The sequence below is a fragment of the Hesperophylax consimilis genome, chromosome 27, assembly GCF_061612785.1.
Source record: "Hesperophylax consimilis isolate HC1 chromosome 27, BYU_Hcon_1.0, whole genome shotgun sequence".
In the NCBI taxonomy this organism is placed as follows: Eukaryota; Metazoa; Arthropoda; class Insecta; order Trichoptera; family Limnephilidae; genus Hesperophylax; species Hesperophylax consimilis.
In genome coordinates, this window is record NC_142862.1 from 1,411,979 (window position 1) to 1,556,157 (window position 144,179).

Sequence of the window (144,179 nt, forward strand, 5' to 3'; positions counted from 1 at the left end):
ATGTCTTTCAATTCTAATATTAGTTTGTAACAATATTTACTTCGAGTTTATTTTAAGTAAAATAGATTAAAAAGGGTCTCATTATTTTTTTGTACATTAATTTTCAGTGTTCAAATTTCTTATAGTTTCCCAATATTGTTATTTGTTGAAGGTGGTCAAATGTGCATAACACTTATACATTATATAAAGCCCAAAAACGTTAGGCACAGAAAAACATACTGACTATCTGTTTTTATTTTTTCGATCTGTTATAACTTGATAAAGCAACAAATCGCAACGTGCCATCTGATGGCCGTGAAAACAAAACTTGCTATTTTTCTCTATCTCCACACACAGACTCAGCCACAGCAACGCATGGCAGGGTACAGCTGGTAAATAATCAGCACTCTTTGGAAAGCCATGTTCCATATATTTGAAGGTTGTAATTTTAAAAAAGATAGAAAAATTGCTAGACTAAATACTGTTTACAAGATGTTTTCCTTGCTACGCCACTGAGTTTGTTTGTTAAAGATGTTTTATTTTAATGAAATAAAAACAATATTTTTTTTTTAAAACCACGAATTTTTACTAATTTTAAGACCGACCGGTTTCGCTACACTCGAGCATCGTCAGGGTACAAAATTAAAACTGCTAATCGAGCATCGTCAGGGTACAAAATTAAAACTGCTAATTAAAACTTCTAAAACTCAGTTTTAATTTTGTACCCTGACGATGCTCGAGTGTAGCGAAACCGGTCGGTCTTAAAATTAATAAAAATTCGTGGTTTTAAACAAAAAATATTGTGGTAAGTTTTTAGATTCTCACGGCCAAAAGCATTTTTGTTGTTTGTTTTTGGGGTGTTATGCCGTGTTGCGCTAACTCCTTCTTTAGCCGACGTTTCGGACAGCGTTGCAGTGTCCATCATCAGGGCAGATCCGGTAGATCCGAAGATGCCGAACATCTCAACACGGCATAACACCCAAAAAAAAAAAAATTGTTTTTATTTCATTAAAATGTTAAACCAAAAAGTGATTGCTTTCTACGAAAATGTTTTATTTTATATCCTAAATCACACCAAGGGCCTCTGTAGGTTAGTGCGGGCCGCTAAAGTATGGCGGAAAAAAGTATTATTTCAATACTTGCTAGTGATAAAAAGTTGTCTTAGGTCTTTTATGTAAATAAAAATAAAGTTTATTAATATTAAAATTTTTAGGTTCCCCCAAGCAATTGAAATTTAGTTAAAAAATGTCGATTTCGACAATTGTTCCCAAGAAAAATGCGAGGAAAGAGTTCTAATTAGAATATTTACAATAACAATTTATTTACAATCAAAATCAGTTACAACATTAAGAATTTAAGTCATAATTACGACTGTATTATGATCACTAAATGAGATCAATTATTCCAATATGAAATAAAGTTTTGTTTCAAGTTTATGGTGGTAGTAATACAGCCTTCCCTGTTTTTCTTGCCACACACTTTCTAAGATGCTTCAGTAACAATCTTCACTTATTGATAATGTGAAACAGGGAAACCTCAATCAAATGTTTATTGTTTATTGTTTATTGTTGTTGTTATACGCCCATAGGGGCTTTTACATAGATTATAAATAAGTTTTACATAAGTTATCGAGTTAGAATTTATACTAAGAGTTATAAAAGTGAAGAATTTTAAAAAAATATACAAGTAGTTTTTGAAGAATATGGCGTAAAGAAACATTTTAAACAACATAATATTTAACAATAACAAAGAACAAAATATAATATAAAACATTACAATAACATATCTAATCGTTAAATCTATTACAATAATTTGTATGATTCCACAAAGTGTTGGTTTAATTTGAATTTAAGATTATAAAGGGAATCATGGAATATATCTATAATACCACCAAACTTGTTGCCCAAATCATGCATCCTATTGGTAAGTGAGTTTGACTGATAGTTGGTTTTATATGTGTCGCAAAAGAATGTTGTATTTTGTCTAGTATTTCTTGTCGGTACATAGAGTTTAATAGCAGCAACGATGGCAGGGCTGTCAATAAGGTTGTTCATGACTCTGTATAATAAAATTAGGTCTGAAATGGTTCTTCTGTCAGACAGCGTAATTAAATTAAGTCCATTCATCAAATTTACATAATTAATGTTTTCTATTGGAATTTTAAGCTTGAAATTTAAGTACCTAAGAAATTTGTGTTGAACCCGTTCTAATTTGTTAGAGTGTACTTTATAGAAAGGAGACCAAATAGGTGAATTATATTCCACTTGGCTTCTAACTAGTGAAATGTAGAGTGTTTTCATGCAATCCAATGACTTAAAATCAGTTAGGGTTCTACAAAGGAAGCCAAGAATCTTTAAAGCCTTATTAGTTATATCATCTATATGCGCTGTGAATGTTAAGTTTGATTCGAATATAACTCCCAAGTCACGAATTTGTGATACTGGTGTTAATTTAACATTATTTAAATTATATTCATGTAAGATATGAGAATGAGTTCTGGAAAATCGTATTACTTGACATTTCTCAATGTTCAAAAATAACATATTTTGTTCGCACCATTTAAAAAATGTATCTAAATTAGCTTGTAAAATTAGGCAATCATATATATTTCGTATTCTTTTAAACAATTTTAGATCATCTGCAAAAAGTAGGACTTGTACATCTTTAAATATGTTTACAATGTCATTAATGAATATTAAGAATAATATTGGGCCAAGGTGGGACCCTTGCGGGACACCACTTGTGGCCTCGAATACATAGGATTCTATAAAATTAATCCTGACACAAAGAACTCTATTACTGAGGTAACTAATAATCCATGTCAATAAACTACCTTTGATGCCTAACAGTCGGAGTTTGGATATAAGAATATGATGTCGAACCTTATCAAATGCTTTACTGAAATCGGTGATGAAAAAATGTGATGAAAAGGGAACTGACTTCTGATGTTAGGCATTCCTTTAGTTCTTCTTTCCTTTCAAAATGGGAGGATATGTGTTTGTTTGTCACTTTAAATATTCTCTCCTGGAGAAGTTCTTGTGGTAGGCGATTCATTGGTTATCGTTGTCAGGAGTACATCTCTTCGGGACAAGTTTTTCGCAGTGGCGGCTTGTGACTTTTCAGTGTGATAGAGTGCTATGTTTGAAAAACTCGACATTACTGATGTTGCTTTAGCTGAAAATGATTATTACTTTTTTTCGAAAATTCTTTTTTTTATGAAGATTTTCAGGAAATTTCGGTTTGGCCGTGCGCCGCACGGATTTCCAAAAGATCTTCATACAAAAAATGAAGATTTTCGAAAAACGAAAAAATTCGAATTTTCGAAAAGAAATAAAAAATCGTTTTCAGTTTCAACAAAATCAATAATGCTATTTTTTGTAATATTATCACTCTAGTACATTCAAAAGTCACGCGCCGCCACTGGTTCTTAGTGGTAGGCGATTTATCGGTTATCAGGAGTATATTTTCAGGATGAGTGTAGTAACAATTTTTCTTTTTCACAAAATTAATTATAATTTTGAATTCGTCCAGAAGATAGCGATAATAGTTTTTCATAATAAAAATATACCTTGCTCTGTTTTTGCACGACTCGTGTAGTTTTATATCAAACCCCACAGAAACGTATTCTCATATGATAAATGTCGTTAATATGACCAAATTTTACTGGAAAATTTTTAAATTGTACCAATCGATACAAAAGTCTAATCCTTTCGACCATCAAAAATAATTCACTTACTTTATTTCAAGTCTTTGTTTCATGAACTTAGATATGGTATGTAGATGTACACCATTCAGTTTATTCTTTATCTATTTCATTATTTATTTATTTATTTTATTTATTCACTTTCGGAAAATCGACAGTTTACATTTAATCAGTTTGTACATTTAGTACAAACATATATTATTATAATAAAGTAAAATAAAACCAATTATGGATTTCCTCCTTGTGACTTTAACTGAGACAGCATAATATGGAATAAGTTATTTAAATTTGAGAGAAATAAATATGTATTAAAAAATTTATTCAAAATAAAAGATTAACTAAAAGGAAAAATTTACAAAACAATACATTTATAGCCATGGAGAGAGGTTGTAGGTATAAATCAAATCATAATAGAGATATAAACAATAGAGACATAAAAATTATTCACAAACCATCAGAGAAATATTATTTTATTGACCTCTTGTATTTGGTAAAATCGCAACTGAAAATATCAACCTTGGATAATACGCTATTGTAATTATTGCATAGTCTGTTCAGGCAAGAATTCTGCTTAGAGTTCGTTTTTCTTTGATCCACCATGAACAGGACAGAAGAGCGTGTTGAACGCGCAGGTACATTGAATGAAATCTAGTTTAGAAACTCTGGGCATTGAATATTATTGTTAACAACTTTATACAGGAATAATGCATCCTTACGATGCCTCCGTACACTCAGTGAATCAATTTGAAAGTATGAAGCTGCCTCTGCATAATTATTAAATCTTACAAATGACTTGTAACCACAGACATAGGAATTAATAGACGAGAAGATAATGGCGAGGGGTAAAATCAAGTGTTGAAGAACGAAGGGAGTGAAGCTGACTGTGATTCGTCAATAAATCAATCTGACAGTAAATAGGCATCTCGCATTATAATATCACCATTTACTTCTTAAAAGTAAAATCTGCTTTTGAATGAATAGACATTTTTACATGGGAGCGCAAATTACTCGCCACGTTATGAACAAATTTGCGAAGTCCAAATTCGGCAAAAAAATTCGGTTCTATTTTCAGAGTCGAATATTTCGTTTAAGTATTTAGTTAAGACACTTTTATAAATGTTCATAATTTACTTCCCAGCAACCAACTAGCTTTGTGTTTCGCGTCCAGACGTTTCTCGATGTGATAGTAACAACTGATTCATATTATACGATGTGAATATGCTTAAAATAAAGTAAAATAATGCTTATATATGGAATGTAATACGACAATTGGGTTTATTCTCTTTTTCACATCTATTTTTACAAGTTTTCATAGTACAAGTCAACATTTTGCCGTGTTATTTCGTAAAATGAACCGATGATGCCTCGACCATAGTTCGCACAAGAATGATGACGTCACGTTTTCAAATTTCACTTGAGGCCATACGCGAGCACAGCCGGCTCCAATGGAACCGGTATGGGGAGTGGGGATAATACGCTTTTAATCACTTAGGGCAGGTCTACTAATATTCATATGTCTATGCTTGTAACAAAGATATTTTAGGAATTTGTTTTGAATTGCTTCGATTTTGTTTATGTGGGTTTTGTAAAATGGAGACCAAACAACTGATGCAAATTCCAAATGACTTCGTACATAGGCAAAGTAGAGTTGCTTAATGATATCGATGTTATTAAAAAGTTTTGTGTGTTCTTATGATGAAGCCTAACATTTTAGCAGCTTTATTTATGATTTGATGTATATGAGGGTTATATTGTAGTTTACTATCAAGGGTTATTCCGAGATCACGAAAATCTGAGACTGTTGCAATGTTGTTGTTGTATAAAAAATAATAAAATAATATATATTTCCAGATAAACTAAAAATTGCAAAAATTATTCCTGTATATAAAGATGAATGTAAAAAAAATGTCCAAAATTATCGTCCAATCTCTATACTTCCAGCTATCTCTAAAATTTTTGAATGTGTCATTAAAGAAAGACTATTGAAATATCTCGAACACAACAAAATTCTCACGTCAAAACAATATGGTTTCAGACGACGATCTAACACTAAATGTGCAGCCTTCGATTTTATATCAAATCTGCAGAAACATATAGATGACGGTGATTTTACGGCGGCAATATTTATTGATCTAAAGAAGGCGTTTGACACGGTGGATCATAAAGTATTGATCGAAAAACTGAAGCATTTGGGTATTGTTGGTACACCTCTGGAGCTTTTCCGATCTTATTTATCAAATCGCTTTTCGGCAGTAGAATTTGGAGGAGAAATGAGTGAATTAGGTAAAATAACATGTGGAGTACCACAGGGATCAATTCTTGGACCGTTGCTATTCCTAATCTACGTGAATGACATAACAAAGTGGGGTATTAAAGGAACTATACAACTTTATGCTGACGATACGGTAATTTTTTACAATAAACTCAACCTAGCGGAGCTTGAAACGGAGATGAATGCTGATATTTCCCATCTCACAAACTGGTTGAGAATAAACAAACTAACTCTTAACGTAAAAAAAACCCATTATATACTTTTCGGTAACAAGAAAAATTTCAGCCTCGATATTAAAATTGGAGACAACTGCCTCGAAAAGAAAATGAACACAAAATATTTGGGTCTGATCGTAGATTCCCAACTCTCGTGGGATCTCCATATAAATCATATAAAAGAGAAAATTACCCCTATAACTGGTGTACTATATAGGCTTCAAGGATTACTACCCATTCCTTTACTAACTTCAGTATACTATGCCATGGTACATCCACACCTTTCCTATCTCTGCTGTATCTGGGGTTTTGCCTCAAAGAAATTGATAGCTGACCTGCAGGTGGTTCAAAACCGAGCTCTCAGAAATGTGTTTGAACTTCCATGGGACACTCATGTTAGGGACATCTATTCAGTTTCTGGTATCCTTCCAATTACAATCCTTCCTAAATATGAAATCACAAGCACCATCCTACAAATTACCCAAAAATCAACTCACACCAACATCAAGCCACTTTACAATCAAGACATCCACAACCACAATACTCGAAATAACAATAAAATCCGCATTCCTCAAACACACACTACAAAATATGGGTTAAAATCACTGAACTATATTGCCTATACACTATATAATTCGCTTCCAGATATGTACAAACACATCCACCATAATAAAAAATTGCAAAGCAATGCTTTAAAAGAATATTTTTTAACTACATTTAAAAATGAAAATATGTAACTGTGTTGTCATTTCTTGTTGTATCTTATCCATGTTTTTTTTCTTTCTGTACTTGTTTTCTATTGTTGTTTGTTCTACTTAACGTGTCATTATTTTAATTTTTAATTTTTATGCTGTATTGAATGTGAAACTTATATTTGATATCAAAATACCGTTGTAAAATTTTTCCTACTACCTCCTACATATGAATTGTAAGTTCCTCCTGTCCTAAAATGAGTTCTGTTACTCATCGGGATTGCTCTAGCAAGAAATAAACACAATAAAAAAAAATAAAAAAAAATTATTTTTATTTCTCGAAAAGACAATGTGATGACATTTTGAAACATTTAGATATAGTTGATTTTGTTGGCAATTAAACAAATTGTTTAAATCATGTTTAAATTGACACAATCGTTTAGAATTTTTATTGGCTTGTATAGCTTAGCATCATAAGCAAATAATTCTATTTTAGAGTATTTTACAACATTGATGAAGACCTTTATTGCTACTGCCTGTGATCTGTTGAGTATATAAGATGTAACCTAACGAAATAAATTACCACGTATACCTAATGAGCAAAGTTTTCTTAGTAATAATTTTTGATTAATTTTATCAAATGCTTTGGCAAAGTCTGTATGTATGATATCTACTTGAGTGCGGTTGTCCATGTGATCGACGATGAATTTTGTTGTTATGATGTCATTGAGTTATGGACTTAGATATTTGTAAATATTTTTTTCCATTAATTAACTGAATTAGAATGAAATCGGGCGATAGTTTTTAACATTATTTTTTTCGCTATTTTTGTGGATTGATGTTACGTAGGCTCTTTTCCATATTTCAGGTACCGTGCCTTCGTTCATTGATTTATTATATATAATGCAGAGAGGTTTTGCGAGTGTTTCGGCACAATTAGCTACAAAGCATGATGGAATGTCATCGCACCCCGCGCTTGTGTTTATGTCAAGAGCTTTTATTTCATTTAAGACTATTTCTCGAGTGAATTTAACTATGGTTATATTTATATTATTTGTGTTTTCTGGTATGTCGAATATAGGTAGGTTATTATCGTTTATGTAAACTGATTGGAAATATTCCATGAAAAATTACTTAGTCTTGGCCAATTTCTGCTTTTTGTCATCTAGGTGCATCGTCCTTGGAAGAGACCATTATTCTTCTATTATGTTGGAATCGTAAGACGGCAGAAGCGATTGCTACACCAGCTCGATCCTATATCCCCAAATTGTCACAGATATTGGAGAGAACTGTAAAAGATGGAGATTTAGAGAAGGATAGTCGGCAGTCGTAGAGTCTTTGTAGCTTTGGTCGACTAACTCAGAAGGGCACGCGGCCCAAGAGAGGACGGGCTTTAGGGTCAAATTCAGGAAGGCACGCGGCCCAGGAGAGGACGGGCTTTATTGTCAAATAACTACTAAAATAATAAATGGTATTTACGTCTACCAAAGCTTAAATTTTATTAAACAAGACTTCGACATTCAACATTACTAAGTTTTTTTTTTAATTTCATTTATTTTACTATTTTTTTTAATATTTTTTTTGTGTTTAATTTGTAGAACTCCATTTATTTTTTTAAAAATTTAATAATTATAATTATTAAGTTCTGCAAGTATTTTTTGGTTTTTGTTATTGTTACAGCTGTTTCGGCTTTCAATGTCAATTGCCATTTTCAAACTGCCGAAAGCCGAAACAGCTGTAACAATAACAAAATCCAAAAAATACTTGCAGAACTTAATAATTATATTATTAAATATGATTTTAATAATAAAAAAAAAACATTACTAAGTTGTTCCAGAATATTTAAAGAAGAGGCTGAAAAAATGGAATATTTTGCATATTTTTAAAAGGACCCTGAAGATAAGGGAAGCCTAAAGACACAAACTTTAAGGGACTCTGAAGGTAAGGGGAGCCTAAAGACACAAATTTAAAGAACTCTGAAGATAAGGGGAGCCTAAAGAGACAATCTTTAAATGACTCTAAAGATAAGGGGAGCCTAAATACACAAACTTTAAAGAACTCTGAAGATAAGGGGAGCCTAAAGACACAAACTTTAAATGACTCTGAAAATAAGGGGAGCCTAAATACACAAACTTTAAAGAACTCTGAAGATAAGGGGAGCCTAAAGACACAAACTTTAAATGACTCTGAAGATAAGGGGAGACTAAATACACAAACGTTAAAGGACTCTGAAGATAAGGGGAGCCTAAAGATACAAACTTCAAATGACTCTGAAGATAAGGGGAGCCTAAAGACACAAACTATAAAGGACTCTGAAGAGAAGGGGAGCCTAAAGACACAAATTTCCCACAAAAAAGAAGAAAAAAAAACCGCCCACCCTACTATAAGTAGTGACATGGAAAAAAATTGGCCTACCCTTCATTTCATTCAAAAACATTCTGAATTAAAAATATTTTATTCTCAACTAATAATATTATCACGAGAGAGTTCATGTTGTTGTAGTTTTACATAATTTTGTATGTTTGTGCGATTAGTTCTTCTTCTACGCAATGGATTTTGATAGGGTTTTCACTATCATTTAGGAAATTTTTCTCGGAGTGTTTATATCTAGGTATAATAGAAAAGTCGATGTTTGGGCGCTTAAATTGCCAACACCGGATTAACTTTATGAGATACATCACAATAAGTATGTGTACTACGGAATTGCATATCTTAAAAAGGCCTACAGAAAAGTCCTTGACGTTATATATATCTATCTCATAAGGATAACTCCCAGCAACGTAAAGTCTAAATAAACGTCAGCTAGTAAAGTCTGTATTAATCCCGGAAACTAGTAGATATTTTATGAAGGTTTTTCACCGGCAGAGAATAAACCTCTAGAAGTCTACAACTGTCGAAATGTGATGCGTCTCGGATTAATTAAAGACTATAACAAAAGTGGCATAACTTCATTTACACAATCGCATTTCAATATAAAATAAAGGTGACCCTGACACGAATCCCTGACAATGTAGAAACGTGCAGTCACTAGATAAAATAAATTAGCATTAACTTCACACACAAAACTACTTTTGACATCTTTCGGGATCCCATGTGGAGAGGAAACACAAGACACCACTCTCATATGCAACAAATGTTGGTTGCGCGTCTGGCGTGTTTCCTGATTATTCAACGGTGCCGAAGGGATCAATGACGCTATACTTTGAAGAATCTTCCATTGAAATACCGGTGGAACAAGGACGTAGAGCAAATAAACGAGAAAGGATTGTAAGGAGAATAAATGACGCTAATGCGAATGGTAGAAGTCGGGAATGCCAGAGAAAGACAACATGGTACGATCAAGTGAATAAAATACTCGAGGATAACTCAACACAATGACAATTCACACACCTTTAATAAGTGACAAAGTCGCGAAAAGTGATGAAACAAAAACTATGTTAAATAGGTTACGTACGGCTGTAGGTTATCGCTTTTAATGACTTTTTAAATGTGTGCTGAATCCTCATTGTGTAATGAGACGGTGTACGAATGTGAATGAAGCAAGTACTGTGTTGGCGGTCCATCCTCTCTGCCTACCCCCGCGGGAAACAGCCTGATGGTTAGTTAGTTTGATACATTTGTTTTATATCCACAGAACGAATTCTATCATAGGCTCGTAAATATAATTATTTTATTTACATGCAGTCACGCATTACATAAGTCATAAGATACCAAATTAAAATGTATGTGATTTGCCACATAGGCTCTTTGGTAAGTAAAATACTTTCAGAATCTCCCTGGTGAAAAATCAGATGCTATTATTAGTAATAATAATAATTATTGCATTATTTGTATAGCGCCGTTTTCGCGAGATAATCACATCAAGGACGCCATTAAATATATTCCTATCACCTTAGTCTTATAACTTATTACTTTATCAAAACACAGAAAGTACACAAGAATTATTTTTTGTTATCAACAAAAATACAACACTTGTATTGAAACAACAGAGACGTAGTTAATTAGTTCGATGAACACTAATGTACTTACAACTAGCTGATGTGTACCCGGTGTTGTTCGGACACTCTTCACAACTTTCTATAAATGTAATATGTGTTAACCTTCCGGAAGAAATTCTCTAAATGATAGTGGAAACCCCTTTCAAAATCCGTTTCGTAGTTTAGAAGAACTAAGCGCACAAACAGACTAATTTTATACTATTTAGAGAAGTTACTGATATTTATAATAATACGTAGAATCGATTTTCTCGTTAGGAAAGAGAGAATGATTCAACAAGATTACACCACCACCATTTGGTGACTAGATCTGAACAACGAGGTACTTCCGATTATGTCTTTATTTTAACATTAGCTAACACCAACACTCCTGCCATAGGTCACCCCAAGTGTTTCGATACTTTTGGTGACTTAGCAGGACGTTTACCCACCTGCTGCGTGGTCTCTCCAGCCGGACTTTCTCGACCAATCGCCTTGCGCCGCAGTGGAAGGGATGGATTAATGCGTCCGTCACTCCTGGACACTTCTTTCGACATCACATTTATTGATGACATTAATATATTATCAATTATTGTTTCCGCGTTTTTTTAAACCACGTTTTATTTACTTTAATACATCTATTTTTATTAATCCACAGGGACTGGGGTCAACCGCGCTAACAACTGAGCCAAATCCCGATTGTGTATGACCGACATTTATTTCGAATATTATTAACTGCTGTAATTTCATTAAAATTCAAAGTAAAGCGTATATGTCCGAGTATGTATGCGCGATTGCCACCAAAGTTAATAAAATGCATTGTCATCGACAACGAGGCTATCTGCCGAGATTCAGCTCGATCGGTTGTCGGGAAGTGGGTTAAATTCCAAGATTTTCATTCATTCGTAGACGTATTTAAAATAGATTGATGACTTGTTGACGGCAAAATTTATTCAATTTCAAATTAGCGTGAAAAGAAAGGATTGGTTCGCTTTTCTTTGGGTAGGTACGGCTTTAAAGTCTTCTTGGATTGCACGCCACTGTATACCACTAAAGCAGGGGTAGGAAACCCCGTTAGGTAGGTAGGACGTTATGTTCATAAAATGCATCCAGCAATTTATAATTTATGATTGCACTCGGAAAGCGAGAGTTGTTTCCCTTGAATTGTGTCACCAGAGAAGTTTGATTCCTGTATTTTTATATGTGTTTAGTTTACAAGACTGGTTTTAACTTAAAAGTAATTCTGCATAAGAGTCCACAAGCTTAAGTAAAAGTTATATGGAATAAAAGAACGGTTTTCTTTCGAAATGAAACCGAAACTAGAATTTTAACTGTGCATTTGAAATTCAACTTTGGTTTAAACTTGATTAAATCTTTATGCTAGTCCCCAGCTTTAATAATAAATGTACGCATTTACACTCTCAACACAAAGCTGGTTTTAACTGATTGCTTAGTTTTGTGTAAAATACAACATACATAAAACAACCGAATAAACATATTTATGCGTCAACAGATGATTCCGCAATTGGATTTTTTTCGTGCATTTTGAACACAAGACTGGTTTTAAATAATAAATCTGCGTTGGAGTCCACCTGTCCTCCAGCTTAAATTGTAATTGTACTGACGTTTTATAATTGACACGAGTTTAATTATATTAATTAATGTATCTGACATACTGCGAAAGAAAACCGTTCTGAATATTTTTTGGTTTTGCTCCCCGTTTTGTTTCAGTATGACCCGATGGTCGCGGGCCGCAGTTTCCACACCCTGCACTAAAGAGTGCAAACGCATCATCAGCAATTCATTTATTTTCGGATCATTCCATGTATTCTAATTTATCTCGTTTACTCATATCGTAATTAACAAAGCGTTGGTTTTCCCGCAACTTGCTCTGTACAAACACATTACTGATAAAGGCAGCAGTTACAGAATAAACACATAATTTTTCCTGTTCGTCTTCTTTTTAAGAATATAAGTATTTGATTGTTTGTTATTTAAATTTGACTAAAAGCTCGTGACTATTATCTCGGGCCCAGAGGTCAGAGAGGTGGCTGATAAAAAAATCGTACTAAGGAAAATACAATTTAATGGAATTTGCTAATAAATTATAATCGATATTTCCTCTGAAAAGTTTCGTAAGTAAGTACTTAAATATATATTTTAAATTTCAAATAAGGAATTATACAATTTGTCCGTATAAACAACATCTCTCAGACAGGTAGGTATCAAAATATTAAAAAAAATGCGAATAAGAAAGTCAAAATGAAACACGACGACACATTTAAAAAATATATTTACCATTCAAACGGCAACCATCTCGAAACGGAAACGTAATTTACAAACAAAGTTACAGTCAGACGGTCGAGTTAAAACAGGACTGGACAGGACTTGTCGATAAGCAATTACAGTCCAGTAAATATGTACATCAGACAGATCCGGAGCTGTTTATGATGTTGGTCCAATAAATAATCGAACACTAAACATTACCGAAAATCCAACAAACCTCGACATTTTCTACCTTTCTTCATTTTTTGGGATTTTAACCCTGAAGGACTTTTGTCCTTCGACATAGTTATAGTTGAAAACGAATATCCTGCTTTGTGCATGACAAGCAAGAAAACATTATTTCAGCGTTACCATGTTTGTGCATATTTATCCTACACAAAATGTTGGCATTTTGTGTATTAATGTGAAGCTATAAGTGAAAGCACTATTTAGATTAATCTGTACTACGAATCGGTATAGGTTATCAATACCAAAAATATACTATGGATACATTGAAGCTTGTTCTATTGCTTGGTTTGATCAGAATTAAAATAAAATTGTTAATTGCGTGATGAAAAATATAAGCGCAAACTACTAAATAGATTTCTTTTTCAAGAGTTTACTATTAATTCGTATAAGAAACAACTTTTAAAAAATACTTTTTTATGGCAATGTTTATTTGCTACCACTTGACTTGATCAACTTTTTTCCGTTTCTATTTAATCATTCATAAAAAATTAAAATCCACTTTGGCGCTTACGTAATAATTGTTTGAGTGAAACATTGTATGGAATTATAATTGTATGGAATTATATTATTTCTTCAGAAGTCCGCAGAGGGTGGCATCGAACAGACGTCAGATCTGTGCCAGTATTTTTTACGGTTTTTTTTCTGGTGACATGATTTTAGCTAGGGGCATTTTTAGTTCTCAAACCGTGAGGATAAGCTTGTGTATTTTTCTCATATTATTATTTTTCGAGACCAAAATAGTATACCTTTTCAAAACATCCTATTTGAAATTCACTTTCGTTTTCTTGAAAGTATGTATGAACTACCCGGCATCCGATCGAGCTGAAACTCGGCAGATAGAGTCGTTGTCGATGATAATGCATTTTGGTGGCACAGAAGTGGACATTGGCATTTATCTGAAATTGAATGACATTACAAAGTTAATATACGCAATAAATGTCGGTCCTACCAAATTGGGATTTGGCTCATTTGTTAGCGTGGTTGACTCTCCAGTCCCTAGGGAGGAAGATTTTTGATTTAGTAAAATCTAGATATTTCTAGATATATAATAAAAACAGATCATTTAGACGAACTCCTGGTAACAATAAAATCACTTAACAGACTAGACTGCATAATATAAACTATGCAACAAATACTCAAATTAATAAAAACAGCGGAATCGCAATATTCATTTCAAATAAATATGTTGTGACTTTTGACAGAGAAATCCACATGCACAATGTAAACATTTTAAATATGGAAATCAGTTTCCAAAAGTACACCTTTAGCATATTCGCTATATATAGAACCCATGCCTCAATATTACCAACCTATGTAGATGAACTAAAACACATTCTTATTGCGAAGAGAAATTATATTAAATTATCGAAGGAAGCAAACACTTTGTGGCTTGACATTATTACACAAATGAAAGAATATCTTTGTTTTAAACCACTTTATTACATTTATATACGTCGACCGGTTTCGGTTGAACTCAACCTTCATCAGGACAGTACAAATATAAACTGTTTGTACTGTCCTGATGAAGGTTGAGTTCAACCAAAACCGGTCGACGTATATAAATGTAATAAAGTGGTTTAAAACAAAGATATTCTTTCATTTGTGTAGAAATTATATTTTTAAGAAAACCATCATTGTCGGAGACATTAACCTCAATATCGCAAATGATTACTCATACTGTGACAAAGATAATTATCTGAATATGATGGCAGAATTAAATTATATTTCGTGTATTAATTCATTTACGAGAATTATCCCAGGTCAACGACCTTCGTGCATAGATCATGTGTTCACAAATATTCAAGATATAAAAAACATAGTATCTGCAGTCATACAAACGACAATCCCAGATCATTTTGGGTGCATTTTTACGTACAATTACGATAAAAATGTTTACCAATACAAACTTTAACTCCGGAGAAGGACAACGGCCGACGCAAAACGCTCAACATAAATGCCCTAATACATAATCTAGATAAAGAGAAATGGCACGACATCTTCAAATGTAATGACACGAATAAATGCTTTGAACTATTTGAAAAAAAAACTATCAACGCACGTAAGTACTGCACAATTCATTGATTCCAGAAAACAATCATCAAAATTTAAACCGGTTAAGCCATGGATAACTTTTTGATTAATTGTATTAATCAGACACAAAGAAGCACTATACAAAAAAAATATCCGACAATCTACAAATGAAACACTAAAGAATCACCTAAAAGCATACAAAAACAAACTCACTTATTTAACAAAAAACACAAAGAAAACTATTTTCGGAAAAAATTGGAAGCAACGGAGAACGATGCAAAAAAAGTCTGGCATGTTGTAAATTAAATCATAGACAAGAAAAAACATAAAAAAATGAAATACATAGCATCACACATAACAATATCAAAATACGATGCAAAAAAAATCCTTTAAATGCCGCTAACATATTCAACAACTTCTTTGCAAATGTAGGCAAAAACCTTGCAAATCAAATTCAAAAAGTACCGTCCAATGACATACAGAACCTTAACATTAATATCTCAAACAAAATTGACATGTTTCACCTTACTTCAGCACAGGAAATCGAGGAAATCATTTTAAACATGAAGGGAAGATCAGCACCAGGTTTCGATGGAATTACTGTCGAAACACTAAAAATTATCAAAAAAAATATCTCAAAACCCTTTACATATTTAATCAACAAGTCTCCAAAGCGGAATATTCCCAACTGTATATAAACAAACCATCATCACTCCAATTCACAAATCTGGCAACCCAGAAGAAGTGTCAAATTATCGTCCAATATCGCTGATCTCAAACATTGCGAAAATCTTTGAAAAAATTATCAAAAAAAGATTGACTGAATTTATTGACAAAAATGATGTAATTCACGGCAACCAATATGGATTTATGAAAAATAGAAGTACCCAAGATGCAATTGCCAAATTATCGAACATAATCCAGGACACATTAGACAAATCTTTGAAATGTCTCGGAATTTTCATAGATCTTAAAAAAGCTTTCGATAGTATTTCTCATGATAAACTTATTGAAAAATTGAATTGTGTTGGGATAAACGATAAAGCTCTAAAATGGATAAAAAGCTATTTATTTGAACGATGCCAAGTAGTCAAGATAAACAACTCACTTAGTCTAGCACTAACAACTAATTGCGGGATACCGCAAGGCACAGTCCTAGGCCCCCTACTATTTATAATTTATGTCAACGATATTTTCAAACTACCACTTAACGCAAACATAATATCCTATGCCGACGACACAGCTATCATAGTGAATGGGATTGACTGGAATATAGTAAACGAAAAAGCAAATAATTGCATGAACACATTGAAACAATGGTTTGATACAAATCTTCTCTCATTAAACACTAACAAGACATACTATATACATTTCTCAATTAACAAACTACAAGCACTCCCTAACACTCAAATAATTATTCACAATAACAAATGTAATAAAACATATGTATCCAAGGCTGTTCAATATTGAACTCAGTATCAGAAATTAAATATCTCGGAGTGATAATAGAACAAAATATGAAGTGGAAAAGACATATATGTGAATTGGTCAAGCGTATCAGAAAGTGTGTATACATATTCATAAGATTAAGAAATATTTTAAAAAGAAATAACCTAAAAAGAGTATACTACGCACTAATCCAGTCGTTAATTCAATACGGAATTTTTGGATGGGGGGGTCATACAATAAGATTCTGACCCCGATCAAAGTGGTCCAGAAGCTAATCCACAAAGTAATCCTCAAGAAATCCTCCACGTATCCAACAGAAACGCTATTTACAGATTTCGGGGTGCCCCGAGTAGAAGATATATTCAAGAAAAAATGCAATTATCCAAATTTATAAAGATAATATAATCAAAAAATTTGAAACCCACTTATCTAAATGATATCAATACAATATCAAAATTCCAAAATGTAATACCAAACAAATGCAAAATAACTATAAATATTTAGGAATAAAGTATTTCAACAACCTTCCGATTGTAATAAATAAATTAAAGGATATTAACATACTTAAACTAAAACTAAAGTTACTCTTTCACAAATAATCAACCAAATAATTGCCTGTTTTTCCCTTCATCTCTACCTCATCTCCACGGTATTTAGATTTTGTCTCTTTATATATTGTTCCTATCATATATATACTTACTTATAGCATAATGATTCTATTTTTCTTATAATTAGTGTAACTCTCTCACCAAGCACAAGAACCAGTTTCTTCATTGATGAGATGAGCGTAATATAAATATATTCTTTATGTACCTACTCATATTATATCCTGTACCCACTTTATATATATTAAAAAAATGTATTTATGGCAAACAATCTTCGTTTTTTTACAGATTAATTTTTTATATCTCAAAATACTACTTGTTAATCGATGTTTTTATTCCATGTTTACCTGAGTTAATGATTTATTTCTCATAGAAAAATGCTTTCCGTTTGTATTAATAATTACTAACGATGAGTTTTTGTAGGTCCATAATTTAAAATGGGGAGTAAAAACAAAAACAAATATCCAAATGTAAGCAAGCTAAGAAAACAAAAAAATATTCTCAGGAAATGTGGACTCGCGTTATAGCAGTACAATAGGTGTGTAATCCAATTTACGGTTTTGTTTAGTTTTCAATAACTAGTTATTTAATTAGACGAAATTTATCTGGCAAAATTTGTTTATATATTGTTATTTCCCGTACTACTAATTTCAAGATATAAAATTTCTATAAATAATAATAAATTCCAAGAAAGTTTAAAACACTATACGTACCTATATCCGTTTCAATTTTCAACCTAATTTTGGTTTCATAAGTTCAACATTGGTAAAAAAACATAAAAAATCTCTGCTCTACTAAAGTTTTTTAGTAACTGTTGCACTGAAATTCGCGGAAAACCAAACCTAGTCGCGCAATTAACTTGTTAACATTTTTACGTCTTTATCTCGGTACCTATTAGAGGTAGAAGAAAAACTGAAAATTGATTTTTTCTCAGAGAAGAGTGTGAGAGTTCATTTATAATATAGTTTTTCTGAATTAAAAAAAAAAAATGTATTAATTTGTGTCGATCCACAAATTGATAGATTGAATGAAGAATTATTAGTTCATATGAGATGGTTGTGAGTTGTTTCTCAATTATTTCTAATACTGAGATTTGTTTGCTTTAATTGTTCTTTGAAATTGCATTTAAAAATGATATTATAATGATATAAGTACGCAAATTTGGTAAAGTGCATGTAAGTTTTAAAGGTGTAAGTTTTGCATGGTAGTTTATAAGTAATGTTAGTTAGATTCTGCCTTTCTTTAAAAAAAATAATACTATTAACACTTCCGGCGGGAAAAGTACACCAACAAACAAAAAATATGAAACAGAATACAAAAAATCACGAAACCTTGTCAGTAAACTTATGAATAAAGATAAAACTAACTACTATAAAAATAAATTTAAAAACTGTTTTAATGATACAAAAAACCTGGGATGAGATAAATAATATTTTAGGACGTACTCAAAAACGATTGTGATGAAACAATGTCGATGAATGTAACCTTGTTTTCAAAAATATGACAAACTCATTAGTAATTATGCACTTAAATATTAGGAGCATTTACAAAAACATGAATGAATTATTATGCACCCTTAGTCTTTTAAAAACTGAAATCGACTGTATTGTTTTGACAGAGGCACACCTTAATACAGTAAATATAGATAATATACCACAATTACCGAACTATACTTGTATTTCGACGAAAACACACATTAACAAAAATAGTGGCATAGTTATTTACGTTAACCAAAAACACCAAGATATATCTTATAAAGAAATAAACATGACCCTCACGAACTGCGTAGCATTACAATTTAAAGTAAATAATCAGATTTATCAAGTTATTGCTGTTTACCGAACCCACGGATCAAAAACTCAACAATTTATAGAGAACCTCAAAGATGTAATTAACAAAACAAAGTGTCAAAATACTATAGTGACGGGTGACTTCAATATAAATATAGGTCTAAATTCAAACAGCGTCGAAAAAAATGATTTACTTAATACGATGGCTGAGCTTAACTTCATTTCATGTATAAACGATTACACTAGAGTTGTGCCCCGACAAAACCCATCATGTATTGATCATATCTGGACTAAGGCTGACACAACTACACAATTAACACCTGTCATTTGGAAAACAAACATTACCGATCACTACACGTGTTTTTTAATTCTTCATTTAAAAAAATATGTCCTTTTCCAAAACTGCATTAAAACAGTATAACATAAAAACCTTAAACATACAACTTCTTGAACAAAAATTGAAATTGGAAAAATGGGAAGAAACATTAAACACCGAAGATGCCGAAAAATCTTCAATTATATTCGAAAAAACACTTCGCGAACACATAATAAATGCAACTATACATAAAAACGTTAAACCTAAATCAAAACATAGAAAAATTAAGCCCTGGATCACCTATGGAATAGTTACCTCAATTAGGAATAAAGAAAAACTATTTTATCAAACCCGAAAACAACCTAATGACTTAACAACATTATCGGCAACGGTAATAAAAATAAACAAATAAATAAAATAACTTATGACAACGAAACAATAGACTCAATAAAAGAACCAACTAAAATTGCAAATATTTTCAACAACTACTTCGCTAAAGTCGGAGAGAAACTAGCCAAAAAAATCGACTCGTTCCAACCTAAAAATACTACCAATACATCCACACAAACTTGCCAAAATATTTTCGAAAAATTTGAAAAATGCACCCAAATAGAAATAAAAAAAATTATAATGAGCCTACGAGTGTCCGCGAGCCCTGGTTTTGATAATATCACAGTAAATGTATTAAAACAAATGAGACAATTAATATCAAAACCAATTGCACATATCATTAATAACAGCATACAGCAAGGAATCTACCCAAAAATATATAAAAATACAATAATAACCCCGATCTTCAAATCAGGAATTACATCTGACGTCTCGAACTGTCCCATATCTATTGTATCTAACGTAGCAAAAATATTTGAAAAAGTCGTAAAGTCACAATTAACTAAACATATCACTTCAAATAAAATTATTAATGATAACCAATTCGGCTTCAGAGAAAATTTAGGTACGCAAGATGCAATCGCAAAAATAACATCTATAATATATAATGCTCTTGACTCGGGAAATAAATGTTTAAGTATATTTATCGATCTAAGAAAAGCCTTTGAGCCTTTAAGCCACAAGAAGCTAATAAAAAAATTCAAAAATATTGGAATTCAAGGAACAGTTAAAGAATGGTTTAAAAGTTATCTTCATAAAAGACACCAACACGTAAAAATTAACAATATATTGAGTGAACCCACCTATTCCGAATTTAGAATTCCTCAAGGGACAGTTCTAGGCCCAATATTGTTTATCATTTATGTGAATGAAATGCTTACAGTACCAAAAAATGGAAAAATCATATCTTTCGCCGACGACACAGTTTTAATCATAGAAAAAAAAACTTGGGAAGAAGCCTATCAAACTGCGAATATAGAAATAAACAACTTAAAACAATGGTTGGATGACAACTACCTCTCCTTAAACTCTGAAAAAACTTATTTCATGACTTTCACATTATCAGACAAAATGCACCCAACAATAAATTCCAATATAACTATCCATAACTCTTGTAATAATTATACTGACAACTGCAATTCACCTAAATGCTCAAAAATCTAAAAAAAAAGTAATATTAAATATTTAGGCATAATTATAGACCAAAATATTAAATGGACAGAACAAATTGCGCAAACTGTAAATAGAATACGTAAACTTTATTACGTATTCCTCAAACTAAGAAATATATTACATAAATCTATGCTATGCTACTGAAGGTTTACTATGCATTAGCCCAATCAGTTCTGCAATACGGAATAATAGGATGGGGAGGAGCGTATAAAACCAACTTAACCCCACTTGAAATAGTACATAGAAGACTCATCAAAATAATTCTAAAAAAACAATTAGACTATTCAACTCAAAAATTATTTGATGAATTCAAAGTATTACCAATAAATAAAATTTATCAAAAAAACGCATTACTACAAATCCATAAAGACAAACTAACAATACAGTCATTCAGCACCAGACCGAGAACCTTAGGACAGATAATAATCCCTAAACTTAATACTACAACAGCCCAACATCATTACACATACTCAGCAATAAAATGCTTTAACGAACTCCCTATAGAAATACAATCCGAGAGGAATTATGAAAATTTTAAACAAAAACTCAAAAAACATTTTACTATTATATAATTTCTAAGTATGTGTTACGATGTGCCAACCTATATTTCCATTATGTACAAAACAAATGCCATCTTATATTTTTCATTGTGTATAAAAAAAAATTTCATTATGTACAAAAAAAAAAAAAAATGCCACTTATATTTTCATTATGTATAAAAAAAGAAGTGCTTCATGCATCCAAATTGTAACAACTGATAAGTATGTATAGTACTGTCAATTTGATAGTGCTCCCTCCCTAAACACGAGAATTTCTCAATTAGGGAGGTATTGTTACCACTAATATTATATAGTATATATTATGTATTATATGTATATTGGTTAATAAATAAAAAATAAAAAAAATATGTTGGCATTGGGAGGGATATAAACAGTTCCAATAATAATTTTCTTGAAATCACCACTTAATAATACGAACATTTGTTCCACATCAGTATTTTTGATTTTAAGTACTTTCGAAGCAATATTTTTTCGGACCACTATCAGGACACCCCCTCCTCTTGTATTGGAGCTGGTATTCTGACTCCGGTCTGCTCGATGAACATGGTGACTATGTAGTCCAAGATCAGATGATGTTAGCCATGTTTCAGTGAGTATGATGACATCGTTTGAGAAAGATGGAGCATTTACTCTGAACTCCTTTAGTTTTGTTCTGATGCCCCTGACGTTATGGTAGTACATGAGGCGTTTATATGGCTGCAGTTTTTTGGTTGAACATTGACAATTTTAGGTGAGTTGTTAATATATTTTATGGTTAAATTATTTTCTCCCATATTTTTCCGGTTTTCTAACTCCTTCCATACATTTTGAATTTCTTGTCGCTGAACCCATGTTAAGTCAAAATGTCAGTATTAAAGTTTTAATACTGACATTTTGGTAGTCTGTCGCCTTTTTTTGAAGAACCAGTATCACTTGATGTTAGTCTGACAGTGATCGGACGTTTTTTATCCATTTCTTTTTTACCTAAGCGGAACATTTTTATTTTAGATGTATCAACATTTTCAATTTTGCTTAGAATTCTCAAAACTTTATTCTTATCCTCCCCCATGCAGTCAGTTTGAGTATCAGTTGAGCACTCAGGTACATTAAACATTATAATATTCTTAGAACGTAATTTTCTCTCCTCCATTTCCGCTAGTGTTTCGCAAATTCCAGGTAGGTCTTGGATGGTGTTAGGTAGAGATTGGACCTGGGGCGGCTTCTGTTGTGAGATGTTTGTATAGGCCAGCTCTCCTTCTAGGAAGCCCACTTTCGCACCAACTACTCTAATATTCCCCAAAAGTTCCGAATGTTTAGGAGTTAATTTAGCCATTTGTTCTTTGTTAAAATTATTAAATGGATCCATAATGGTACTTTTAATAGAGTTTATCATATTACTTGCCATCGTAATAAAATGGTAGGGATCACACGAATCCATAATTAGTAGATCGAAGTAGAAATATAATATTAGAAAAAGTTTAGCGGCCCTGGATCACGTACTCGGGATAGTATGCGTAAATGTGAAGGTAACTTTACGCACACACACACTAGAAGCAAGTGCGAACTGACGAATCGACAGTTCTGAAGAGGGATTTATAATAATTATTTTTTTGATAAATCTTTTAACTGCGAGATTGGAATTACTTAGAATTCTATCACTACACTAAAACTCGATTTGCACTTGTAATTTAGTATTTCCTATGCGCACAGGTATAAAATTAAGTATTCTTATTTATTTTTTAAACTGGAGCAAAAACAAATCCGTGCACTGTTTAAATGTAGTATTGTTGTTGTATGTTGATGGAAGTAAAAAATACAAATAACTTTTTTTTAAATTCCGTTGTTTTTTTCCCATAAAAATTTTGTTTTCATAAAATACGAATGATTAAAATTTTATATCTAAAATGTTTTTTTAATTTTTTTATGTGAATATCGCCGAATACCCTATAAAATTAATAATACAAACCTCCAACTTCTGACGTTTCCCATAAATTCTGGTGGCAACCTGCTACATTAGCGCCTTCAAGCGGCATGAGTAGTGCGACTTGGTCTCCATTACATTTTTTATTGATTTATTGTGAAATTATTTACATTAATCAATTATGGAAGTCGATTCTTTTTAAAATAGATAACTGTCTTTAATGGTTTAGAAAGGTAATAAAATAGTTATTTAATTGTGAGAAATTTTACAAAAAGATATCAATTTATTTAATAATATGAATGTAAAAGAAAGTGTGTCAATTAATTAAAAAAATTGTATTAATACTATATACAAAATTCTGTTTTTCCTCCTTCATATAATCCGGGCCTCTCCGAGACCCGAATTAATAAATCCTTTTCTACAGCCCCTACAGACAGACAAGGGCGCTCTTGTGAGGTGTCACTTAAAACAAATGTGTTTTGAACATCAACATGAAGATGATTTATAACACAGAATGCTACATGGAACTAAAACAGTTTTGCTGAATTAACCATTAAATTTTTATGGTTCAATCCACGTTTTGCGTAATCAAGAACATTTTATGTGTTACTTATAATCTGTTGACATTTTTTGACATCTTGAAAAATGACATGGTAGGTAAAACTTATCTTTTTTAAAAAAATATACATTTTCTTTAACCAAAATTGTGAAAATACAAATTAGAAAGCGCAAAACACCGCCAACAAATACTAAATAAATTCTATTTAATAATCTGACAAATAAACCCCTGGAACCCATAGCCAATTTCCTTGAGATCTAAAATCCCTAGTGATTACTATCTCGCTACCCAATTGTCATCTTGTAAAGACTGTGTAATCCCTGTATTCATTAAAATAAATGTATAAGTATTTATAACGAAGCAAAGTTGGAGCTACATAATCATACACACCAAACTCAGTTTTTACAGTGCCTATCCCTAAGTTATCCGCTTTGCTAACTTTACCTTGATTCCTTAGCCTATCCCTAATTTATCTGCTTTGCTAACTTTACCCCGATTACTTAGCCTATCCCTTATTAATCTGCTTTGCTAAGTTAACCTCGATTCTTAGCCTATCCCTAATTTACCTGCTTTGCTCACTTTACCTTGATTCCTTAGCCTATCCTTAATTTATCTGCCTTGCTAACTTTACCTTGATTACTTAGCCTATCCCTAATTTATCTGCTTCGCTAACTTTACCTTGATTACTTAGCCTATCCCTAATTTATCTGCTTCGCTAACTTTACCTTGATTACTTAGCATATCCCTAATTTATCTGCTTTGCTAACTTTACCTTGATTACTTAGCATATACCTTATTTATCTGCTTCGATAACTTTACCTTGATTCCTTGCCTATCCCTTATTTACCTGCTTTGCTCACTTTACCTTGATTCCTTAGCCTATCCTTAATTTATCTGCCTTGCTAACTTTACCTTGATTACTTAGCCTATCCCTAATTTATCTGCGTTGCTCACTTTATTTTGATTCCTTAGCCTATTTTTAATTTATCTGCTTTGCTTACTTTATCTTGATTCCTTAGCCTAATTCTAAATTATTTGCTTTGCTAACTTTACCTTGATTACTCACCCTGTTCTTATTTTATCTGATGTTCACCTTCATTCATTGGCCTATCACTAATGTATTGGCTTTTTTCACTTTACCTTGATTTCTTAGCGAATCTCTTATGTATTTGCTTTCTGCCCTGTAATTATTTTTACAAACACTAATTTTTATTGGGTCTGTTACGGTTCAATGAAGCTTAGAAATTTTGCTTTGATTAAGGCCTCATTTTAAAACTTGGAAATAATTGGGGGAAAAATTCTAACAAGCGATAAATAATGATGGGCAATCAGGGCCGCCGCTAGCCACTCGAACGCCCGTGTACATATCCGTCAATGCCGCCCCCACCCCCCATCCGTACTTTACTTACCAACTTTAATCTAATGATCACTGATTACATTTATGATTCAGAGGAACTAGTTTTTTAATTTTAATTTTTTTAATATGAAAAATTTTTTTTTTTTACATACATAAGTATACAAGATATAAACAAGATATAAAAAAATAGAAATTAAAGTAGCCTTTCCTCACCATAAAGAGACAATGCTCTTGTGTTTGGTGAGGGAATTCTAGTTCAATTATGTACATGTTAGTATTAAGGTAAATAAATTATTAAGAAACAACACAAGATTTAAACAATATTACTTCTAGATATAAGTAGTGAACGTATTTTGGACTTATAATAGTTTAAGGTAATTTTTTAATTTAAGGTGAAATTTCTGAATATTTTCAATATTTTTTAAATTTAATGGAAGGTTATTAAAATAAATTATGCCTAGATAAAGATAGGTATTTTGAATGAGCTTAGTGTTAAATTTTGGGATTTTAATAGTTTTCTGGTATCTTGCTGATGTATTGAATTGCAAGTTATGAGTATTTGACTGTATTTCTTTGTAAATTTGAAATATTGAATATTTTCGATACATTGTCTACTGTAGGTACTTTGAAAATTTTAAAAAGAGTTTCGGTAGAAAATTTTGACGATTTTTCAAAATTACTTTGATTACCAATCTTTGAACTACTTTAAGTGGGTTAAAAAATTTTATTATATGTTCCTCCAGTTGCAATTATTACTTGAATAAATCTTATATTATAACTGTGAACAATCAACGTAAGTAACGTTAGATGCCGCGTACACCGATTTCAGTAAAGCATTCAACAAAATTAGTCATAATCACTCTTTGGAAAAAAAAACCGGTTAGTTAGTCACAAGATATATAGGACGTACCACAAGGATCGTACCTTGGACTCTTACTTTTTATAATTTTTATTAACGACCTTACTTTTGTAGAATTTTACTCTATATATTGCTGACATCCTCTAATTTTATATTTCAATTAAATCTATAGTGTACTGAACGGGAGTCCGCACAAGACTAGATTTGGGCGCCGGTTTCAATCCGTGTCTTCGACCGATGAGAATGCTCCTTTACGGCCGATGATGATGATAGTTGACAATTTTATGATAAAATCTGCCTCCCGCACCCAGTGTTTGGTGAATGTTGGGCACTGGGTGTGCTTTATTCTCTGCTCGCTCCTGGCGTTGGCGGTTTTCCAGAGTAGGGCCGGCTGATCTTGAGGAGGTAACGCCAGAAGGTTTGGAGCAGAAGACTTGGCGAGGTGAGGCAGATGGTGGGCAGGAGTCACTTGTTGATAAATAAAACGCTTGGTTTCGGTGGTAAAGATGAACTAATTTTTATTTTTTATGTGGCTGCTTATATGCAATAAGCATGACTCGCACCCGACATTGGGCTGTGAGTCAAAAAGTGGTGGGGGGTTCTATCCGCGCCAGTAATGTGTTTATATGCCCCGGCAAAACGTCGCATATTCAATTTGCCGGTGGCATAGCCGAAGGTAGACGCTTAAATTTGCGAGTTTGAAGATTTTGAGGGCTTACATTAATAACAATTACATAGTTTAAATGCATAGTAGTTATAAGAATGTGTATCTTGAAACTAGATTTTTTTTTGCCAAGATACGACAAAAAATAAGAAAAGTTTGTAAATAAAAGTGTAAAAATGATCCTGAAGCGATCAAATTTGTAAATATGGTTATGTTAGTATTTTTCTCAGGTCCCCCGTAACAGAGCGCTCAGAAAGGGATAAGATTCACTATGCTACGAGGTTCCTGGATTTTTGTACACGCAAAAAAGGTAAAAATTAATTTAAAAAAAATGGTTATACATATATGTTAAAAACAGCATTTTTAATATCTCCTCAGTGGTAGCACATAGCAAGTAGTGTTTATTTAACTACCGCCGAGGAGATGTATAAGTAAAATATAGACATTTGCAACATTTAATAAATTGATATTCCTTAATAAATTGTACACAATAAAAATTTGATATCGTTCCGCTCGGCAGAGGTAGGCAGATGTGGCAAACAACGTCCGTTACATATAGTAATATATAATATGTAATGTATAAAATAGTTTGTAATGATAATGATCCGCGTATCCACGAGAAGCTTTAAGGGGTTATATACCAGGCCCATATTCACGAGAAGTCTTATGGGGTTATATACCAGGCCCAAATCTACAAAAAGCCTTAACAAGTTATATACCACGCCCATATCCACGAGAAGCCCTTACATATTTTGGACCAATTTTTTTGTCAATAACCCTGCATATTTTAATGCAATACCTAGATTGTCTAGGTAATACAAGTTCTTGCCAAATAAAACACTAGCATAGATGTTTTAAAATAATTTATGGCTTGTTTCAAAAGATATCTCCATATTTCTGTGCCACTTGAATAGTGTTTATTTGTTATAGTTTTCTCAGGGAAAGCATTTCAGAAGTTAGGAGGGGTGTAGTGAGATGGGGGGAGGGCTAATGAGGGTTGACCCAAAACTAAAATTTGGTACGTTGATATGGCTACATTTCGGTAAAAAAATCTGGATCTACCGAAAAGAAAACTTCTTTATTACCAATTTCAACGATAACTATGGACAAATTGTTTGCTAAACAATGCATGCAAGAAATCCAATAACAATTGTACCTAATGCTGGAATGATTAATGATAACGATTTAGAACATTCCGAGTTCTCTGTATTTGCCGCCCCCTGAAAGTGCCGCCCGTGTGCAGTGCATACCCTGTTCGCAAGCTTCGGCGGACCTGTGGGCAACCAGAAAAACTTTAAATCTTTAAATAGGTAGGTTAGGTTCATCATTAATTGAATCAAATTTTATTTTCGTATGGTTGTACTGACTAATACATTATTTTAGCGTTGTGTTTAGAGTTTTTTTTGCAGAAAATCAACACAATTTCTCTAATTTAGACAAAATAAAATACAAAACCCACTGTAAGGTTATAAATACATATTGATTGAACTGTTAGAAGAAACAGTAATATATGACACGATCAAGTAAATCAAGTATGTAGTTACTCGATTCAGATCATGTCAAAAGTGGAGATAACAGAAGACGCAGTATGTTGGATGAGACAATATATAAACTAAATTATAAATCGTATTACCACTTTCAGTGTATATTATTTGGGTTAGTTTGTGTGCCTTTGAATACCGTCTGATAATTAACCTAACTAAAATCTATTATTTTCCATTAGTGCTAATGACTAAAAAAATTCACCAAATCCATAAAGTGTAAAGTAAGCAGAACCTTTTTTCTAACATGAATGACAGCAATTCTTTAAAGTTTGAAATCTTAAAAGATTTGCCATTCCGGCTTAAGATTAGATAAATATATGATAATAAGTTTCTATTTATTTCTTGAGGCAGTACATTTAAGTTTGTATATTAAGTTAGTTGCATGACTATTTTTCAATAATAATTAACTACCTTTTATTTTACAGTGAAGTGTAACACAGTCGGGTGGTTGAAACAAATTCCCACCTAACAGAAGCCCGCCTCTAAAATATAAATATTATGTATTTGATTGTGTATGTTTATTTATACCTGTTAAGGTGCTTTATTGCATATGTCCCTATTTTCCTTTACATTCTGTTTTAGCCATAATGCTCTTTTTTGCGAGTCTTCGTTATATTCATTTCTTTATTGCGTCTTTGTACTCTGCATCAGAGGCGGTCCCTGCCTTAGTGCATTTGTGCACTGCACTGCCAAAAATCGATATACGTCAGAAATGTAAAATCGTATATCCACTCACGAAGAATTCCCGCCAGATCATTATAATATTCTTACCAATCAAAGCTTGTACTAGACTCCCGCGCATGCGAAAAACAATGTAATATAGGTATCTACCCGTGCATATTTCGCATTGCCGAAACATGCCATGTACCTTCTATAGGCACTATCTCTAGAGGCCGGAACCGTGAAATGAGCGAGACAGGTAGAGAACCATAACGGCTGTTGATGTGTTAGAGCAGTGGAGATAGAAGGTGGTCAGTGCATTATCGGCGCATGCACCGAAACATCCTGAACTTTATCAAATACCTTTTAGAGCGGGAGCACACAGAGAGCGGTCAGAGTTCTGCGTTCTAGTGACCGTTGACCGCTCAAGAGTTCCAAAGCACACAAGCGGCGTTCAAATTCTCGCGTTCTAGTTTCGTTTGGGTCTTTGTATATGCAACTTGTCACTAGAAAGTTCATCATCCGATGAAGAATTATTGCTCTTGTGGAACTTAGCAGCTTCTAAAAAGAAAAGGAAGTATTGGGTGCACCCAATCAACACAACGCGAGAAGAACAAGGCGAATTTACTAGTATTTTTCAGGATTTACCTATAGATGAACAACGATTCTATATTTATTTTCGAATGTCGATTAATACTTATAATGAATTGTATAACATCATACAACCCGATATCGAAAAACAAAATACTAACTGGAGAAACTGTGTTTCATCAAAAGAAAGGCTGGTTGTATTTTTAAGGTATGTATTTATTTATCAAGGATAAGAAAATACATTAAAATATTTAGAAATAATAACAAAATATACGAATAAATAATTTACATCACTTAAATCGTATAATAAACTCCTAACCAATTCAATTAACTTTTCCGTGTTTGTAACCTCAGACATCGCGGCGTTCTGGCGTTCTCTGCCTCGGCGGGAAAAGAACTCTTAGAATGTGACGTTCCATTTTGACCGCCGCGGTCTGACTGCCCGCTGTGTGCGTTGTTGTTATAGTATCAGTACATTCTAATGAACGCCGAACGCGGAACTCGGAACTCCTGACCGCTCTCTGTGTGCTCCCGCTCTTAACGTCCGTTTGTTTCACCTCAAAACCACCTTATGAATGAATAAAATTTAGACGAATACTGCTTATTGAAGTAGTAGTTGCAAATAAATCGAAAATTGCTTAAATTAAGAGTAAAATGCAGATATGCCAGTATGGCTTTAAAATCAGTGGAATATTTGCTTTTGTGTCATAGTGGCTTCTTCTTTTGGAACCTGTTTTAGGTATAAAAAAAAGATAATGTTGTCAATGAAAAAATAATTTATTGCTTCACAATTTTTTTATAAACAATTAACATAAAACTGCTCTTCCCTTTGCTGGTAACTTTAAAGTTTCCCAATCGTTTATGGAAATCTGAATAAATTGACGGTATTATCCCGGCGGTAACTAACTTTAGGATACCATTTTTCTTCTTCTCATCAATGGTCTCTTGGAATAAGCTAGCATCAGAACAGAATTCACGCTCCCATTACCCCGTTTATTCCTTTTCTTCGCCTCCTCCCAGGCATGTGATCCGTAGGATGTTTTGAAGTAAAAGTTGCCGTCGTCTTTAATTACTTTAAACATTCGAATGTCCAAAATGGGTAAAATTACCTGGGGGTCCTTTAGAGCTTTTATATCAAAAAGTCCTCATGACTCAACTCATGAACCAGGTAAGGCTTGCCACTTTTCTTTGCCGTTTTCATGGCCATGGCGTATTGGGAAGGTAAGTATATCGGTCCGCTTCGGAGTGCTCTTTTAACTTATTTTTTAATGGTTGAGTGAGCCGAATCCACCTTGTTTTGGTTGTGGCCCTTTACTAAAAATTTGTGAGTGATATATTTTATGTTTTTTAATGTTGTAACAGCATATTTGTACATTGCCACCATAAAGTTATTTTTTTGTTGTCCACAACAATTATCGTTGTAAAAGACAACGTCTATTGGACAGTCAGCTCTGTCATTGAAATGTTGCAGTCATTTCAGCACACAGCTCCCAATCTCAATAACGCTTCTTTTTCCCTGTGTTGGTTCACTCTTCCACGGATTTTAGACTCGTATTCCTCACCGCAGTTTCGCATCTTTCAGTTTGCTAAAGTTTTTTTATTAAATTTGCCTATTTTAATTTATTTTTTTAACCGGGAGAAATTTTACCCGGGTCAGACATTTTGGCATATATGCCGATTTGTTTTAGTTAAGGCTGCTATAAACGCTTTTGTTAAGTGCAAACCGGATTATCTGCCAATAAGTCATATCTGGGTAAAAATAAAAATGTACTATTGTGAGATAATTCAGTTTTACTTACATGATGGACGCATTTCCCCCTTGAAAGTTTTGAAGCAACTGGCGTATTGCGGAATAGGTCTGTCTTCTGCTAAAAAAAGTGGCGATTCCCGCGTAAATGCATACCGGCCCAACGCCATCTGACAGATTTTTATTCAACTATACGACATGCCGGTTCGACATAAGAATAGAAGGGAAAAAAAGAAATTTTTTGACACCAATAACTCAAAAGCTCCATTTTTGCACATATGCCGGTTTGATTTAACAGCGACGATATCTGAAAACTTGACAATATTCAGTATGGGCGATTGACGCGACGTTTTAACGGTTTTTGCGAGTTTTGCTCTGCAAAAAGCTTTTTAAAAATGAGTGCTAATGAAAACATTGCGGTTAACATTGATTTTATCAAAAGTAACCGAAGTTCATTTAATCCCAACAAACTAGAGATGATTTTGCGAATGCTGACGGAGCAATATCAATTTTACAATTATTTTACAAGTATAACTTGGTGGAGTGTTTCAGTGAAATCACTATTTCACTAAAACACTCCAAAAACACTTCAAAATTCTGGGGAGACCCAAAACTTATAGAGCACGGCTGATTACGGAGGCCATTGAAATTCATAAAAATCCTGTAAACATTAATAGAGACGATGGAGCTAAGCTCAATAGTTCTTGGTATCCGGTAATTGACGGATACACCAGAGCTAAACGAAGAAAACCACTTTAAATAAAAAAATGATACGTTAATGTTAGCTCCGAGGGTTGGAGCTGGCAACACGGTATCACAACATCATACATAAGCTCACATTTTAACACAACCTCAAATAGGAGATAGATAGAGAGAGAGATATAGGATCGTTTTTGTGGTTTGTGACACAACCACACAAGCGTTTTTGTCTGGCTTGTGCACTCAGCCAGGCCCCGCTACTTTTGCCGGCCGGAGGAATCCCGCCGGCCCACTGAACAGGCGCTCGCGCCCACCCAACTGCCTTTATCAAGGCAATCTTTCACGCAAAACACTCAACTTACGAAGATCCACGCTGGCCCCCACAAACCGCCCGCAAGCACCCGAGACGTGCTCCCTTTTTAAGAGGAGTCACCGTTCGACACAGATGACCATGTTCCCGACCCGGATGCTCCCCATTGACCACGAGGACTCCCCGGTCGTGGTACCGCCCGGCGCTCGCCAAATTGCGCATCGCACTAAGACCGGGACCGTGCGCCTTACGGTCCCCGCACCACAGCCCCGCCCCGAGGACCCAAGGACCCGGAGACCATCCACCACCACGGCTCCCACGACGCCCGATGCCACCGAGATGACGGAGCCCGTAGCAGGCCCCTCTTGGGCAGCAGGACCCAGTCCTGCCCCCACGCGCCCCCCGATAGGCCCAGCGTCGGCCTACGTGGCGCCCCCGAGACCGCAGCAGCCGATGGAGACGGCTGCCCCCCAGGATGGAGGCTGGACGAGGCCGTCCAACCCCGTGAAGAGGCCCATGTCCCCACGGGGACCACAACCGCTCCAGTGTGGCAACCGTTTTGAAGAGTTGCCCGAGGTAAGCGAAGGCGCTGGCGCGCCGCGTATAAAGCGTGCCAATACTAATACATCTTTCTCTCCCGCAGGTACCGGCAGGAGAGACCGCGTTCCGCCGGTTGTGATGACCCTGGGGAACATGACGCACGCGCAGATCACAGCTGCGGTGCAAGGACATCTGGGAGCTGGTAAGCTCTTCACTTTCAGATACAACAGGGGCGGCACGGCTAACATCTTCGTGCGCACGATGGAGGACCACCGCGCCCTTACCAACGGGCTGCGAGCGGAGGCTCGCGGCTTCCACACGTTCACGGCCGAAGCGGAAAAGATGAAAAAAGCCGTCATCAAGGGCCTGCCGCTCGTCGAAGTGGAAGAAATAAAGGCAGATCTGGAATCGCAGGGATTCCCAGCTGTGAAGGTGGTCAAGATGACCGCCTCAATTGAGTATCCCCTATACTTAGCACACTTCAACAAGGAAGTCAACATGGGACAGCTGCGCGCGGCCGTCAAATACCTGTGCCACTGCCGCATTCGCCTCCAGAAGCACAGGAGCAACCATTTACAGCACGGCACCCAGTGCTACAGGTGCCAAGACTTCGGGCATGGGTCCCGAAACTGCTCGCACACAGCAAGGTGCGTAAAATGCTTACTGGAGCATGCTTCGGCAGAATGCCCCAAGAAGACAAGAGATGAGCCCGCCGCATGCTGCAACTGCTCAGGCCCGCATCCCGCCAACTACAGAGGCTGCCCCAAGCGGGTAGCGTACGTCGCCTCAATACAGCAGCGACCTGCCAGAAGGGCCCAACGACCGCCGGCAGAACAGAACCCGAGCAGGCCACCTCCTCAGCCGAGGACGGATGGACGCACATGGGCCAACGTAGCCGGAGGCACCGCCCCCGCCCAAGAGCAGCGCGAGACCGCGCCGCACCCACAGCCACGCCCCCAGCCCCGCCCGCAGCAGGAGCCCGCGCGCGCGTCCACCTCTTCAGAAGACAACCTGGACTTGATGGCCCTGCTCCAAGGCCTCCTGAGGATGCGATCACAGCTCGCCCGCTGCGCAACAAGAGCAGACAAGCTCGTCATCCTGATTGAGCTCCTAGACACCCTCGATGCCTAATACCGAGACGGTGAAAGTCCTCGTATGGAACGCATTTAGCGTGCGCAACAAGACAGACGAACTGCTCGCTTTGGCAAACAAATTACACACCGACATTATTCTCCTATCAGAATCTCACTTGAATCCAAGCGTACCGCTGAGAGTGCAAGGTTTCGAGATTTATCGTGACGACCGACAAGGAAGATCAGGCGGAGGAACCGCAATATTCGTTCGGCAATCTATGACGTCCACAAGAATCCCCACTCCGAAGTTGAAGTACGCCGAAGCCACGATTATCGAAGTCACCATAGAGGGTAGAGCGCACACCATCATCTCCGTATACTGCACCCAACATAACCTAGTGAGAGAAGATCTCAATAAATTGCTCAATCTGGGACCGATTGTTGTGATGGGAGGCGACTTGAACGCCAAACACAACTATTGGAATAACTACAGAGGAAATGCGAACGGGAATACGCTCTTTACACACATGCAGACAAATACCTATTCGATAATGGCGCCCGACAGACCTACGTACTACTCGCAACTATCTAGATATCCGAGTACACTGGACATAGTACTCGAGAAAAATGTCAAGACAATATCTCCACTGCGCACACTAGACGAACTGTCTTCGGACCACCTGCCCGTGAGCTTTACTATAGGCGGCACAACTTCAAGGACCCCCAGAAAACAGCGCAATTACAAGGATGCGAACTGGGAAGGATTCAAAAAAGAAGTCAACGAACGAATTCATCTCACTTCGGGAACTCTGCGCTCGCCACAAGAAATCGACGCAGCTACAAGCACTCTCACAGAGATTCTTCAAACAGCACAAGATACACACATTCCTCTCAAAGAAATACACCCATACACGATCAAGCTTCCCGAGTACGTTCTATCGCTCATCAAGGAGAAAAATCGCCTGCGACGCATGTTTCACCGCACACGCGACGAATATTTCAAGACAGCGTATAACTGCCTGCAGAGGGAAATCAAGACCGAAATCGCAGAACTCAAGCGCGAACTTTGGGACAAAAAAGTCGCATCACTCACGCCGAAGGATAATTCCCTATGGAAAATGGCAAGCGCGCTGCGACATAAAGACTTCACAATCCCCCCGCTACAGAAATTGAACGGCCCCGGGACGGCGCTTTCGCTACAAGAAAAAGCTGAAACACTCGCCGACAGATTCGAGAGAGCCTACGCCGCTACAGACGGCCTTTCCGACCCGGCTACGGACCGGATCGTAGCTGACTCTCTACGAGACTTGAGGGAAGCGGAGCAGACAAACGCTGAAGATATTCACTTTGCTACGCCAAGCGAGATTGCTGTCACAATCAGGCGATTAAGAACAAACAAGGCGCCGGGAAGCGATCAAATTCACAACATTTTACTCAAACATCTCCCTCAAAAAGCCATCATCTACACAACAAAATTGTTCAATGCCTGCCTCATGACCGGGCATTTCCCCCAGATTTGGAAATCGGCGACCGTGCTGCCTTTCGCAAAGCCGAATAAAGATAGAACGCAGCCGACAAGTTACCGGCCGATTAGCCTATTATCTACGCTGAGCAAGGTATTTGAACAAATTATACTCAACAGGCTTGTACCACACCACGACGACAACAAAACGTTGCCAGACGAGCAGTTCGGCTTCAGAAAGAGGCACTCCACGACCCATCAACTCACCAGAGTAGCGGAATACATCGCAAGAAAATTTAACGAACATCGCTTCACCGCCGCTGCGCTCATCGACCTAGAGAAGGCATTCGACACCGTATGGATAGACGGGCTCGTGCATAAACTGCACCGCACTAACACGCCCATATACCTAACGAGACTGATACAGGAATACCTAAAGAATAGATCGTTCAGAGTGTTCATAAGGAACGTGCTATCTTCAATGCGTGAGATTCCAAAAGGCGTGCCGCAAGGAAGTTTACTTGGACCATTTCTCTTCATTCTGTTTACCTTCGACATCCCCCGAGACGAGAGATGCAATCTGTCTATCTACGCAGATGACGTCAAACTATACGTTTCCTCGCTGAAAGCGAATATGGCCGCTATTTACCTACAGAGGGCGCTCGACGCGCTCGTAGAATACTACAAAAAATGGCGCCTGAAACTGAACGAGGCGAAAACTGAAGCCATCATGTTCACGAGAAAACGTGTAAACAGAACACCTGACTTTAACATCGAAATGGGAGGACACAGCATAGAATGGAAAGATGAAGTGACATATCTGGGCCTGACCATGGACTCCCGCCTCAACTGGAAATCTCACCAAGCGAAGATGCACACGCGCATGCGACAAGCGATCGGCATGATGAAGCCAATTTTCAATAGACGGAGTCCGCTACTTCCCAAAACCAAACTCCTCGTCTACTACTCGCTCATTCGTCCAGTACTCTCGTATGCGATTCCCGTATGGAGCAGCATCTCACACTCAGACCACAAGAATCTACAGACACTTCAAAATCTCTGCATTAAAATCACATACAACACGAGACTCAGAACAAACTTGAAGAGATTACACGAACGAGAACAAATTCCAACTCTATACGAATTCACACACAGACTGACTGAACGCTTTTACAAATCACTCACACTTAGTAAAAATCAACTAATACGAGACATAGGACAATACAATGCTCCGAGCGACCTGACATTCAGATACACACATAGACTACCAAAACACATCCTCATGGACCATGACCACATATGGCACATACCAGAACTAGACGCGGACGAATAGCGAGCAGTAGGTATTTCCTAAACTCCCGACCTTCTTCCCAAATATATAATGTTTATATATCTATTTATATATTTATATAATATTTTATAATTTGTATGTATACGTATGTTTATTTTCTATCTTCCCATAAGTATATATTAACATAAAAACAGACACACACACACACATCTCAAAAATGCAGGACATCATATACCGATGTTACTGAAGGCCGCAAACGTTTCAAGTTGACGTTCGGCCGCTCCTTCCTGGGTAAGGTTTTCTGCGATTTTCCTTACTCCCAACGGCAAATGCGGAAGGACTCCAACAAAAGGGCGCAGCCAAAATTTCCTCCCCATTCCCAACACAACACAAACAGACACGTATGTAGTATATGGCCGCTGTAGGTCGCCGCTGGTGCTGATGCTGGATGATGATACATGCAATTTTAGTAGGGTTTTTAGGTAACAAATTTTTTCCCTACCGAGAAAATACAAGGCCTCTAAGTCTATAAAAGCCAGGTAATATTTGAATAAACCCATATGAGGTAAAAATTGTGAGGCGCATATGACGCCGTTCTATTTGTATAAAGAACATTAACTTTAAATTCAGTAAATTTAAATGATTCACCACTTCATGGAATATAAGAATCTAGAAAAAAAAAAAAAAAAAAACAACCTCAAATAACACATCTGCCCTGATGATGGACACTGCAATGTTGTCCGAAACGTTGGCTAAAGAAGGAGTTAGCGCAACTCGGCATAACACCCCAAAAACAAATAACAAAAATAAGTGAGATCCGGACATTAAATTTCTTTGAAGCAAGCGTAACTGAATTTAATTTCATTTAAAATATATGTATTAGAATAGGTTTTATTCAATTTCATAAGGGGTTCATATGTTAAGAAACATATTACAATATGGTTTGAAATTTTACCTGCTGTTTTAATCAAAAAATATAAAAAAGACTTCGGTGGGGCATGGCATAAAGAAGGCTGGGAAACACTGGTCTAGAGGATTAATATAAGACTTATTTACAATTACTTTATATATGTTTGAAATATATCAAATCGTTATCTCTTTCACTCTCTGAGTGCACAGATAAAAAAACTAAATATATTATAAATATGATAACTTAGCTGTTTCAATTGCATTGAGTTTCCAACCATTGTAGAGGTAACGTTGTAGAGTGCGTTTTTAAAAAATAACCTGACTTCAAAGTATTTTTCAAAATGAGCTTCTTAGAGGAAATCGCGATCATAGTGTTAGTAATTACATCTTTAGTTTTGGGACAGCGGCAAGGTAAGAATTATAATAATATTTTCATAGTTTATAAACATACCCACTTTAAATTTTCAATTTAAAATATGAATAATTGTTTTTTTTTTGTTTTTCTTAGCTAACTGATTGATAATGACTTTGAAAGGCGAAAAATCCGTCACGCTCAGTAATAATTACACAGAACATTTATTAATATAATTTTTTTAGTAAATGAAATAATACTATTGTATATTAAGTAGATTAAAGGAAAAACTTCAAATTAAAATGGAGTTCCGAAAATTGAACTTGACAACAACAAATAGAATATAATATGTCGTCTATTTTTCTATTCCTCAGTGTTACATAAAATTTGGAAACAAGTTATATACCTACCTAACAACTATCCAATTTGTTGGCCATTAAAACTAGATTAGCTGGCATTGATTATAATATACCCATTTTTACTGAAAACCGTGATTATTATGGGTACCTAGTACTAAAATTCAAATGCAGTTTAATAAATTAGACTGATTAATTGTATTTCAAGTCGATAGTTTTTAAAAAGAGGTTTATTAATACATTTTTTACAAAAAAATCAATACGACACAAATACTGCCAACACTAAACAATAGATTTACCGACATTTATTGAATGCTAATTTTTATACTAAAATCCGTCATTTCGACAAATTTAATGCTGTTTGTTAAATAAAAAGTCTTTAGTATTTTTTTTAATCAATACTATTTTTTTCAATTTTTTAATCAATACAATAATATTATGTATGAAGTATTGGAAGATAATACCTAGCTCTCTAATTAAAAATTTAGGCGTATTAGATCTATCAAAAAAATTATATGTAAAGATGCAAAAGTCGGTCATTTTGAATACATGTAGGATAACAAAAGATTTTTTAAATATTTATGTTGAGGGATCAGTGGGATTTATAGGCCCTGTTAGAAGTTCTACCGAGCCGAACCCTCTGATATGAAAATATCTGGAGTCGGTGAATTATTTTCCCATTTGATCTCTGATGAGTTGACGTGTTGTTCTTGTATTGTTTTGTATTTATTTTGCTTATATAATGCACTTACATAATGTTGATTGACTAGATGATCATTTGTGGAAAAGTGAGTGGAAGGGTTAAGTTTTTCCTTTGGGGAAGATTTAACCCGGACAACAAAATCGGAAGTTTAAAAAAAAAAAAACAAAATAAGCAGATCAGATTAGAAAATGATGTAGTATTTTTAAGAAGTAACATAGCTAGAGTAATAGAATATAAAAATGGGAATATAAGTAGGAACATTTTGAGACATGTAGATGAAATTGGGAGAAAATTTGGTTATAACATTGATAGTCATAATAATGAAAATATAATCAATGATTTATAGAATTTATTAAAACAAAAATTAGGCGTAAAAGATAGTAGATTAAAAAGATATAATTATACATATAATAGAAAAATGAAAAAATATTTTATTCCAAACTTGACGATAAACAAAATATTATTTCGAATAATAATATTCCGTTGCCATCTGAATCAGATATGCGCGATTTTTGGACTAAAATTTGGAGTAAAGATATAAAACATAACGAGTCAAGTCCCTGGATAGAAAATGAAGAACTCAATTTTTCAGGCATTGAACAAATGAGTTTTTCTAATATATCGATTGAATTGTTAACCAAAAGTATTAAAAATACTTAAAATTGGAAAGCCACAGGTTGCGATTGGATACATAATTTTTGGTACAAACGTCTGACTACTTTACATCCTCTTTTGGCAAAAAATCTTTGAAAATTTGTCAGTCAAACTCAAAATTTTCTAACTAAGAGCATTACTTATATGTTGCCCAAAAGCGAAAATATTAATAATCCCTCTCAGTACAGACCCATTACATGTTTACGACAATATACAAAATTTTAACCTCTTGCTTGACAGATTTAATATATACTCATTTAGATGAAAAAAATATTTTATTTGAACAACAAAAATAAACAAACAAACTTGAAAACGTAATTTACATACTTGCTATATAGACTACCAAAAGGCTTTCGATAGTGTCCCGCACTCGTGGCTGATCAAAGTATTAAATATATATAAAATGAACCCCATTATTATTAGCTTTTTGGAAAATTGTATGTCCTTTTGGAATACCAATTTACTTATCAATTTAAAAGGTAAGAAAATAGTAATACCGGGCATTTCAATTAAAAGAGGAATTTTTCAAGGAGACTCTTTGAGTCCTCTTCGGTTTTGCTTAGCATTGAATCCTCTATCTAAAATGTTAATTAAAAGCAAATTTGGAATAAAAATTAAGGGTAATACAAGGGAGAGTAGTACAATTTCGCATTTATTATTTATGGATGATATAAAATTATTTTCGAATTCTGGACAAAATTTAGAGAAAATGATCGAAGTAGTTAAAAACTTTTCAGATGATATCAAAATGACTTTTGTTTTGGATAAATGTAGAACGATCCATATAGAGAAAGGCAGAATTGTAGATGGGGAAGAGAGTAAATTTAGAAATTTCCAAATTACTAGTATGAAAAGGGATGAGGTTTATAAGTATTTAGGATACCCACAATCAAATAGATTAGACCATACTAGTATTAAAAATGCTATTACGATTAAATTTCAAACTAGGATCAGGAAAATTTTAAAATGCAATCCATCTGTTAAAAATTTAGTAAAAGCAATAAATACTTGGGCAATACCTCTATTAACGTACTCATTAGGCATAATTAAATGGTCCAATACAGATTTAGATAACGTAAAACGATTAATTAGAACTACGCAAACAAAGTTTAATTGCCATCATCCAAATGCAGCTATAGAACGAATTAATTTACCTAGAAATTTAGGAGGTAGAGGTATAGTCAAAATAACTTCTTTAAACATAATCAGGTAGAAATGCTAAGAATTGTTTTCCATAGGAAAGCTCATAGCTCAGAAATGCACAAAATAATTTGCAAGGCAGATAGAAACATTACACTTTTAAATTTATACGACGAGAATGCCAACATTTTTATAAATCCCAACTAGGAATTATTAGATTCCTGGTCAAATAAAATTTTAGACGCAAAACACTTCAATTATCTCAACCAAACACGTATGTTGATAAATTTTGTGTTGAAAGGTAATTATAATGTTAGCAGGTAGCTTTACGGTATTTTCCATGGGGTTATTGCAATAGTTTACAAGAAAACGTGTTTTAGGCTTTTGGTTAACAGCTCAATTAATCTCGACTAGCGAAACAACAAAATATAAGAATAATGTGTGAGTTATTTAGATCTGTAATGGTTATTTAATTATTAAAATAATTGTATTATTATATTATATTACAAAGAAAAGTGTATTTTAGATTAACACCATCACGTAGAACAGCCTGGGGATAAAAAGTCATAAAAGTAAAGTAGTAAAAATTAGTGAAATAGTACAAAAAAAAGTTGGGGAAGAAAATGCCAAAGAGGAATCAAGGAATTAGGTACATGACTTTTATTATATTTAGTAGTATTAGTCCAAACCAGGCTTTTTATGCTTCGTGGAGGGTCTTTTTGAAGACAGACATGTGTGAGTCTTAAAGAGACCCATGTTGTAGGAGGGAGGAAACACAAAGGTCGGCAAATCATTCATAAAACACAAAAAAAGGCGTAGAAATGATCCGTTCACATGTAATATATCAATAAATTAATAATTATTTGCAATATAACCATAAATAAATAAGTAAATGTAATATATGTATAGTAAATAATTATATGTAATATATGCATAAATAAATAATTATATGAAAAAAAAAATAATTAGATGGAATAATGTAATACATGTAATATATCCATAAATAAATAATTGAATGTAATATTCATTAATAAATAATGAAGTTTATGTAATAATTCCATAAATAATAATGTATGTAAATAAAGTTTTACACGCAAAACACTTCAATTATCTCAACCAAACGTATGTTGACAAATTTTCGTCAAACAAATGGTTGAGTATTGGAGAGTTGAGCGCAGAAATAGAAGGATTTATGCTTGCAATTCAGGATAGAGTCATTAATACTAAAAATTATAGAAAGCATATAATCAAAGATACAAATCAAATTGATGATTTGTGTAGAAAATGTATGGCTTTTCCGGAAACTATAGAACATATTATATCGGGATGTTCTATATTAGCACCGTCAGGGTATACATTTAGGCACAACCAAGTTTTAAAAATAATTCTCCAAAGTTTGGTAATTAGACGTAACTTGATTGACTGTCGTAATATAGTACCATATTGTGAATACGAACCAAATTCATTTTTAGAAAACGAATTTTATAAAATATATTATGATAAAACTATACTAACAGACCGAACGATTAGTCATAATAGACCCGATATAGTTTTACATGACAAAATTTAAAAAAATAACTTATATCATTGATGTGGCTATTCCAAATTCCTGTAATATTCAAAAATCTGTTAATGAAAAAATAAGAAAATACACAGATTTAGGAAATGAGATAAAAAGAATTTGGCATTCTCATACTATAAAAATATTACCATTCGTTATTTCGGCTACTGGCATTATCCTAGCTCTCTCATTAAAAATTTATTTATAAAGATGCAAAAGTCGGTCATTTTGAATACATGTAGAATAACGAGAGATTTTTTAAATATTTATGTTGAGGGATCAGTAGGATTTATAGGCCCTGTTAGGAGTTCTACCGAGCCGACCCCTCTGATATGAAAATATCTGGAGTCAGTGTATTATTTTCCCATTTGATCTCTGGTGAGTTGACGTGTTGTTCTTGTATTGTTTTGTATTTATTTTGCTTATATAGTGCACTTGCATAATGTTGATGTGTTATTTAAATAAAAATAACACATCTGCCCTGATGATGGACACTGCAATGCTGTCCGAAACGTTGGCCAAAGAAGGAGTTAGCCCAACACGGCATAACACTCCAAAAACAAATTTGAAAAAAAAACTTTTGGCCGTGAAAATCTTAAATCAAATTTTAAAATAAGTAAGATAGTGTTTTTTGTATAGTTCAGTTTAGTAGGGCTTAAGCTGGGCGTACTGTACAGGGCCCGCAGATACTTTAATAGTACACAACTGCTAACCCTGTACAAATCGCAAGTGCGCCCTACTGTCGAATTTGGCAGCCATCTCTGGTCCGGAGCCCCAAAATACCTAAAAAAAATCCTTGACTCTGTGCAGAAACGGGCGGTCCGTTTGATAGACTCCACAATCTTAACAAACGGACTGCAATCTTTAGAGCACAGGCGTCAGGTAGGTATGCTGTCCTTGTTCTATCGGTATTACAATGGAAGATGCTCTGAGGAACTAGCGTCAATGATCCCTTCGGCACCGGTGCGTAGTCGGGATACACGCCAAACGCGCGCCCAACATTTGTACACATTTATCACATGAGAACGGGTCGCTTCTACGATTCGTTCTTAAGTTCAACAGCTCGGCTGTGTTTCCTCCCTCCTACAACATGGGACTCTTCAAGACCCATGTTCACTCCTTCCTCTCCACAAAAAGACCCTCCACACAGCATCCCCAAAGATGACAAAGGCCCTGAGGGAAATTATTTTCTTCAGGGCCTACTGTGTGGAGTTAATATAAAAAATTAGATTCGATTTTAGTCTGTGTTTGATATCAGTATATTTTCTATTTCAGATCTCCCTATATTAAGTAGGTATCGAGATATTTATTTGAGATTTAAATGTTGTAATGTTGAGGTTTTTGAGTGAGAGTGGTATTTAATTGTAGAGTTTAATACTATGATATAGGAACCTTTTTTGCCCAAATGTTGTATTAGTAGTTATTTGTTGGATAGGTTTTGGACCATGAGATCTAATGTTTCTATTGTACGTGTTTGTTGTTATTTCTTGGGTTTTGTACTTATGAATGTAAATGAGTATAGTTTTAGAATATAGTTGTTTAATTGACATGATGTTAAGATTGGTGATCACTTACAGGAACTTTCAGTATAATTTTCATTATGGCTTTTTAAGTTTTAATTAGTGGATTTAGTATATTTTTATTTGCACTGCCCCATCCGATAATACCCTATTCTAACAATGATTGGCAGAGAGCCATGTAAATTTTGATAAAGTCCTTTTTAATGAGCACATTCCTGATAGTTTTGAAAAAATAACTTAGTTTTTTAATTTTATTATCTAAATAGCTTTTATTATCTAAATATGTGATTGGTCCATTTTAAATTTCCATCAATTTTTAGACCCAGATACGTTATATGGTCAAAGTTTTCTAATGAGGGACAATTACAATGCTCATTTAAGTGATGCGGGCTATGAATTTTCAAGTTAAGGTTTTCTTCAGAGTTTTTTGTATTTTTTATTTTGAAAGTGATGAATTTGGTTTTATTAGCATTTAATGTAAGTGAATGGTAGTCTAGCCATTTTTTAATCCTGTTTAGTGTGTCTTCTGTTTCCTTAAATGTTTTTGTCAAATTTTTCCCATTTATAAGAAGAACAGTATCATCCGCAAAACTGATGATTTCTCCGTCACATTATATGTGGCACAGGTCATTAATGTAAATAAGGAACAGAATCGGATCCAGAATACTTCCTTGAGGCACCCCGAATTTCACATCAATACACTCACTGGTTATGTTGTTAAGTTTCACAGTTTGCTTTCTATTTCCCATGTAGCTTTTAAAGAATATCAGTTCATTATCAATGATAGCTAAACTGACTGAAACTTTTTTATTTTGTGGGGTTGTCTGCAATGGTCACTTCCTAATTCAACAGCCAATAGAAAAATGTAAATCAATTTTTTTTATTTTACTACAGTCACCCATACAGGATTTTATCTTGTTGCGGCCAAGTTTACAAAATCGAAGTTCTCTGTAGGTATGAGTGAAAAACCAATTTCAAAAAAATTGATTACTTAATTAGTGACCTAAATATTTCGTTATTTTTGGAATACCGCACAATAGTCCCAACTGATAACATATTATCATGTAATCATCGTTTTTCAGTTTTCTAGAAAAATTTAGATATTTTGATTTTAGTTTATTAGGGAAAAAAACGAACACATATTTTATAAAAATAATGACATAATACATGGTTGCATGAACCAATAAAGTTTCCAAATAAAATACAAAAAAAAAATACTTATACCACTTTGCGCAACGTTTTTTAGAAATAATTTTATTTTGAGTAACCAACTCGACTTTTTTATATACAACGACTGGTGAAAAATATTAGAAAGAAAGAATTATTTTTATCCTATCAAAGAAACTGTCTGTTTCCTATTGTATTTCCTTTTTGAGGTGCAATCTAATGACTCGTGACACATATAAATATTTAACAAAATTCTTTGACCCTCGCAAGGCGTAGTACGTTTCTGTAATTTTCTTGCCGCGAGGTGCAGTCCTTGAATCAGTCTTTGCAGTCATGAATGACTCAATAACTCCCATAATACAAAGTGCTTGAGGCAGCACCAGTTCCGAGGCTACTTCAGAACAAGTAGTATAAAATATTACTTCCACTAATACTAGTCCCCGGCGTTGCCCGGGCTTTTTGGACGCATTTTGAACACGAGCCTACTTCAGAATAAGTAGTATAAAATACTACCTCCACTAATACTAGTCTCCGGCGCTGCCCGGGCTTAACGTATTTTAGACACGAGCCTACTTCAGAATAAGTAGTATAAAATACTACCTCCACTAATACTAGTCTCCGGCGCTGCCCGGGCTTTTTGGACGCATTTTGAACACGAGCCTACTTCAGAATAAGTAGTATAAAATACTACCTCCACTAATACTAGTCTCCGGCGCTGCCCGGGCTTTTTGGACGCATTTTGAACACGAGCCTACTTCAGAATAAGTAGTATAAAATACTACCTCCACTAATACTAGTCTCCGGCGCTGCCCGGGCTTTTTGGACGCATTTTGAACACGAGCCTACTTCAGAATAAGTAGTATAAAATACTACCTCCACTAATACTAGTCTCCGGCGCTGCCCGGGCTTTTTGGACGCATTTTGAACACGAGCCTACTTCAGAATAAGTAGTATAAAATACTACCTCCACTAATACTAGTCTCCGGCGCTGCCCGGGCTTAACGTATTTTAGACACGAGCCTACTTCAGAATAAGTAGTATAAAATACTACCTCCACTAATACTAGTCTCCGGCGCTGCCCGGGCTTTTTGGACGCATTTTGAACACGAGCCTACTTCAGAATAAGTAGTATAAAATACTACCTCCACTAATACTAGTCTCCGGCGCTGCCCGGGCTTTTTGGACGCATTTTGAACACGAGCCTACTTCAGAATAAGTAGTATAAAATACTACCTCCACTAATACTAGTCTCCGGCGCTGCCCGGGCTTTTTGGACGCATTTTGAACACGAGCCTACTTCAGAATAAGTAGTATAAAATACTACCTCCACTAATACTAGTCTCCGGCGCTGCCCGGGCTTTTTGGACGCATTTTGAACACGAGCCTACTTCAGAATAAGTAGTATAAAATACTACCTCCACTAATACTAGTCTCCGGCGCTGCCCGGGCTTTTTGGACGCATTTTGAACACGAGCCTACTTCAGAATAAGTAGTATAAAATACTACCTCCACTAATACTAGTCTCCGGCGCTGCCCGGGCTTAACGTATTTTAGACACGAGCCTACTTCAGAATAAGTAGTATAAAATACTACCTCCACTAATACTAGTCTCCGGCGCTGCCCGGGCTTTTTGGACGCATTTTGAACACGAGCCTACTTCAGAATAAGTAGTATAAAATACTACCTCCACTAATACTAGTCTCCGGCGCTGCCCGGGCTTTTTGGACGCATTTTGAACACGAGCCTACTTCAGAATAAGTAGTATAAAATACTACCTCCACTAATACTAGTCTCCGGCGCTGCCCGGGCTTTTTGGACGCATTTTGAACACGAGCCTACTTCAGAATAAGTAGTATAAAATACTACCTCCACTAATACTAGTCTCCGGCGCTGCCCGGGCTTTTTGGACGCATTTTGAACACGAGCCTACTTCAGAATAAGTAGTATAAAATACTACCTCCACTAATACTAGTCTCCGGCGCTGCCCGGGCTTTTTGGACGCATTTTGAACACGAGCCTACTTCAGAATAAGTAGTATAAAATACTACCTCCACTAATACTAGTCTCCGGCGCTGCCCGGGCTTAACGTATTTTAGACACGAGCCTACTTCAGAATAAGTAGTATAAAATACTACCTCCACTAATACTAGTCCCCGGCGTTGCCCGGGCTTAACGCATTTTTTCGAAATCAGATGTAGACAGTAATTTTCCTCTTATTTTACCTACCCACATGTAGATAAATGAATTAACATCGTAACACTTCAGGTTGTCTGTACGTTCTGTACATACAAGTGTTTTAATTTTTTAATTGGAACTGATTGTGTAATGAATTCAGATAAGCGATTAAGTACCCACCTATCATCAAACATACGAATTTCGGTTGTCTGTGCTGTGCGTTAGTCCTGAGTCAAATCTGAATCAATGATTTCAAATTTGCTTTGAATTTAAATTTCATTTCCAAAATCTGAACTGATTGTATCAAGCATTTAAACAAACGATAAAGTAGGTAAGCACATACAATTTAATATATTTTCAAAATCGGAATTGATTTGTCGGTTATTCAGACTATGTGTCTAACTAATTCAAATGCACGCCAATAAGACAAGTGTTGTTTGGTACTATATTTCCTTCAAGGATATACAGATATATTATTTTGCCATGGACGAAAAACTCAACTCAATTTTGACAATAATTAGCTTTATTGACGACCGAGCCCTTCTTATTATATTCTTAGAAACAACAAATGGGATCCACCTCTGGTCTGGAGCCTCAAAATACAAAAAACCCTTGAACTTGTTCAAAAATATCAACACATTAAAAATTCTGTTCACATCTCTCGTTAGAAGTATTCTAAAATACAACTCTACAATTTGGTCACCTGTCTTTAATAATCACATTAATACCATTATAAAAGTCTAACGCAAATTTTTGAGGTGTATTAATTTTAGGCTTGGAATTCCTTTAGAAACAATAGATTATGATTTCTTATTACATTCATTGAAATTGCTAAAGTTAAGTGATAGCTAAATGATAGCCCTGACATATAAATGTTGATTCAATTTCATGTACCTACCATTAGATCAAGGTCCTCTTGTATGTATTATTGTGACAATTATACCATAGACTCAGGATATAACTCAGTTATAAATAGATTGCACACACTTGGGAACTTTTATGCTAAAATCGCAGATACTTTTAATATTCCCCTTGTAAAGTATAAAGCTGCACTAATAACACATTTTAACGCCACTTATTTTAATGAGGTCACCACATAACAGGCTATTTTCATTGCTTCTTTCTTTACTGTTATTTTATTTGTTAAGTTTAAACTCAATTTATTTCTTTAATTTTTCTCATCAAAATTTAATACTGCACTATGGATATGTAAAAAAATAAAATAAAAACTTTGTATGTAATTGGCACTTGTGCCGTAAATTCTAAATAAATAAATTTAAAAAAACAGGCGATTTGTTTGATAGATTCTCCCATCTTAATAAACGGATTGCAATCTTTACGGCACAGGCTTCATGTAGGAATGCTTTTTAAGTTAGTAAGTTGTATAATTAAGTCAGTTAGAAACAATGAAATTGTTGAAAGAATAGTGTTGCAATAAAACAGCAGTTTCTAATATAAGAAAAAAGTACATATGAATGTAAGAGTGTTATATAGAAATGGCATAATATACTATATTTTAGGTTGTGCATAACCTGCCTCACTAGGCGAACCTGTATTGAGGCAGGATTTTTAGTTAATTATTTCTCCATTTTGTCTATGTTTTGCTTATAAATGTTTAATATGGGTTCCCATACAGCAATTCCATTATTTTGGGTTACATTATTGTTTACATATAGAAAATACAAATACAGCAAGTTTAAGCACAATACATACTATAATAACTTATAGTGACAAGGCATTTGGTTAGGTTTCATTATTGTTTGCATTTACACAATACAAATCCAGTAAGTTTTAGCACCGTAGATACATACTGCAATAACTGTCAATGACAAGGCGTTTGGGTGAGGGCACCAGTATAGGCTCGATCATTTGAATAAATCCAAATTTTAACATTTTTTTTAAACTCTTTCTGTGTTTGACTCACTTTCATATTTTCTGGGAGCGTGTTGAATATTTCTGTGGCAAATTATCTAAAGCTACGTTTACCAAAAGTGGAAGAAAGTGCTGGAACTTTGCAATATTTGTCTTTGTTCAAATTACGTGTAAATCTTAAGTTAGTTTTTTTTTCGTAAAGCACGTGTTTGTTTTTAAAGAGATGCATGAGGATAGTTTTAACATAGATCTGTCAAACATCAAATACTCTCATTATGTTGAAAATTAAGTTACTGTTTGCAGTTTGAGGAAGTTTGAGAAAAATTTTCATAATTGTTTTCTGTGCCTTTTCAACAGGATCTAGAGCTGATGAAGTACCGCCTCCCCATACAATGATATTCTCAATGATAGATTGGGTTATTGCAAAATAAATCGTTTTTAGAATTTGTAAGTTAAGGAAGTTTCTTACGGATCTGAAGAAATTTATTGTTTTCCTAATTTTATTTGCAATGATCTGAGTGTGTATATTCCATTTGAGGTATGGGTAAATGGCGAGGCCGAGGTAGTTCATCTGTGGAGTGCGCTCTATACTGGGGCACTCATTACATTCATTGGAATTCATACAGTTATGTATTTTTATGGAGTAATCATCATTAGGTTGGCCTGTAGTATTGATGCTTGAAGTGATATATTTGTTTTTTTCGTGTTAAAGGTAAGCGTGTTTATATCTAACCATTTTTTAACTAAGTTAATATTTTTTTCAGCTTTTTAAATACAGCTGACCAATTGTTGCCTTCGAACAGTAAGACAGTATCGTAAGTAAAGCTAACAATGCTTCCCTCAATTGAAAGGTTGCAAAAGTTGTTTATATATAGTAAGAACAGAGTTGGTCCCAATACGCTTCCTTGTGGAATTCCACAGTCAGTTGAGCGCTGGTTACTGAGGGTATTCTGTATTTTAACCTGTTGTTTGCGTCCATTTACGTAGCTTTTAAATAAGTTTAGCTCTTTGTCCGTAATGCCGATTTTTTCAAGTTTTTTAATTAGTTTAATGTGTGATATTGTATCAAAAGCCTTAGAGAGGTCTAAAAAGATTGAGATACATTTATTTCCTTTATCAAGGCTTTTTACAATGAAATCTGTCACACTGGCAATGGCATCTGAGGTACTTTTGTTTTTTTTGAAAACCATATTGATTTTTTGAAAGTATTTTATGGCTCTCGATGAATTTTAAAAGTTGTGCATTAATGAGGTTTTCAAAAACTTTAGACAAGCCATTCAGTAAAGTAATTGGTATATAGTTATTGATATCTGACTTGTTTCCAGATTTGTAGATGGGAATTACGATATTTGTTTTAGGTTAGAGGGGAAGTAGCCCTGTGTAATGCTTAGGTTTATAAGGTATTCTAGAGGTAATGTAATCTCCGAAGACAGCGTGTTAAGGATTTTGGTTGGAATGTCATCTGGTCCAGCAGAAGAAGTGTTTTTTAGAGAATTAATTATTAAAAAAAAATTGTTTACATGATCAGCAACGAGCTTAGGATTTTTTGTGGTTTCAACAGTATGTCCATCAATAGAAAGTTTATTTATGCTCTGTTTCTCTTTTGTAGTTTGCGAGTTTGTGGCTTCTCTAAGTATTTCCCATATTTTTTTGGGATTATTGTTACTTTCTTTAATTCTTTCTGAGTAGTAAATTTCTTTTGCTTTTCTGATGACGTTACAACACATGTTTCTATATTTTTTGTAATAGTTGAATGTTAGTTGGTCATACCGATTTTCTTTGATTTTTTTGTGTAGCGTGTTTTTTTGTGAATGCAATTTATAATGGAGTGGTTAATCATGGTTTCAAGGGTTTCAATTTGTTACTTATATTTTTGGTCATCGTCAGGGTATGGTGGTGTAATTCGTTTTTCAAATAGTTAACAAAGTATTTCCATGCGTCCTCCGATTGTTTAATTTGGAATAGTTCTTGCCATGATTTGTTCTTAAAATTGGTTATTATATTTTGAAAGTTGATTTTATTGTATGCTAAAGGCAGTCTATATTTATTTATTTTGGTATCTATTTGTAGTGCAAAAATAGTTGAATAATGGTCCGTGATAGTTGATTTGTAGACGATACTTTTAGATGGTTTTTTTTGACATTACCATAATGTGTTCAATGCATGATATGGATCCATTTGTCGTTCTTGTTGGTGAGTTGACGGTACTCACTAATACATGAAATTCTAGCATGTTGATATAGGCTTGGCTTTGCTGGTGTTGGTTGCTTGGTAGTATGTTAATATTTAAATCGCTTATTATTATGATATTTTTAGTATTGGAAAGATTTGAAAGTATGCAACTAAGACTGTTTAGAAATGTCGTGATGTTACTAGTCGATGGCGAGCGGTATATAGCGAGGATAACTGTATCATTGTTGTATTCTATTTGTGTGCAACTTGCATCCTGAATTTTTAGTTCGGTTACTGTGAAGTTTTGATTATTTTTTGTGTAAACAACAATCCCATCGTTCTGATTATCAAACATAGTTGAATTGTGTGATGTGTAATTTTTGATGATTTTAGAAATATATAAGAGTTCGTCAAAGTTTTTATTTATAGATCTTTTGTTTTCCAATCAAGCGTTTACATATATTGGTATATGAAGTTGCGTAAGACATTTTTTGGTTGTGTAATTCCTCATCAAAAAATTCCATTGAGAAAGGCATGTTGATATAATAATTATACAAAAATAAATAAAAATAGTTTAATTGTTTATGGGAGCTCCACTGTCCGTGGCAGTCACCGGGAGTTTCACCCTAGTTGTAGATAGAGAATTACCGAAGTGGGTAATTATTGTTGTAGTTCGAAAACAATAAATGTAAAGTTTCTCCTTACCGTTTGATTGTGTAGGGTGATCGGGCCAATAACTAACCGAACTTTGAGCTCTCCAGAAGCAACTAAACCATTTTTATCAGATCATCAGCGTGTTTAATGTAGATGATTTTTTCTCCTTCTTTTTTTCTAATCATAATTTTTTAATCTTTGTTCCACACATAATTATATCCCCTTTCTTTTGCCTTTGATTTTTTTCTCCATAGAAGGTCTTTGTAATGAGGACTGAGAATTTCGCTGATGTAGATTCGTTGACTTTCTGGATCCTGCGCGGTGGCTGAGTTTAAAAGTTTCCTGTTTGTAAGAAGTTGGTATCACTGTTGTCTATTATTTAGTTTAGTATGTAATTTTGGGGGTCCCGGACTCCCGGTCGTTTATCAGGTATCCTCCTCACTTCCACTATATCTTCTCCTTTTATATCAACTCCTGCAATTGAAGCCACCCGTTTTATAGCATCAAAGGGCTGCTCGTCATTTTTTGGGATGAGGCTGGGAAACTCCAGTGAATCATCTAGTGATCTTTGATCAACTTCCGCCAATCTGACTTCCAGGCACTTTATTTTTTTGTCCTTTTTTCGACGAGTGTATTTCTAAGTGACTCTACTTCGGATACCGATTGAGTGATGGTTTCCATTTTAGCAATTAGATCGTCATTTTGTCGGCTGATGAAATCTCTCGAGTGTTTACTCTCTAAGTTTTCTTCGTCAATTTTTTTTATAATTGCCGATTTAAAAGCTTCCAATTTTGTTACCATTTTTTTCCATTTTCTCGATAAGTATGTTAATTTGAGAAGATACATCTGAGGCCAAGCTCGTTGTCGCGGGCATTTGTCCTTTACTTCGAAGGTTTTTGTCGGCAGACATTTCATGTTGTTGTGCTCTTTGTAGTAGGAAAGGTTGGAAACTGGCTCTACTACTCTATGTGGATTCGCTGCGTTATCTGTGTTGTTATTGTGGCTGACGGACGTTTGTTTTGGAATGTCAAAATGAAGTGTTAGGACACTATAAACTCACAGATCACTCTGGTTTTGTGCTACCATTTGAATAACGGATCACTGGTAAGGTATTTTTTTGTTCGGTTTAAGTTTTGGCACTGTTATCAATAAAAAAAATTAAGGATAGATCTTCGACTGGACTTTTCGTTGTGTGTCCATAGATATGTTATTTATAACAAGGACTGCATATCATTAGATATGCTGATTATTATATTGCTTTGTTGACTTTATTAAACTCTTAAATATATTATAATGAAGCAAGATCCTTGTTGATTTTATTCATTGTGGTAAATGTAAACAGTTAACTATACCATAATGAAGCAAAATCTTCGTTAAAGTTCTTCGTGATAAAAATACAAAGCCAGTGTAGTGTTAGCGAGTTACAAACATATATTCAACTTGACCTAAATGTACTACCTTCGCTAGTTGAATTTTAAAGTGAATTGACAGATTTTAGGTTATTACACATCAGTTGTAGTGTTTCGCAATTGTAAAATACGTTAAATGGCTCGTTAAAAAGTGCTTCTTACCAAAGCCTTCTTGGCTTATATCTACCTCCACAACATATAAATGTTATTTATTACATCGACCAACTTATTCATGTCATTGATTAATTATTATCCTGTTTTATCTTATTGTTTGGGTGAAATTATATGAACCAAAAGCAGCAAAATGTCAAAATTCAACTGTCGGAAATAAGCACAATCATTTTTTTTGTTTTTTTTTTGTTTTTTTTTTATATATTCAATAATATTGTTATTGGGTTTATAAAAACAGTTTATTTTTAATGGAGTTCTACAAATTAAACCTAATAACAATAATTTATTTTAACAATAGTTTATTTAATTAAAAAAATCTAATTTCAAGTTATTTTGGGTTTTATCATCTCAGATTAACAAGTATCTAGTGAAAAATTTCCTCTTGAGAAAATGAGCTGTGAATGTTCATTTTCTTAGGACAATGCTTTGTCAGGTGAATTTCTTATGACAATGCTTTGTCAGATGCATTTCTTAGGACAATGCTTTGTTAGGTGAATTTCTAAGGACAATGCTTTGTCAGGTGAATTTCGCCTTCAGGAAACATTTTGATATTTTTCTGCTTCTAGGACGTTTTTATTTTTAAAATGGTTTTTTGGGCTAAAGAATGAGCTGAGCCCAATTGAATTGTCTATGGCCTTGAGTTTCTTTACCTTGTCTATCATCACCGCTCCGTCGCGTCGGCTATATCCGTGGTTGAGTAGTGTTCAAACTTTTTCCATGCAAAAAGCCCGAAGATATCGATCTAGTGAATGGTTTATTTATGGCATGATTTATGGTCACCTGTTTCCTCAGTGAGCCCATATATCTTGGTTGTTTACAGTGTTTACACTATCTTAATATTGTTGAACTGCTATAAATACGTGTCATACAACTTATAGACTAATTGTGTTATGTAACCGTTACACATGTGCATTTATTGTGCATTTATTTAATAGTCCGGTTACAATCGACAGTATCTTCAGATTGAGTACAAGTCTTTCCACCACAGTTCGCAACACTTTCTAATGATTTAGAATAATTAAAGAAAGATTTAACGTTATATTTCGTAGAGTTTTAATATGTATCTGAAGTTACGGCGCATTCTACGCAACTTGTGAAATTTAATATATTCATAAATTTTCATAAGTTGTTTTGAATTTATAATGAGGAACCCTTTTTTTCAACTAAGATAACAAGATCATTATCGAACCATTTAGGAAAAGTAGATATATTTTGTGACGTAACGTAAGGGCCATGACTTATAATTAAAGATGGCAAAATTTCGTTTTAACTAAAAACGCGAAAAAATATTTATGTTTCGAAAATAGGGCATTTATAAGTTTTCTTTGCGTTTCAAGGCATTTGAAAGTGTTTCCAGTGATTTCTATTTCGCAAATTAACGCGAAAAACGTGATTTTGGCCGTATTTCAGCTAAATTATTCTAACTAACTAACTAACTAACCATCACGCCGTTTCCCCGCAGGGGTAGGCAGAGAGGACGGACCGCCAAACAACTCGGTCTTGGCACACACTTCTTGCCTCATTCACATTCATACATCGTCTCATACATACTCTTCTATTATTCTGACTCTTGACATGGCCCGACTCTAGTATCTGATTCACTTGATCGTGCCATGTCTTCCTCGGGCGTCCCCGACTTCTGCTACCATTCGCATTTGCATCATATATCCTCCTTACACTCCTATCTTCGCTCATTCGCTCTACATGCCCAAACCATCTAAGCGTCCCTTTCTTAATCTTACTCATTACGCTTACATCAGCCTTGCACTCTTTGCGGATCTCCACATTCCTCACACGATCAAACATGGTTTTACCACACATACGCCTCAGAGATCTCATTTCAACAGCATTCAATCTACTTTCATCCTTTCTTTGCCAGTTCCATGCCTCACTTCCATACATCAAGGTAGGTACCAGCACTCCGTTGTGGACTGCTAACTTCGCTTCTTTGGACAGTTTTTTGTTAGCGCCAACGGCGTTCAGTCCTCCATTAACGGAATTACCTGCATTTACCCTTCTTTCAATATCTCTGTCAGCCTTCCCATCTCTCGTAAACATACTTCCTAAATACACAAACTCATCCACCTGCTCCAAGTATTCCTCATTCACAATTATATTGCACACTGTTTTCGTACTCTCTCTTTCAAACACCATTACTTTAGACTTACTTACATTCATCATTAACTCATTATTCATGCATACTTCGTTCATCCTAGACACGAGAGACTGTAGATCTTCTATACTATTAGCAATCAGCACCGCATCATCAGCATACAACAGGCAACATACTTTCAAATTAATCAAATTCGCGCCCAATCCCACCTCTTTCAATTCTTGCATACAATTATCCATGTATAGATTGAATAACCACGGTGACATTACGCAGCCTTGTTTAACACCTTTTGTGATATCAAACCACCCCGTAAAACCACCGTTTACCCTAACACATGCAACGCTTCCCTCATACAGAGACGCGATTGCCTGAGTCAGATATGTATTCACTCCATACTTGGACAACACCTTCCATAGCTTTTTCCTGTCGACTCGGTCTTATGCTTTTTGTAGATCTACAAAGGCACAGAAAAGTTTCTGGTTTTTTGCCAGAAACTTCTCAGTGAGCATACGCAATGAGAAGATCTGGTCCATGCACCCCCTTCCACTCATAAAAGCACCTTGCACATCCCATATTTTATCTTTTGTTTCCTTTCTTACTCTTTCAATCAAAATTCTACCATACAGCTTGCCAACTGAACTTAATAGGCTAATAGCCCTATGATTCCCGAAATTATTCTATTTAGCGAAATAAGCGCGAATTTCCCGAAAATACCGGGTATTAAAATAATATGTGAGAATTTCAAAAAATCGATATTTACATTACGATTTTTTATAATTTTGTTACTATTTTATGTGTAAATATTTAATATTTTTGTACCGTAGGCTAAAATTTCATTTTGACATTACACAAATTGTGCGAAATAAATTACGCCTATTGATGTTAATCGCAATCTGCTTTTGTTGTGTTTGTGTTCGACCCGTACTTAGAGTTTCCTTCCTTATTAATTTAATATTAAAATTAATTATTTATAATCTTTCACATGGAAATACTTGCAAATGAAGGTTAAACATATATTTTACCAAAAATACTTAAAATACGCGCTAAAAACATTCAGGAAATATATTTTTTTCTATTTTGCTACAAAACGCTAAATTATGCCTCAAAATGCTATAAAACGCTAAATTTACAATTTTTAATGCTAAAAAATCTGAAAATTAATGCTAAATTTTGCCATCTTTACTTATAATAGCTTGTTTTATATTGTCATTTAATTTGCCATCATTCAGATATAACCAATCAACCTTGAGTAGGAAGTCTTCTGGAAGAATTTCCGTGGCTTTATCAAAGTTATGAGACTTTCGTATGATTTTCACATATAGTGTTGTTTATGACTATATTTAAAGATGGATGATAATTGTCCAAATGAAGATTCTAATTCTCTTATGCGGATGTAGTTACAGCAACAGATTCGTTAGAAAAAACTACATTTAGAGTTCGTACAGTGCTATTTATATTTTAATGACAGATAGGCTCAAGTTATTACTTGCAGATAATTCTGAGGATAATGGATCCCATTTAATGTTTGGTGGATTATGGTCACCTCTAACGACAATTATTGTTTCGGGGTATTAAGTTATTAATAGTTGAAACATACTCGAAATTCATTAGTTTAGAAGGTTTAGGCGGTTAGTAGCACAGTTTCAAAATACGCGTCGAGGGGTAAGGTCTTCATCTAGGAATACAGAGGTTGCGGGTTCTTCTCCTTTCTCTCACTTAATTCTGGTTGTATGTTCCAGGAGACCTGTGTGTGATGGCTGTAACTATCCAGCCTGGCGTTTGCAGACACATCTTCAAGTGCCCCGCCGCATTGGAAGCGGCATTTCAAGGAATACCACCTCAGGTAAAGTCACATAGATAATAATTAGTCACCAATGCAGACGTTCTATTTGAAGATCCAAAGATCGAGAATGAAGATAGGTATTTTTCATCTTGTTCTTTACATATTTTCTACAAAAATCGTTATGTTATTATTCCTATTATTTTATGTATCTGTAGTGCACATTTCCTGCAAATAGTTGGGTACTTTGTATGTTTATATTTAACTGCCACAGTGATTTTAAAACGGAGTTTTAACCACCGCGCTTGGCGTTATCTGGCAAAACAGATAAATTTAGGATCTTGTTTAACGGCATTTTTTTAAGAAATATGAAAAAATTATCCAGGCCCATGAATAACGTTGTTTTCAAATGTTTCTGATAAATATCTCCTAAAGTATGGGGTGTAGGTAAAAATCAATACGATTACGAGTAAAAATGATTTTAAATAATTTCAGCCTAAGATGAACCTATAGTGGGCATGAGTTGGGTAGACATGTGAGCAGATTTTTATATTGGTTATATAACTTACCAGTCAATTTCCGTCAATTCAGCAGAATTCTAAGCAAAATCTCAATTGGGTTGCCACAGTGATGTAAAATTTTTCGACCTAAGCCCCGCTCACCGCGCTATCATGTAAAAACATCAACATTTTTGCCCTTGTTTTAATTTTTTCTGTGTATTTTTAAATTTTTTTTCGAAGTTTTTTGAAAGTAAAGTAATTTTGCTACAATTTTAGCACAAGCTTACAATTTTTTTTTTACATTTATTTTTTTAAATCATCGTCGTCCCTATATAAATCACCTCGTGCTTAAACTGTAGCAAATTTACTCTACTCTCAAAAAATATAGAATGATTTTTTCGGCAGACGATTATTTTTTTAAATATACGGCTGTTTAGTATTTAAACAGTTTTGGATAATACCTACCATTTTTCCCCTCATATACTATCATACCAACTTTCCATTTCCTTCGTTAAAAACAGCCTTACCCACATTGTAAAGAAGATGATTTGTTGCATTGTAAATTGTAAGTCAGTACATTTGTATTCGTGTCGTGTGGCAAGAAGGTGTAATCGTCGTGTCCTCGTTGTATATTCACATGCTTTGTGCTCTGTTTGGAAATATCAAAATCAAATCAAAGATTTTCTCGTTTTGGAGGAAATATCACCATGTGAACAGTGCAAGTTCGTCGAGAGCCCTACTGCATGGGAATTCAAGGTAAGCTGTTTCCTTCATCCCATATTTTCCGTGATTTTGAAACCCAATTGAATGAGCTTTATAGTGTCGTATTTCTTGTGGATTTGATTTACAGTTCATTTAGAATACGGTACAACGGCAGAAACGAAAACAAGGGCCTAAATTTTGCTGAAAACTTGGTTTTAACGTCGCTTTGGCAACTCTATTGAGATTTTGCAAGGAATTTTGCTAGATTGACTGGTAAGTCATATTACCAAGAAATAACTTCTGCTCACATATCTATCTCAGGAAGGTACATGCAAAGGTCATCTTATATACAAAGAGAAGCAAAATTAACTTTTTTTTCCAAAACGTTTGAGTATTTTTTTCGTCTTTTTTACGGTGATTTTAAAACCAAGTTTATCGATTTATCGGTGATTTTAAAACTTGGTTTTAAAATCACAGTTGCAACACCATATATCAAAATTTCTACACTACCTAAAAGGTAATTTGCAAGGAATTACCACTTGTAGTGCTATGTTGACTGGACTGATACGTTGTTGCGTTATTATGTACTTGTTTACGCTAGCATCTATCTACGTACAATGTATCGTATTCGTATTGTGTAGGTAAATGAACACTGTCGTCCTCGGAAGAGATGAGCTTTTCCTAAAAGGGACATGCTGGCAAAATTAATAAAACTTTAAATGCTTTCTGCAACTTTTCTGTAAAATACAAACTATAAACGTTCGCTGAATATAACCTTTTTTTTTACGGACAACGGTCCATTAACATATTATATTTTTACACGAACAAGAAGCAAAGATGGCAGTGAAAGGAGAACATATACAAATGATGAGCAACGAAAATATACATATATTACAAAAAGTACAGATGGAAGACAATTACACGTGTAACAAGACAATTACAACTGAGGGAGGTTAAAGGGCTTTTAAAAATTACACATTACGTATCGACTGTCGAAATTTATTCAGGCTTACACCAAAAAATTCAATGCTTGACGTTGAGTTGACAAGTCTCACCATTCTGGATATAGGAGAATGGAAACCATAATTAGTGGAATGCTGATTGAGGAACAGAAATTCATTATTTTGGAATGTCCGGGAAGGGACGTTGAACTGGATGAGCCGCAACAAAGCAGGTGTGTCAGTAATACTGTTGATAATTTTGAATATGCAAATCAGATCAGAGTCCTTTCTACGTTTTTCTAACGAAGAAATGTTTAAAGTTTGTTCAATTTCATTATCTGAGTACCCGCCTCTTTCAAGTCCCATCCTCCAAGCAATTGCAAGCAAGTGAGGGCGAACCATCGAGCAGTATAGAGTTTGAAGTGTACTTATATGTTTAAAATTAGAGGTTATTCTATGAATGAAGCCGAGTAGTTTAAGTGATTTGTTTATTTGATGTTATTAATGTTATCACGGAAATAAAGTTTGCAGTCTAGAGTGACCCCAAGGTCCCTCAAGGATAGATGTGACAGTGAAAGACAAAAACTATTAGATTATAATCAAACTGGACAGGATTTTTAGTTCTATAAAAGGACAAATTTTTGCATTTATCAACATTAAGTTCCATGCAGTTTATTTTGCACCAATCATTAAATGAATCAATATCACAATAAAATATATAAATTTGTTTTAGACCACTTTAATTTTAATTGTACTCTACCGGTTTCGGAAGCACCCTTCCTTCGTCAGGAGAATATTAAAACTAACCCATGATACAAAATATTGACAGATATATACACAAAAAATATAATTTAGGTGTTTGAGTGGGAGGTTACCAAAGGGGGACGGGTAATTGGGGGAATTCCAGCAATAACAGAGCGGTTTACTGGAAATATATCTAGAATGGGACTAAAAGATAAATTCATTTGGTTATTCAATTTTTTTTTTTTTTTTTAAACTTCCGATTTAGTTGTCCGGGTTAAGTCTTCCCCAAAGGAAAAACTTAACCCTTCCACTCACTTTTCCACAAATGATCAGCTAGTCAATCAACACTATGTAAGTGCATTATATAAGTAAAATAAATACAAAACAATACAAGAACAACAACACGTCAAATCACCAGATATCAAATGGGAAAAAAAATTCACCGTCTCCAGATATTTTCATATCAGAGGGTTCGGCTCGGTAGAACTTCTAACAGGGCCTATATATCCTACTGATCCCTCAACATAAATATTTAAAAAATCTTTTGTTATCCTACATGTATTCAAAATGACCGACTTTTGCATCTTTATATATAAATTTTTTGATAGATCTAATACGCCTAAATTTTTAATTAGAGAGCTAGGTATAATGCCAGTAGCCGAAATAACGAATGGTAATATTTTTATAGTCTGAGAATGCCAAATTCTTTTTATTTCATTTCCTAAATCTGTGTATTTTCTTATTTTTTCACTAACAGATTTTTGAATATTACAGGAATTTGGAATAGCAACATCAATGATATAAGTTATTTTTTTTAATTTTGTCATGTAAAACTATATCGGGTCTATTATGACTAATCGCTCGGTCTGTTAGTATAGTTTTATCATAATATATTTTATAAAATTCGTTTTCTAAAAATGAATTTGGTTCGTATTCATAATATGGTACTACATTACGGCAGTCAATCAAGTTATGTTTAATTACCAAATTTTGGTGAATTATTTTTAAAACTTGATTGTGCCTAAATGTATACTCGGACGGTGCTAATATAGAACATCCCGATATAATATGTTCTATAGTTTCCGGAAAAGCCAAACATTTTCTACACAAATCATCAATTTGATTTGTATCTTTGATTATATGCTTTCTATAATTTTTAGTATTAATGACTCTATCCTGAATTGCAAGCATAAATCCTTCTATTTCTGCGCTCAACTCTCCAATACTCAACCATTTGTTTGACTTAATTTTGTTAACATACGTTTGGTTGAGATAATTGAAGTGTTTTGCGTGTAAAATTTTATTTGACCAGGAATCTAATAATTCCTGGTTAGGATTTATAAAAATGTTGGCATTCTCATCGTATAAATTTAAAGGTGTAATATTTCTATCTGCCTTGCAAATTATTTTGTGCATTTCTGAGCTATGAGCTTTCCTATGGAAAAAAGTTCTTAGCATTTCTACCTGATTATGTTTCAAATAAGTTATTTTGACTATACCTCTACCTCCTAAATTTCTAGGTAAATTAACTCGTTCTATAGCTGAATTTGGATGATGGCAATTAAACTTTGTTAGCGTAGTTCTAATTAATCTTTCTAAGTTATCTAAATCTGTATTAGACCATTTAATTATGCCAAATGAGTACGTTAATAGAGGTATTGCCCAAGTATTTATTGCTTTTACTAAATTTTTAGCAGATAGATTGCATTTTAAAATTTTCCTTATCCTAGTTTGAAATTTAATCCTAATATCATTTTTAATACTACTATGGTCTAATCTATTTGATTGTGGGTATCCTAAATACTTATAAACCTCATCCCTTTTCATACTAGTAATTTGGAAATTTCTAAATATACTCTCGTCCCCATCTACAATTTTGCCTTTCTCTATATGGATCGTTCTACATTTATCTAAACCAAATGTCATTTTGATATCATCTGAAAAGTTTTTAACTACCTCGATCATTTTCTCTAAATTTTGTTCAGAATTCGAAAATAATTTTATATCATCCATAAATAATAAATGCGAAATTGTACTACTCTCCCTTGTATTACCCTTAACTTTTATTCCAAACTTGCTTTTAATTAACATTTTAGATAGAGGATTTAATGCTAAGCAAAACCAAAGAGGACTCAATGAGTCTCCTTGAAAAATCCCTCTTTTAATTGAAATGCCCGGTATTACTATTTTCTTACCTTTTAAATTGATAAGTAAATTGGTATTCCAAAAGGACATAATATTTTCCAAAAAGCTAATAATAATGGGGTTAATTTTATATATTTTTAATACTTTGATCAGCCACGAGTGCGGGACACTATCGAAAGCCTTTTGGTAAATTAATAATTTAAGTAATACTAGCATTATTATTTAGGGATTTTTTGATTTCACGAGCTTCTAAGTTATCCAATCTTTATTATTACGGTGAAGAATTTTAACCCCTGTGTCCTTATTAAAAGTATGATTGGTGGAAATAAGATGATTGGCAAACTCTGAAAAATTATTGTTATTTAAACATCTTAAATGTTCCATGACTCTAATATTTATATTTCTGGTTGTCTTACCTATGTAGAATGATGGACAATCATTGCAAAAAAGTTGGTAAATGCCTGAGTGGCTCAATTTATGATCTTTATCTTTAGTGTTTTTTTAATAATTTAGGTAAGACAACCAGAAATATAAATATTAGAGTCACGGAACATTTAAGATGTTTAAATAACAATAATTTTTCAGAGTTTGCCAATCATCTTATTTCCACCAATCATACTTTTAATAAGGACACAGAGGTTAAAATTCTTCACCGTAATAATAAAAGCAAAAGATTGGATAACTTAGAAGCTCTTGAAATCAAAAAATCCCTAAATAATAGCTCTAGTATATTGAAAAACCAAATTAATTTATCTTTTAGTCCCATTCTAGATATATTTCCAGTGAACCGCTCTGTTATTGCTGGAATTCCCCCAATTACCCGTCCCCCTTTGTTAACCTCCCACTCAAACACCTAAATTATATTTTTTGTCACAGGCTAAAGAAGGAGTTAGCGCAACACGGCATAACACCCCAAAAACAAATAACAAAAATATATTTTTTGTGTATATATCTGTCAATATTTTGTATCATAGGTTAGTTTTAATATTCTCCTGACGAAGGAAGGGTGCTTCCGAAACCGGTAGAGTACAATTAAAGTTAAAGTGGTCTAAAACAAATTTATATATTTTATTGTAAAATATGACGAGCCACAAAGTAAATGCTTATTACAAATATGAATCAATATCAAGTTGAAATAGTATACAGTCAAGGTAGGATTTAATTATCTTAAGAATCTTATTATCATCAGCAAAAAGCCAGAAGCGTGTGTGAGAGAGAACATTAGTGATATCGTTAGTAAAAAAGGTTAAAGAGAAGCGGAGCCAAATGGGCTCCTTGGGGAACGCCGGACGTTACATCAATTTTAAAGGATTCAAAGTTATTTTTTTAACCCTTTGTTTTCTATCACTCAAGTGTGAAAGAATGATAACAAATGGTTTCTAATGCCTATAGCATAAGGTTTGGCCACGAGAAACGAGTGATTAACTTTGTCAAAGGCTTTGGAGAAATCAGTGTAGTGGAAATCAACCTAAGTGTTGTCTTCTAAGGCTTTAATAGTGATATTTGTAAAGGACAGTTAATTAGTTGTTGTGGATTTCGCCGATCTAAATCCATGCTGTTCCTCAATAAGAACATTTTTGAAAATAGGAGTGATTTTCATTGTGATTATCGACTCAAATATTTTTGGAATATTAGATATAATTAATGTTGGTCTGTTGTTTCCAATATTTGACTTGTTCGCGAAAATATGAAATTTTCTATGAATCAGCAAATGTTCCAGATGAAAGTGATAAGTTATACAGCATACAAATTGGGTTACATAATGAATATTTACATTCTTTAAGCAATATTTCTGGAATGCCATCAGGTCCGGTACTTTTTTTGCTAGAAAGATTACTTAACGATTGGTAAACTTCTACAAGTGAGATTTGGCAATCATTCAAGTCAATATTATAGTCATAGTTGAGTAGAGGGATGGCGCATGAGGCATGAAAATATACAGAGGAGAAGTGTTTATCAAAAAGGTTGGCGATGTCATTATCGTTAGTAGCTGCAGTTTCATTATAATACATACTTGAAGGAAGATCAGTATGCTTTTGCGCAACAAATTGCCAAAATTGTTAAGGATTTTGGTGTAATTTTGTCTCTGTAACTTCTACATAAGATTTATAGCATTTGGCTGATTCGAATTTGGACATTTCCCTAAATTGAGAAAATTTTTGATAAAATTTTTAGTTGCCAGTGACATTAAATAGCTTATGAGTTTTCTTTTTTTCAATTATTAACTGTTCAAGTTTAGAGCTAAACCAAATTGTAAACTTGGGTTGAGAGTAACATCCCTTAGGAACACACAAATCTATAGCAGGTGACATTCATTAAATTTAAATACAGCGTCATTATCAGATTTAGAAAATAGTTTTGACCAATAAATCTGGGAAAGAAATTTATTCATATTAGAATAGTCACCATTAAGATATTTGTAGTGATAAGAGACACTTGGTTGCAAAGAATCAAATTTGAAAAAAATTGTGATGGTAATAGATAGAGGTGGGTGATATTTGTTTATAGGTAACAAAGAAACATCAGCTTTACTTACTGTGAAATTTGGTATGCTAGAGAAAATAAAATCCAGGCAAGATCCTAGATAGTTAGTGACTGGATTTACTTGAAACATATTCAAGTAGGCAAAAAAATTAACAATTTCAATAGCTTATGGGGAAATATTATTAGTAAGAGTTTTGACATCTTGGTTGTCGCTTAGCCACAATATTTTAGGAAAATTATAATTGCCACAAATAAATAAGAAATCAGCGTTTCTAGAGACGTGCTCAGTTAAAGCAGTATGTGACTTATAGACTTCTACCGAAGAGGATGGAGGAATGTAAACACAGCCAAGTACAAGCTTTTTAGTACCTAACAGAACACATAGAAAAAATTGATCAGCAACATTGTTAGATGATTCTAGAATATGGCAAGGGTATTTTTTGTTTACACCTTTAGACGGCCGGCATAGTCCAGTGGTAACGCATTGGACTGCCATTCCGAAGGTCGCGGGTTCGAACCCGGCGTGCGCAAATAAATTTCATTTGATTAATTTGTGTTATTTCACAATTAATTAATTAAAATAATATATAGTATATTTGCGGCACGTTCCAGAGTGGAAGATACTACCAATATCGCCCTGGTGTAAGACCACCATTCAGAATTGAAACGTTGCTCCAAATGGCTTTAGCCGTGTTTAGTGACTAGATCTGAATAGCCAGGTACTTCCCCACCTTCCTCTTTCCCTTCCCCACTTACCTTCAGCCTCACAACATCCCCCAATTGGGGATGCCATAGTCTCACTGGCTCCAGACGAGAGCAGTTGGGACTCTTGTGAAGTATTCACTATAAAAAAAAATTCACTATAAAAAAATTTACACTTTACGGAACAAGTAGAACGGTCACTACGAAATATGTTATAGTCAAACAGTCCAAGCTCAGCAGATGAGACATTATCAGAGAGCCATGTTTCGGTAAAAAATACAAAAAGTCGTAATGACTGTTACCGGCCATATTTTATATTAAATGCCATCCCGAACTTTGCAGATTTTCTGCGCGCCAATACTCGGTCCTCGAGTAATGTTCGGGATGGGCAGAGCATGAAACTGTCGCCAAGGCATGGGCACACAAAGGATTACAGGTTCTACTGATTGTAGTGAAATGAAAGCAGTAGTTTTGTTTTTGCACATTATAAAACATGGAGAATATATTTAAGTAAACATGTTACATATTATGACTCGGCACTTACCCCCAGGGATCAAAAATTGGTTCTTAATTCTATCTAAAACTGATTAACCACTTAATTACGGAAAGTGAGCGGGGAGCTTCCATACGGCCGGCGGTGGTCTGTCCCAGACAGATCGAGCTGGCACCATCAGGGCTTTGGTCCAGGAGACGGGTCCAGCGTCTCCGACAAGGTGGCTGATAAGCGGTTCTGGAGCGTATCGGGTCTATCGTTTATGTAACATTAATGGAGCGAATCCATCCATTGAGCTGATCGGCAGATTACTTGAGCGGGTGCCGTCCGGGCTTGTGATTTTATTATCCGTATCTTATTAAGAAAAATACGGCTTGTATCGCGCCACTTGAGGTGAATGCTTCATTTCCCGGAGTCCGCGGAATAACGATTTACAAGGGATCGCGTATATAAACTTCAGTAGAACATTATTTGTGATCTTCACGAACACACACACGGTCATCCATTATACGGACGTTTATTTAATAGAGCCTGCACCGACTTGGTTTTTTGTAAAAAAGAACCGAATAACCCGCATCAGGAATACTGATGTACACTTTTTTAATACGATCGCCCATCCAGGGTAAAAATGAATTATAATCTAATTGACTGTGCGATCATTACACGGCCGTCCCGCTCGTGTAACAATTCCAGAGTACCCAGCGAAAGGAAACGGAAACAAACAATCGACTGCCCGGCGGTCTATTTGTTGCCAGACCGTGCTCTCTATAATTTTAATCAAAATTAATGCTATGAATGGTACTTGTTCTGAAGAGGTGTTTTAAATAATTACTTTTAAATAAGACTTAACACCGCTTCATAACATTACCCCCCGCGCCACACAAATGTTTGTCCCCAAACATTAATACAACTCTAAAAAAACTACAACTGCAATAACTAAGCTTGAAAAGATCCTCTGGGTTTCTAAAAAAACAATCAACAATTATACATGAGCATCATAATTTGTAAGATAAGTAAGGAATAAGACAAAATCTACGATTTGGATAGCAAAACTTATGATGAATGGGTGTGCCGCAGCTTCAATCGCACCCATCGAGCGTGCAGCCGGATGGTTGAGCCTGCGATTCATCCATTCTAGAACTTAAAGATAACTTAAGATTAATGTAACTTAATTACAAATTTTAGAAGATATTACGTGAACGGAGTCTGCAAGCACCCACAGTATCGGAATACCGGGTGATGATAAATTGACGATTGTCGAAGACTGCCGTTAGCGTTACATCTGTGACGGAAAATATTCTTAAACAAAATTGTAGGTAAACCTGTAGGTATATAAAAAAATATTATTGTTCTTCTCAACACATCTAAACAACTTAAGCGTTAAAGCTTCACTGGCCCTTTAATAGGGCGATAAGCCACTCAGGCAACACTTTTTTTTTTTTGGGAGGTAAACCAACCCTCACTTTTCACTGAGTCTACTTCTCCGTTGGAGATAAAACACACTTCGAAGAAATTCTATCTACTCTACCTGACCTGGTTATTGGGTAAGTCTTTCGAAGAGAATTTATACAATAAGACAAAATAATCATCCTTGGAAAGCATTATTTCGTAATAGTAGAAAAAACTTTTAACCTTTACACACACGCAGGTGTGTAAGGTGGTTTAATCGAGTGGAACTGTCAACAACCAATCTTATAGATGTGGTGCAATTAGTAGTAGTATACATCCATTGTTGTAAATGGAGTCATTGGTCGAAGATTGTATACATCCATTGTTGTAAATGGAGCCATTGGTCGAAAATTGTATACATCCATTGTTGTAAATGGTGCAATTGGTAGAAAATTGTATTATTGTACTAATTTATAGATAAAACTTACTTTTACTAAATATAACTAAAGTTATAGAAGGAATTTAAGGAAAAGACATATGCTGAACCAGCTCTTATAATTGTATCATTAATTACTATGAAATTATTAAACAAAATATCAAGAGTACTAACATAAGTATACCATTTCCAAACATGACAAGATAATTATAATAAAGTAAACAAAAATATATTTGGTAAAATTCAATTCTTAATAATAAAATTTTTAAAACTGCTTAGAAAACAAAGATGTACTGGACCGGTACATCTTCACTTTCTAAGTAACGGGCGAACGTATACAATATGCACATAAGTATATATTAAGAAACCTAGAATATACGGGGATAGTGGAAAAGTATCACCGTGCATTCCAAGATTTGGGCAGTTTATATATCCCATGCTACCTAACTTTCACTTGTTTAGTCAAAGCCATATTTCACGTCGTTTTTTTTTTTTTTTTTTTTTTTTTAATTATTGTCTTATAAGCTTATCTGAACAACATCATTGTCGTGTAACAAACTCGAGTAGGATACTAGAGTGTTATACTAAATTTATTATGTTTCTTTCTATTATTTACCGATTATACTAACCATTTTACGAAATTTCTATATTTTCTAAAAGAAAATTAACTAGGACAGGACTAAGGACTGTCATAATGCTGGGTCGCTCCAACTCGGGTGATCAAGCCGCTTTGTGCTCCCGTGCATTGAAAAATATTTGAAATATTAATTAATTGAGAGTACTTGGTAGGGTGGCCAGACCCACCAAAGCACTATCAGAAACATATTAATCCGGTATATTTTCTGACTTGACGATGTCTTTCACGTGAAAGTTACCAGTTTCCTTACCTTTGAGGTCTGCTAATGTATAGATTAAGTCTGATTTTTTCTTCACGACTATATTTTGCACAAAGCGTGGAGCTAGTTTCTGTGCAAAGTAATTTAAAGCGTTTGATTGGACGAAATTTCTACGCCAAACCCTGTCTCCGACTTGAAAACTAACATGTTTTCTCCGCAGGTTATAATGGTTTGCTCCTTTTTGATAAGCTTTTAGTAAAGCATCTGAGACTTGCTCATAAACTGATGACAGTTCTTCTAATTTTTGTGCGTAGATTCTCTGACTAGTACAATTTTGTGAATTAGATTCCGTATCAGCTATAGGGTTACGATGCAAATCACCGTCTAATATTTGCTCCCGACCATGCATTAGAAAATAAGGTGTAAAACCCGTAGCGCAATTTACGGAATTGTTCATAGCTGATTGTATTTGTGGTAAAAATTTTGACCAATTACGGTGGTCTGATTCAACTAATATCGATAATGCGGTGCCCAAAGTTTGGTTATATCTCTCTACCACATTATTTTGAGGGGTATAATAAGAGTTATAAAACGGAGGTGGTATATTATAATTATTTAATAAGTCCTTAAATTCTTTGGATACAAACTGACGGCCGTTATCACAAACAATGGTGCGCGGTACGCCATGTACAAGAAAGATACTTTCTTCTAAACTCTTCACAATGCTTCGCGCGGTACCTTTGCGCAACGGGAACAGCCAGGTAAACTTTGAAAAAACATCGACACAGGATAAAATAACGGTAAAACCAGAGTAACTTCTCGGTAATGGACCTACCAAATCCAACGATAACATTTGCATTGGACGTGTAACTTTTTTTGGATGTGATGAAATACCGTTAGGTGAGGCCGTACTGATTTTGTGGGCCTTACAGACCGTACAGCGATTTACAAATTGTTTAATGTCTCTGTACATATTTGGCCAAAAATACCGTAATTGTGCTTTTTTATAAGTTTTAAAAACGCCGGGGTGACAAGATCGAATAGACTCGTGAACACTACTTAAAATGTCTAATCTTTTTTCTTGAGGAATTACTTTTTTCCACGCAGTGTCTTCACACAGTGCTAAACGAGTTTTCGTGTGACGAAATAGTTCGTTTTCCCGAATTTGGAAGTTCTGAAAACGTTGGGGAAATTCTTGACAACCCTTCCAAATATTTTGATACCACTCATCTTGAATATTTCCTGAATCTATAATGGAGATTTCGGCAAGATCCATTCGCGAAAGGACATCTGGGACTATGTGTTGAGTACCTTTACGATGGATTACGTCAAACGAGAATTGGGATAGGCGTGAACTCCAACGCGCGAGACGACCGCTGGGGTTGGACAGAGAACCTAACCATTTTAGGCTTGAGTGGTCGGTTACAACTGTAAAATGAGTTCCTTCAATGTATGGTCTAAAGTGTGTAACGGAGTCTAGTACGGCTAAAAGTTCGCGCTCAGTTATTCCATAATTACGTTCGTGAACGTTTAAGCATCTCGAAAAATAAGCAATAGGGTGCTCCTGTCCATCTATAGTTTGAATTAATACCCCCCCAATGCCTACGGAGCTTGCGTCACAGTGTATAGCGAAGGGTTTCGAAAAATCTGGACAACTTAAGACTGGGGCAGAAGTAAGTGCTTGCTTTAGTGCAATAAATGCGGATTCAGCTTCCGGTGACCATTTAAAATTACTAATTCCCTTATTTGAACCAGTAATACTTGTTAAAGGAGCTGCAATGCTTGAAAATCCCTTGATAAACCGTCTAAAGTAACCGCACAGGCCAACAAATGCCCGAATTTGTTTAGCATTTTTCGGTATAGGAAAATCTTTAATACTATCTATCTTACTTGGATCAGTGCGAAGTCCCTGGGAATCCACCATATAGCCCAAGTATTTAAGCTCGGCTTTACAAAATTCTGACTTTTTTAAGTTAATGGTGAGACCCGCGTCTCGTAGACGTTCGTACACCCGATTTAACAAGTTTAAATGTGATTTCAAGTCTTCCGATACTAATATAAGGTCATCTAAATAGCAAAAAACATTATCATCGAAATCAGGTCCAAACAATGCATCCGCTAGTCTTTGTAATTCGCTAGGAGCATTTTTCAAACCAAACGGCATGCGAGTGAACTCAAAGAGGCCCCGCCCAGGAACAACAAATGCTGTCTTTTCACATGATTTTTTGTCCAAGGCTATTTGCCAAAATGCCTTGGAGAGGTCAATCGAGGAAACATATCTGGCACCGCCCAGTTTATCTAGGATACGCGCAATATAGGGAAGAGGGTAACTATCACGTACCGTGACGTTATTAATTTTTCGAGAATCAAGGCAGAATCTAGCTGTTCCGTCTTTTTTTGTTACAATTATTACTGGACTGGACCATGGTGAACGAGAAGGTTGAATAACCCCTAATTTTAGCATTTCATCAACTTCTGTTTCTAATTGTTTCTGCCGTGCGGGTGAAAGAGGGTAATACCGCTGTTTGATGGGTGGTCCTGTTGTAATTATTTTGTGTTTAACTAAGTGTGTTAGACCTAACCCCTTTTTTTCAAAAGAAATTGACTCGAATTTTTTAACTATTTTAGAGAGTTCCCTGTTCTCTTCAATAGTTAGGGATGAGGCTGGCCGAATAGCCCGCAACCCACTAATATTTCCTTCCGAAACAGGAAGAGTAGCTTTCGAAAACAGTTCCGGTGCGATGTGGAACTCCTTCCAAAAGTTAACTCCTAGAATAATTGAAGGCGACAATGTCGGGATGACGTAGAAAAGAATTTCCTTTGTGGATGATTTATACGTGACCGGCAATGACATTGTCCCTAAGACTGGTTGGTTTGAACCGTCCGCTGTATAAACACTAAACTTAACTTTAACTAACTTAATACCTAATTCCTTAAAAATTTTATAACTATTGCCTCCTAGACATGACAATGAAGCGCCGCTGTCTAGCATTCCACTGTAGAAATTATTTATAATATGTACATAAGTATAAGGACGGTTATCATTTTCAATAGCCATCTCCCGTGGCAGCGGGCCCACTGTTCCGGTTGATGGGGATGAAAGAAATTTATCAACTATTCGGAGCCAACTCTCCCACTCGCTTTTCCTCTGCGCCAAGGACGGCTTGTAGCAAGAGAGACTCCGACCTAGTTTTTTGACTTTTTATGAGCTTTGTCATTGATAGCTCCCACTTTAGGATTGTTAGACCTTGAATTTTTCTTCCTGCAATCTTCTATAACGTGTCCCGATAGTTTACAATATGAACAGAATGGTTTATTGTAAAACGTTCTAGAATTTTCGTGTGCAGTTTTTGTATAAGTGTTAGAAGTAGAAGAAGACGGTTTATTGTATTTATAATTATTATCTCTGTTTCCAAGACTAACTTTAGTATAGTTGTTGGAATAATTGTTGTTATTTGGTTTTCTGTACTGATTTTGGCTAAAACCTTGGTGTCTATGAATATTATTATTATTAAAATTAGGTGTTTGTCTAGCAGTACTATCAAATTTCTCAGGTTTATTAGTGACAGGTAAGTCTACTTTTGGTTGAGAAACTTTGAAAGATACGAAATCATCCGAGAGTGTTGCATAAGATTCCAAGTTGCCTGCATGAGTAGTCAATTGATCGAATGTCGATATATCTCTTGAGACTAGTAAATTTGTATACATAGGCAATAAAGCTTTTTTTGCCAACCGCAAAAGTTCTAATTCCGGTAGTTTAGCTTCAAGCATATTGTTTAATGATTTCATTCTGAGAGTGAATTCTAGCACTGACATACCTTTAGGTTGTGTCATGTTAAATAGTTTTACCTTAAGATCTGTTTGAAGGTCGTTTGCTTCAAATTGTCTTATCAAAAGTTTTGAAAGATCGTCCCATTTCAAATCCTGAGTGTAAATAGACCTGAACCACAGGAGTGCTAAACCTTCTAAAAGATCAGGAAAAACGCGTACAAGATGATCCTGGTTAAAATTTTTTGTCCTACATTTCTCCTCAATTAATAGTAAGAATTCCCTTACACTACTTTTTCCGTCATATTTCAGTTTCCAACCGTCTACGTTATTTGAGTGTGAGTCCCTATAAATAATCTTCGTTTGTTTAATTATGTGGGCTTTCTTAATGGTTGTGTCGTCTAATTCAGAATCCGATGATTCAGAATTCACTTCACTTATAGCAGGTATTTTAATCTCTTTATTATAAGCGCGCGCCTGTAAACGTAACTCATGAGAAGTCGACGATGGATCAATATTCCTGTCTTTAAGTTCTTTAATGAGAACCTCCTTCGAAGCCCCATTGATATTTGGTATTGGTATTGGTGAAGACATGATTACGTTCTTTGATGTTCAGATAGAAAGAAAGAAGTAAAAGAAGAGAAAAATAAATATTTAATTTTTTTTGTTTATAAAACAAAAGAAACTCTTCATTGACGGCTGTAGTATCATTAGACGTAATATTAGCTCAACTTCTATTGTACAATTGTGAAAAAAAACAAAAAAAAATTGTTAAAAAAAAATATGCTCCACCCTAATGAGAATTGCGAAAAATGGACCACCCTATTATATTGTGAAACGTTATTAAACGTCGGCCTAATGTAATTGTCAATCAAAGATATCATTTAATTTGGGCGAAAAAAAATGACGTAGGTATGTATATAAATAATATTGAGTGTTTGTTGACTTACGAGTAATTAAAACGCATATCGATTGTAATGTGGACTTACAATTTGTATTGTAGAACGCCGACATAAATGTTTTTAATATTATGTATATTAGCGTAAAAATCTAATAATATTATAAAACGCAAATATGCCTTGATCAAACAAGTGAATGACATCGTAAAATAATCGTAAATAATTATGAATTAGACAGTTTGACATAACCTCCCATATAATCATCTTGTTTACCAATTAGTGTTGACATAAAATTTGACAGCTACAAAAGCATAGATAAATCATAGATTTCATGAAAGATGAAAGTTTACGCAAGATTTTACCATAGAATAACGCAAATTATGAATTATCGTTACAAGAATACTGAGTGTATTTGAGGTTATGAAACAATATTCAAATCACTTGACATATGTGATACAATATTATGTCAATTAATCATGAAACATTTCACCAAAATCAGCACAACATGCAATCACCACGAGCCAAAACACGTTGAGGCGCCAATTGTTACCGGCCATATTTTATATTAAATGCCATCCCGAACTTTGCAGATTTTCTGCGCGCCAATACTCGGTCCTCGAGTAATGTTCGGGATGGGCAGAGCATGAAACTGTCGCCAAGGCATGGGCACACAAAGGATTACAGGTTCTACTGATTGTAGTGAAATGAAAGCATGTGAAAATGACATACACTGACGTTACAGCAAATAGTGTTCAGTTTTGTTTTTAGGCCACGAACGTTTTAGTAGAACGTTGAGAAGAAATTATTCACAGAACGATTGATCAGATTCAACCTACAAAATTAATCCGCGAAAGTTCACCTCACTCAGCGGCTTGGCGGGCAGGGCAGTCCTGAGATCCATGATTGTGGGAAGCCGGTTTCCTGAAGAAGGTTCAAGTGGTGCATATTGGCGATTTCTCCTTTATAGGGCAGACATCTCGGTTGTGGCCAACTATGGGAATAAATCTGCTTGGCACTTGGAAGCTGTGTGGCCATATAATTTACAGTGGCCACATTTTAAGCTATCTACCCACTCTCTTACGCGGTGTAGCTGCCAGTCTATGGCAAGCTTTGTACGTGACATTTGAGTGACGCACCGTTGGAGGGACGTTCAATAGAAAAAAGGTTTTTTTTTGAAAAAGATGTATTTTTTTAAACTAACTTAAAGTATGACATTTTAAAAGTGCTAAGTTTTTATCTCAACGAATCAAGACAACAAAAAATAAAAGAGTACTTAAATAAAATAAAGAGAAAATATTTGACATGGCAGCTCTTATGACTTATGACATGTCTTTCATGATTTAAAACTATTGTCCACTACACAAAATGATTTGTAAAATTCTTCGTCCTTCTTCTGATTCCAGGAAAGTTCGAATTCTCGAAATTTGCATTCAATTGTGTGGACATCAAGGTGTTTTATTTCTGTGAACAAGAATGGAGCAGCAATATTCAACGTTGCAGTTATGACCAGTACGTGTAGATTTTCTATCCGTTTTCGAGCTGCATCTTTTGTATTCATTTTATTCCAACAATAACAACTAGCTTTAATATCGTATGTTTTAATCTCACCACTCCAGCTCACTGAAAAGTTTAGAACCGACCCTGCCTACCAGTATTTTACTGTTTTTACGGTTTAATATATAAATTTTGAATAATAAAACGTATACACCTAATACTCGTTTTTTTAACATAAATAAAATTAAAAACATCAGGTTATTTTATTTTTTATTTAAAGAGTTAACATATTTTAAAATTAACCAGTTCAAAAAAAAAACAAAACAGAAGCAATAAAAAAACTAAGCCATATTAAAAAATAAAACAAGACTAACTATAATAAAAAATAAAAACAACAAAAAAATCTAACCATTGTAATTAAAAACTAGAATAATAATAACTATAATAAAAAAGTAATAAAGTTAAGAATTTGATTTTTTTGTGGTATATTTCGAAACACGGCTCCAAACAGAGACCGACTTCACAGTTTGCACACCAATAACAACCTCTCCCTTCGGATACGTTTTCCTGAGTTATCTCGCTTGGAACAGCAGACCACACATATTTTTGTAGTTCTAATCGTAAATATATAAATAATAGTAAAAGTCGTAAAAAATGCAATACGAAAATTGTAATCTATGTTAATATATAAATAAAAGCAAAAGTCGTAAAAAATGCAATGAATCAGTAATTATTGAAATATAATACTTACAAAATATTTTTGTGAAGTTTTCAATAAGTTGAAACAGAAGAAAAGATTTGCGCAAACCTCGAATCCGCCGTCGGCGGCTCGCTGCGATCACACTGCGCTCCACCCGCGAGCGGCTCGCAGTAGGCTCGCGCCTACGTACTCACTTGATATAGTATCAGTTACATTACACGTTACACGGCTAGATGAGTACCCTGCTTAACGTATCTGATACTGTATCAAGTGAGTACGTAGGCGCGAGCCTACTGCGAGCCGCTCGCGGGTCGAGCGCAGTGTGCTCGCAGCGACCCGCCGACGGCGGTTTCACTACGAGCACACAGCGAGCACTAAAGGCGGATCCGGGAGGTCGTAGCTGGATACGCGGTTACCGTGGACGAGCCGTACCCACTTGCAGATTGATACAGTATCAGTTACGTTACATGCTACACTCTTGGTGAGTACCCTGCTTTGCATAACGCAAACAAGTCAAAACACGCGAGCAGTGTTCGGGTTGTCCGCGAAAACCGCTCGTTCAAAAGCATTAAGTTGTTAAAGTTGCAATATTCGAAATCGTATCTATTTATTATATTATGATGCTCACAGACATCAAGCAGCTCGTTAAAACACAAAAAGTAATAATAATAATAATCCTGAAAGTACCCATAAGGACTCAACCAAAAGAATTTTTTTTAAAATTTTACGTGTTCAGCATTATAAAACTGTACTCAAAAAATGCACTACTCAATTTTAAAGAAAAATATGAGTACCTCGCTGAACAACACACCTACACTACAAGGACAAAATTCTCAAATCTACTAAACATTCCCAAATTAAATACATCTTTCGGCCAGAAAAACCACCATTTCCATGCTATAAAATTATATAATGCCTTTCCTATTGAAATTAAAAACACCATGGATAGAGAAAAGTTTTAAAAAGACATCAAATTATGGCCAACTAAACATGAAGATGAGGAAATCATTAAATTTATGAAGTAACCCCAACGCAAGTGCGCCCTACTGTCGAATTTGGCAGCCATCTCTGGTCCGGAGCCCCTAAATACCTGAAAAAAACCCTTGACTCTGTGCAAAAACGGGCGGTCCGTTTGATAGATTCCCCAATCTTAACAAACGGACTGCAATCTTTAGAGCACAGGCGTCGGGTAGGTATGCTGTCCTTGTTCGATCGGTATTACAATGGAAGATGCTCTGAGGAACTAGCGTCATTGATCCCTTCGGCACCGGTGCGTAGTCGGGATACACGCCAAATGCGCGCCCAACATTTGTACACGGTTGACATTTGTCACATAAGAACGGGTCGCTTCTACGATTCGTTCTTAAGTTCAACAGCTCGGCTGTGGAACGAAATGCCGGCCTCTGTGTTTCCTCCCTCCTACAACATGGGACTCTTCAAGACCCATGTTCACTCCTTCCTCTCCACAAAAAGACCCTCCACACAGCATCCCCAAAGATGACATAGGCCCTGAGGGAAATTATTTTCTTCAGGGCCTCCTCTGTGGAGTTAATATTAAAAAAAAAAATAAAAAAACCTACAGACAACAAACATAAATACTTTTAGCTTAATTTATTTTATATTTTGTGGGAACCAACAAATTAGAAGATGAGGAAATCATGATCAACACATATTCAACAAACTACAGTCCACCTCGGAACAGGAATACCTAGTGAGGAGGACTGAGAAAAAACTAAATCACTTTATATCTTTATTTTCCTTAATATTGTATCTTTTTATTTTACTTTATATTGCCGTTAAATAAAAAGAAAATTTAAAAAAAGATTTAAATAAAAATCAAAGTACTTATGCAAACTGATATATATATATATATATATATATATATATATATATATATATATATATATATATATATATATATATAAAACTATGTCTCCCAGAACCACCACAATAATTATATATCTCCCAATAAGTAGACAGTATACCAGTATATTTACCAATTGTTAATATTTTTTGAAAATTTTGTACCTTTCAAATGTTAAAAAACAATGCATTGTGGAGAGTAAATTTAAAAAGTAGGTATGCCCCCCATGCAGATGTACAAATGAATAGGTAATTCAATGTGGTGCTTTTTCAGGTGTGCGCCTCCCTGGAGAACAAGTTGATAGTGTGCTGCCCCTGGGTACCAGGGCAAAACACAGGACTGGAAACCAGATGCCAGGCAAAAACAGCTACCCCTAGAGAAGGTACCTCACTATCATTTCATAAAGTTTATCGGTCACCATCACCTCTTGTGTTGTATAACCCTGATGTGTCTGTTTGATTGAAGGTGATAATTGCACAATGGCGGACACGGGGATAGCGGGAGTATACAGACCATTTGTCAACTGCCAGACAGCGAAGGAGACCGCCAATAAAGGCATTTTACCCGTAAGTACTATTCCCCTCTTTATGTGAATCTGACAATAATACCAAATTTTTTACACTCGCGGAAATTTAATCTACTATTAATGATTATTACACTTGCAATAATAATTATACTAGCAATGTATGATTATTTAAAATCAATCTTCTTAAAATAGGAGTGTCTGGTGAAAACAAGTAAAACATTGTAAAGTTTTTAATTTCATAAAAAAATTATGTTTCATAAACAATACTGTATAAATAGGAACAATACTCCCAACCTTGACATTGACAACTTAATCCCGTAGGCCAGGAGATGAAACAGTCCAGGAAGAAGAAGGGAACATTGAAATGAATGCAACAATAAATCCAACTTAACGCTAGTAATATTAGCCACTCCAGCAAAACCAAAATCGTTTATGCCTTATCCACACGATGCCAGTATTCTTGTCCGGTGCAGGAGGCTAGTATTTAAAACCAGGATAGCAAGATATTGCTAGTACCTAAGCTAGTAACACCAGCTAAGTGTTGACAGAACTAGCTTTGCTTTTATCCTAGTAAGTTAAAGGAAGCCAGTAAGCTATCGTCTCAAGACAGGATAGTTTTATACGAAGTGATTCTATTATTAGTAACGTCCCCCACTACCGAATTTTATATCCTAGCTTTCTAGTTAGCTTTGTGTGGCCGCCCAAAGCTAGTACATGATCGGTTGGTGCTCGGTGAGATGCGCTGATGTTTTTTTTGACACGATACGATTCTAAAAATGCCAAAACTAAGTAACGAGTTTTTACAGTTGTAAAATAATGTCTGTGGAATGCTTTTATTCCTTCTTATAAAGACAAATCTTTATGACACTAAAGCACACATATAGCGAGTAGCCGCAATATAGGAAATACATACAAAAGAATAACATTTTAAGTGACTACAATACAGACACCTTAAATACATAGACATATAGATATAACACAGTCAACATACTCATAGACATACACACACTCAAAGGTAGACAACATGCTTACGGCCGTTATTCACAATCCTACTGATTAACCGCTGAGCCGAAATTTTAGCTGAATATTGCCCAAAAGCACAACTTCGCTCGTTCGACGACTGAGCGATCAACCAATTAATAAAAGCCAAACTACTGGATTAAGCTTGCCTAAATGACTAGTTATTAAAAGTGTCGACAGAGTTAAAAATATTCGCGACGCCAAGATACGGTGGCATTAAAGTCAAGCTAACACATTATTTTTTAACATATTACGTACGTTTGTTTAAAAATATATAAAATATCGGTTTATTTTTTACAGTATTTAAAAAAAGCACTAATTATAAATACAAAAATAAATTCGTCAATATTAATTAAACATTGAAAGTTTTTACTTTGATGTCATTTCATTGTCTATGAAAGTGGGCGGGGCCACTTAAGAAAATCAACGGTGAAGATGTTCTGAAAAAGGCGAATCGAATGTTACTGAACAAATCACTTGGCCGATCGGAGCATGAGATTAATCTTTGGAAAAATTGGAAACAACGGCCGTTAAACACTCATAGGCTTATTTATACAATTAAATGCATATAATCAATGGATACACAATAACAGCATAAAAAATCTTGATCCATCAACCTTTTTTTAGTTCAGTGCTGTAGGTTGATTCGCTTTTTAACTCCATTGGCAATTTTATTTATCTAATATCCACGGTATAAATATACCATACACAATAATTACATGTCACAGAATTTCAAGCACAATTAAACACTTGTAATAATTGAAACAAAACTAACAATTAACTGTGGCATTTGATCATAAAATGACGACAGAATATATAAAATTAATACAAGCTCTAGAAAGAGATACAAGTACATAGAAAATATGATAAATAAGTATGAGTAGACTTAGGTTTAATTAACAATGATTTAGAAGATATGATAGTATAGCATTTTTGTACCTAGCTTCTGTGCAGTTAAACAGATCCGCTAGATCAAATAATATGGTACGCACCTTTTACTAACTAACTAGAAGGCATAAAATAAGTAAATGTTTGTTGGCCGTATATATTAGTAACTAGCTGAAGTTTACCCGGCGCCGCTCAGGCACTTAGAAATGGTTTGAGGTTGTGAATTCTAGTGTACCTGTCAACTGGGTGTATTTTAAATGCGGAAGGATTATTTTTGTATTATTATAAGTATTAGTTTCACTCGATCGTGCCACATCTTCCTCTGGTGTCCCCGACTTCTCAAGACATTCACTTCCTAGTCGTAAATTGTCCCCACGCCTCTTTCTTCTTTACCACAAATAATTATTTGATTCGTATCTTTCTCGGGCATCCCCAACTTTTTCTACTATTTAATTCACGTAGTATTATTAAATTCACATCATAACCCTTAAAAAACTACGTTATGTGAACATTCATGCAGAGATAATTAGTTAAGTATTTCTCACGCGTCCCCGACTTCCACTATTCAAACCACTTTATAAACCATCCTGGTACTTATAAGAATAGACTTTGAAATTTTCAGCAAAATCGGAAAAAAAACATAGTTTTTCGGTCTATAGGAGACAAACAAAACAAACAAGCATTTATTTTGTATAAATAGATTTTTGGAATGGACATTCTTGTATTGTGTGTGTGATCTACTTTAACTTTATATATGGAATCCGTCAAGGGGTTTCGGCATACAATTTTAAACCGTAATATCCCTCGAACAAGTAATATTTTAATTGACTTATATAATGATTTGATATCTCTTATTTGTGCATAAATACTTTTTCTTGCCGAACGCTTAGTCATAGAGTTTAGGATTGTTTGAACGTAACTTATATTTGTAAGAGTTTCCCCAAGTCGTTTTTCCGTATCTGATGGATACCGCTAGCGATAAATACATTATTTTAATTTAAAAGCAATATATCGTCAAGAGTTGTGAAATATGGAAAATCAACCAGGTCCGGAGCAGGTGCTAAGAGGAGTAAGCTGTTCATTTTTTCCTATAAACAGATGTGGACGTGTGGTTACCGCAATTATACTAGCTTGAAATTTCCTAGTAGCGTGTACACCGCTTTTGTTTGTTTCAAGCCAGGATAGTAAGCCAGAATCGCCTCCTGTGCACCGGATAGTGGTATTGGTGGGGACATCAACATACTAAATTCACGTTTGGACAGCACTGGCATTACGATTAAAACACTAGCACCGTGTAAAAAAGGCACCAATTATTAGATTAGATCAATTAGATCAATTAAAGATTGGAAATCTGTACAACTGCACTAATGCTAAATCAGAGACTTTTTCAAGAATAAATAATATTGCTACAAAAATAAAACATTAAGAAACTCTTGGCAAGGATAACCCAAAATAGAAATTAATATTAAACGGTTTAGTTAGAGGGAAGATCAGAGGATCAAAAGGTTCGACGGCTAAAATAAGGTTTTTCAGTAGCACAGTGGTTGATGTATTCCTCCCGGAGCAAGAAGCGAACCCGGGTTCGATTCTCGGTTGAGATGTAATCTCTTATGTTCTGTATCTTTTATCTTTTCTTTTCTTTAAATTTTATTAACATTGTTTCATTAATTATTAAAATCACAATGAAGACTAAACCAATTCTTTTTCAGATTTTTGCTTTAGAGGGAACGGTTCAGATTGTTTGCTGCCCTCTGGTGACAGTAGTTGAAGGTATAGTACTCAATAATTAATTTATTAAAATAATCATCATTCTCTCAATAAAATTTCTTTATTCTTGCATAAACGGTATTGTTGCTTTTGCAGGTGATCAATGCTCGGTAGTTGAAACAGGGCGAGCCGGCAAGTGTCTTCGTATTTCAAAGTGCCCTGTTGCCGTAGAGTCTGTCCTGAAGGGAATCACTCCTCAGGTGAACTTTTACAGTCTCTAATCTTACTTATATAAATTGAATTTTATTGAATCTTTGTTTACAGCACTATTTTTAATCGTGAACTTAGTTTGGGTATTTCGACAAGAGAATTTCAACGTCTTCACAATGGTTTCTATATGTTTGTATATCGGAGAGTGGTGGTAAGTAGGTGGTTCCAATAATATTTTTTTCCACTTCAGATTTGCTCAAATAAATGTTTAATGTTGTTGTTTTTCGTCTGTAATTTTCTAGTTGAGTACTTTCGTTTAGTTGCTATTAAAACACCCTCACCTCTTGAATTCGTCCAAGTTCAGATGATTTTATTGCACGGTCAAACGGGCGTGAATTTGAATAATTTGAAAGTATGTTGCCTGTTGTATGCTGATGATCAGTGGCGGCCAGCTAATATGTGCTCCCGAGCGCCGAACAACCAACAAGATTTCCGACATGACTAATCACAATACGAAACTCGGTTCGGTTATAATATCTCATTCAAAAGGTACCTACTTATTAAGCGCGCTTAACTTGCAGACCGACTTTGACTTGTACCTATGTTCGTAGCAGTTCGTTTTCGATTGCGATCCAAAATTTAACTGCTTTGTCGCATATTCTGTGGAACAGTCGAAAGCGTGGGTACATACCAGTTCATACTATTCTTTGCAAATAATACCATATCATGGACGGCGTTCGGGGTTTTACCACCACATCAGAAGGAACGGTTTATTCAGTAGAAAGTTAAACTAAAACGCGTATGTTTAATGTTATTGTCGATATCGTGGTTTCAATTTAACATCTGCTATTTTCAGCGAATGTTTCGCTTCTTCGATACAAGCATTTAAGATAAAATTTGTCATTAAGAGATGAGTGATGGTCAGATTAATTATTATCAGTTTAGTCAGTAGGTACTCGCCGTTGCCGGGCACGGTCTGTTGAATTAAACAAATTTCTTACTCTGCGAAAGTTTTTAAGTTTAATTGCAGGTTATATTGATCTTGTATATCAATTATTAATAAGGTATATCAATTGCAGGTTATACTAATTTATGATTACTTTTGTGTTTGTTCAAAGTATAAATTAAGAATGAGTTTTAATGTGGAATACATTAAGAACAATAGGTCGAGTTTTGAAAACAAAGTGATAATAAAAAATGCCGGTCCACCTAAAACCTGAACTGATAATAAAACAAGAGTGAAAATCTGGATCGAAGAAGTTTACTCGATCATTTAACAAAACAATGTATAACAAAGCTTCGTAGCTCTGTGCATGTGATCAATTGAATAGTTTATTTTGTTTTACGTGTTTAATTTACGATGTTGATTCAGTTTGGACAATCAGCGGTGTTACTGATGTAACTCACCTTTCTGAAAAAATCAAAAAACATAATTCTTGTCATTTACATTTACAAAAAGTTTTGAGCAGGTTTTAGGAAAAGTTGACATCAGAATGCAATTGGATTCAGGCTACCGTGCCTAAGTTAAACACCATAATGAGCTATTTAATAAAATCGATACAGGTCAAATTTCCCAGAACATGATTTCAATGTGACGCTTAAAACGTATGACTTCCTAAATAAAGTTCAGTAAAAGTGAACTCTGTGCAATTTACGCCCGCGACGATTTTTCAAAAGCTAACGGCGCTTTATCAATTTTACAATTTTTTATAGTACTTGTTTATTAGAAGACTTTCCCGAGACTGTGAAATTACTAAAACTTTTGTGCACTATTCATGACCTTTGGAATGACCTCAGTTGAAAGCTAAAGATGTTTCTCAACGTTAAAAAGAATAAAATCTTTTTTAAACACGTTGAGCCAGGACAGACTGAACGCACTATCAGTGTTAAGCATTGATAGAGGTCTTCGCTAAACAAAAGGAGCAGAGAATAGAACTTCTTTATAAATAGGTACGTACCTTTATTTAATTTATTTTCTGACTTAATGTGGTAATCCGGTGAACCCCCACATATTTTGACCACCGGCCGCCACTGCTGATGATGCGGGGCTGATTGCTAATAGTATAGATGATCTACAGTCTCTCGTGTCTAGGATGAACGAAGTATGCATGAAGAATGAGTTAATGATGAATGTAAGTATGTCTAAAGTAATGGTGTTTGAAAGAGAGAGTACGAAAACAGTGTGCAATATAATTGTGAATGGGGAATACTTGGAGCAGGTGGATGAGTTTGTGTATTTAGGAAGTATGTTTACGAGAGATGGGAAGGCTGACAGAGATATTGAAAGAAGGGTAAATGCAGGTAATTCCGTTAATGGAGGACTGAACCCCGTAGGCGCTAACGAAAAATTGTCCAAAGAAGCGAAGTTAGCAGTCCACAACGGAGTGCTGGTACCTACCTTGATGTATGGAAGTGAGGCATGGAACTGGCAAAGAAAGGATGAAAGTAGATTAAATGCTGTTGAAATGAGATCCCGGAGGCGTATGTGTGGTAAAACCATGTTTGATCGTGTGAGGAATGTGGAGATCCACATAGAGTGCAAGGCTGATGCAAGCGTAATGATTAAGATTAAGAAAGGGACGCTTAGATGGTTTGGGCATGTAGAGCGAATGAGCAAAGATAGGAGTGTAAGGAGGATATGTGATGCAAATGTGAATGGTAGCAGAAGTTGGGGACGCCCGAGGAAGACATGGTACGATCAAGTGATACTCGAGTCGGGCCATGTCAAGAGTCAGAATAATAGAAGAGTATGTATGAGACGATGTATGAATGTGAATGAGGCAAGGAGTGTGTGCCAAGACCGAGTTGTTTGGCGGTCCGTTCTCTCTGCCTACCCATGCGGGGAAACGGCGTGATGGTTAGTTAGTTAGTTAGTTAGTCAAGCCAGGTTTCCGTAAGTGCATATACGTCATGATGATGGGATGGAAGAGCTGTGTTTAGATCATCTAGTTTTGTTCGCAGTCCACGGATGTTTTGAAAATATATTTTCAGTTTCTTTATTCTCAGATTTTTTTATGGATGTTGACTCTTTTAAGTGACGAGGTGCTGTGGTCGAGTCAGAGTAAATCCGTACATTATTCTGTAAGAGATGTTTTTTCCTTGTAGTATTCTAGCTGTCTGGGAGTCTTCAAACTGGATTTTTATTTGTCGTGGTTTGTTATTGTTATTTTTACCTAAATTTAAGAAATTATTTCCTTTACTGCAGTTTGGTCATCCAAGATTTTGTCAGTAGCTGTTACCTTTGCACTTTCAGGTACATTGCACAAAATTATGTTTTTCGACCTCTCCGCAATTTCATTCATTTCTCGGATTGCTTCACAGATATCATGTTTTTTTGAGATAGAATATATTTTTTAATATCTTTATATGCCCGCAGTTCACCTTCCAGGGTATCAGTTTTGGCAGCTACGGCTACCGATATGCTGCGAGTTGCTGTTAAGATTTCGCATACTATCGGTGTAATTTTAGCTATTTGCTCTTTGTTAAATTTATTTCCATGGTCAAGAAGTACCTTGTTTATGGTGTTCACTGCCTTTTTTGCATTGGAGATTGGACATCCATTGCGAATGTAAATATATGTTTTTATTTTTTGTTAAATAAATAAATAAACTTTATTTTTATCCACTGTTTTAACTTCACTGACGCAAGTTTCGGATAGGTATTTTGTATAGGTGTATTTTCTGTTTTCGATCTGTTGGCACTGGGACACAAAAAACTACAGTTTTAATACTTTATTTTACTAAAATAAGCACTTTTTCCCAATATTATGTGTCGTTTAGTTTTCAGATTTACTGTAAACCGTTATTTTTATTATTTAGACTGGAGAAGAATTGTCGACGTTTGCACTGTCAAACTATTGTTGTAATTCCATTAATTTCAATGTTCCTGATATCCATTAGGAACATAAAAATTAACTCAACAATTTTTGGAGACTTATAATTAATATTATTATTAGCCACTGCAGAAAACCAAAACCGCTTAAATCCTGTTTTGGCCTCAAATCCAAATTAAAGTTTTGAAAGAAAAAGGCCGAGCAGCTGTTCCTTGATGCATTCCTCTCGGAGCGAGGACAGGTCTCGAGTTCAATTCTCTTACATGAGCTAATATTTTATTGTCTGTGACTTTTTCTCCTTCATATCTAAACAACAAAATCACAAATAAGATAAATTTTTGAAACGTAATTTAAAATAATAAAAAAAAAAAATTGTTTCAGACATGCGACATAGAGGGCAACGTCCATATTGTGTGCTGCCCTCTGGTAACAGTGGTTGAAGGTATAGTACCCAGAACTTAATCATCATTCATTACAAATCCAGTAGGCGATGCGATGGCTCCTTGATTCCCTAGGCTCACTAATCACCACATTACCGTCATTTCAAAAGGCAGCCAGTTGTTGAGGCTGAATAAGAAAGGCTCTGAGTATTTGCAACTATATCACTAGGAATTCTTGATGATATCCCGTACCGTAGACACACCATTTCTCGGTATCTAGCATATAGCTTTTATCGATAATGTCCATAACTTTTCATTGTTCCCGAGCATGAATGCAGATCCTCTACAAAACGACAGTTCCCAAATATTCTATTTTTAATGTTGTTTGTATTTTTTTTTTTATTTATTTTTTTTTTTATAGTGAATACCTCACAAGAGTCCCAACTGCTCCCGTCTGGAGCCAGTGAGACTATGGCATCCCCAATTGGGGGATGTTGTGAGGCTGAAGGTAAGTGGGGAAGGGAAAGAGGAAGGTGGGGAAGTACCTGGCTATTCAGATCTAGTCACTAAACACGGCTAAAGCCATTTGGAGCAACGTTTCAATTCTGAATGGTGGTCTTACACCAGGGCGATACTGGTAGTATCTTCCACTCTGGAACGTGCCGCAAATATACTATATATTATTTTAATTAATTAATTGTGAAATAACACAAATTAATCAAATAAAATTTATTTGCGTACGCCGGGTTCGAACCCGCGACCTTCGGAATGGCAGTCCAATGCGTTACCACTGGACTATGCCGGCCGTCAAATTAGCGATATATTAGTATATTAGCGATCTGCATTCGTGCTCGGGAACGATGAAAAGTTACTGATTTTTTTGATAAAATTTTAACGGTCGACCATGCTAGGGTAGCTTGATGGTGGCTAGAATTGTCATCTTCATGCTGTGTTGTGTTACCCTGGTGTGTGTTTTTTTTCCAGGTGATAACTGCACAGTGGTGGACACGGCGGTAGCGGGGGTATACAGGCCATTCGCCAATTGCCTGACACTGAAAGAGGCTGCCTGGAAAGGAATTTTACCACAGGTACTGTTCCTCTCTTTATGCGTCTCTGTAAATAGCAAGTTTTTACACTCATGGAAATTTTTCTTCCATTAACAAAAAAAATAAACTAGCAATGAAAATATTTCGATTTCATTTTTAGTTTTTCTCATATTCTTGTCGCACGGATCACCAACGTATTAATTCATCGTATTTCAATTTTACACACTAAAAGACACCAAAGGTCATAATCTGAAGTGATCAGATTCAATAACAAGATTGCTCTCCCACCTTGACTATCAGTCTATGAGTACTTTGACCACGGCAAGTTGGTCCCGTTAATGGAGATTTAATTTCTTATTTTCTGTGTCTTTTTCTCCTTTACTTTCTTTAAATCTCAAAAACATTGTTTCATTAAATTGCGTACATCTAAATAAAGATTCAAAACCAACAAACAAGTAATTGAATTGTTTCACAATGAAAGACAGCGAAAGATGCCGCCAGTAAAGGCATTTTACCACAGGTAAAAAAGAAAACAATAAAACCTAAAATAAAATAAGTAGGTTAAAATGTGAACAGAAATTAAGAATAAAAAAACCCAAGAGATCGCCCCTCACGTAGATAGATATTCAATATCACTAAAATAACATCCTGGGGGTTAATGCTAGAAGTGTCTGTCATTTAATTTAGGTACCGTACTCCAAAACCTCCCTTATTAAATATTATTAATACCAATATCAAGTGCTCTAGATTGATGAAATTTTTGTTCTTCCCTTTATGCGTCTCTGAAAATAACAAGTTTTTAAATTCACGGCAATTTTACCTTCTCTTGATAAAAAAAACTACAAAAGAAAATATTTTGATATAAAACGTCGGTTCGCTTTATAAACTCCGATCCCATTTTCGGATCTACTTGTATTCTGTTCGCTCATTTTCGTTCTTCATGAACGTTGTAATTTGATGAATTGTTCAAAATTCTCCGAAACAACCCGTCCTAAAACTTAATTTTGTTTTCAGATTAGCGCTATAGTGGATACCGTTCAGATTGTCTGCTGCCCTCTGGTGAAAGTGGTTGAAGGTATAGTACCCAGAACTTGATCATCATTTCCTAGGCTGTCTCGTCACCACGACACCGTCATTGCGAAAGAACAACTTGAGTGTTTGCAATTTTTTCACAAGAAATTCTTGATGACACATCTTACCGTAGACTGTAAAACATCAATCCACTGACGCACTTTACTTCTGGATTGCGTTTAGAATCTTCATCGTCATGTTGTGTTGTATTGTTTAACCCTGATGTGACTATTTGTTTGAAGGGATGAACTGCACGATGAAGTTCACGGGGACTGCGGGAGTGTGCAGACCATTCGCCAACTGCCTGACAGCGAAGGAGGCCGCCAGTAAAGGCATTTTTCCACAGGTACTGTTCCTCCCTTTATGTGTCTCTGATAATAACAACATGTTTGACTTTGCACTCCTAACATGAACTTCATTTGCTACAGAAATGTGACTTAACTGATAACGAGTCGGATTTGGTGTGCTGCGCGGAGGCTGCCTGTCCGCCGCTGCCGAAGGGACTTATCACTCAGCTACCGACTGGCTCTAAGGCCGCAGACTGTGAGTTTTGTTAAACCTGACCAGAAATATTCTAAAACTATGCTACATTTCTGAAACTCTGTTAATGTTCAGTAGAGAACTATAAAAAAATACTTACAGTTTTGTCGTAAATACACCTAATACAAGTTGGGGCAAAAGTATTCACCTAATTGGTAAACGCTATAACTTTAGCAAATGGCGCCAAATGTCTATTAGGTTTTGAAATTTGTGAAGTAAACAAACGCAAAATACAAATCGACAAGACATGAATTGGTTTACTTTGCAAGAACGCGGAATAATTGTTTCCATTTTTTGCGCAACAATTCGTTTTTCGCCAACGCGCAGCGTGAATTTCAAATAATAGAATCACGGAACATTTAAGATGTTTAAATAACAATAATTTTTCAGAGTTTGCCAATCATCTTATTTCCACCAATCATACTTTTAATAAGGACACAGGGGTTAAAATTCTTCACCGTAATAATAAAAGCAAAATATTGGATAACTTAGAAGCTCGTGAAATCAAAAATCCCTAAATAATAACGCTAGTATATTGAAAAACCAACTTAATTTATCTTTTAGTCCCATTCTAGATATATTTCCAGTGAACCGCTCTGTTATTGCTGGAATTCCCCCAATTACCCGTCCACCTTTGTTAACCTCCCTCTCAAACACCTAAATTATATTTTTTGTGTATATATCTGTCAATATTTTGTATCAAAGGTTAGTTTTAATACTCTCCTGACGAAGGAAGTGTGCTTCCGAAACCGGTAGAGTACAATTAAAATTAAAGTGGTCTAAAACAAATTTATATCTTTTATTGTAAATTATGACGAGCCACAAAGTAAATGCTTATTACAAATAACAAAATAATCGTTTCTGGGGCACCGAAAATCCATCTCCTACGGAGAGCCATTACACCCGCTCAAAATTACTGCGTGGTGTGCTGTTTATACTAGAGGAGTCATTGGGGCATTTTTTTGTGAACGCCGCTGGCCAAACGACGACTGAGGACGGCTCACGCTATAGAGCCATGATTACCGAATTTTTTCTTCTTCGATGAATTGGGACTGGAGAATATGTGGTTACAAGAGGACGGAGCAAAGGCGTACACTGCTTGAGCCACAACCGATATTCTGAAGGAAGCATTTCCGGGTCGCTTAACTCTTAAACCCTACCTGGGGTACTGGAGTACCCCCCTGGTGTTTAAAATATCAACAATTTTAACAATATTGCACTGTTGCAAAAATCGCTCTAGCTAATCTACTCTCGATAATTGGCGCGTAAGTACGTCAGGAAGCCGTCACCGCCCGGCAAGTGCATTCGCGTCCACTGGTGTTCCGGGGTACCCCAGTACCCCGTGGTAGGAATACTGTTAGTTCTTCCTTCCAGTTATACTTAAATTACTGAAGTTATTTTTCGACATCTCTCTGGTAAGTTTACACATTATTTATGATTTACTTTACTTTGTGATAATGGTTATGGAGTACAGTGTTGATAGGGAGGGCCTGCGCCCAGTAACGAGACATTCATAGACTAATAATGTGTTATGAATGTAATGACAGTGTATGCAGTGTAATGAGGTGTCTGTATTGTTTTCAAATATGGCATCCCAGACTCGAAGTCTTGGGGGGGGAGGGTTAAATTGCAGCTGCTTTGTTGGTGAATTCAGAAGATGAGCCCGACGGTGTTATCGAGGATTTCCAGGACCATTCTGAAGTCGCACCTCGTGAAGACGGTGATCAAGATAGTGTGGAAGGAGATGAAGAGTATTTAGTGCCTGACAATGACTGGGCTGGTATAAATGAAGACGGTAGGCGCTTGATTGATTCTCCATTAGTTATGTATGGAAAAGGTCATAATAAGCGACAAAGGTGGACTGGTGTTAAGCCTTCTCGCTCAAGAATGCCTCGCCGCAATATTTTGTTGCACCCACCTGGTAACGTCTTAACAGAAACCTGACATGTGACAATTGGTTCACGTCTATACCCACAGCCAAGAAGTTACTGGAAAAAGGTATAACATTAGTTGGAACTGTAAAGAAGAATAAACGAGAAATTCCTCCTGTTTTCTTGGACACTAAAAATCGAAAGAGATGCACATCAATGTTTGCCTACGACGGACCTCTCACACTTTTGTCGTATTGTCCTCTGAAGTCAGCTAAGAAGAAAGTTGTAATCATGCTGTCCACTATGCATGACAGCCCTGAAAAGGATAATGAAGTGTACCTTCCAGAAATAATACATTTCTATAATAAAACCAAATGCGGGGTGGATGTGTTCGACCAACTTTGTAAGAAGTACTCGACGTCCAGGAACATCAAAAGGTGGCCCATGTGTCTCTTCTACGGGTTGCTAAATGCCGTTATTGTTAACTCTTGGGTCTTATTCAAGCTGTTAACTAACATTGATGAAGAGAAAATAACCAAGCGGCGTGAATTTCTTAAGAGTTTTTCAATGGCACTCATAAAGCCTCATATGAGAGCAAAATTACAATAGCAAAGTTTACCCTGGGATATCAGAGAAACTATACGTGCAGTCTTGAATATTCATAGTGAAGATCATAGGCCGGTCCCTAATAATCTCAAACCTGGTCGCTGCTGTTTTTGTCCGCGCACAAAGGACAGAAAATCTCGATCTGTCTGTAACACTTGTCGCCGCCATATTTGTGTTGACCATCAATACAAAATCTGTCCTTCATGTAACGACAAAAATGTCTATTAGTTTGTATTAATAAATTTTATTGTCTTTTCTTATTACTTTGCCATAATAAAAATAATATTTTAAAAAATATCAAAGACTTTTATTTTATTCATTTTTTTGCGCGGGGTACTGCAGTACCCCGTGGTAGGAATAATTACATTCCCAGAGTGGTAGGGTTTAAGAGTTAATCTCTCGTTTTGGTGATTTGCACTGGTCGGCCAGATCACCCGATTTAACCGTTCCAGACTTATTTTTATGGGGTTTTTTGAAGTCGCAGGTTAACGTCAACAAGCCTCAGATTCTTGAAGCCTTTAAGGAGAATATTCGCCAGGAATTCGAGAACCTGTCGCCCGAAGTTCTGGCAAGAGTGATGGAAAATGCCATAAAACGGGCCCGTATGGTCATCAACTCTGGCGGCGGCCACTTGGCCGATATCATTTTCTCGACTTGATGGAATAAATTCTAATGGATTAAATAAACAAATTTCACAAGCAGTGCCAAAGTTTATCATAAAAAATACAGCAAAAGAACATTGGGTGATTATTTTTGCCCTACCCAGTACATAGTTTGAAATTTAACAATTAGTATTGTATTTTCTCAAATTCCAAACTATGCAATAGGACGATTTACGACAAAACTGTGACTTTTTTTTACAAAGTTCTTTTCTTTAAATTAATAGATTTTCAGACTTAATAATAGAGTTACTCTAACTTTAAGTAGGACACGTCAATTTATTATTTTGAGACCTCCTACCAAACCACGCATCAGAAAAAATAATTTTATGTTTTTCCTTTAGTGTAATTGTCAATATCTGTATAAAAATTCATACATAGAACTACTGTAGTTTACTATCGCTATCTAGATATAAGAATGTAAAATCTTTAGTGATTGATTAAACGTCGTCAGTTGCGAACAGCAAAACGTGTTTCAACAGTAATTGTAAAAAATAATTATTTATTTATTAGGTTTTTTTTTAAATAATGTGTTCAAATTTACTTAACCGCGGTAATGAAACAAGAAGCACTATATTAATATACACATCTGCTAAAAATGCTATAAATATCTTGATCTCTGTTAATTAGTTAGTCCCATTAATAACTATAGGGCCTTCAAACATTTACTTGTATTTTTTTGTTTCCTCTACAGACTGCATAGAGCTGGCCGAAAAAATTTACCCGTGCCAAAAAACAAGGTTCGGTTGGACTCGGAGAAACCTGTGTCCTCTGCACACACCAGACTCCAACATTGAATATAACAAGACTCCCATCTGGACTGCCGTCGAGGCCCCGTACTATGTAAGTTTCGACATTAGGTAGCTTTATTTATTATATATTAATTAATTACACATATAACAATACACCTCCTCCTCTGGTTTTAATGCTTTCGCTTCTGTCTTTTCTGAATACTGTGTGATTAAAGAAGCCCAATTCGGAAGTTTCAATGTTTTTATTAAGCCATGTCTCAGTGAAGGCGTAGGAGTCGTGGTTCAAGGTTGGTAAATTTTATTTCAGGTTCTGTAATTTTGTCGTAGTCCTCGTATATTTTGATAATATAATGAAACTTTAGTGTTTAGTTTTTTGGGATCGTTTTAACGATTGTAGGATTGTTATTATTTTTTTTTTGATATCCGTTTCACCTGAAGACTTCCTTTTTTCTAGTTCTTCTCTTAAATCTATTAAATATTTAAGTTGTAGAAAAGACTGGTCTTGATAAATTCGGATATCATTTTACAGAGTGTCTTTCTTTTTTAGTAGAATTTTCGGCCATTTAGCTTCCGGATATTTAACTTTTATACTTCTCGGTTTGTTAGTTTTCTTGTTTTCGCTGCGCTTGTAGTAACCGCTATGAATGATAGCGAGTAGATACCTCTGGCAAATACACTGTAATACACTATGCACTGTTTTTGCGGAGAGCGAGTGGTACCCGCTACCCACACAGTTCGCGTAGAATAATGTCACAAATATAATTGGGGGCACTTGACTTTTTGGTATTATTCGTTTCGAGTTATTATGTGATGGTTAATCGTGAACAAAGTAATGCACTATACTGACTTTAATGCTAAAGCATTTCAAGGAATGGAATTTTCACTATAACTTTAGGTAGAACTCTTTAAATTTTGTTTTTTTGCGGGACAGAATATTATGCGTGTGAAGTGTAGAATTAATTACAAATTAATTCCATGAAGATGTGTTGTATTAATTCTATGAATATGAAGATGTGTTGTGTTCCCAGAGACGAATTGGATCAGGTCAGAGAGGCGAGATCACCTGGCAGTTCTAAAACAACACTTGCTTAGAGATTAATATGAAGATGTGTTGTGTTCCCAGGGACGAATTGGCTTAGGTCGCAGAGGAGAAATCTCCTGGACGCCCCGTCCAGTGACCTTACTGAGTGACCGGTGGGTGGTGTGCTCTGCATACGTCATTGCCGTGATTGGGTGAGTTTATTGTTTCTTCATTTTAAAATTCAACTCCTCCTTGTAATAATGACTGCAACGATGAAAATAGACAAACAAATTGTTTGATATTTGAACGACTTAACATTAAAGATTTAAGCGCATTTAAGACGATATTTCACAAACTCGTGGTATACACGGTGTCTGGAAACTCGTGGTATAAGTGGCGAACTAATAAATTTACCTCACACAATTGACTGAGTGTTGTGAAGTCCTTTTTTTAACTCAACTCTGTATGTTCAATTTTGGGTTCAGCATGGTGGCCGTTTTAAAGGTGAGTTAAGATTACTTTTTTATATGAAATCGTACCATAAAATCATTTTCGAACAGAAATATACTAAATATTCTTGGCTGGCTAACTATCCCTATGTGAAACCCGGCGTTGCCCGGGTTTCACATAGATTTTTTCGAAATCCAAAGTAGACTGTAGCCTTTCTCTTGTTTTGAAAATTTCATCTATTTCAGAATAAAACTCTAGATATATATAAAAATCCAATTTTCGCCACCCACCTGGTGGCCTCCCCGCGGCCGCCCGTGATCGCCAGGTGATCACTCCTTCTGAAACTGCTTATATATGTCTGACCATACTAGAAAAGGAGATGAAGAGTTAGTTTCACGAGGATTTGACTTTTGGTGACAGATAAAGCACCACACGACCCGAGTGGTTTTAAACCATGCATTTCGTATTTTCAACAATTTATAACACATTTCTCTTGAACACTTAAAGTTTTAGAGTTCCTAAAAAATATAAGTTGTTTTTGATGATAATATTTCATTTGCCGAGTTGAAACAGAACTTACCGTATAGTTATACGAGATTCCATTGATCGAAAAAATCTCAAAGTATGCTCATAAAATGATAACAAAACAAACACATTTTGTTATGTTATTTAACATTTTGTAGGTATTAAAAAATTCACAGTGTGAATTTTTATATTTTAACAATTTTCGAAAAATTATTATCGTTTTTTTATAATATTATCGCGCTCACTCTAACATTTGTATTTACATATCTCCCTTCAAACTATCTTCTTCATCTTTTTGAACGCTTACTAGATAGATGTCCCTCGAACTGTTGGAAGAGTACAGTTAGCGAAATGAGTCAGTGGTTGAACAGAATCAATTCAGAAATTGGCATATATATTTAGTATTTAAGAAGTTGCTTTTAAACAGCAATCTTTGTTGTGGCTAGTATGGTACGCAGTTATTTTATTTTTCACTCAATGTTTACAAATTATACACCATAGTGTATAGCTACACTAAATTCTGCTTTATTATATGTATGTTCCGACTTATATTAATGCAATTTATTTTAAGACACTTTGAAATTAACGATTTTGTAATGTTTTCACAAGAATGAAAAATTGAATTAAATTGAATCAGTGGTTTTCCTTTGAATACAAAACCAAAACAAGTATATTATGCTGGTGAATCTCAGATGACGTAGTGATTGTATATTGTATTAGACAATTAGACCTACTTAAGATGCACATGGCAATGTTAATTTACCCTGCACTTCTTTTGTTTCAGCTCAGCGGATGTCAAGTTCGTCGGGTTGGGGGGGAAGTTTACACCTGTGTATTACACTGACACTATTTACGATGTGATAAAAATACACGTCCACCCACTATACAAATATACTTACTCACAGTCGTATAACAACATCGCCCTTCTGCAGCTTGACAGACAGTAAGCTTTTCATAATTTAAAAAAATAATGAAATAATGTTAGTAAACATTACAAAAAAAATATATATTCACGGGTCCAACCGGGATTTGAATTAAAGACCATTTGCTATTCCGGCGTTTACTCTATCAACTGAGCTATCTCCCGAACCTTCAGACCTGCCGTATTTCTGCATTCCACTTTATTAACATTTAAGTGTGTACATATTATTTTATCAACATTACAAATCTGACGGCCACCGTGGTCAAGTACTAAGACGCTCGACTAGCAATCCGGAGGTCGCAGGTTCAAATAGTAAATCTTATTTTAGTATTTTTGCGGCACTTTCCAGAGTAGAAGATACTTTCAGTATCGCTATGGTGTTCACTATTCAGAATTTAAACGTTGCTTGAGAGGGCTTAATCCGTGTTTGGTGACCAGATCTGAATAGCCAAGTACTTTCCCACCTTCCTCCTCCCCATCTCCTAGGTTAGTTCTTATTACTTATTAGCAGGAATAGTTCCTCCTGTATAGTGCCACCTCAGTGTAGGTCGACCAACAAACACTCCGTAATCCTGCGGAGTTCCATTCGATCGGCTTCTCCTTCCATTCTTGCTACATGCCCTGCTAGCGGAACAGCGCGGGTGTAAACTGTGAGCCATAAGGTTTAAGTTTAGACTTATATAGAAAGATACCCTTAAAAAATCACAGATAGTCTGAATTCTCGACAAATTAGTTCCAATTTTGAAAATAATGACACTCAAATTCAAAACCAAAGTCCTGGATATGATTTGAGATTTTCACGGGCAAAATTATTATAGTGATTTATTTTTGAGGTATTATGCCGTGTTGCGCTACCTCCTTCTTTAGCCAACGTTTCGGACAGCATATAGTGTCCATCATCGGGACTGATGTGTAATGGAATGTGAAATTACATGTTATTTGTAATTATTGTAATGCTGTCAGAAGTGGGCTAAAGAAGAAGGTAGCGCAATATGGCATAATATCCCAAAAATAAATCACTATCATATTTCTGGAGTTTATTGAACCAGAGCTACAGAGAGAGCCACAACCGACTTTAGAACCTACTCGTAATTATTATTACTATGTATCAGTAAAGTCACAATCTTTATTATTTTTATGAAATTTTATATTTTATTGTTACTTTTTTAAACGCTAAAGAAATTATTGCCATTATTTCCGATGTCAAATTACAGGTGACATGGTTTCACGAGTGTTCACGAGTGTTCACGAGTGTTCACGAGTGTTCACGAGTGTTCACGAGTGTTCACGAGTGTCCATGCGTCATGCATCATGCCGGAATATCGGCATACCGCACCTAAAGGGTTAAGGAATATTATTGTATCGCACTACCACTTCAGAGTTTTTCAAAAATAAATTATATCAATTTCAGGGTAACATTCACAAGCAGTATAATCCCAGTCTGTCTCCACACCGGCACAACTCTTCCTGACAGTGGCTTTATCCTCACTGGGTGGGATGGCTCATCCACCAGACTTGACCATAAGGTTAGAATCCTTTTCTTTGCCTTCATGATAAACAATCATTGATGATTTATTTATTTGTTTTAAGGAACATAAACCGTCTTAATATTAATTTAATGGTTCCATGATAAATCAACACATCGACAATTCAACACACCTTTAAAAAGTGATATAAAGTCATTAGAAATGCTGAAGAAAAAAAATAAACCTAACCTACTTAACCCAGTTAATAAAGTTTTTGTTTCATCGCTTTCCATGACTTTATATAACTTTTTAAAGATGTGATGAATTATCATTTTGTTGATTTATCCGGTCACCTAATTTTATATACAATGGATGATGCAAAAGAAACACACCAATTATAAATGTCCACAGATGGTTGATTTGGTAATATACAACTAAGTATTTAGTGAATGTAGACTAAAATATAAAAAGCAGGACTAAGTAACAAGTATAAAAAGGTATAAAATGGAAGTAGAACAAATGTAATACACCTATATAATGCATCATACAAGAATATATGTGTTTTTAAGTATACATGACGGATGTGGGAGTGGGAGTCAGGTTTTGGCGTTGTAGCGGGGTGGGAGAGGAAAGGGATGGGGGAATGTTGCCGCGCAAGTGAAATTAAAAAATAATAAATTAGAAATTTAAAGATAAGATAAGGTAGAATTAATTTAATCATTATGATTTTGTGCAATTCTTACCTAAAATGTGATACAATTAACTTCTGTAAAGATAGTAACTAGCAGTGAATATGTCAGTATGTATGTCTATATTTGCAAGGTTTGTTGTTGTACCAACTGCAGGTTCTGTTCATAAATTCGTTTTGATTGGAGTTGGTGTTGCATAAGAAATTTGTAAATATTATGAGATTTGTAGCAACAGAGCGACCTGCAAAGAATCCGTGCTGAAATTCGTTGATCAAATTCTTTACGACAGGGAATAAATGGTCATAGACAATATTTTCGAACACCTTTTAGAAAATGCATAGTTTTGAAATGGTCTTTATCTGATATATTGAACAGTATTGACAAATAATTTGCGCACTTGGTAATGAACAGTGGTGGGATACCATCCGGTCCAGCTCCTTCGATCCTTTCGAAGAATCGATCCTTTTTAAATACTTAGATACAAGTTCAGCATAGATTGAAACTGATCCCACCGCGCCAACCTGCTCAACTAAGGAGTCAACGTGAACGTCGTTCATGTTGTGCACCCTTTATAGGCCCGGAAAGAAACCAATCTCTGTCGAATTTTATAATGAGTTTTCGCAGTTTTTGGAACATTCAGTCGGACTCTCCGACGCACTCATTATTACAGGCGACATTAATATTCGTCTCGAGCGCGTGACATCACCAAACACTGTTAAATTCTTAGATCTATTATCCAGCTTTGGATGCCGCCAAAGGGTTGACGTCCCAACTCATGATGCCGGTGGTACATTAGATGTACTAATTTCAAAGAACAGTGATCCATCGCTTCCAGCAGAAATTCGTGATATAGGACTGTCAGGACATCGGCTTGTTTGCACTGATGTTGATTTTAACCCGCCTAAAGTACCATATAGAACAATTGTACAAGGGAATGGCGTAAATTTAACTTTAGTGATTTTCTGGAAGAGTTAAAGACCTCTCTCTTATGTACACCCAATTTTTGGGAAACAAAGACTTTTACCGAACTTTTAAAGACATATAATATAACACTTTTATGTCTGTTAAATAAATATGCCCGGACATCGTCAAAAACACGAAAAGTTCGAAAGTCTGACGGCTGGTTTGACGATGAATGTCGAAACCAGAAGAAACTTATGCGTAAATTAGAGAGGACCTATAGGAAAAACTCAAAAACAGTATACGAGTAAAATAAATTCCAAAAGATCAGAGCATTAGAAAGAAAAGATTAAATCGGAGCGAAACAACCTGCGACGTCTCTGGAACTCAATAAAGACTGTAATTTCCGAAGTCAATGTTCCAACGAAAATAGATATTACCCCGGAAGCCTTCTCAATTTTTTTTAATTGAATCCATTCATGCTTCCACATCTCACGCCCCTCCGCCAATATTCACTGTAAATTCTAAAGGAATTTTGTCTTCCTTCAAACCTACAACGCTGGAAGAAGTAATAAAAAATATTTCAAGCTCGCCTAATAAGCACTGCAGTATTGATCCTATACCGACATGGTTATTAAAACAATGTTCTATTGTTTTAGCTCCATTCCTAGTTCACGTTTTTAATAAATCACTGAGCACGGGTGAATTTCCTGAACCACTCAAGTCAGCTGTAGTTACACCAGTACTGAAAAATTCACAACTAGACGCCGATAATTTTGGTAATTATCAACCCGTTTCAAACTTACCATTTATTTTTAAAATCCTGGAGAAAATTGCTGCCGCACAAATAACCAGTCAGTTGAATTCAAATAAATTATTTGCAAAACGTCAATCTGCGTACAGAAAGTTCCACTTAACTTAAAACCGGACTACTTCGTATGTTATCAGGTATAACTCTTGCCGTAAAGTCAGGTAAATTATCACTTATCTCACTCCTAGACATGAGTGCCGCGTTTGACACGATTGATCATGAATTCCTCATTAGAAGATTAGAGGAAACATTTGGTTTGAATTCCGACATAAAAAATTGGCTGGTATCCTATTTATCCAATCGCTCAGAAGCCGTGAGGGTTGGACATAAATTTTCCAACTTCGCAACACTTTCTTCAAGGGTACCCCAGGGATCCGTTTTGGGTCTACTTCTCTTCATCCTTTTTACAAATGATGTCGCCAAAATAATCGAGTCATTTGATCTCTTGTCTCACTGCTACGCTGACGATCAGCAAGTTTATTTTTACTGCACTCCAAACGAAATCAATAGTCTCAAGATCTGTATAACCGAATGTCTAGAAGCAATAACTCGTTGGATGTCTTCAAACAAGCTGAAGCTCAATCCATCTAAGACTGAGTTTCTCTGAGTGGCCACAAACAAAGGTCAACATTTCATAGACGATTTACCTATTACTATTTCCGGCAGCGATATCATCCCAAAAACAACAGTCAAACTTTTCGGTGTCAATTTAGATTCAGACTTTTCGTTTAAAAGTCTAATAAATAGGACTGTAAGTACCGGTTTTTTTCACCTAGGACAACTCAAGTCTGGCGAAAAAACCTTCCTGCAGAAGCAACAAAACTACTTATCAACTCGTACGTAGTCTCACGTCTCGATTACTGCAATGGCATTTATGCCAGCCTTCCAAAATATCAAATTGACAAACTTCAATCAGTGTTTATTGCTTATTGCACGGCTCATAACCGGGGTTTCAAAATATTCGCACATTTCAGAACACCTTCGTAACCTTCACTGGCTCAAGCGCCCTGAAAGAATTCAGTACAAACTGTGCTGGATGGTGTTTAAATTCATCAATGAAATGGCCCCACCCTACATATTTGAACTATGTGTTCCGGAAAACACTGGTCTGAGGCAGTCAACTCTTAGATCAACAACATCATCAGCTGTAGACAGACTGATAAAACCTAAGCGCAAGTCAAATACTAAGTTTGGTGATCGCGCTTTCGGAGAATCTGGGCCAAAGGCTTGGAATAAACTCCCTCCGGAACTAAGATCCATAACAAGTCCAACAGAATTCAGGTCTAAACTAAAAACTTACCTTTTTAAGCTGTCATACCCTTAAATTAAATATACCATTCCTAAGAGAAAGTCCAGTTTTATTCAATTTTCCAATTATTTCATAAATCCTGCATCTAAATTTCGCTAATAAACAATTAGATAATGTTAATTAAGTGTTAATCTCAAGTGACCTACCAGGTAAGTATTGTATTGTAGGTATATTATTCCATAAATAGTTAGTAATAACATAGATCACTGTAGAAATGTATTATTATTTAATTTTTTTTGTAATGATTTTTTTTATTTTTAATAATATGTTTACATGGTACATAATTCATTTTACATCTTCGGTCTTTTTACTACTCTTCCATTGAAAGCATTTGCTTGTGTATGGAAGGGGAGTGTACATACATGTTGTTGTTAGTTAGTACTTAAATAATTCATTGTACATAAATGTATGTTTGCTGTAGTATTTTTTTTTGATAGTAGTGAAGGATAATATATTAAAATAATAAATTTAAAAAAAGAAAGGAAGTTATGGAAAACTAAGGATATTTGTGAGATTAATTAAGTGACAGTAGTTTTTTTTTTTTTTTTTGAATATTTTTAAAGTGTCTCTTGACAGAGAGCAGTATTCGGGTTTTATCATTAATGCTTCTGATTTCTTCTGGTAGACGATTGAAAAAAGTTTTCCCTGGTAAGTATAATGATGTTGTGCAAAAGACGTATTTAGTTTTGGGCATAGAAAAACATGTCTAAGTCGCGTTCTGTTATCATTTAAAAATTTATATTTATCTTTTTCTTTTATAATTTGGATTAGTGAGTTTTTATTATATATAGGTCTTTAAATGTAGGTACTTGAAATTCTTCAAACAGGCGTTCTGTTGGGTAGTCAAAGGATTTTTTTAATATAATTTTAATAATTGTTCTTTGTATAATTTCAATTGGAAGAAGGTTACATTTATACGCGGATCCCCAACTAATAATAGCGTATTGTAAAGTGGATTGAACTAAGGCATAGTAAATTAAATATAGATTTTTTATAGACAGAAAGTTTCTAATTCTTAAAAATATATATATTAATTTTCTAATTTTGTTTACAACTTGACATATTTGTTCCTTCCATTTCAGATTTTTATCAATAATTACTCCAAGATATTTAATTTTATTTGTTGTTTTTAGTACTGTGCAGTTTGATTTGCAATAGTTTTGGCTGTGAATTTTAGTATTATTATGTATGACAATGTTAAAATTTTTAGGAGTATCATTTGTATGGATTGCAAATGGAATAACAAATGTCTTTTCATTATTAAGTGACAGTAAATTAGTGTCGAAAAAATTCTTGAGCGTGTTGATGTCTTCTGTGGCCTTTAATTCTACTTTTTCCCAAGTCTTATCACTTATTATTAATACTGTATCGTCAGCGTATGACGTAATTTGACCATGTAAAGGTTGAAAAAAAATATCGTTTACATATATAGTAAATAGAATCGGTCCAAGTACTGTACCTTGGGGGATTCCAAAGCTTGTAATCTCTTGATCACTATTAACACGATTGATTTTTACTACTTGAGGATGGTTTTTTAAGTAGTCGGTGATCCATTTAATCGCGTTGCCTTTTATGCCGATATTATTCAATTTTTTTAATAGCATCTCATGGGATATGCTATTGAATGCCTTTCTAAGGTCAATAAATATACCCGCACATTTTTTACCTTTATCTAATGATTCGTAAATGTATGAAGTTACGTTAGCAATAGCATATTGTGTGCTGAGAGATTTTATAAAGCCAAACTGGCTTTTGTGTAATATTTTATTATTATCTAGAAAATTTACCGATTGTTTTTTTACTATTTTTTCAAAGATCTTTCCTATATTAGAAATTAGACATATTGGGCGATAATTCGTTGCTTGATGTGGATCTCCAGATTTGTAAATAGGTGAGATTATTGTGGTTTTGTAGTTCATTGGAAAAATTCCAATTGTTAAACTTAAGTTTATTAAATGAGTGATAGGTTTTATTAAGTGAGGTTTCATAGTTTTTAACATGTGTGTTGTAATAGAATCAAAACCGGGAGACGAACCTCCTTTCATATTTTCTATTATTTTCGAAATTTCACATTCTGTTGTTGTTTCAAACATTGAAAGTATATTACGTTTCTGTATATTTTTATTTTTATGGTTTTCTTAGTTTGAAGGCTTATGAATATTTTTCGCAAGATTTTTCCCAACATTTGCAAAGAAGGAATTAAATATGTTTGCACATTGTTTAGGCTGTATATTGGCATCTATAATTTTTTTATCATGTTCAATGTACTTATTGTTTTGTGTTTTTTTTTTGTATTTTCTATGGCGAAATTAACAGTTTTCCACATTTGTTTATGGTTATTTTCTGAAGATAATATTTTATTTTTAAAATACTCTTGTTTAATTTTTTTAATATAAGATGTTAATTTATTTTCATATTTTTTATAGAAAATATATGCTTTTTCATCTTGGGGATTTTTTAAAGTTATTTTGTAAAGTTTTTCTTTATTTCTGATAGATATAATAAGTCCTTTGGTAATCCAAGGCTTTAAACATCTTAATTTTGATTTTATGTGTGTTGTTATCTCATTTGTCGAATTTTTAATGTGTTGTGACATAATATTTTCGAATTTAGTCGAACAAATTTCAGTATCATCACTGTTTAAAACATTATTCCAATCCTCCTTTTTTAGTTTTTCAGAGAGAATATTCATATCTATTGTTGATTTTTTGGTTATTAAATTATGTTTTTTTATGTTTAATATTATTATTATACAGAAGTAAGCATGGGTGATGGTCAGTTATGTTAGTTTTCCAAATAATTGATTTTATTTTGTGAAGATCTTTAATGTTTACATTTGTCCAAATGTGGTCTAAGCAAGATGGAGTATGTTCTTTAATCTAGTATAATTATAAATTTATACAGCGCCCTTGAGGTGATTTTGCACAAAAACGGCGCTATACAAGTCATCCAATTATTATTTTTATTATTATTTAAATATATCGACAAAAAAAATTAAATTACAGCATTTAAAAATAAAAAGTTATTTGATTGTTTTACTGGGGCGATAACAAAATGTACTCCGGGTATAAACCAAAGATAAAGTGATAACGATAAGATTGACAGCTGCGGCTGGTACTAAATGTACATTTGTTTAAATAGATATCTAACCATTACGCCGTCTCCGTCGTCTCCAGGGGTAGGAGACGGCAGAGAGGATGGACCGCCACACAACACACACTCCTTGCTTCATGCACATTCATACATACAAGTACTTGCCACGTCTACCTTGGGAGTCCTAGACGTCTTCTACCATCCACTTACGCGTCTTATATTTTCCTATCACTCCTTTCTCTGTACATTCGCTCTACATGTCAAACCCATCTTAGGGTCCCTTTATAAAACTTTTCCACAAAACTTACATAAGCGCCCCTGAGGTGATCTCACAAAAGCGGCGCTATACAAATTGTCCAATATCATTATTATATTGAATTCTTTCTCGATCTCCACATGTTTTTTCTACCCCTCGGAAGAAGATCAAATATACTAAATAATATTTCATTTTATTCAAATGAAATGTTGATTAAAGCACACACTTAGAAGTAGCTGGTTCAAATCCCAGTCGTAAATTTCACAATAAATTTATTAAAAGTAAATTACATATATATTTGTGGCACATTCCAGAGTGGAAGATACTCTCCGTATCGCCCTGGTGAAAGATCTTCATTCGGATCGAATGTATCTTGAAATGGCTGTAGTTGTGTTTAGTGACCAGATCTAATTAGTCAGGTTCTTTCCCACCTTCCTCTTTCTCATCTCCTTCCCCTTCACTTTTACACAATTGAGAATTTCATAGTCCCACTGATTCTAGACAGTTGGGAGCAGTTGTAAAACTTGTGCAGTATTTCATTAAAAAACACATCTCTTCAAAACCTCATTTCACATTGTACATAATACTATACGGATTGTTCTCATCCGACAAAATAATTAGTAGGTACGTTTTTCAACATTTCAGACGACAATGCAGAGAGTATCCCAGGAGGAGTGCTCTAGAGCATTCCCCGCTGGCAGCTCTTATCACCCTGCCGGCGTAAAACACGACCAGGAGATTTGCAGCCGCCCAGTCAACACAGCTGGAGAATGTGGGGTATAAAGAATTATTATTATTATGTAACACTGGATTCATCGTACACCAAGCTCATTATAATACGTATTCATTTATTATTCAATAGGAATAGCAGTGGCAAAATTTAAATTCATCTTTAAAATAAAAAAATAGCATTATTTATTTTTTAATTGTTTATAAATTTACACCCGGCTGGGTTTTTACATGTGATTTACTTATTTTTTTACAAATAACACAACAAAAGTAAGTAATATTAAAGTAAAATCAAAAACACTTAATTAAAAAAAATAGAAGACATATGATATATGATATTATATTTGATATTCTTCTTTCTGAAATAAATTCGGTAATGACTTGTTTATATTTGGTGAATGATGTGTTGAATATATCAACAACATCTGTATAGTCATTACCCAAATTTTGTATACGGCGAACGGGGGTATAGAATTGAGATTCTGTGTTGGAGTTATCACAATAGAACGGTAGATAATGCCTCGATGTTGGTTTGCGAGGTATATTTAAATAAACATTTTAGGTCATTAACTATTCTACCTTCAGATAATTCTAATAAATTGAGTTAAATTATGGCAATGTTAAAAATAATATACATATATGACAGTTTGGAAACAATCACTGTAAAGTGATTTCTCAACAACAATTTACAATTGTTAGGAGCAGGATATGTACGGTAAGAGCGATCGGACCAGTGTTCGATATGTGTCAGAGCTCTTCAGCAACCTAAATAATTTTACACAAGTCCTCAGAATGTTTAATATATATTATTTTGTCCATGGCTGATTTATTTACCGATTTTTTCGCCTTTGTTCCAAACGTTCAAAAACTTTTTTTCCTTGCATATATTTTTGGTTTTCCATAGAAGTTCTTTGAAGTTAGGATTAAGAATAGCACTTTTAAAAATCTTTCCGCAGTTAAAGTATTTTAAAATATCACGGTGAATTTTTTTTTCGGTTTACTAGTAGTAGGTTTCTTTTGCAAATATCCTTGAATCTGATGCAAATTTTTGGGGGAGTTAAGATTAAGATTTGTAAGTAGTGATTGTACTTACAAATCTTAAGTTTTTATAGGAAATTTTGGTTTTTATTTAATAAAAGAAAAATGGAAACATACTTTTTGGATGTAAGGTCTTCTGTTCACATAACTACTAGGGTTAGATTAGGTTAGGTTAGGTTTGGTTAGGTAAGGTTAGGTTAGGTTAGGTTTACCATTTCCATCGACCATGAATGTAAACACTGACTACCTATCACTGATTAATTAATTAATAATCTGCCATTTGGAGTGTGTTCACCTATTGCTTTATTTGTTCTCAGGGCTGGTACAGCGGCTCCTCGCTGACTTTACCGAACAGCCCCAGGGTGGGCTGCACGCACCTGTTGGTGGGTTTGGTATACTGGCATACTTCACCCTGTATGCACACCAACACGAGAATATCTACCTATATCCCCTGGATAGAGGGTATTGTATGGCCTGAAAGCGGTATTGTTGTCTAGGACCTTGTTTTAGACAATTTTTAAATTTATTTTTGTTGCCTTGTCCCCCCTCCTTTTTGCCCTCTCTCTCTGCCCCACCTGCCGACGACCATGACTTACACGTTATACACGGTGTTTGGAAACTTGTAGTACAAGCGGCAAACTGGCGGATCTACATCACATAGAAAACCCAAAATAACTCTGGTTTTGTTCGATCTGAGCATTTATTTATTTTTTCTATGAAAAACTTCTGTAGCCGGCCCAACCCTTCGACACATTTTAAAATACAATAAACAGCTGATGTTAACCCCCAACTACCAATTTAAAATATATATGTAAATTCCAACTTCAGACTCGATTCACCCCAAAAATAAAAGCTCACACAATAAAACATACTTATGTGATAGGTTCACTAGTTTCCCGTTTGTACTATGAGTTTCCAGACAAAATGTATAACAAAAATCCCACACAGGCAAGGCCAGTAGGTAGGCATATTTGGGATTAGTTAAAGGTACTTAAAATTGACTTTTTTATTTTATTTTATTTGTGTACAAAAAATTTTACAACATTACAGATATTTTATCTAACCAATTGTAAAAGTACCATTTTCACAGTGAGAATGTAGTGCCAAAAACCTTACAAACTCATTGAATTTTCCGGAGAATATGTCGAAATTTTTATCTAATATATTTAAATAGCGTATCGCTCTTCCCTGGGGCGAATTCGGGTACAGATTTGTACGACTCAATCGGCAATATAATATGTTATGGTGACGTGCCCGAGAGTGAGACTCTGGGACAAATAAATTGATTTGCGCCAGAATCTCACCGTTAGAGACGAGGCCATTGATTAATTGAAAGAAATATTTTAGCAACGCAAAACATCTACGAGTTTCTAGAGAATGGTAGTTAGTCATACCTAGAATAAATCTCGATGGATATAAATATGGATATGTTCCATAGAGGCGTAAATATAAGAAACGTAGGAATTTTTTATGAACTCTTTCAATGTTTAAAATATAGGATGCTTCAAATGGGGCCCAGATAATACAATTCGACTCCAGTATACTTAGCACCAGTGAGTTGTAAAGTAGCCTAATTGTGTAACTTATTATGGAATGTAGGAACATACCCATATTATTTCTATAAACAGGAGATTTTTATGATTTAATAATATCAAAATCAGTTTTATTTTTTAAATTAAACACGTTTTCCAAAGAAAAGCATATTTTTGTAATAGTGTTTTTTGTACTAAACTTAAATATAAAAATGATGCGCTTAAAATTTTTCTTACTTCAATCAGAATAATAAAAACTAAAATGAAAATTTTATTGACCTAATTCTGCTACCATCGTAAAAAAACAGTTTACTGAAGTTATATAACAAATCTGAGGTCAATTGGTCAACTGGTTATTGAGAAATCCTAGCTGATTTGTATTTGTGCGTGTAAAATGTATGTACCATTGGGTGAGATTAAAATGAAGTAATTGATAGTTAGCAGCTAATCAGCCAACCCAGGGCCAAGAACAACTTGTTCCTCTCTCATGGATTAGTCAGTTTGGCATTCTGTCCTTCAGTTTTTCCCTCTATTCTATAACTCATTTTATCAATATATCACTATTCAGTTTGGACAGACTACACTCAATTCTAAAACCTTTTCTTTCTAGACAACAATACCGCAGTAAGTAAGGTGGGGATGATGGGTAGATACTGCGTTGAATGTTTCGGGAATATGTTTTAGTGTTTTGTGAACACCTCACTAGGAGAACAACATTATATGCTGAGGTGTTCACGTGTCTCAGTTCTGTGAATTATTAGAATATTATAAAATATTATTTAATTAAATGCCTGAGTTATGTTTGGTGTTATTAATATTATGTAATGTAAATGTTTTTGATATTAGTTTACTGTTAATAAATTATTTTTAAACTTGTGCACCTTTTGTTTTGATCCAGACTGAAACCTTATTTTTCTGTATTGTGTAAGTGTTGGTGTATTCTGTATTGTCAATAAAAGCCTTCACGCAATGATGGATGAAGGTAAACAAATTAACGAAAGAAATAAAACTCTGGAAAATTAAGCCAAAAGCAAGAGAAAAATACACAAATGCATAAAAATCATTGATAAAAAAAAACCACCTCAAGTGGTGCAGAAACGAGGGTCTAACCACCCCCTTTAAGGGGGAGGCAACGCCACATATCAATAACCCTCTTAAGCCTTGCTTATCTAAATCTCTAAAACCTAAGAAAGAAAAGGAAGAAATTCCCTAAATGAAAGTGAAAATTTTATCAATATCCGTTGCGTAGTTTAGAAGAACTAAGCGCACAAACAGACAGACGCGGATAGCGACTTTATTTTATACCATCTAGAGATGATTAAATACCTACAAATAACAAGAATCGAAAGTCAGGTAATCTAAATAAGAACTATATTATCAGGAGGAACTACTCTAGTAGGATAAATTTATAATTTATACACTTTCTTGATGGACGGTAGCCGTACTTTGTTGTATGGAGTTGACAGAAAAAATAATAAAAAACAGATATTTATTTTATTATAGGGCCATCCCATAAAGGTCCCATGGCCAGTTCAGGCACGGGGACTCCATCCAAGCCAGAGTCAAGTTACCCTCTCAGAAAAGGGCCCTTAGGTAATGCAGACAGTAAACAACTGCTGACCTTGTACATTCCCGTTGTGGAATCCGCCGGCCACCTCTCGTGTGGAGCCCCAACAAACCCCTTGACTTTGTGCAGAAACTGACGGTGCGTTTGATAGATTTCCCTCTCTTAACAAATGGATTGTAATGTTTAGAGCACAGGCATCAGGTAGGGATGATCGAGTGAAAAAGGGGAGATTGGCAAAGAAAGCAATAATGCGTCAATAATCAGAATTAATAATTGTCCCTCATTGGAAAACGTTGACCATATAACTTATCTAGGTTTAAAATCTGATGAAAATTTAAGATTAGCATATTACTATTTTAATACAAAAATTTAAAAGTAAGTGAATTGTTCAAGACCATCAGGAATGTCCTCAGTAAAAAAGCCTTAATGGTTTCCTTCCAGCAGCAGGGCCAGTCCGTCCAATTCTACTTATTTATGATGGCCATACAACACACATAAGCTTAAGTCTAATTGAGGAGGCCTGAAAACAGAATATTACCATATTAAAATTCCCACCTCATTCTAGTCACATACTCCAGCCACTTGACCTGAGGTTGATGAAATCAATGAAAGATGCTTGGGATGAAAAACTTGTGAAATGGCAACGGCTGCATGTAGGTTCCAAACTACAAATGCGATCCTGTATCTTTAGCACGCTGGCTAAAATATGATTCTAAAAAAAATCAATGAATGTATCAGACATAGAAATAATAACTACTACTAATTTTGAAATGTGTATTGATGAGGAAAACATAAAAATAGATAAACCAAGTCACAATTGGAATAACCAACAAGAACATTACCTGAAAATCCACTATCATCAATAGAAAATATTTAAGAATTTTATGCCATACCTTCCACATCTAAAGAAGTCAAACCTTTTAAAGAACAATTTGTATCACATGTTGGAAATGACCCAATTCAGTATTCCGAATCTTCTACTTATACTACCAAAAATCACTCCCTTAACCCGTTGAAGAAGATTACAATTTTAGAAGACCGAATAATTAAAACAGCTAATTCAGATTTTCTGTGTTCTGTAAAGGTCAAACAATCATTTGAAGAGCTTATGCTGAGATCTACACAAAAAAACGAACCTGCCAAAGTAAAAAAGACGAAAGTTGCACAAAAAAGGTAAAAAGGTAAACCAAATAAAAAAAAATTGTATAAAGTTAAAATCAAATTAGGAAAATCCCGATAAATGGTATGACTTGGGAAGTCAAGAAAAAAAAATATTAGTGATCCTTTACCCAGCACTAGTGGGGAAAATGATGTAATAACTAGGGCTGGCAGATTGGTGAAAACCCCTGTCAGATTTAGTCATAGTGATTATGTTTAAGTTTTTTTTTGGTTATTGTAAATTAGTTGAAAAAAAAATAAAGGAGGAAAGGATATGTATTGCCATGTTGGCAGTCCTGATGCGTCGCTTGAGAGAGAATAACTAATGTGTAAGAGTTTCAATAAACGTCGTAGGTCTGAGTCAACAGTATATTATTCTTTAATGATCCCCGATTTAACAAAAGGAAAGGTGCGGAGGTCATAAAAATTTGTTCAAGCAAGAAGTTTAAAGTGATTAGTAAAAATTTGAATAAAAAAAAATCACAAAAAAACGCCTATCCTGGCCTCCGAAACATCTGTCAGCGAATCGGATTGGAAATCTAGTTCTGAAGATGAATGTGACTATTTCCAAAATCTTTTTTTTTTTTTTTTTAATTTTCTTTATTCATAAAAATATATTAGGATACAGGTTTTTTACATGCTTTTCGACTACCACACTAGACACATGTCCGTATTATGGTAGTCGAAATTTGTGTATAATTATATACATGTAATACATGATTCATTCAGTAGTAAAATAGGTAAAGGTTAAATAGGTTTAACTGAAAATAAGAAAGCGATGAAAATAAAAGATAAATTAAATAATTATTTTAAAAAGAAAAATTTTAAACAGAATTGAAATGAAAAAAAAAAGAATAATAAAGCAAATTGACTTATTTAATGATGTCAGGTATTCTTTAAAATAGTTCTTTCCCTTCATAAATAACCAATACTGAATATATAATATTATGTACATGATCACATACAGGAAGGGAATTGGAGTAGGTGAATCTTGTAAACATAAAGATAAAAATAAAAATAAGGTAGGATACAAATAAAAATAATAGATAATGCTAGGGATAATAGAAAATAAAAATAAAAATAATCGCATCAGCCTAATATAAAGTTTTTGTTGAAAGTTAAATTAGAGATAAAATTTTTACTCGAAAAATAATAACACTATTAAGTTGTAAGGCATTCTTTATAATATTTCCTTCCTTGAGCAAAAAACTAGTTCTGTACACTAATGGCATAAAGATCATCAGTTTTCGATGTCTTAAGATCAATACTCAGTAAGTTGAACATTTTAGGCGCTATATAAGAGAACTGTCGCTGGGCGAAGGCTGTTTTTGTTGGAGGAATTTTACATTTTTGGTGTGTTGAGTAGCGGGTGCAAATATTGTGTTGAGTTTTGAGTGTTAAATCATTTTTCCTTATGTGTATAAGAATTGTCTTAACGTATAATTGTCTAATGTCTAGGATTGCGAATTTTTTAAAAAGTGGGTCTGAAGGGTGAGATGGGTGACATTTTAATATAATCCTTAGTAGCAGTTTTTGAATTAAGATCATGGGATTAATAATTGAAGCTGCACAGCCTCCCCATCCCACGATACCGTATGTAGCTATTGATTGGAAAAGTGCAAAATATACACATCTCATTGTTTGAAGGTTCAGGATTGATCTGAGAGAGAGAAATATATAGCACAATTTGCGGAGTCTTTTTGTTGTGAAATTGACATGATCCTCCCAACGTAGTTGATCATCTATAACAACCCCTAGATATTTAATTTGGTCGGATTTTTTTAGGTTGGTTCATGAGCAATTATTGAGGAGAGGCGTAGGGGTAATATGGTTTTGTGGGCATGAGTGAATGATAAGATTAGGACAGTTTTGAGGAGTAGTGACATTGTGTATGGAGAAAAGTAAGTATTTTGTTTTGTCAATATTAAGAGTCAGAAGGTTGTCGTCAAACCAATGTTTTACTTTATTTAGGCCCTTATTTGCTTTTTCCATAGTTGAGTTCCAATTATCAGATTCAAAGATGATTACCGTATCATCAGCAAAAGAAATTATAGTTCCATCAATTGCCAAGTTACATATAAAGTGTTTATATATATTAGAAAGAGAAGTGGGCCTAATACACTGCCTTGAGGCACACCGTACGTGATTGGTAAACTTGTACTTCTATATTCTTTAGCAGAATTTATAAGAGACGATTGCGATCTATTTGTTAAATAGTTCTCAAACCATTTAAGGGGAGTACCTTTTATTCCTACCTGAAGGAGTTTCTTCAAAAGTATGCGGTGAGAGACAGTATCAAAGGCTTTGGCTAGATCCAAGAAAACAGGAAGGGGCTTTATCAAGGTTATCAGAGACTACTTTTGTAAAATTTGCAATTGCATCTGCGGCACTAAGACCTTTGCGGAAGCCATATTGATTTCCTGAAAGAATGTTATTGTCTTCAAGAAATTTGTATGGCCTTCGTTTTACCGTTTTTTCAATTATTTTTGATATCGGACTCAGCAAGGATATTGGTCTATGGTTATTCACTGATGATCTGTCCCCTGATTTATAGATAGGAATAATTGTTGAGTGTTTTAAAGAATTTGGGAAGAGGCCAGTTTGAAAGCTTAGATTTATTACATGTTCAAGGGGCTTAGTGATGATTGGTTTGAGGTGTTTGATCAATTTAGTGGATATATTGTCGATTCCAGTTGAATGTGTGTTTTTGAGTGATGAAATAATTTCAGTGATTTCTTTTTCTGTGGTAGGAGTGAGATTAAATGTATCATAACAAAGATTTTCAATCGATATATTATTTGCAAGGTTATATTCTGTCTTTCCGTTTTTATCTAAAATATTATTTGCTAAGTCTGATCCGACTGTGGAGAAGAATTTATTAAAATGATTTGCGATTTTTTTTGAATGATTTGTCGTATCTAGTGTTTGGTCTGCAATAGTTATTTTATTTATAGGTGCGGTAGTTTTGTTAGTATAGCAGATCTCTTTGACAATATTCCAGATTTGTTTATTGTCATTGGCAGCTTCCTTGATCTGTTTTCTATAATATTCGTCTCTAGCTCTGCAGATTATTTTTTTACAAGCATTTCTGTATCGTTTGTAAAATAGGAGAGATTCGTGATTATTGGGGTTGTTTTTACAAAATTTGTGAAGTTTATTACGCTTGTGAATACAGTGTAGGATGCCATTTGTTATCCAAGGCTTAAGTTTAATTTTGCGACACTTTGTTTGTCGTTAGTGTTGGATGTGGAACTTTTCAAATGGTTATGTATGGTGTCGATAAGAAATTCGCACGCTATGTTTGGGTCGGTGAGTTTATAAAAATTTGACCAGTTTTCCTTGGAAACCAGTTTAAAAAGAGTGTCATAGCAAATTTTCTTCGTGGGTATTTTCGATGCAGGTAATTTTTTAATAGCATGTTGTCACGTAACGAATCGGACACGTTCAAAACTCCCGCGAATTCAAATTAATAAGCGGTGAGTTGTCACCATTGTCACTGTGCGCGCGCACCTGCCTCGCGCACGGCCAAGTTGGTAAAACTGCTCCACGCCACACTCGCCGGCATTCAAATCACCAACGGCCCCACACTCACAATCTAGCTTTGGCCCTGCCTACATGTCTGTTCTGCTAACAACGAGGACGCCGTGTTCGCGCGCCTAAATTAACGGCCGCTTTGTACAAGTATTTTCAAAGCCTGTACCTGATCGCTGTGCCTACTCACCATGGAGAAATGTACGCGTAATAGCGCGTACAGTACGGAAGATAACCCTCCTTTTGTGGTTCATCATGTACGCGAAACCTACTACAAATTCATGTAAGCGGACTAACTATCTTTACCTTTTATGTGCCTTTTGTGACTTGATCTATGCCTACACCCACGCTTGCCAGCCAGAACCTAAATTATCAAGAGAGATTGTTCCTAACGAAACGCTAGGGATATTTAGGATGTAAATGACCCATCTCATTTGTGAACCTGTTTGTAATTGTGCTTTGTGAATATACCATCATACCCCATTAATGCGTTTCCTTTGACGAATTCGAAGTGGTTTGTTTGTTAATCATTTCCCCGTGTAAAAGCAGAAGCTGACCTGACCCCTGATGATCATGACCTCACCTTCTACCACCTGAGCTAACGCCGATATGTACTAAGGCACCCTTTTTGCAATGGACCTCTCGCAGGGAAATTGCGCCCTTTTACAATGTGAAAGGGAGGTGATAGTGGCGTAGTGGTCTGTAACCGTGCATTGGTATACGAGAGATTCGGTATTCAATTTACATTTAGCAAAAACATGGTCAATGCAACTGACGCATAATTCTGATACCCGAGTGGGGGCCGTAATAGCTGGAATAAAACCTTGTAGAGTTAGTAAGTTCATGTAGTCATTTGCTTGGGGATGCATCGTATTTATGATATTAATATTAAGGTCACCAATACATAGAACATTTTCACGATCACTCATACACGATAAGGATTTGTTAAGTGAGTTTAGGAATGGTGTTATATTAGACGCACTCGGTGATCGGTATATACATAATATCGTTACACTATTTTCTATTTCGAGTTTAAGACAATTTGAATTTATGATTGAGATTTCTTCAACAGAGTGTTGTATGTGATTTTTGATGTAAATGATTACGCCATCATTTTGAGATTTATTATTCTGTGTGCTGTATTGATTATAGTCTTTTATGGTTTTTTGAATAAAGTTATCTTTGATCCAGCATTCGGTCAGGATAAGTAAGTCAAAATCTGAATCAAGGTCTGTGAGTAGTATAAGGAGTTCATTGAAATTTTTATTAATTGATCTGATATTCATGGAAAATATTTTTAAGTTTGATTGATTTAAGATTTGTCGAACTTCTACAGCACTATTTGTTTCGGTACATGGAATCTGTGAGATGTTATCTAATAAATTTGTAATGTCTTCCATTTTTTAAATAATGATTTTGAGATAAAAAAATTGTTTTTAGATAAAAAAAATAACGCACGGTTAAGTAATGCAAGAAAAAATATTTCCAAAAATTCTTATTGTTCGCAGAACTAAAAACAATAACATTTAAAAGTTAATTTCACTTTTGTTAGTAATTAAAGTAATATTGCATTTAAGAATGATCGTATCAATATGTCGAATATTATTAAAATAAGTTGTACCACTGGTTTCTGTTGTTGGTAATAGTCGAGAGGGAGTTCGCCAGTTATTTTTTTTTTTTTTTTTTTTTTTTTTTTTTTTTTTTTTTTTTTTTTTTTTTTATTTATTTTTTATTATTGTACGACAGACAGGTAAGTCCAATTATGGTACAATTTTATTAAAACTAACAATACATGTACATATACATTAAAAGCAATAACAAAATAAGCAATGACAGTGACCTTTATAGCAATTACAGATATATAATAAACAATAACAGTGGCATTTATAATGATTATAATATAAAAATTCTGACACTTATAGTCAATATCATAAATACAAGATTTATATGCAGTAAAACTATAGCTATATGCAATGTTTAAATGAATTTCAAGTAAAGATTTGATGATAAGAGATAAGGTGAAGTTGATAAGAATAAAGTTGCTGGATAAAAATACAGTATAGTTAAGCAATGTGGGAAAAAAATATTTCCAAAACATAAGTATATAAAGAATAAGAAACGAGAACATAAGCATATAAAGTACATAAGAGATATAAGTTAGTATAACCATATTAAGTAAGTAAGACATGAGCTTATAAAAATTATAAAACATAATATGAAACGAAAACATAAGCATGTAAAGTATACAACAGATATAAGGATTTGATTGTTGTGAATGTTTTACATATCGATATAAAGTAAATATAACAAAATCATAAGTATAGAGAGTATATAAATAGTTGCTGCGAATATATAACATAAGCATATAAAGGATATAGAGCATGAGTATGTTGAAACACAACATATACTTCTTGATTCTGTGTTTTACATAGAGATTTATGTGAAAAAGCGAGCTTTGTTTATTGGTTATTGACTGAGGGAGACAAAATGTTTTTGTTTGTTTCGTTAATAATAATAGCAGGTGTTCCGTTGTCTTTGCGGACATATACTTGACCTCCCTTTGTCCAGGCGAACTTAAACCGATTTTCGTGTGTAGCTTTTCTCGCGAGAAACCATAAATGTTTTGCGCGAAAAGTCAGGTGTTCCGAGATGTAAATTTGCGAACTTGGTCCTGCCATTCCGATAAGGACGGTGTTAAGTTTGTCTTCACGGTTCGGGGCTTGTTTGTTGTAGTTTTTAATGTCTCTCAGGAAATCATCACGGTCGACGCTGGTTTTGAATTTCACTACGATTGGCCTGCGTTGATCTTTTTTGGACTTTTGGTTGATACGGTAAGCTGCATCGATATTATTGGATTCTTTATTGGATTTGGTTATTTTTTTAATGTTAAAAATGTAGTTATTTAAGTTTTCCCCATTAATTTCGGGGATCCCCCTAATTTCTATACTTTTTGACTTATTTTGCCTGTCAATTTGTTCCATTTGGTTTTCTAGGATGTCGATTCTCGTTTCAAGCTCAGTGTTCCTTTTTTCAAGTTTGCTGTTTGTGGCTTCTAGATCGTGGACACGATGTAAGATGTCCTCGTACTGTTTACTCATAGTAGCCAAAGTGGCGAGAATTTGGGTATTTTGCTCGAGCAACTTGGAAAGTAGTTCAGTGTCCACAAGGGCACTACCACTTGCTTTGATAGTGGGCACAGCACATAAGCATTTAGAACATTTTAACTGTGTGCGTCGCTCCTTGCTGAGGCGAGGTATGAGCTTTCTGTTACCCCAGCACAGAGCAAATGATATGTTCCTTTGCAAAGTGTACATATAAAAACGGACTCGTCTGAGAGGGTAGGCTCAGAACAGGCTTGGCAATTCATCTTCAGGACTTGCGTTCGTTTATGTATTTTGATTTTTTTGAATGTCGATTCGTATTGGAGATTGATACAATTGATGGTGTGTATAATTTATTTTAGCGCCTGTTCGTTGGCAATTTCCGCAACACCCTTGCTGACTGGTACTAACGCCTGTTGGCAGGCAATCAACAATATGTTGTTAAATTAACGTACCCACATAAATGAACCACTGTTTCAAGTTTTTATATGGAGGAATCACTGTTAAAACGTAGTATTTTGCACGATTTTTGGTGTCTGTAGCATAAACACTTTGGTATTTATTATCACACAATGTTATTATATATGATGATTAACTGTTTGTAGATATTTAGGTAGAATACCGGGAATCACTTTGAAGTATTAGATGTTATTTTTTAATTTGTACAAAAAATGACACAAATGTCTTTTACGAGTGTAAAAAATAGGCTCATGAAATGCGCGGTAGTCACTTTAACCTTTACTGACACTTTTTTGACTTGTGTCGATTGTATTTTGCTTGCAGATTTCAAAAACACTACCGTAAACACTATTTGACACCGCTGTCAACAACTGAAGAGGACTGAATGGAAAACGTGGAAGACAATCAAAATAATGTACCTTTAGATGATGTTCTGTCTATTGACATTAATGGCATTTTGCAAGAACTGGATGTACAACTATATTTAAACGTTGAGACAAAAGTTGGTGATTGGATACTTACCACAAACATTACATAGGAAATATTATAAAAACTGATGAATTTAAGAAGACAGTCAAATATGTACGAAGAGTTTCACATTTAACCAGAGAAAATCATAAGGTGTTTTCATTCCCGAAAGTTGATGACATATCCGATATTTATAACGCAGATATTATATCCACTTCCAATATTTATGGACAAAAAAATGCAACATATTTTTAAGAAAAAATGATGGTTCCCGCGTGATGCTGATTTCTTCCGAGGTAGATCTAAAAAAAAATCTCTTGAGATATTCTTTTTAAAATTGTTTCTCCATACTTCTTACTATTTTATTATCATTACTACTTTACTTATCACCTTTTACTATTTCTTTACAATTTTTTCTCTAAACTTATATACTATTATATTTATCAAAATTTAAAGGTACTTTACAAATTATATAAAATTACGATGTTCATACATCCATCTCAGATTTTATTATATTATATTTATCAAAACTTAAAGGTACTATTATGTACCTAAGTTAAAAATATTACTTCTGTATTGTTTAGTACTCTCTTTTTAATCATTTTTCACACACACTATGTACTTTTTTTAGTTTTAATTAATTTCTAGCTTTTATAAATATTATAAATGGAACTTTACTGGTTTAAATCATGTTCTATATTTTATGTTCAATTATTTTTTTTTGTAAAACTGTATGTTTCCTAAATAAACTAAAAAAAAAGCCCTTAACTGGGAGAAGATGAGAATTCGTTTTCAAAATCTTTGATGGTTTTAATATTCAATAAGGGATTTTGTATGAGATAAACTCTTACCTGTAAAAGAAATGTTTTATTTTTGAAGTGAAACTTCTTTAGGCGCGTAATGAATTTTCTGGGACGGAGTAAAACCGAGTCAGGATCGACACGAAAATGCGGGTACCCCCACCACCGCTCACCGTTCACTGTCCCTCTCTCACCATATGCGCTTGTTGAGGTGGGGGAGCCGCTCACGAACGTTCTCTCCCGACACGGGACAACAATCGATGCAGTTTTTGCACGATTCATTAAGGATTTAAGTGCTCATGTATATATCTCGCACTTTAGTTACCATAACCCAATTATCACGACATTAGGAAATGATATTCATGAAATTGACAATGAAAATGGCACATGATTGGTAAATTGTCATTGTAATTTCTTTGTAATTTTTAATTGTAATATTGTTATTTATGTAATATTGTATACTTGTGAATAAATTGAAAATTTTTGGAACTATACATTAATCGAACGTCATTCATCTATAAGAAAATATTAGAAAAAGCAAATCCATGCTTCGTCGTTGAATTATTTAACCTCTAATTTTCAAACTAACCTAAGAGAGAAAATAGAGATGATGAAATGAAAATAGAGAGAGAGGAATACTAGTTTAAATATAAAATTATGGGTAGCCACTAAAAATAATGGTAGATGCGTGGAATACAAGTTAATAGTACTTCATGAATTGAACGTTAAATCGCAAGAATTTGTAATTGAATAGAAACCTTAACAATAAGAAGGATGTTTTAGTAGTTATTTAAGTTCCAGGCGGTGTGGTGAGTATAGTGGGGCGTGTGATACGGGCTCATTCGTCTCATTCCCCGCGGCCTGCGGCCAACAACTGATGGAACCCCTTGCCGCCCGCCTTTCCCCCCATCTTCTACACTCAAAAGAGACCAACCGATCCCCATCCGCGGCTCAAATCCACCGATATTACACGTAAAATGGACTCCACCAGTCGATATTCGCTACTCTACTATACAATCCCCCCGCGACGAGGACGCCGGCCGCCATTTTATCCATTCCATCCATTGCCATCCATTTCATCCGTTTCCAATGCGAAGCGCGGCAAACAATATAAACACACGACGGTGACGAGGCGAGCTGCCGAGCTGCGGGCTGCGACCTGTCACAATGCGCCCGAACCTATGCTAATGGCTAAAACGCACTCCCCTCGGCTTCACCACGAGGTATTGCACATCTATCCGGGCTAGAATTGTCCCCCGGTCACAACGGCGGCAAAATATTACCATTATCTCACTTCCTTTGGAAGATATCCTTAATTTCTTGGAGATAATCAACCCCCCAGCCCACCATCTCCCTCCCCCCCACCCAACTACACACACACACGTGTTTTGCGTTTCTCTAAAACCCACGACAAACTTAACGCATACAAACTGAAATTTTTAAATATTATTTCATTCCGACAAATACTAGGCCTATAAACCCAATTTCCTTTGTCTGCTTGCTCCAATCTGCATGATAAGTAATTCCTAAAAACGAGCGTTAACCAACTACTAATCGACCAATGACGTGCTAAAATCATTGATATTAGATAAAGCTCATTGTTTCTTTATTGTTTGACGATTAAATATATGTAGTACGGTTTTATAGCCGGAACATCGCTCTCTGTGGGTAGGGAAAGAGCGTCGCTTTAGCCTTTAGCCTGGGTTTATCGATTTTTCAAGCTTGCGTCCACAAACACAAATAAATGCCAGCTAGTAGCGACTATGAGGTACGCCGGCCGAGGCAAGACCGGAGAATTCTTTATTCCCGAATCCGGCGAAATGATGCGACAGCTCAAAACATCTAAAAAATTATACATTATCAACATATTATACATGTTTTCGGGCTAGAATTCTCTTGCCAATGCAACGGTAACACTCCCGACCCTTAAAAACTAACATATTCGAAAATATCTTAGTTTTTTTGCTGCGGTACGTCGGCCGTCTTGATCCGGGAAATGTGAGCGCGTCACCAAATGACCTCTTTTTACCATTTTAATGTCGGAAACAAAAGGTTCCGCAAAGGCGTTATTATTTCCAAATATTGCGTAATTTTTTTAAATCTAGTAACCAAAAAATTAATTCCTATATAAACATATTAAGTTCAGTTATTAGTAGTAAATATATATTGTGAAAAATAATACTAATACATAAAGAAAAGTTTGTCATAAAAGTCATAAAATGTTGCACTTACCCCAATCTGCCAAATAATGTTTGATTTATGATGTATATTCCACTATATTCAATATTTTTAAATGGCGGAAATTGTGTGTTTAGTGCGTTTGATTGGATTCGCAACCATACATTTTTATTCATTTAGCCAATAATCAAAATATTTACGATAGATCCACTTACCCCGGAGGCGGGGAAAGTAGATCTATCAAGCCCTTTTTTAAATACTTAAAAATCTAATAAAAACAGCAGATTAACTTCTTGTGATAAAACAATTTGATTAAGGAATAGTTAATATTTCTTGTGTAAAAATTTGAATGCGATGGGATAGTGCTGTGACGTATGAGATTACTTTAAACTTCATCTATTCATTTTATTCAGTGCTCTTACCCTAACTCTATTTACTTAATTTTTATTTTATTTGTATTCTACTCAAGCGAAACGATGGGAAAACCTTCAATTTATCTAAAGCATATCTTTTGGTATTCATAATGTACACCAATTCGTTAATCAAAATAGTGATTTAACATTAAGCTTCGCCTTACATTACGGAAATCTCTAACATGGCCTTACAAATTGGAGTTAAGGACTAGTTTAACTAGAAATTTCAACAACTGAGTGTATTAATTAATTAATTAAGTGTGCGTCGACAGAATTCAAAGCTAACCTCAAAACTCACCTTTTTAGACAGTATTCTTTCCAGAAATCTTTCTATTTCAGGATCCGCAACATTGTTAATAAACAACAAATAAGAATTTATAAGCATTTTAAGGTAATTTCATTAAAAAAATACATTGTACACTCTTTTAAATGAAAAATTAACTCTAATTTCGCCCCTGATCTACTAATAAATGTAATATTAGTAGATTAGAGGCATATTAATGTCCGGTGTTTTAACTATAGTGTTTTCGGCGTGCAAAGTCGTAACCTTCGAATTAAAGTGTGTTTATCTGAAGTGACCTGCCAGGTGTTTTTTTTTTCTGCTTGTAAATAGTAAAATTATATAATAATAATAATAATATTGGACAATTTTTATAGCGCCGCTTTTGTGAGTTATCACCTCAGGGGCGCTTTATAGTTGATGCAGGTATTACAAAAAAATATATATATATTACCAAAATAAAGTGAAGTTAAGTAAAGTAAAATGAAGAACAGGAACAGGTGACATGAAGACAGAAGATGGAGACTTGCAGCAAGAATCCTAGATGGTGAAGAGGCTGGACCAGCTGCCGCAGCGAGAGACACTACCGCGTCCACCAACAGTGCCAGCACGAGGTTCGACATCCGTTCAGGTATGTGTCTGCTGCTAATAAAGCGCTGACATGTGTCTGCTGCTATTAAAGCGCTGACACAATATCCTCACATAGATAACAGACCTTGGCAGCACCGCTGTGACGTTCGACGAAGATAGAAGATGGAGACTCTGCAGCAAGAATCCTAGGTGGTGAAGAAACTGGACCTGCTGCTGCATCGAGAGAGATTACCGCGTCCACCAACAGTGCCAGCACGAGGTTCGTCATCCGTTCAGGTATGTGTCTGCTGCTAATAAAGCGCTGACATGTGTCTGCTGCTATTAAAGCGCTGACACAATATCCTCACATAGATAACAGACCTTGGCAGCACCGCTGTGACGTTCAACGAAGATAGAAAATGGAGACTCTGCAGCAAGAATCCCAGGTGGTGAAGAAACTGGACCAGCTGTTGCAGGGAGAGAGTCCTCCCCGTCCACCAACAGTACCAGCACGAGGTTCGTCATCCGTTCAGGTATGTGTCTGCTGCTAATAAAGCGCTGACATGTGTCTGCTGCTATTAAAGTGCTGACACAATATCCTCACATAGATAACAGACCTTGGCAGCACCGCTGTGACGTTCGACGAAGATAGAAGATGGAGACTCTGCAGCAAGAATCCTAGGTGGTGAAGAAACTGGACCTGCTGCTGCATCGAGAGAGATTAGAGCCTAGGAACTAAGGAATAAGACTCTAATAACGCGGGTTTTGATTAAAGCTTACATATTAATTAATTCCGACGAATTCCTGACAACAATATGTATTTTTTAACGATCTTTAAGGATGTAAGATATTTATATTTAAGATTAATAAAAATAGTACCTTACCATTAAAATATTTTATATTTAAAAAGTTTTTTAAAGTGTTATTTAATCATGAAATTAGCTGTAAGAAAAAGATTTAATTTTTCTAGACGGTGAATTAATAATTTTCCGAGGAATCCCTCTAGAAAAAATTGAGATTTTAGTAATACGTTTATCAGAAATAATTAAAATAAACCACACGGAAAGTTTAATTTTCTAGGCCTGCTAGGGCAGATTCCACCGTTCCACCCTTTATTTTAAGGTCACGTCTTAAGGTGATTTTACACAATTATTATTATTACTAAACGGTTGAGTCAACTACAATATCTACTTGAGTACAATTCTCCCGTTCAAACGCATTACAATATTCACGTACAAGTTATTGAAAGAATACAAAATAATTCTTACGATTTTTATGTTTTTAATTTGGTATTTCAGCAATTTTATAGAACTATTCTTTTAAAAATATGAATATGGTTAAATTTTCTGATAGATGATTCTCTCTGACTTGGTATTTATATATGAAATTCTAAATTATGCATTTGATAGTGCAGAATTACTTGCGTTGATAAGCTTTCGGATTCCACTACGTAATACTACAAGTCAGGATTTATTTCACTACAAAAATTCTGGGATCATCAATCATACTGAATTTGACCATTTTTCAAGGTCTGTCGTGGAATTAATACGAAGTTAAGGCGAAGCTTAATGCTAAATCAATATTTTGATTAATCTTTATAACCAATTGGTGTACATTATGAATACCAAAAAATATGTTTTCGATAAATTGAAGGTTTTCCTATCGTTTCCATGTATTATTACTCAATAAAAAATATAAATGTAAACTACTAAAAAAATGCTTTTTCAATAGAAATGAATTAACGCGGAAACAAATTTTAATGTAAATTGATATATGTACATTTATTGGAACTTAAAAACTTAAAAAGTTAACGAGAAACTTGTTATAAATCGGTAGAAATTGGGTATGCGGGGGCTTAATATTAAGGACGGGTTGTTTCGGAGAATTTGAACAATTCATCAAATTTCAACGTTAATTTGCGAGTTCTGTGAAAGTCTTATTCAAGTTCTGATATTATATAATTATAGGCTATTTGCTTGACAAGACTGAAATAATAACAGAACTAGAAAATATCTTTCACAGAACTCGCAAATTAACGTTGAAATTTGATGAATTGTTCAAATTCTCCGAAACAACCCGTCCTAAATCTTTTTTCTTAAAATATTCAACAATGTTTGTCCCTCCACTAATTTTTTTAACCCAAATAAACGCAAACATTTGATATATTATTTTTTGATAATGCCGGCGGGCTGAACGGAACGTCCCGCGGGCCACGGGTTGTGCATCGCTGGTTTAATTGATGAATCATTCCTTCATAATACATTGTATCTAACTTTAGTTTTGTTTTGAGTCGTAGGCCAATAACTTTACTCACAAATAACATATTTATATTCATGTTTGTGAACACCTGATAAAGGGGGGAAAATAACACATTGTTAACTCGAACTCAATATCGGTAACATAATATTTAATATTCGTAATTTTTTTTATCTTTACTTGTTTATTCAACGCCCAGAGGACTTTTACATGTAGGTGGTACATTTTGATGATAGACAATTTTGAAACATAAGAAAGAAATAATAAAAATACATGCAAGAAACTAAAATAAAAAATAATTTTTAAAAAACTAATAAGAGAACAAGAACACAAATTAAAAAAATACAGCGATTTGACTGGTTTACAAAAATACAATTTATATTTAGGAATAGTGTTGGAATAAATCTTTTACGTGATTCACAAAATTCTCAAAGTTAATATTAAATATATCGACGTCACATTATTTAAGTATTGGTTTCCCATAGTGTGAAACCGTTGTATTGGTTAGTTCGTAATGTAATTGCGCTTATGTGTGTTGCAATGGAATAGTGTATTTTGTCGTGTTGTTATTGTAGGTATTCGTAAGTTTATGAGTTGCAAAGTTTTTTATGGAAGAAAGTTACAAGTTACAGTTTGGAAAGTTTAATTGAAAAAAAGTCACAGTCATTATTCAATTCTGTTATGGAAAGAATACATAGACTTGGCAATGACCTTGTAGATGGGTTATTTAAAGTTAGTGTGATAATAACTTAAAAAGTATATTGTATTTTAAGCTCTACTAGTGGACTTAGTAGCTTCGCTAATTCTAATGTCTTTCTCGGACGTGTCCGACTTCTTCCACCATTCACTACTGTCTGTATACCACAATGTTACTGTTAAAAAACTACATTACATCGACTTTAATTATACTTCGCACCTCATTCCGGTGCAGAGGTATTGCGTTAAGTATTCCTCGGGCGTCCCCGACTTATTGTACCATTGAAACCACTCTCTAAACACTCTTGACACTAATAAGAACAAACTTTGAAATTTTCAGAGACATCGGTCGAGTACTTTTGGATTTTTGCGAGCACAAACATGTGCCGGCTGAATTTTTCTATATGAAGATTTTTAAACTTTGGAAAAGGTGAAAAGACATGTATAATAAGCAGTAATTGTTGATTGGAGTACTAGTAGTAGCTCAGTGGTTCAGAGCACCTGACCGGACATCAGAAGGTGGGGGGTTCAATTTCCGTCGGCGGCATTTATTTTTACTCGGGAGATATTTTCTATTTGTTTGGATATTTTATTATTGCTTATATTAATTTTTTATCCTTTGTGCTATGCATTAAAAACCTTGTCTTAGAAACATTAGTTTATCCTTAAAAAAATAATTATGTTATTCTGTTGTTTTGAATATAATTTATAATCTTTATTTAAAAGCCCAACAGGGCGCTAATAAATACATATTCATTATCAATAGCTGCTGCTAATTAACGAAATAGACCATGTTGTTGTATTTCTGTATTTTTTTTCCACTTTTATGGCAAACAACTTCACAACATTTTTTTACAGAAGTACCTACATATAAATTATAATTATTGTTGAAATGTTACCTCACAAATGTCAGCCGAATCATAAAGGTATTTTTTTTTTATCTACTGGAAAATTATTTGCATTCTACTTGACATTGTTCACAAAGCAGTCGGTTTCACCCCTAGTAGAGATTTTGTAGATACAAAACATTGAAGGCTTCAAATAATAAATTTTCACTCTGTCAAGCTGTATGTATAGGTAATAGATTCAATAAACGTACACATTACATACGTACTGCATATCCAAGGTCGACTAGAGTACAAGCCTGGGCACGCGATCGCCGAATTACAAAGTCAGTGCTGTCATTAAGTAAAACAACGCACAATTCAGCAGTAGTAACGAGCATCAACAACAATCGCCACTATTTGCAAACTGTTGTTGCTCGATGGCACTGACTTGATCACGTGACACTTCAAAATCCAAGGCCTGCACTGTTGTCGGTCTTGTACAAATACCTTATGTACATGCGAAAACAACAGAAATCAGGTTACACAACACTTTCATCCACTGAACAAATAATCCCAATTACTGATATGAAAAAAACTTATATTGCCAATTCACATAAAAATTTTCGCTTCTGGTACGTGTACATTTGCGAACCGAAACGCGAAACGCGAACTGAGCCACGAATTACGGGAAATGAACAAAGGAAATGCAAGCGGCGATTCGCGCCATTTGCGGTTTCTTTCCCATAAGTTGAGGTTCAGTTCGGCAGTTCGGCTCGCGTATGTATACGTAGCATTAGGTCTTCAAACCCAGACAGCGAAAGAAATTGATTATAAATTCGAAAAGGAAGAATTTTTAAGGACGGATTGTCAATTTTATTTTCAAAATTAAAATTCAAGTTCTATTATTATTATTTCATCACGGCCCGGTTACTTGGATAGCAATAGAACTTGAATAGGACTTTAACAAAACTTTAAATTTTATGAATTGTTCAAATTCTTTGAATGAACCCTTCTATATTTTTTAGAGAGTTTTGTCAAAATGAGCTCGCTTCGGATACACCAGGCACTTGCTTATAGCTTATAGCTTTACCTCTCAAATTGGTAAAGAAAATAGGTCCCCGAATCTCTAATCCTTGCACACAGTGTAAACTATCTGATCCGCGAAGCGCACAGTTCTGCCGCTCCTGGGCACCTTGCCGCAAATGGACAGCAGACTACAGGTCTGACTGCAGCCCAGGAGGTCCAACACCAGGGTGGGGATGTCTCCAGGCTCGAGGTGGCTTCCCCTGCCACTCAAGATGGAAGATGCCTTTGCTGCTGTAGAGGTACATTCCTCTGGGGTCATCTGCACAAATTGGAATTTGCTATCGTTATGACGAAACGAACGACAATGACTGATAAAACAAAAATAACATTAGATAAATTAACCAAATTATAATCAAAAAATTATTTATGTATTTTATTGATATTGAGGAGACCGTACCTATACATAGTCGCATAGCTCCCAAGTACTAATGTCACCGAACAATCATTCTTTCGTGTCTCTAGTAGCAATAGAGCTTCCTTTTTAAGGCAGCTTCATTGATGCTAAACATGTCAATATCCGAATTGATTCTGTTCAACAGCAAGATTGCTCTCCCCACCTGCATGACCATCGTCAAGTCTTGCAGGCTGGGAGATAGAACAGTCTATGTTGTCGGTGACGGAGATAACCATCGGGAATATAGAAATGAATGCTCTCCACGATGACCGTATTTTCAAACCATCCACGAATCAGTGTGAAGAATTTTGAAGCAATGCGTACATCCCTTCTGAGCCATATATGATTCATTCCAAACATACTCAAAAGAAAGTCGGCAGGATAGATCAACTGGAATAAATATCGACTACAGCCCATCTTTACCTTAGCCTACCTTTAATAAAGACATAATGTTTGATCAGAAACTCTGCTTTGTATCTCACATAACTTCTATCGCTAACAGGGCTAAGGAAATTTTAGGTTTTATAGTAAGAATTTCCAAGGATTTTAAAAATATCAACACATTAAAAATTCTGTTCACGTCTCTCGTTAGAAGTATTCTAGAATACAACTCTACAATTTTATCACCTGTCTTTAATAATCACATTAATACCATTGAAAGAGTCCAACACAAATTTTTGAGGTGTATTAATTTTAGGCTTGGAATTCCTTTAGTAACAATAGATTATGATTTTTTATAACATTCATTGAAATTGTGATAGAAGAAATATTTTTGATCTTATATTTTTATACAAAAATTATAAACTATCAGTTGGATAGCCCTGATATATTAATGTTGATTCAATATCATGTACCTGCCATTAGGTCAAGGTCCTCTAGTATGTATTATTGTGACAATTATACCACAGTCTCAGGATATAAGTCAGTTATAAATAGATTGCACAAACTTGGGAACTTTTATCCTAAAATCGCAGATACTCTTAATTTTCCCCTTGTGAAGTATAAAGCTGCACTAATAACACATTTTAACGCCACTTATTTTAATGAGGTCACTACATAACAGGTTTATATTATTGCTTCCTTCTTTAACGTTATTTTATTTGTTATGTTTTAATTAAATTCTTTAATTTTTCATTCATCAAAATTTAATACTGTACTATGTATGTGTAAAAAAAAAACTTATGTATGTTAATGGTACTAGTGCCATTCTAAATAAATAAATAAATATGGTTCACCAGGGTTTTTATTGTTTTAGGCGATATGTCCTGGTTCAATATCATGGCAACTCCTCAAGTATCTGAGTCCTCTTCCTTCCTCTTGCGCAGGCTCCTTTGTTGCGGTCCGTCCCGGGCGCCGACTTGCCAAGTCGCTGATAATACTATATATAACACCACAGCGCCTTTGAGGTTCTTACTAGCACCAGGAGCCGTTTGGCTGTGGACCGACAACAATGCGTTAATAACCTACCTTATTGAGCAAGGCCCTGATCTGCGCGAGCTGCTCCCCATTGATCCTGGCAGGTTCCTCCCTCCTGCCTGACAGCCAGGCATAGTCGGCTCTCTTGGACACCAGCTCCTTCTGCCGCAGTTCCGCCTGTCTGAACTGCATCAGCTCTTCGATCTGTCGACGAGAAGAGCTTTAGACCACTGAATTAGCAGCTTGAATTCATTTTTCACCGGCTTAGAAAACTCATGCAAATTGTGTGAAAAAATTCTCCCAGAACTGACACAAAATATTTAAAAATCATAATGCAAGTGGACCATTTCTCAAAATTATTTTATCTGTTCCTTATTATTTTTACACGTTTTAAAATACGCGCATATCTATTACAGTATCCACATAACTCCAAATATATTTTCCTTTTTTGTCACACTTTTCATAATATTATATTATATTTTATCAATATCTTTTAAGGCGTACTTTCTTATAGGTTTAGAAATTAAACTACGTAGTTATTTGAATCAGTGCAACGTGGCATAATCATTAATCATGCATAAAATCATCGAAAATGTATGAAAGCAAACAAAGCCTCACAACTCATGCAACTGGGTGGTGCTATTTGTACACAAAATGTCAGAAGTTGGAGGTATTGCTAATATTTACATTGAAACTTGTTGAAAAAAATGATACGTAATCCTTCAAAGTTAATGTATTTTTCAGATACATTGCAATAAAACCAACAAATCACTACTCCATTAGTTTTTGTTGGGTACTTACGTAACAAATAAATTCCGTTTGATCAAAACGCTTTTCGGTTCCAGTGCTGTTTTGTGTGAATACCATCATGTCTTTTTAATGGAATTAAAAAAAAATAAACCTGTTCCTTTAATACAGTTTGCTACTTTGCATTCAGTTAATTTTAAGTTCTAAGTGTTGATATATATTCGAGAAATGGTACTAGGAGTACAGGAAACAAAGCACATCGCGTTCTAACTGGACTTGGCGTGGAAATGATTATTGAATTAGTTTTTTGTTATCAATCAGTAAATATACAATTGGTTCAGGTCTGAATTTAATCTAATTAATTAAGAATATTCCCAATGATAATTGAATCGGATAGATAATTAACTGATATCTAGTTGATTTATTATATCGTTATTATCTTAATAAATAACTAGTTGAGTTTTACCCAGCGTTGCTCGTGGCTATGAATAGTTTGGATTAAAATTTTAAGGTTATGAATTCTAGTGTACCTGAAAACTGAGTTCATTTTTAATATTATTGTATTCTGTTAAGTATTTATTTCACTTGATCGTGCTATGTCTTTCTCTGGTGTCCCCGACTTTTCTACCATTCACTACTGCAAACCGTATTGTTACTATTAAGGCGATGCACTACGTAGTAATGCAAAATCATGTGTTTTTGATTTGAAAATATGGTCGCCTAGAAATGTTTCAGATGCTTTAATTAAATACTGCTAGTAGATAATACATCTTGGTCTTTGAAATAATCGAGTATTTTTTACATAATTCTTTTTATAAGCCCATAAAAAAATAATTTATAAGGCCCATGAAAACTGCTTTAAAGTTCAAAATCTCCTACTTACGAACCCATTTTCGGTTATGGTTTTATTGTATAATGTGGCAAATTAAGTTATTTATAAAATGATCATAAAACATTTAAATATTTATACCTGAACATCCACAAAATAAAATAAAAGGCACTTTTTGGCAATGTTTTTTTCTTGCATAAATCAAAACAGCTGGATGGTGTTAAGCGGGAATGTAAGCTTTATCGCCATCTACGTAAGGAGTGTTGTTGATGGCGGCTCGTTTCAAAATATTACACGACGTAGTGCATCGCCTTAACAAACTACATTTCATCAACTTTTATTCGACTCCATATCTCATTGCAGTGCAGAGATAATGCGAAGTCCTCCCCGGACGTCCCCGACTTTTTCTACCATTCAAACCACTCTCTAAACATTCCTGGCACTAATAAGAACAAACTTTGAAATTATCAGAGAAATCGTTCAAGTAGTTCAGTCCATAGGGTACAAACAAAGAAACATTATTTTTTATAGATATATAGATAGGTAAATCTGAAATGTATATGCCAGTGCTCCTTACTTACAACTATTAAAAAAAACCATTGTTTGTCAAACTAACAACCAATATCCTGTATTCAAGGTAAAATTTTCTGGACGCCAACCACTTTTAATTACAAGGAATCCTCGTAAGAAAGAACCTTCTTAAATTATCTTCATTTTCACGAACGGAATATTTGTCTCACGTCAAATGTGAGAATAACGATAAATAAATCATTCGTCATTCTACCGTGGTATCGTGTAGACGTGTTTATAGAAAGACAATACATTATTAGAGAATTGTCACATTTATCTAAGTTTTGCCGGGAGCGAGGTGTTCCGCGAGGCGGTCACAAGCTTAACCCATTATGGACGTGCTGTCGATAATAGAAAACATAAAATTAGAAATTTCAAATATTTCTACGGTAAAGGACTCGAAAGCTAAAAATAATCTGGAATTAAATATAAAACTATTAGAAGAAAAATGGACTCAGGAAAAAATATCTTTTCAAAACGAGATTGTTTGTCTGCAGTCAAAACTAATTGAAAAATTAGAAAAAAAAATCGAGAATACGAGCTATTTTGAAAAAAAAACATACGCAAGTTGTCTCAAAGTAATCCCGGAATCCAAATTCTCATTGATCATCAAAGGTGAAGATTCGAACATGACATCGGATGCTATTAAAGAACAAATCGTAAAGAAAATTAAAATAGCAAACTTGGGTATCGCAGTGAACGGAATACGAAAAGCCTCGCAAAATAAATTAATTATATCTTGTCCTTCAAAAGAACATGCAGAGAAATTGACAGATGAAATCAATAAAACCCTTAAAAAAAACATGGTTGCAGAGGAATTAAGAAAGAAAAATCCAAAAATATTCATAAGAAATCTTCAAGTAGATTTAACTGAAGAGGACATAATTGAGGCAATAAAAACACAAAACGATGGAATAAAAGATATCATGAATAGCGATACTAAAAACACGATTAAACTAATAAAAATGTTTAAACCAAAAAACCAAAATGGACTCACTAATTATATATTTGAAACCAGCGGAGCAGTAAGGTCTTACCTCATGGAAAAGGAAAAAATTAACATTGGTTTTAGCAGAGTACGAGTGGAAGATGCCAGCCCCTTGACGCAATGCTACCATTGTCTCAAATTTGGTCACACTGCATTAAAATGTTTTAATAAGGACAAACGTGCGACGTGTTTACATTGCGCAAAAGATCACGAATGGAAGGAATGCCCTAACAAAAACACTGAAGAAAAATGTAGTAACTGTGCACATCAGAACACCTTATTCAAGATGACCCTAAATACCAATCACAAAGCTAATAATACTAATTGTTCTTACTACAAAAAGATGATGCATATCGCTCAAAGTCGTATAGACTATGATTAGGTATGTATTATAATTCTAAAAAACAATTACAATGCTAATCACAATTTTTTCATTTTTTAACTTCATATTATCACTTTCATTTATGCATCGTAATGTATATAATTTATTGAGACATAAATATTTCATATCCTTGCCGAAAATTTTTGCCATTTATGTTACAATGCATTATCCCATTGCCACAGTGTTAAACGCTAGTATACTGAAATCTATGATTATATTGATGTTCGCGCACTCTTCGTGTATTCGTATGTGTAGAAAAAGTTCAATATGTAATTATTGTTGCCAATTAGTAAACCTACCTTGTTCTGTACAAAACTATAATCTAACCTGGAACATATCGGAAATACTAACTGCTATATTGTTATGTATCTATCGTATTTATATTTATAAATCCCAATACATGTTTATATATTATTGCTGCCAATTAAAATATTATTCTATATGGGTGACTTGAACTGTGATTTTGATTCAGCAGAAATAGATTATGAACGCACGTCAATTTTTGAAAACTGGGCTACAAAAAAACATGTGTTAGGAAATAATAAAATAACTGCCATCAACTTAAATATACGATCTTTATCTAAATATTGGGACACTTTACTATTAATTGCTTCTAGCTCTTTGAGAAACATCGACTTAATTTCGCTATGCGAAACGTCTATTAATGAAAATAATATAAATCTTTATAAATTACCGGGATTTAATTCGTACCATTTTTGTCGAACAAAAAGATCGGGTGGCGGTATTATTGTGTACGTGAAAGATCACCTTACATTTGAAAAAATAAATATTATGACTAATAATTTTGAATGCGTTTACGGAACCATTTCAGTAAACAAACATATTCGCTTACATCTTTTAGCAATATATAGACCGCCAAATACAAAAAAAAAATTATTTCTTGATGAGCTGGAGACAATATTGGGAAATATTGACATAAAAGAATCCGTATTGGTTCTAGGTGATACGAATATTAACTTATTAAATGTACACGAACCCATAACTATGCAATATGAAAACCTCATGTCTCATTTTGGAATGACCAGATGTATAAATGATGTGACTAGAGAAGCGATATTGACTAATTATGTAACGGCTTCATGTTTAGACCATATCTATGTAAGAGTGAAGGAGACGACCGAAATCAGTTCATGCGTATGCGATTCAATAATAGCTGACCACTACCTAACTGCAGCTAGTATTAACTTCTGTTACTATGATAAATGTACCGTCGACAAATCGCACCAAGAGTATTACACTGCACTATCGGACAAAAGGATTGATTTATTGATCGAAATCACCGATTGGAATGCAATGTTAAAATTGTCTGAACCAAACATTATTTATGCAGAATTAAAATCGATTTTTAAAAATATTTATGAAAAAAGTACCTTTACAAAATTAAAAACAAAAAAAATTCGAAATAACCAAAAAACTTGGATGAATGACAGTCTCGCTGAAAGTATTCTAATACGAGATGCCATGTGGAAAAAGTGGAAAAACACGCCTAATAATAAAAAATATGAAATCTCTTTCAAAAAATATAGAAATAAACTTAATAAACAAATATTAAACACAAAAAAGGCATACTATAATAACAAATTTAATCACTGTTTCAAGAACATTAAAAAAACATGGAATGAAATTAATACAATTTTGGGTAGGAAAAATAAATCTGGTTGCGATGAAGTCTTATCTAAATATTTCCTAAAGTCACAATCTTCTGATGCAGTGGCAGAAAATTTTGCTAACTTTTTTGATGAAGGAGTTAATAAGTTGTTACATGAATGTGATTTCCGAGCGTCTAATCACTTGCAAGAATCCCTACCGCATTCAATGTACTTACCTAGAGCTAATGCTAAGCAAATTGAATATATTATCGGAGGTATGAAAAATTCAAAGTCACCGGGCATAGATCTAATTCGTATGTTTGATTTAAAAAAACATGTCAAATTACTTAGCCCTGTTATTGCTCACTTTATCAACAGAATAATCGATACCAGCCTCATCCCCGATGAATTAAAAAATAGCATTGTAAGACCTATTTTCAAAAATGGAGATCACTCCGAAATTAACAATTACAGGCCAATTTCTATTCTCCCGGCACTAGAAAAAATTTTAGAAAAATATATTTCGATAAATTTAGATAAATATTTGAATAATTTGAATATTATAGATGAATGCCAGTACGGGTTCCAGAAAAAAAAAAGTTGTGATAAATTGCTGGAAAAATTTTCTGATTTTATAAATTCTCAACTTAATTCTAAAAAACATGTACTGGTGCTTTTTATTGACTACTCAAAAGCTTTTGACACTCTCAGCCATATACAATTAATTAAGGTTCTTGAAAACATTGGAATCCGGGGTAAACTCCTCTCATTCTTTAAAAACTACTTAACTAATAGAAAAATGAACGTAAAGATTTTAAATGATATGAGTAAAGGAAGACATATTAAATCAGGAGTACCGCAAGGATCAATTTTAGGTCCAAAATTGTACATTATATATGTTATTGTTATGTCAAAACTTTTTAAAAAGGCCTTTAGATTCATTTTTGCTGACGATACTGCACTTGTAGTATCCAATGAAAATCCTATCATAGCTATTCAACAATTGCAAAGTGACTTTAACGAGCTACTTAAATGGGCTCATGATGTTGGTTTAATTATTAATGTTAAAAAAACAAAATGTATGTATGTAAAATCACCAAGCCTGGGAATATGGAATATACCCAAAATAATTGCTCATAATTCTGAATGTATTCATAGAAAAATTGAAAATATTTGCCACTGTGAAACAATTGACTTTACTAACGAATATACTTATCTGGGACTAATAGTAGACAATAAATTTAAATGGGATAAACAAGTGGCTAAAATCTGTAACCAGCTCCGATCTTTTGCAAGTAATTTTTATAAACTGAAATTTGTTTTGCCTCATTGTACTCTTAAAATAATTTATTTTTCTATGGTCGAATCCATACTCAGATATGGCATACGAACTTGGGGGCACTCAAGCAATATTTATATTAAATATATACAAAACTTACAAATTGCTATAATAAAAAAAATTGTACCACCGAATATCTACAGACAAAGAAGTAATCTAAAACTACTGTATGGTTCTGAGGGCCTACTTCCAATAAAGGGTCTTCTTTGGTACATTATTATAATGGATAATGAGGGAGATAGCAAATATAAAAAGCAACCGGTGCATAATCACACAACAAGATTCACTGAAAATAAGGGCCTCATTATTCCAAGAGTAACAAATAAGTATGGAAGCCGAACGCTTAAATATTTAATACCAGAGATTTTCAATAAATTTAATAATTATTTTAAACCTCAGAATAATGAGAGACCCTGCCCCAAAAACACTAAGCGTTGGCTAATAAGCGACGAATCAATGTATCTCTGAACATTATTATTGATGTATTCCTGAACATCTCAACGTACCTGCCTAAATAATTTGTATATAGGTAGGTACTTTGATATATATTATTTTGTGATATTGTTTATTGTATAATTTTGTGTCATACATGTATTAAAAATTAAAAATGTTTTATATATATTATTTGTAGAACCTACAGACAAGCCGTCATGTGTGACAGCTTTGTGGGACTGCATATACCTGTATCTTTAAAAATTTATAATAAAAAAAAAAATAAAAAAAAAAAAAAAAAAAAAGGTAGATATTTTAAGATGCATGGTGTCGGAAAACTAGTAGTACAAGTGAAAAATTGGTTAATCTACATTTGAAGTCGATTTTGCGGTTAAAGTTTGTGTTATAAATTAGGGTCCTTTTAAATTAAACTCCGTTATTTTTAAGATCAAACTGAATTATTTTATTTACAAATGAATATAAACTTTCATGATATTTACAGTAAAATACTCTAGATACAGGCCAGTTCCTGTGATTCTTTAGGAAAGGTGAAACTTTTGGTTGTTTTTGAGCAAGAGAGCGTTTTTAATGAAACCTAACCTTTTATATGACAAAGACAGTTGACAAACTTCAAATTCAAAAGTCAGCAATAGAGGAATTGTCCTTGCCGACGCGAATAGCAGAGGCGAGAACCTTTCATAAATACTATAACCTAACCTTCACAGGTGGCACTAATGGTATCTAATTGATCCAAAAATAATTAAGTTTGTTTGATTTGGGCTTTCGTTATTAAGAAAATCGATTCCGAAGTTGGATTTTTTGTCAAAAGGGGGTTAGAATCAGCTCTTTAATGTCCTTTAAAAGAAATAAAATAAAAATAAAATGTTTTATGACCATTTAGTAGAAAGAAGTTGAAAAAAGTAAAAAAAATGGTTAAAAAAGTCACTTCTTTGCGATGTAGATTCAGCTTGTACCATTAGTTTCTGAACACCGTAATTGAAATGGTCCCAGTTTAAAAGCAATAATTGATAAACGACAAAGGTCACCTAGTGAAGTCGATGGCTGTCGATTGCATAAATATAATGATTTATGGACGGGGCTTAAGCATTATTAAAATATGGCATTCATTAATAAAATGAGCCCAATGAAAATATAGATAATCAATTATTTATGTGCAATTCAGAATTCAGAACGCAATTTCCCATAGTAAAATATATTATTGTATTCTGCTTGAATGGAACAGTCAACTGTATCAACAATCTAATTCGTTTTTAATGTTGTTAGTCATTTCATCGGCTATAATTAATTTAATTATACGGACTCGCAAAAGGTGTAAGATTTGGAAAAAAACAAAGGTAATAGGTTTGTATTTTAAACAATTTTTTTTCTTCTTTGTATACCTTCTGGCGTCCAATTTTATACATAGACCACCCTCAATATTTTCCAGATTTTCTCTCGTATACGAAGTCTGCTGTTCTCTTCCATTCGTCAGCCCATTCTAAAGCTATTAAAATCTAAATCGAATAGTGTTATTCCATTTCACAAGCGTGCATTTTGAATATAGTTTCTTAATATTTGCAGTGTTTCCATTTAAATACATTTACGCATAACGCTCGTACAGCGGTAATCTTTTTAAAAACTTTTGTTTAATTTAACCTAAGGTGCCTAGAACCGAATTTAATCTTCCTCTAGAAACAAGTGAGATTTTATTAATACGTTCATGAGAAATAATTAAAATACACCCCACCGAAAGATCAATTTTCTACGCCTGCTAGGGCAAAGTTGACCATAGGTCAGCAGTTGACCATAGGTCCGTCCATTATTATACCTTTGAGACGTACACGACATACAGTGCTATTATAAATGCAGCATCTAATTCGCCAATTAACCGAGCTCTTTATGCTCTAAATAATATTTTGTCTTAACCCTAACATTGACATTTTTTCGGATTCACTGCCCAAATTCAAACGTGGCATCATGTCAATAATTTAAAGTATATAATGGGAATACATACAGATACACACACACACACACACACACACAAACACTCACACATACATTACACACGTCACACACACACACACCTATAAACTACACAAGTCACCTGGTAATTAAGGAATAAACATACCACTTAGCAGACATTACAAGGAAACATATCATAGGTACCCAACATGAAGTATCTTATTCCTGTATATTTTTTCATCTCTGTAAATCATGTACTGTTTGTTTCTATAATATAAAATAAAATAAAAATTACGTCGGTTGTTTTTGCACGACTTCTTCACTTATGTCGTTAAGATTCCCACTTTATTTTAAAGTTTTGATAGGGCAAATTCAACCGCAGGTCTGTCCAATACACCAGGGCAGCGCCATATTTTTGTGCACGACTGCTTCACTTACATCGTTAAGATTCTGATTTATTCTGACTGATTTTTGGGTATTGTCTCATCTAAAGGCAAGGCCAAACCGCCGCGATCATTTTGCGTCCGCGATGGCGTGTACGGTGAGCGTCCTGTGTGCGTACAGAACCGTTCACACCAAACTAGCGATCAACTAGCGATCAGCTGGCGTCCGTGGCACTCGTACGTTCGTGTCGGTTGTGTGGTAGGTATAGCTCGGAGCGGGAACCATTTAAATAATCATAATCATGTTTGGAGACGAATCTGAAGAAGAATTATTACTTCTAGCGGCTATTGCAGATGATGAAGATAGTAGCTTATCTACCCTAATAACGAATATTTAGATTTACGATTTACGGTTTATTTATTTATTAAGTTGGAGTTTATAATTCGGTAATCGAACCTATGTATAGTGGCTATATATCGGATAAGTTGGCCGATTTTTTTAACCACTGCATATGCTAAGTATTTTATTTTTATTTTAATAATATTCGTTATTAGGGTAGATAAGCTATTGGGAAGATGGTGAAAAAGCCCCTGAAAAGTGTAAATTTACTTAAAAGACGGTTTGGTAAGATAAATAATTTCGACGGGTTGGTAGGATAAAATGAAACCCATAATGCAATTTTGTTAGAATTTATGTATATTTGAATAAACTATTTTTAAATGAATTTTAATTACAAGAGTTTCTTTCGATTTCAATATTTTAATTTTCAGATTAATGGGGACAAAATTCTTAAGAATGGTTTACACTTACATAAAACAAATTAATCGAACACATATATAATAATTACAACTTCTTTTGTACAAAATATAAACATAGAACTGTGCTAAAAAAATACACGCGTTCCGGTGCTTGTGTAGTCAATACACATCTCAAAATAAGCGATTTAATATCGGAAAAATATGAATATTCATAGCTAATCGATTATGTTTATTATATTTTATATCAAAAGTGATAATAATTGTAATTTAATTGCTGAAAACATGAAAAAACCATCGGCAGATGCTAATTTCGTTGATCATTCTCTCTGTATTTGTATCCGACATCATGAGAAATACCACAAACTCAGAGATAATTACGTTGCGTGCAGCGTGCAGATCCTGCAAGCAGCAACTGATCGCGGACGCGAGCGATCGCCGCGTCCAGACGCTGCACAGGACGCCGCGGCCAATCTGAGAACGCTTCGATGTGAACACGTTGCTACAAGTTCATACACAACATCTGATCGCCACCGTGCACGGGATCGCGGACGCGCTTTGATCGCGGCGGTTTGTTCGGGCCTTAACTGTAAATGCTTGATGAAACTCTATCTTTTTAATACAATTTTAATTTGTTTATTAGTATAATTTCGTGAGAAATACTTGAATAAAGTATAATTTGTATTAATAAAGTACAGATTGATTTTTAGTATTAATATTTTTATAACTCTTAAGATATATTATTTAATATTTTAAAAGAAATAAAATACTTTTTTTAATTTTCATAACATATCACTTATTATGTAAACGCTGCTGAGGCTGGTTTGGGGAGACCTTTTGGCCTCTCCAACTGGTCCCTCGACCCATCGCTTTGCGCCGCAGTGGGAGGGATATATTCATCTGTCCCTCCTGGACATACTGATCCCTAGATTCCTACCCAACCCTCATACCTTTAACCTTCCCAGAACATATGTAAAACTAAAGTTAAATTAGTAGGAAAATAAATAAAAATAGCAATAAAAAGAAAAAAAATTATGAAAGACGTGTACCTAACACACGTATAAATCACAAGTGTATTGTAGTGTTCGTTTTGATTTATGAAAAAATAAAGGTTTATTTTGTAATTTTCAATTATTATAAATTAAGTTGACTGATTTGGCCCATTTTCATTTATCATTCGCGTGATTGTGCGATATTTTTAATTCATTTTTTAAATGTTGAATCGTTAACATTATGGTTTATTTAACATTTCAGAGAATCAAGTCCCTCAAACGATGCAATATTCAAATAAAAAGACATTTTTTGCATATATATTTAATAATCAAACAATAATAAATAAATATACAGATGAGTAAATTTTACCTAAGGTTTTTTTAGACAATGACTTCTAGTAGACAGTACACAATAATATAAACATAGGATATCACAGCAATAACTTAGAAGAATAATACGTTTGTGTTACTTAATAGATAATAATAAATAAATAGTAAAAATTATTCTCAAAATAAAACGTCACATAGATTAATTCTACACGGTATGGTAACATTAAACATGATTTTTTTACCTTTAAAACAAACATAGAAAGCATATGATAAAAAGCTCAGAAATTCACAATTATGTTAGTACATAATACAAATGTAATACCTATAAAGATACAAAAAAGTATGAAAGGGGAAACATTTATGAAAACTTGTGCAAGCCACACAGGAAGCAGTTCCATGGAATAGCATTGCAAATTATAATTTAAATTTATGTCTTAGCCGTATTGAAATAAATGTTCCCAATACCTATTGTTTAAGATGTCGCGGCCATTGGCCATAGCATGTTCCATCAGAATATATTTGAAAATATAACTATATAATAAGGTTGAGTGTGCTGAAGTAGACATTTTTGCCGATAATTTATACAGTTGCACATTGCTGAAAAAATATTGGGTTAGTTAAAATTATGTAACAATTGTGTTTGTATTATTTGTTGACCTGGAGTTTTATTACTTGATTATTCTCACGTAATTGTGAACATCCGTAAGAACCCAGTATAAATATAAATAAAATAAAGCTTGTGCTATGTCCATCTTTGCTTATGTAGAAAATACATACTTACGTCAGGGATCACGCACATAACATATGCAAGTATGCATAGGATTTTTAAAGGTAACCATGCTTATTACCTGAAAGGTATGGAAGTCTGAGGGAAGATTTTGGGTATAACTAAGGATAAGGAATTGTCCCTAACCTTAAAATCAACGACTTTTTTGCTATTCCAGTTTTCCAGTTTGAAAAAGTGTTCATTTTGAGGTTTAGGACAATTCCTCACCCTTAAGTAAAACCGAAAGATTGATATAAAGAAAATTAACTGGACACTTGGGATGGGTTGTTTCGCAGAATTTGAACAATTTTTCAAAAATCAAAGTTAATTTTGTTAAAGTTCTGTGAAAGATTTTTTCAAGTTCTGTTATTATTTCTCTCATGGAACTAGCCTATACTGATATAGTAACAGAACTTGAACAGGACTTTCACAGAACCCAGAAATGAACGTTGATATTTGAAGAATTGTTCAAATTCTCCGAAACAACCCGTCCTCAAAGAAGAATTGACATGGAAAAATGGATACAATAATATGAAGGTATCGTGCAAATGTGTACCCACAAATTACCCTCAACTTAGGGTAGGGTTACCATTTAGAAGTTCTTAATTATATAAAAGAATAAAACAAAATATAAAAGTCAGACTACAGGTCACATCCAGTGACGGCTCGTGACTTTTGGGTGTACTAGAGTGCTAATATTAAATAAAATAGCATTATTGAAGTTGTTATAGCCTGAAACGTTTGTTGAAAAATTAAATTTTTCGTATGAAGATTTCCAGGAAATTTCAGTTTGCACCGATTTCCTGAAAATCTTCATATAATAGTCAAATTTTCTTAAAAAAATCGTTTTCGGCTACAATGTCAATAAAGGCATTTTATTTTAATATTAGCACTCTATTATTAGTATAAGTCACGAGCCGCCACTAGACACATCATGGAGTCAGATCGTACGAGATTACCAAACTGATTCCTAATGTAGAGAAATATTGGAATTCGTAGTAGAAGATGTCACACTTAGGCTCGAAACCCATATGCCTAGCTCATGCGCAGTTTTGTTATTAAGAGCTGCAGCCTTAAGGGTGAATATTACCCCGATGATATATAACATAATACATTGATGTCACAAACACATCAACACAGATTCATTATGCCTTCCATATGATTAATACTTACGGCACAATGTAATATAACATATTTATATAGCGCGTTTTTGTCTAAAGTTACGGTTTACATTTTAATTTCAAAGCTTAAAACATTTATTTTACCTTACTTTAATTTATTTACAATTTTATTGTCTCGTCCACTGCAGTAGGGTAAGAATTACTTCAAAAGCCCTTTAAAATATTCAAATCAAAGTTTTAATCCAAACAAATAGCCTAGATATATCATTATTTATATTTATATCAACTTAAAAAAGAAAAATATATTTATTTTGAGATTCAAAGATTTATTATTGAGAATGCAATTATAATAATGTATTAATTATTGTAAATCCATAAAAAATAATGTCTATTTTCTCATCCATATTGCGAACCTTCGTGGGTTTCAGTTTTTCGAAAAGCGACTTTCAATTGTTGTAGTGTGACCCTTGACTGTCTTTTTACTCACTAAGGTTACCTACGTCAATTGTAATGGCTCGTGTGCGTAAATATCTGAAAGGTGATGGTATGGTTCAATTCTCTGTACCGTTAAAGTAATAATGTTATAGTTCGATCAAAAGCGAAATATCTAGTTTCCTAACATTGCAGGCGGAATGGTGCGAGGTGCGCAAACCACCAACGAAAGCTAGCGAACTACTAATAAATTACGCCCTTTCCGCGCATGGTAAGAGACAAGAGAACGAACCTTCTTTTGATTACGGTCTGGTTATAACATATCTTAAATGTCTCCCTGAAGTTTCGCAGTATGGGCGTATAAATATATATACACTGTATATATTATATTTCGCCATTGTTCAGCAAACGAAACTAAAAAGGCTTGAATGTTGAAGATGGCATCTGTATAATAATAGCTTCACATTTAGAAGGAGATATCTATTATACTATAGCAAAATTGCACAACTGCTATGTGTGGTATTCATACCACACTGCGTACCCTTTCGGACACATTTTTTTTTTTTTTTTTTTTTATTTACTCCACACAGGAGGCCCTGAAGAAAATAATTTCCCTCAGGGCCTATGTCATCTTTGGGGATGCTGTGTGGAGGGTCTTTTTGTGGAGAGGAAGGAGTGAACATGGGTCTTGAAGAGTCCCATGTTGTAGGAGGGAGGAAACACAGAGGCCGGCAGTTCGTTCCACAGCCGAGCTGTTGAACTTAAGAACGAATCGTAGAAGCGACCCGTTCTCATGTGACAAGTGTCAACTGTGTACAAATGTTGGGCGCGCGTTTGGCGTGTATCCCGACTACGCACCGGTGCCGAAGGGATCAATGACGCTAGTTCCTCAGAGCATCTTCCATTGTAATACCGATAGAACAAGGACAGCATACCTACCTGACGCCTATGCTCTAAAGATTGCAGTCCGTTTGTTAAGATTGGGGAATCTATCAAACGGACCGCCCGTTTCTGCACAGAGTCAAGGGTTTTTTCAGGTATGTTGGGGCTCCAGACCAGAGATGGCTGCCAAATTCGACAGTAGGGCGCACTTGCGATTTGTACAGGGTCAGTAGTTGTGTACTATTAAAGTATCTGCGGGCCCTGTACAGTACGCCCAGCTTCTGAGAGGCCAACTTTACTCTGGCTTCGATGGAGCCCCCGTACCTGAGCTGGTCACTTATAGTTACACCAAGCATATCAATGGAAGGCCTGTTTGGAAGATTGCTTCCGTTGAAGGAGACTAGATTATCATTTGGATCCCTTTTAGACGTAATCAGACAGGATTGGGTCTTTGAAACATTAAATTCGACGAGATTATTTTTACCCCAGGAGGAAATACTCTCCGAGCCGTTGGAGTTTGTGTGCCCTTTGGGGGCTTGTCAAACAAAAAGCTATCATGTACTGTCATCCGCGTAACAATGAATCGGTGCACATGTCAAAAGGTCATTGATGTGCAACAAAAACAAAGTCGGAGACAGAACCGATCCCTGTGGGACGCCAGCATTTATGGAGTGCGAGGAAGAGGTGAAACCGTCAGCAACCGCCTGAATCGACCTATCCCTTAAAAAGTCAGCAATCCACGTACACAGGGATAAGGGAAGTCCGTAAGAATGCAATTTGTTGACAAGTCCTCGGTGCCAGACCCGGTCAAAGGCCTTGGATATGTCTAGTGCGACCGTTTGGGTCTCACCGTGACGTTCCAGGCACCGCCCCCAAACATGCGTC

At 34.6% G+C, this 144,179-nt stretch overlaps 1 protein-coding gene across 1 annotated transcript; it reads left to right on the plus strand.

The window, feature by feature from the left end:
- Positions 1–38,099: 38,099 nt before the first annotated feature.
- Positions 38,100–108,451, plus strand: LOC149410446 (clotting factor B). The gene is made up of 17 exons (XM_089648054.1): positions 38,100–38,239; positions 57,587–57,690; positions 77,998–78,106; positions 78,190–78,290; positions 81,868–81,928; positions 82,022–82,125; positions 86,289–86,349; positions 87,272–87,375; positions 88,348–88,408; positions 88,647–88,750; positions 88,833–88,947; positions 92,775–92,923; positions 93,956–94,065; positions 95,613–95,771; positions 97,162–97,276; positions 104,920–105,051; positions 106,359–108,451. Exons 1-17 carry the CDS (start codon positions 38,170–38,172, stop codon positions 106,536–106,538), a joined length of 1,839 nt encoding a protein of 612 aa, XP_089504180.1. The 5' UTR covers positions 38,100–38,169; the 3' UTR covers positions 106,539–108,451.
- The last annotated feature ends 35,728 nt before the right edge of the window (positions 108,452–144,179 follow it).

Excerpts from the sequence above, each read along its gene's own strand:
- LOC149410446 (XM_089648054.1), top strand. The coding sequence starts at position 38,170 with ATGAGCTTCTTAGAGGAAATCGCGATCATAGTGTTAGTAATTACATCT. Across the intron at positions 81,929-82,021 it reads TCTGGTGACAGTAGTTGAAG|GTGATCAATGCTCGGTAGTT; the intron begins GTATAGTACTCA and ends TTGCTTTTGCAG. Across the intron at positions 105,052-106,358 it reads ACACAGCTGGAGAATGTGGG|GGCTGGTACAGCGGCTCCTC; the intron begins GTATAAAGAATT and ends ATTTGTTCTCAG.